At 40.5% G+C, this 142,092-nt stretch overlaps 9 protein-coding genes across 29 annotated transcripts in view; 6 read left to right on the top strand and 3 right to left on the bottom strand.

Moving 5' to 3' along the window:
* Window positions 1-18,072, top strand: part of slc8a1b (solute carrier family 8 member 1b) — a 134,552-nt gene extending 116,480 nt beyond the window's left edge. For 3 of the 4 annotated variants that reach the window (XM_071480048.1, XM_071480045.1, XM_071480046.1), the window contains exons 8-11: window positions 10,073-10,258; window positions 10,469-10,558; window positions 16,610-16,713; window positions 17,019-18,072. In XM_071480048.1, the coding sequence (XP_071336149.1) occupies window positions 10,073-10,258; window positions 10,469-10,558; window positions 16,610-16,713; window positions 17,019-17,291 (653 nt within the window). In that variant the 3' untranslated portion in view covers window positions 17,292-18,072. The remainder of the gene's footprint in view (window positions 1-10,072; window positions 10,259-10,468; window positions 10,559-16,609; window positions 16,714-17,018) is intronic. The other variant, XM_071480047.1, reaches the window with a different exon arrangement.
* Window positions 18,073-34,435: 16,363 nt separating this feature from the next.
* On the bottom strand, window positions 34,436-40,096 carry LOC139622626 (uncharacterized). 6 transcript variants are annotated; one of them, XM_071480044.1, is made up of 8 exons: window positions 39,927-40,096; window positions 38,521-38,675; window positions 37,851-38,101; window positions 37,280-37,474; window positions 36,920-37,086; window positions 36,545-36,694; window positions 35,324-35,496; window positions 34,436-35,238 (listed from the first exon to the last, which is right to left on the bottom strand). In XM_071480044.1, exons 3-8 carry the CDS (start codon window positions 38,034-38,036, stop codon window positions 34,829-34,831), a joined length of 1,281 nt encoding a protein of 426 aa, XP_071336145.1. In that variant the 5' UTR covers window positions 38,037-38,101; window positions 38,521-38,675; window positions 39,927-40,096; the 3' UTR covers window positions 34,436-34,828. The 6 variants fall into 6 exon arrangements, with proteins under 6 accessions (XP_071336145.1, XP_071336141.1, XP_071336142.1 ...); XM_071480040.1 differs by having other exon boundaries at window positions 36,920-37,089; window positions 38,471-38,675; window positions 39,927-40,095; XM_071480041.1 differs by having other exon boundaries at window positions 36,920-37,089; window positions 37,851-38,131; window positions 39,927-40,095.
* Window positions 40,097-47,747: 7,651 nt separating this feature from the next.
* thumpd2 (THUMP domain containing 2) lies at window positions 47,748-55,163 on the top strand. The gene is made up of 11 exons (XM_071480038.1): window positions 47,748-47,951; window positions 48,750-48,888; window positions 49,045-49,698; window positions 49,831-49,967; window positions 50,364-50,441; window positions 50,568-50,620; window positions 51,068-51,155; window positions 51,566-51,637; window positions 52,055-52,169; window positions 53,126-53,246; window positions 53,610-55,163. The coding sequence occupies exons 1-11, from the start codon at window positions 47,841-47,843 to the stop codon at window positions 53,956-53,958; spliced, it is 1,917 nt and encodes a 638-aa protein (XP_071336139.1). The 5' UTR covers window positions 47,748-47,840; the 3' UTR covers window positions 53,959-55,163.
* A 211-nt stretch (window positions 55,164-55,374) lies between these two features.
* Window positions 55,375-97,140, top strand: LOC139622624 (mitogen-activated protein kinase kinase kinase kinase 3-like). 11 transcript variants are annotated; one of them, XR_011691347.1, is made up of 36 exons: window positions 55,375-55,622; window positions 66,464-66,521; window positions 67,254-67,344; window positions 67,643-67,707; window positions 67,837-67,892; window positions 68,249-68,296; window positions 68,767-68,809; window positions 69,112-69,184; window positions 69,742-69,873; window positions 70,770-70,832; window positions 70,991-71,072; window positions 71,412-71,528; window positions 74,453-74,531; window positions 74,663-74,721; window positions 77,001-77,063; window positions 79,333-79,385; window positions 79,886-79,924; window positions 82,280-82,354; window positions 84,838-84,889; window positions 85,081-85,459; window positions 87,338-87,444; window positions 88,011-88,052; window positions 88,409-88,493; window positions 88,651-88,730; window positions 88,941-89,001; window positions 89,151-89,268; window positions 89,380-89,438; window positions 89,745-89,848; window positions 90,137-90,308; window positions 90,433-90,501; window positions 90,631-90,723; window positions 90,938-91,008; window positions 91,494-91,549; window positions 91,660-91,713; window positions 92,490-94,025; window positions 94,056-97,140. XR_011691347.1 is itself a non-coding variant. In XM_071480035.1 (35 exons), the coding sequence occupies exons 1-35, from the start codon at window positions 55,524-55,526 to the stop codon at window positions 92,575-92,577; spliced, it is 2,808 nt and encodes a 935-aa protein (XP_071336136.1). In that variant the 5' UTR covers window positions 55,375-55,523; the 3' UTR covers window positions 92,578-97,140. The 11 variants fall into 11 exon arrangements, 10 of the variants coding, with proteins under 10 accessions (XP_071336136.1, XP_071336135.1, XP_071336130.1 ...); XM_071480035.1 differs by having other exon boundaries at window positions 85,081-85,285; window positions 88,014-88,052; window positions 92,490-97,140; XM_071480034.1 differs by having other exon boundaries at window positions 85,081-85,285; window positions 92,490-97,140.
* A 1,438-nt stretch (window positions 97,141-98,578) lies between these two features.
* arhgef33 (Rho guanine nucleotide exchange factor (GEF) 33) lies at window positions 98,579-113,184 on the bottom strand. Its single transcript, XM_071480025.1, has 17 exons — window positions 112,831-113,184; window positions 110,325-110,368; window positions 108,130-108,294; window positions 107,246-107,367; window positions 106,766-106,914; window positions 106,403-106,495; window positions 105,458-105,584; window positions 104,303-104,435; window positions 102,403-102,510; window positions 101,959-102,051; window positions 101,531-101,679; window positions 101,280-101,372; window positions 100,679-100,857; window positions 99,842-100,296; window positions 99,530-99,754; window positions 99,269-99,411; window positions 98,579-98,986 (listed from the first exon to the last, which is right to left on the bottom strand). Exons 1-17 carry the CDS (start codon window positions 113,138-113,140, stop codon window positions 98,857-98,859), a joined length of 2,718 nt encoding a protein of 905 aa, XP_071336126.1. The 5' UTR covers window positions 113,141-113,184; the 3' UTR covers window positions 98,579-98,856.
* Window positions 113,185-115,877: 2,693 nt separating this feature from the next.
* On the top strand, window positions 115,878-126,839 carry slc17a5 (solute carrier family 17 member 5). Its single transcript, XM_071480027.1, has 11 exons — window positions 115,878-116,095; window positions 118,353-118,549; window positions 119,604-119,837; window positions 120,091-120,178; window positions 120,403-120,489; window positions 121,276-121,394; window positions 122,501-122,659; window positions 123,015-123,147; window positions 123,287-123,434; window positions 123,884-123,974; window positions 124,959-126,839. The coding sequence occupies exons 1-11, from the start codon at window positions 116,011-116,013 to the stop codon at window positions 125,094-125,096; spliced, it is 1,479 nt and encodes a 492-aa protein (XP_071336128.1). The 5' UTR covers window positions 115,878-116,010; the 3' UTR covers window positions 125,097-126,839.
* Window positions 126,840-128,103: 1,264 nt separating this feature from the next.
* eef1a1a (eukaryotic translation elongation factor 1 alpha 1a) lies at window positions 128,104-133,279 on the top strand. Of its 3 annotated transcripts, none has more exons than XM_071480022.1 (8): window positions 128,104-128,304; window positions 129,567-129,747; window positions 130,058-130,237; window positions 130,461-130,757; window positions 131,164-131,314; window positions 131,547-131,803; window positions 132,081-132,315; window positions 132,462-133,279. In XM_071480022.1, exons 2-8 carry the CDS (start codon window positions 129,604-129,606, stop codon window positions 132,584-132,586), a joined length of 1,389 nt encoding a protein of 462 aa, XP_071336123.1. In that variant the 5' UTR covers window positions 128,104-128,304; window positions 129,567-129,603; the 3' UTR covers window positions 132,587-133,279. The 3 variants fall into 3 exon arrangements, with proteins under 3 accessions (XP_071336123.1, XP_071336122.1, XP_071336124.1); XM_071480021.1 differs by having other exon boundaries at window positions 129,564-129,747; XM_071480023.1 differs by having other exon boundaries at window positions 128,286-129,315; window positions 129,564-129,747.
* A 129-nt stretch (window positions 133,280-133,408) lies between these two features.
* Window positions 133,409-137,229, top strand: cgasa (cyclic GMP-AMP synthase a). Its single transcript, XM_071480020.1, has 5 exons — window positions 133,409-134,446; window positions 134,640-134,853; window positions 135,301-135,558; window positions 136,040-136,139; window positions 136,680-137,229. Exons 1-5 carry the CDS (start codon window positions 133,628-133,630, stop codon window positions 137,008-137,010), a joined length of 1,722 nt encoding a protein of 573 aa, XP_071336121.1. The 5' UTR covers window positions 133,409-133,627; the 3' UTR covers window positions 137,011-137,229.
* Window positions 137,230-139,797: 2,568 nt separating this feature from the next.
* ddx43 (DEAD (Asp-Glu-Ala-Asp) box polypeptide 43) overlaps window positions 139,798-142,092 on the bottom strand; it is a 9,688-nt gene continuing 7,393 nt past the window's right edge. The window contains exons 10-16 of the mRNA XM_071480019.1: window positions 141,799-141,899; window positions 141,590-141,677; window positions 141,294-141,421; window positions 141,043-141,152; window positions 140,722-140,860; window positions 140,506-140,593; window positions 139,798-140,338 (exon numbers count right to left, since the gene is read on the bottom strand). Of these exons, the coding sequence (XP_071336120.1) occupies window positions 140,174-140,338; window positions 140,506-140,593; window positions 140,722-140,860; window positions 141,043-141,152; window positions 141,294-141,421; window positions 141,590-141,677; window positions 141,799-141,899 (819 nt within the window). The 3' untranslated portion in view covers window positions 139,798-140,173. The remainder of the gene's footprint in view (window positions 140,339-140,505; window positions 140,594-140,721; window positions 140,861-141,042; window positions 141,153-141,293; window positions 141,422-141,589; window positions 141,678-141,798; window positions 141,900-142,092) is intronic.

The raw sequence follows: 142,092 nt of genomic DNA, 5'->3' as shown, positions 1-142,092 counted from the left end.
GACTGCTCAATCACTTCAGTGCCTTCAAATAACTTTATCCTGTGGGTGTCTGTGTGTGTGTGTGTGTGTGTGTGTGTTTGTTTGTGCTTTAGTTAGCCAGCCTGTCAGCCAGCCTTTGTTGGTGAGCTGATGCCATTAATGAAAAGGCCTGTCTTCACTCTCTTATCTGGGATTAGCTTGTCGAGGCTGACAGGGTGCTCTGTGTGTGTGTGTGTGTGTGGTAACCACAGTAAAAAGTCGGTGAGTGCAGTTTCCACTGAAGAATATGCTTTTATTGTGAGACACACTCTCCCTCGCATGCACACACACACACACACACACAGCTTCATTACATTGTATCCACATAGCAATTAAACACACCAGGGTTTTGCAATGATTCAACACACATGTATGCCTGAAAAATTATAACAGGTCAACTGCAATACACACACACACACACACACACACACACACACACACACACACACACACACACACACACACACACACACACATGCAGTCAACAGCCCAAATCAGATTTAAAACCAGATCAAACTGGAAGCTGATTAGTTTTTCAGGGCCTTTAAACCTGAAGCTGATTGGATTGCAGGAGTTCAAAGTCTCTGAGATCAGGAGCTGATTGGAGGCTTACAGATCAAAGTGGCAGGTGATTGGTTAGTCAGACATCCAGCTGTGAAAGAATTGATTCGCCAGCATCTTTCTCTGCGCTCTTTGTTTACTGAGAATGAGAATTAGAGCAATGAATAAAGTACATGCTGAGAAAGATGTTGATTTCTTATTGTAAGCTAATAGTATACTAATATGTAATGTGCAGTATAAGTGATTAGGAGTCAATGACACAGACAACATGTGGAGATAGAAGTGTGTTTGCACCTAGAGGGAGCTGGGATCAGTCTGAAATCAGTTACATCTGCCATCATTACCACCAGATCCCATTGTCTGTGTTTTACTACATCACACAAAGACTCCTTCACACCCAGCTTGTTTGTAAGTATTTATTTGGCTCAGCTGATTTGGTGAAGTTAGAATAATGCCAACTTGTGTGCCACCAAATGACCTTGTTGCAGCGCCTGAAAACACAAAGCCGATTTTTTTTTTTTTTCCCCCCAAGAGAATTGCTGTGTGTTTTTTTTCACAGTTCAAACAAGCTACAGTATAAGACTGTCTGATACTGTGTGATGCTCATACTGAGATGCTTCCTCATGTTTTGTATCTACACCAAAGAAGAACTGAGGCATCCAATTGTGTTAAGCTTAAGGAGAGATTGTGGTCATATTGCAGACTAAGCTTTATGCAGTGTAGAGGAGAATAAATTAAACTCACCACGACTTATGTCGTCTTATCTTTGCTGAATAAACTGTAATCAGCAAAGATAAAGTCGTATTAAGTGGGTTTAAGTGGGTTTACTATAGTCCCAACCCTATCACATTCACTTTGAGTTATTTCATTCTGCCCCCCTCAATGCAATGCTTCTTTTTCCATATCTCCCACACTCTCCCTCCATCTGCTGCCCCCCAGTTAATTACTAAACACACGAGGGAGGTCAAAGATTAATTATTCCTCTTGTGGAGTAAAAATGTAATGAACCCATGATGGAGGGATGAGGAGGAAATGAGGGACCTTGGCTGTGACATAAGGTCACACCAGGTTCAACTCCTCCAGACTCAGGTCTGGTCATTTCTCCCTCATGGATGGATGGATGGATGGATGGATGCTGGAGATAAGAAGAAGGTTGAAGGTGAGGTGAGGACTGAAGCAAGCAAAACATCTCAAACAGTAACTTAACCTACTGAAAGGAAGGAAGGAAGGAAAGACAGATGTAAGGAAAGAAGAGGGGAAAAACAGCAGGAAAATGAAAAAGGGAGAGAATGGGGATGGAGAGGCAAAAGCGAGAAAAAAATGTGGATAATGACATAACACTCATTAGACAAGACATTTTGATGGATGGATAAAATCATGCAACACCACAGTAGGAAAATGAGCTGAAATGGCTCCAAAAGAGAAAAAGAGTACGATGGAAGGCAATTAGTCTCTTAACAAATAAGACAAACAACTAATAATCTCAGACATCTGTTGTAGGAGCTCTTGTGCTATTGCTGTGGACACACTATGTGGAATTGACCCACCGCTGAGCCCACATAATGCCACACACACACACACACACACACAATAAGCCCAAATGGAGACGCGCTGTAACTTGGCAGCTCATCCCCTCAAACACACACTGCTGGTTCAAGGGTTTGAACATGTGCAGAGCGGCTGTCGGTGGTACGATGGTGGATTTAACACACACTGATAAAATAGCTTTCTTCTAATCTCATCTCTCTCTCTCTCTCTCTCTCTCTCTCTGTCTCTTCCTGGCTCTCATTCTCTCACTCCCTCCCCCTATCATCCTCCCTCACTCGCTCTTATCTCATATTAGATTGGAATCAAGATTAAAATCACTTTAAAGGAGCCTCAAATATTCCTTCATCTTTGACCAGAGACATTTAGACTTCCTCATCGTCTCCGTCTGCGTTGTCAGATCGAGATCTCCACGCTAACAAAACCCTCCAGAAATGATTCTGGCCTCTTATATGGCAAAATATCTGTTGGTGCTTATCAGTTCAATTAGGGGAAGATTGTAGTTTTGGCTTCTGCTAAGATGGCAGCCATCACAATCACTGCATAATAACACCAGTTTGGCGCTGACAATGACGTGCACACACATGCACACAAAATGCTGTTGAGACCATGACATTCATCTCAAAGCAAGAGACCTGCATTTAGCCAGCCGGCCATTAAAGCCCTCTGAAATGTCAGTGTCCTGGCGCGTGTGTGTGTGTGTACACTGACCCGCTGTTTTGTGTTGGTTGCGCAGCTGATGGAGAATTTTTCCCCTGATAAGTTAACACAGAGAGACAGTGCGAGATTATGTGTTCGTCAGTGTGCAGTTGTGCATGTACAGTATGTGACAAGCCTGTCAAGTAGAGCGAGCAGTTTGATGGCGTTGACGTCTTAATGTATTGATAGTCATTTACATGTTACTCCTCAGGAGCAGGGAGTGTCTGTTTTGATCGCTTCATTGAGATAAATGGGCACTGGAAAAGACATTCCTTATACATACCTTAAAGGATGAGACTAAATGTTGGAAGAGTTATTGGTTACTGTAATTCCAAATGTACACACTGACAATGAAGCAACTACACTGAAACAGACGGGGGAGTAAATGTGGAAGTAACATGTTGTCACACTGTGAAACTTCTTATGGCACGATCGGATGATAATATTTTTGTCTCTGACCATTGTGTTAAACTATGTGATCATAGAGTCCAAAATTACTGCTGTGATTTGACTGAGGGCCATGACAGACCACATGTTGGACACTGACCAATCATACTGCAGTTTGCTGTGATTGGGAAGGCGATGCCAGGGACCAACAACAAATGTGCACATTCATTATCTCTATGTGGTGAAAATGGCCGCTGGCTTTTTGCTTCCAGTCAGGAGGAAGAGGGAGAGAGTCTGGGCAGGAAGTACACAGATAGAGTCCACAGGTGTTTGATTGATTTGGTATAACGCTCCTGGCCTGAGGGTGATGTCAAATAGCATTATTTTTTCATGGTGTTGTGTTTATGGTTGTGCACAAAGGGAAGCAACATGTTGTAGAAGGTGTAAAACTATGTGCTGCATTCAACTAAGGCCCTGCTCAGACCTGGTATTAACATCTGTCTCAGGTGATCCAATCACACAGCGAGGACAGCTTATAGATCCGATCACTCAGACCACATTCAGACGTGGTCTGGGCCACATTTTAGCAGTGTGAAGGTTAATGTATCCTAATTCACGTACATTAAAAAATTACTAGACATATGTGTTATTTGCATGTAAAGCGAGGGAAGTGAGATCCAATCACAGGTGGTCAGTCGAGACCTATGTGAGACAGTCAGGTGTCAGCTGCTGTAGTCAGAGCTGTCCACTTGTGATCAGATCACCCAAGACGCCCGTTAATACCAGGTCTGAACAGGGCCTAAGATTCATTATTGACACCCCATTGAGTCGCCTTGTCAATTGTAGTCAAGTGTAGTTTGATCATTTGATCAGTAGTATAGTTTGCCACAGCAGACAGCTGTTCACAGTCAATCTCCCACCAATTGTCAATTTCCATTTCTTCAAACCATAAATATGATCTTTCCCTAATCTAATGCATAATTATATATTTTAGTACAAGTCTACGACATGGTTTGAAGAACATATTCTTGTTGAACTAGACTGTTTGACCAAGAGAAGCAGCACACACAAAGGCACAACAAGATGGAGAAAAAAATCAATGGGAAGGAAATCAAGAGGGAGAGAGAGAGAGGGAGAGAGAGAGAGGGGCTGTTAGGACAGAGAGAGGAAAAAGTGAAGGAAAGAGAAAGAGATTGATGTGCAACCACTCCACACTCCAGTGCCCTGTAATTACTGGGACCACACTGCACTGTTCATCACCTGCTCCTCTGTGTGTGTGTGTGTGTGTGTGTGTGTGTGTGTGTGTGTGTGTGTGTGTGTGTGTGTGTGTGTGTGTGTGTGTGTGTTTGTGTGTTATTTATGGACATGTATCTGTGTGTGTTTGTGTATGTGAATCCACACCTCGGGGTAGTGTGGGCAGTGTAGGTATTCAAGCAAAAACACTGCAAGAATAAAAATACAGAGGACGGGCCTTGTAGCATGGAAGTCGGTGTAGTTGACTTCAGACATGTTCACTGGAGAATTTCATGCCAAAAAACATCACCACAAGAGAAGAAATGTGCTGCATGTTGTGCGTATGTGTTCTTGTTATTGCTAAATGATGATTCAACTCGTGCCAAAGCTTTCTTTAACTTTTGTGACAGGCTTTTGTGTCTTTGACATATTCAAGAAAGGCCAGCACCCTCTTTGTAGCCGAATGTGAGAGCAGAAAATGTACACTTCTTCAGCTGCCTTCATCGCACTGGCACTCACGACACCACCTGTCTGTCCCTGCTGTGCACAAACTGTAATTTCCATCCTGTAGATGATGAGTGACAGTGAATGTTTGACTCGCTAAACGACTGATTATTTAATTGATTTGTTGGTTGGCTGACTGACTGTCAAAAGGCAGGCCGACTGGCTCGTTCACCGATGGACTGTTTGTGATAATTGCTCTTATGAAACGGTGAAAGAGCAGAGATAAAAACAGATTCAAATGCTTCCTCAAGGATGTGAGATTCAGTCCTTGCAGAACAAAACGATGACACAGTTTCCAACTGGTTTTGAATGATTAAGTTGTATTAATGATTTTATTTCTATTTTAAAGATTCAGCCTCGTTTCACTGTCCACTGTCTGTTTGAAGCTCTCCAGTGACTCTGGTGCCTCTTTGTGTGTGTGTGTGTGTGTGTGTGTGTGTGTGTGTGTGTTTCTGAGACAGACAGGATGACAGGACCAGTGGAACATGAATATAAATATGAGCATGTCACCATGACACAAACACACACACATAATCACGCGGCTGTCATGGTAAAGTTGAGGACGTTGCCTGTTAGTTTGAAGTAAGGCAGTATTTGTTTGGTCAAGGAAATCTTGAGAAGCTGGGTAAAATAGAGATTCACCTTACGGTGGAGAGAATGTTTGATACCAGCAGGACAGATAAGCCTTTTAAGATTATGGGCATGTCTTCGAATTTGCATTGAGGTTTGTCAAAAGCTCTCAAAATGTGACTTCTGTTTATTTTTGACAACCACAGCAGCTTATTTCTGTGACTCAAATGTAAACATCAGCGTGGACAGGCTGTATTTCTCGGCTGTGTGTGTGATATTGCCCACAGTGCACTGGGTGTGTGATGTTCCTGCCTCCGTTTGGGATTCAGAGTCTGTGCACGTATCCCATGTATCTTTTTTTATTCTTCCCCTATGCTGTCCTGTCTGTGTGTGTCTTTTTCTGTTGAGCTCAGTGTGTGTGTTTGGGTGTGTGTTTTTGCAAAACCTCAGTAACTAGCCGTATGAAGCCTGATATGATTTATCCAGGCTCTCTCTCTATCCACTTCTTTGAAGAGTCATTTTGCAGCAGCTCACATGGTTTCTGCACAGAAGCTCATTGGACCACATCAGTCTCAAAGCCCTGTGTGTGTGTGTGTGTGTGTGTGTGAGTGAGTCTGGATGTGTGTGTGTGTGTGTGTGTGTGTGTGTGTGTGTGTGTGTGTGTGTGTGTGTGTTTTTGTGTGTGATCTTCTGTAAACAGGCAGTGGTATGACTGATTCCTACAAGTCCCCTGAGCTCAGACCGTGTCACTCTGAGCACACAGTCCCATATCCTCATGAACACGCACCTTGCTTGGCTAGCAGCCTGTGGAGAAGAGCTGCAGACCACTACTGCCCTGACCTATGAGAATGCAGCTTCTGGGCATGCTCAGAGCCACAGGAGATAACATTTGTTATCTCTTCTTTATGTCAAGCACATTCACACGCTGGTGCCTCTCAATAGAAAAGCCTGTGCCAGCAGCTGTCAGATTAGCATGAGATGCTAACCAATAAGCAACTAATACAGATTTTTTTTTCTTTATTGTTGCTTGGGACATTATTTCTACTTTTTTTTTTTTTTTTGATAGGCTGTGGCTTTTCGTTTCATTTCATTTCATCCCATACAAAAATGTGATATATGAAATATATGTCAAGAATGATGATCTATCACCTATAAGGGGATAAATCATTATCACATAGATACGACATCCTCTGTATAAATTAATATGTAAGTTTATAACATACTATATGAAATACACATTGTAAAATGTTTTAAGGTACATATATTAAAAATATCTTATATGGTAAAACATTTTCCAAGCAAATATGTTAACAATATATATTTAACATATATATGCAAGTTTATTACAACAACACACATTTAAAAATTCTATACATTTATATATGTTTTTCTCATCAGTTTCTCGTTAATATTAAACGTGTATCTTTACTTTCTGGAAAAGTGGTCTCAGACTTTGGGGCCCTACTGGTTAAAACATCAACATATATTGACAGGCTTTGGATATATGTTTACATAAAATATGTCACACATAAAGATACATATCTATATAGGTTAGATATATATGATCATATAAATTGATCCAATTTCTAATAGGTTTCATATAGAGTTTTTACAATATGTTTTTATTTTATCTGTACAGGTATTGCTGTTTCACGTCATTAAAGAGACCAGGAACAGCTTTGTGGAAGCTAATGAGGCGCCAAATACTAAAACAAAGAATATCAGACACACAGACACACACACACAGAAAATGGAGCGAAGACACCGACAGTGGCATTTAGAGCGTGACAGAAAGTTGTAGAGGGATGAGGAAGATTAAATGGGATGAGGCAAAAAAGTCACAGAGAACATTTGGTTATATAAAGGCTATATCAGCAAAATGTGACCAAGGAAAAGGTGAGTTACTTTGAAAAATTCACTGCTTTTAGACAGTGTCTAATCCTCCATATATCTTCACTGAAGAACGTTACCATTTTCCCCAGTGTGGTTACCCCAGACTGTGGGACTGCGTTTCTTCCATGGGTGCTTGCTGGGGAGCCACACAATTAACAGAAACAGAAAAGAAAGAAACCAAGACTGTGACAAAAGAGCTCATATAAACATGAGAGCGAGAACAAGAGAGAAGTGGCTCCATTCAGTCATGACAGACTGTGTGGGCGGCAGGGAGAGCTGCTTAAAGTAAAAAGTGACATAACTCAGGTAGAGAGTCTTGTTTTATAATTCATAACCAAGTGTGTGTGTGTGTGTGTGTGTGTGATTGTGTGATTGTGTGATTGTGTGCATGAATGAGGCCCTTGCACCCTGCGCTGACCTTCCTCTGTTCATTTATAGCTGATGGTTTGATTTGCTCCAAGCACTCACTCTGAAAGGGGAACATTTATTTTTAATTATGTTAAACAAGGTGCGTGACCTCTGAGGAGATTATATGCCCTATTAGATAGAGTACATTAATCTTTGTGTTAACCTATACTAACGCCTAGAAAGTGCACAACACACAGCCTGGATCTGGCTCTTGACTTTTGTTTAATGACTTAAATATCAGGCTGTGTTGTGTGCTTACAACAGAAGGACAGTGCTGAAGCTGCCTGTCTCGTCTCGGGATCATTATGGTTATGCAGTAACTTAAGCTAAGGACAATTCAAATGTTAAGATGGCTTTTTTTTTTTTTTTTTTTTTTTTGCTAATGTTTTACTGCTTTATTATCTGTTATGACAGTGTTGCCAAGGCTGATGCATTCACGCATCCAATCCTAAATGACATATGTCAAAAGAAAGTCATTTATCCATCACTGAAATTAAAGGGTGCATGTGAGAAAGTGTGTCTCAATTTGGCTTTTCTGAGCCTCCAGTTTTTCCTTGCTCCAAACTAAAACAATTCAAGGCAGAATTTTCTTTAGGACCTACATCCAATCAATAAAGATGCTGCCCGTATCTTTACTGGGTGAATTCAAATATAAAACTGAAAAATAATGCAAGACATATACAAAATTCATCTTTGGACACTCAAAATCAAGATTATGAAGGATTACTTCGCAAGAAATATGTCATGAAGCAAGACAAAGGCATAAATAACACCTCAGCAGGATAGACAGTTGCTGTGGTAGAAGGAGACTCTCCAACACTCTGCTCAGTTCAGGGTGCAGATGCATTCTGTTTGTCTGTTTTGAGCATTTGGATGCCTCAGCAGCTCATAAAGGGTTAATAGTCTGCAGTGACTGAATGATGCTGGTAAAATCAATTAGAGATCATGGCTTCCACTGGGATTTACCCAGTCAGCACGTTTCCATGGAACAGCAGGTAGTTGTTTATTCATTCATTTGTCTCGTTTGAAAATGGCTGTCGTCCATGTCCTGAGCCAGTGATTAGACTTTGATACTAACATCACACAGACACACACACACACACACACACACACACACACACACCTGCCTGACATTTGATCAGAAGTGATGTTAAACTGAGTCTTTTTTTAAATCTCTGTCGTGATAATGGATTGCATTTTTCTGTCATTAAACTTGAACTTATGACCCCTCTGCTGGAGTGAAGAGTGAAGTCAGAGGCAGAGACAGAGTCCTTTAATCCTTTGCACTTCAGGTGATGGACAGAGAACATTAGCTCTTATTCCCCAGCAGGGTGAAGCTGATTCTGTCGAAATTATCCTGAAGCCAAAACAAGTGCAACATCAGTTTTCAGTCTATTTTAGTATGACTTTTTTTTTTATTTCCCTTTGTTTGATATATTATCATCTCCATCACCTGCATAATTCTTTATTACAACGTGCAGATGTCAATTTAAACTGATGGTTTAAAAAAAATGATATTAAACATTTAATAACTGAGTTTTTCAAACTACAAGCATTTAAATTTGTCCAGATTCCAGTCACAACATAAGTCTGCAGCCATGCGACTTTTAGCATGCTAACATGCTAATGTTAAGCAGGTATAATATCTACTATGTTCACCGTAATGTGTTAGCATGCTAATATTTGCAAATTAGCACTAAAAACAAAGGACAGTTGAAGCTGATGGGAATGTCGTTAGTTTTGCAGATATCAGATGGCTAATTAAGCATTGCATTACCATCCACAAGGTGGTGGCGGAATATGCTCCATGACATACCACAGGATATATCCATGGTCAGTCTCCAGCTCGTCTGAAGCTCGAGAAAAGTTGAGTAGATTTAGAAACTTCCCTGTGGAGTTAATGTTTCGTTATTAGCGTACAGTACCTGTTATTGCTCAGTCAAAGGATAGGTTCACATTTTCAATGTAAGTAATGCAGAACATCAACCACAGTCCTCAGTCTGTGTAAAAATACATTTTAAAGTTCAGCTGCAGCTAATATGAGGCTTCAGTAGCCTGAGTTAGACAAAGAGGGGATCTTCCAAAATCCAAAAGTTTTTAGTATGAAATTCCCTCTTTATGACAGTATTTCAGGGGCAGAGGGACAGTGACACAAAGCAGGAATATGGTACTAATATGACGGTAACTTTGGAGGTTACAGTCAGTCAAGCCTAGAGCTTTAACTTAAGATTTCTCTAAACACTTTCTCCCCCAGGCGAGGATGATGACGACGAGGAGTGTGGTGAGGAGAAGCTGCCGTCATGTTTCGACTACGTCATGCACTTCCTCACCGTCTTCTGGAAAGTTCTGTTCGCCTTCGTCCCACCCACAGAGTACTGGAACGGCTGGGCCTGTTTCGTCGTCTCCATTTGCATGATTGGACTGCTGACCGCCATCATTGGTGAGATGACAGCTGACAGGACCAGTTTGAAATTTAAACACAAATCAAATTCCATCACTTTTTCAAAGAATATTTGGAAATGAATGTCTCAAAGAGGCGAATGAAAACTTGTTTATAATAGGACTCTTTTATTTTTTTACAAAAAAAGACATTGATATGTTAAAAATATTTTGTTTTGTAGCATTCACGTTTCTTTTCTTTTTATTACAGGGGACCTTGCCTCTCATTTTGGCTGCACAGTGGGCCTGAAAGACTCAGTCACAGCCGTGGTATTTGTTGCGTTGGGAACTTCTGTACCAGGTAAGTGTGTGTGTGTGTGTGTGTGTGTGTGTGTGTGTGTGTGTGTGTGTGTGTGTGTGTGTGTTTGTTTGTGAACTGATACATTGTATGTTCATATACATCTATGTGTGAGCCGATATTGATCCAACGCTGCTGCCATTTTAATTATCCTGCTATTGGACTTTCTGCCAGCTTTAATCAAAGACCTTTCTCCCTCCACATGTGGCATTTAGCTTCATAAGGCCCTTATGAGCATAAAATACTCAGAGGTCTTCAATGCAGGAATAGATTTGCATTCATCAATGATCCCCTTCAGGGCGCATGCTTTGACATTTTCTATTACCCGCTTCAGTTTTTATTACTAGGAGCTTTATTCCCCCCATTTCTTTCCTCAGCGTGTACACTGCAGAGTAAAAGAGACAACTCACAGAGTATATCCCCGCACACACAGTGTCTAAAAGCCTCATTAAAGTCAATGTTTTTTTAAACAACAATCAGGTAAAACAAATCAATGGTAGCTATAAAAGAAAATGGAAAGACAAGGAGCTACAGTGTGTTCACCTGCAAAGCTGCAGAAATGCACGAATGGTGTAACATGTATTGGTGACCGAAAGTATCTGCATAGATACAATACAAACCTACACAAAGATGCATCTCACACGTGATGACGTGCAACAGAGAAGAAGTGAAGTTGTTTTTACTTTGGTTTATGATGAATTACGAGATTTACCCCCACTTCTTCAATTAGTCAACCAATCCAGCCATTAGAGTTTCGGCAAACGAAGACATTTTTAGACTTTTATGCTTATTTAATTATGGAGAATGGGCCATTAGTCATTGTTCATTACTGGGAAATGAATGTCACATCTCTGGCATAATGATCATATTCACAAACTTGCTTTGATCTTTAATAAGCATTGGTGCTGCAGGCAAAGTAAAAACGATAAAGTAGATGGAAGAGATACATTTATTCTAAATTGATTGAAATAATTGATTAAGTAAAGACAATTATGTAAGACCTTTTTCAATGGAGGACAACCCTGCTAATTAATTTAGATTTAGATCATTTTATTTACTGTAAACATCTGTAGAGAAAATGAGCTAAGATGAAACAAGCACACACGCTGTCACGCTAAGGGGGGTTTCACCATGACTGACCCAGTGGTTTCCAGTCCCTCCAGTGTGTTTTTATATGTGGGAGCCTGTTAGACGAAGCACTGCAGCCTGTAGACAGCAGCATGGATCATCCTCCAAACATGAAGAATGACCGAAGACTGCAACAGCCGGCTAAATGCGTTTTAACCTTGGCCCCAGTCTCCTGCCTCTGTGCACGCACACACAGAGGACACACATGCAGACATTTAGTACACGCTTGAATGCTAGATGTACAACATGCTGACATATAAACCACTGTGCAACTTAAATTAATTAACAGAGTCACATACTCATATGCTCGCGACACATAAAAGCTTGGAATAGGAGTCGCACACACATGCATATACACACACACACACACACACACACACACCTGTACTGGGGCCGGCATGTGTTATTAGCATAGGCCTATTTGTCATGTCAGGCTCAAGTGGTCTCTGTCCTCCCATTTAGGGGCTTCAGGGATAAAAGTGATGTATTAGATATTATTTTACACACACGCACATGCATATATGTGCTCATACAAACACATAATATTTGCACACACAAACACAGAAATACACGCTCGCTAACAGTTGAATTTATGGAGAAATGCATACACACACACAGTTATTTGAAACACAGAAATACACACACACACACACACACACACACACACACAGACCTACACAATGTGTAGAGGTGCAGAATGGAAACAAAGTGATTCAGCCTTTCGGAGGCTCTCAGCCTTATTAACAGAACCTCCTGTGGCCCACACACTCACACAAAGAAACAGACCTCCAGTTCTGTGGCTATTAGAGTTAATAAAACCCATCCTGTGCTGTGGTTCTATGATGATTAACCTCGTTTATCACAGTTAGCCAGGCTAACACGCACACACACACAAAGACAGGAAGAAAACAGAACAAGAGTGGAGCTGTTGAAGGAGGATTAGATCCACTAGAAGCTAAAATTTGTTGTTGATTTGGGGTTCAGCTCAGTTGTATGACTCTAAGGTGTATTTAAAGTGTGATGTGTATCATTTCATGTTGGCCTTAGAAAGTAAAGACTGACATTTAAACTGAGAAAAGTGCACCGTGGGACCCAGTTGAGATAAACAACTTGTCACAGCTCAGGACTGGGAGGACTCAAATGCACAAAGCAGATGTGCAGACAAAAGTTCAAAATAGTTCACCTTTATTCAGGCTCAGCAGTCAAAAGCAGGGGCAAGCAATGCACATAGTGAGGTCATGGGGCAAAAGGTGGTTAAAGACAGGCTAGCAAAAACAGATATGCAAGGCTGGATAGCTATAGCATGGAAGACACGGTAGATAATCTGGCAGAGAATGGGTGGAAATGGGGCGGTATACTAGGGATTGATTAAGGAATTAGGAACAGGTCAGTAGGTGGGCAGGGAAGAGTCAGGTGGCTGAAAGGTGGGAAGGGAAGGGGTTACTGCAGGGCAAACAGCAAAGGCAGGCAGACAATGAATGAACAGTGACACAGCTGTTATATAAGGAAGATACAAAGTGTGATGTCTGGACAGTACGGCATCTACAGAGTACTGCAATCTTTTATAATAATGATACCATATGAAAAAAAAGCGACCTTTTTAAAATTTGTTATGACAAAATTGCCCCTAAATGTCCAGGATTTTAAGGTCATTAGGACACATTAAAGTCTTAAGAAGACAAGAACTGAAATGAGCATGAGTCTGCAAACATCCTGCCACAAATCATTTGGCTGATCCACAGATAATTGGGAGACGATGGTAGAAATGAACAGGGGGATAATCAGTGGAAATCTTTTTCGGGGGATGAGGACACATTTTCTGATCCGGGCAAGAAAATGCTACTGTCAAATCTTGGTTTGAGAGACTGAAAGAAAGTATTTGGTTCAGAAAAGTCACGTTGTTGTGTAGCAGCTTAATGGACTTGATATCCAACTGGTCTCTGGAGGTTGAAGAGAACAAAGAGACAGAAGGAGACTTCAGATTGACTCATACTAAATCAGCAATCAGTTATAATACAGCCTACAGTCATGATGTCTACTTGAATTTAACACAGAGGGATTTTGAAACAATTAGTTGGTCAATCAACAGAAGATTAATTTACAACCATTTTAATTATCTGAAGGTATTAATCAAGAAAAATGTTTTGTATAATCTCAAACAAACACAGGAGATGTTTATCTTGGTTTTGAGAAATTGTGATATTTTTTTTCCTTTGATTTAATCAACTGATTGATCAATAATCAAAATAATCATAAGTTGCCCTAAACACAATCATTATTAGAATATTGGCCCAGAGTCTGATTCCTTGCTTTACAAATTTATTAGTGTTTATTAAACTTCATTTCTTTTTACCAACTCAAATAACCAGTAAGAACCATGTCAGTCGTCCAACTCCTCGGTCAAGAGCAAGATTATCTCGAAAAGTTCTACTGTTAGATTTGTTTTGAATCTCTCAAGATGATGATGATGTGTAACTATTTTTGTGACCCTTTAGCGTCACTATCTGCTCAGAGTTTCCCCTTTGACCAAATGTTCTCCACCAAGCAAAAATGTCTACATGCAGAAGGATTGCCAGATTGCCGTGAGCACGAGTGCTCCCCAGCGAGTCCTTCCATTTCAAGAGACAACAAGAAAAAGGTAGCAGAGAAGAGAGGAAGGAGAGGTAGAGGGAGAGGATGCAGAGAGGAAGGATAGGGTAGACGAAGAAAAGAGAGATGGAAAGACCGGTTGATTGACAGAAAGGCAAAGGGAAAGGGCAGAGACCTCTCCAGGGAGGCTGGCTCTCACAGAAGGAGCTGCAGAGTGGAACCTGTTTCTTACACACACACACAAATACACACACGCTGCTACCAAACATGCAAACAACCACGCACTCACCCACTCAATCAGCCACACAAACACTCAAAGACCAATTGATGCACACACATGCCTTTGCCAGCTGGTGGAGGCATGGCATCAGATTGGACCCAGGTGGCATCGTTCACTAACACACACACACACACACTTCATGCATGCGCTATACACAGAAACACACACACATGCAGGCAGACGGGCACACATAAATAGAGCCTCGATACACACACATACACACACTTAAGCCCAGAAGGCCTGTCCTTGACGCTTTAAGGTGTATGGGGAGATTTATTGTCACTGGACTCTTTCCTTGGCCCATTGCCTCATCCACCCTCCCGCCTACCCTCCCACCCTCTCTCTCCTCCTCAGTCCTCTTCCGGCCTTCCCATTGTTCGCTTTTCCACCACCCATTTGGCTGCCACTTAAAGAAAAACCCTTCTTCCGCTTTCTCTCCTTCACTTCCTTGTTTTTTCAATCAGTTTTGATCCCCCCTAGCTCTGTCTGGCAAGTTTAAGGAAGAGGACATGAATCACTGATGAAGAGAATACGGCCAGAAAATTAAGGAGAGAAAAGAGAACTAACTGACTGTTTGACTATTTGCTCACTCTTTGTGCTCTCAAGGAAAGAGCCTATTGTTAAGATTTGGCAGAAAGTTCAAAGCTGCTTTCAGTGTGGCAAGGAAAACTGTCCCTTTGGAGCTGCCATTGTTTGGCAGACATGAAATGGGGGGAACATTTTGGGGACTAAGCATCGCAGCACTGATTAGTTGTCAGGCCAAGATTTGTTTGCCCCTGCAAACTGAGATTCTGCCTTGTAATTTATTGATCTTGGTCCAAATCTGGCCCATGCTGGCTGCCAGCGACAGAGCACTGTAACAGGATTAAAGATTGTGGTTTCTAATTTAAGGTTCCCTGTCTAAATGTGGAAAACAGGATTTGCACGGTGTTCTGTATTAATAATTATTAGTGTTCTGTATCTATCAAGAGCGTCCTTCCCTGTCACTGTGGTCTTGTGTAACTCACAAATGACTGTGTGCCAAGATCTGCAGTTCAACAGCAAGAGTAAATCTTTTTCTGCTTATAAACAGTGAGACTTCATTTACACCAAATAGTGACTAACATAGATTAATAATATTAGTCTGTGTGATACATTATGCATTATTAATTATTCAGTAATGTACAATACATCCACCAAGCCCTAATCATCTCCATAATAGCCTTTCCTTTGTGAGCAGCACTGCAGTGGTTAGAGGGACAAAACAGTTATTTAAGAGTAGATAAAGTCTGGACTGATGGTGGCAGAAGGAGAAAGGCCAAGTTGTCACCAGAATCAAGATTTTTCCTTTTCCTCTGGTCAAAAAACTGGCAGAAAGGCCACAGCCACACGATGCTCAGAGGTTAAAAAGTGAGCTGCAGCCTCAAAATAAGTTTCAAAAACACAAACACACACAATCACTGATCAAAATGCCGTCTAACACAGAAGCTTCCACACTCACAGGAGGTCCAAGCCGGGGATGAGAGTCTGCACAGCAGCTGTCAGCTCACTCTGTCTCCTGTGTCTTTGTGTGTGTTCTGTAACTGCATATGATGAGATTGTGCCCCGCAGTTGTGTGTCCTCTCCAAACAGAAAGGCAAACTCGGCAGAGTAAAATAAGTCAATCGCCTTTTTTTTTCTTGCTGAAAAAACTTTTAAACTCAGACATTAGCACTGAAGTTCTTTAAATTAAATGATTGTTTCAAAGTTATTTCCTTTTAAGTGCACAAAAACTGACAATATGGAGACAGATTACTTCCCCCAAAACATATGTGTAACACACTGTCGTATTACACCAACCCTGTTTGATTTCATTTTAAAAACCTTCACATATCCTTGCTCTCCTCTCTGTCCTTTGTTAGATTCTTGAGTAAAATGATTTTAGTTTGCAGAAGATCTAAAACTAATATTATTAGAAAGACAGTGACACTGTTAATAATAATAATAATAATAATGTTTACTTCCACTGAGTTGAATGTGTTGAAAGAATTTGCACAGCTTACACAAATCTGATCCTTCTGCCTCCTCTCTCCGTTCAGATACCTTTGCGAGTAAGGTAGCTGCTATCCAGGATCAGTATGCAGACGCATCCATTGGTAATGTGACAGGCTCCAACGCTGTCAATGTTTTCCTGGGCATCGGGGTGAGTACCAGCTCATCTAGAGAGTGATTGACTGGTTCATATTTAGTGTAAATGCGGGGCTGTTTGTCATGCTGCCAAAGCAGTGATTACTATCATGTATTTGTAAAAATTAATGCTTTCGTTAATGCTGCATGATGCCTCTGCTTTGACATATTATTGCAAAGATATTTGTGATTTAAGTAGCATGGTCCAGCACAGCCGTCTGTCACCTACAATGACGTCCATTTTTGCTGGTGTGTCCTCAGCTGTCTTAAACAGTCACTACATCTCATGTCATTCAGTTTGACTGTGATGGTTCTTGACAGGTGGCGTGGTCCATCGCTGCCATCTACCACCAAAGCAAGGGGGAGGAGTTCAGGGTGGACCCTGGCACGCTGGCCTTCTCCGTCACCCTCTTCACCATCTTTGCCTTCGTCTGCGTTGCCACACTGATGTACCGACGGCGGCCAGAGATCGGTGGAGAGCTGGGCGGGCCCCGGACTGCGAAGGCCCTGACCACCATGCTGTTCATCAGCCTGTGGCTCCTCTACATCCTCTTCTCCTCACTGGAGGCCTACTGCCACATCCAGGGCTTCTAAGATGACAGGAGGTGATGAAGGGAAGGGTGGGACAGAAGGAGAACATGGAGGAAGAAACCAAGGGGAGGTGGGTGAATGGATGGATTTGGAAATTAAGGCTGTCTCATTGATCTATCACTCCCTCCCTTTACGCAATAGATTGATTGACGGATGAATGGATGGATGTACAGATGAAGGAATAGAAGACGCATTAAAGCATCTTAAAAGAGAACGGAAAGAAGTATGGATACTTGGGAGGACAACAGCAGACAGGAGGATCAAAGGAGCTAGAGAAATGGCTCAGAAGATGGAAAAATGGTGGACAGACAAATAAACTATGGAATAAATTTTTTTTCTCAACCTATAAATCCCAACCAATCAAGCTGTCTTAAACCTGCCCCTGTTTTAAATACTTCAAACTAATCCCCAAAGTTGCAAACACAGAAATAAACACACACAATGTTTCCCAGCTGGTTCAACCATACAGAAATCAAAATGAGAAGTTAAAACAGACTGACACACCATTCACAGCTGCTAGGAGGTGTGGCTTCAACCACAACATTTCGCGTCCAGCTACAGTAACAGGCACAAGTGAGACAGAAAAAAGACAGAGTAACTGTATCAGTATGTACATGCATGATCAGCATGATACTGAAAACACAATCTGAAGAAAGCGGATATATTGCCACAACTATTTAATGACAACAAACTGTGCGAGTGCTGGTGTGTGACTGTGTGTTTCTGTGCTTGTGTGTTGTGGGAAGATGGTAAAGTACTGTGAAGAAAAAAAAAAAGAAAAAAACGCCTCTCGTTTTGCTGTTTCGACATGAGATGGAATATGCTTTCGTATTTCGAGGTCTTTTCGACTCTCGCTCTCCCCGCCTGTAGAAATGCTGAGTAAGACTCTTTCGTGGGAGGGAGCGTTGTATGAAGTGAACGGTTTTGAACATCGCTGAGGTTACAAATGTAAATACAAAGAGCTGAACGTACATTACAGCTCCACTATTTTCCTTCTGAATGTCTTGGTTACACCATGCGCTCCTGAATGGGCCCTCTTTCTGTTGCTATATACTGTAGATGTAAATGATTTAAGGACTAATTTGAATCAAGAAAGGGGTTAGTGTGCTTTTACCTTTAATAAGGCCGTGTCTGAGAGGACAAAATGGCCACTCTACCGTTTAAAACTGTTAGAGAAACTATTATCATTGCATAAATATCTAGGTTACTCTTGCGTGTATTTGTGTTTTTTTAACTGTGGAATTCTGTTACCTGGTTTTCCACCAATGAGATTGCCACCATCATGTGTCAATCATAACATTGCAATAGACTTTGAAAAACGTAGGTACCGCCCTCAGTGAAACCTCATGTCTGTTAACTGCCTCTGTCATCGTTTATCTCACTTTGATGCCACTTTCCCGTTGGTTCGCTCGACAGCTTCGATTATCCCTGTGTGTCTTTAGCACCTCCCCCTGGCTGGTCAGTGGACCAATCAAAATCCTCAAGGGCTTTGTAAGAAACAACCACTAATCCCTAACCCTGACCCTTGATTTATGATGCTTCACATAGATTGGCCCTTAGGGGGCTATTTCACAGGGATTTGTATTCCTTAACCTTATACATCACTTGCTTAGTTGTTAGGACGTTGCTTCAGTGTGTGGCTTTATAAGAAAAAAATAAACAAGACTACATGAAATAAAAAGTACACAGCTTCCTTTAGTGCAGACATTACCAGACCAGGTATCCAGAGTTACCCAAATATTGAAAAAGCAGATGAGGCTTCCACCTTTGTTAGTGGGAGTCTTTCCCAGTTGATTACAAAGACTGCTTCTGAATTGCAGTCAGCCTTATTCCAAATTAAACCATACGCACTATGTTCTTTTCCCAGGCCGCCTCCACTCATTACTATGCTTAAATATACAAGCCTTCCATGTGGATCATGAAGGACTTAGCCCAAAGGAAGCAATGAACATCTGTCTTCATATTATGCCTCTATTCAAGGGCATGTGTTTTCTCTTGAGTAAAGACTCATAATGTAATCTGCATGATTCACTGCTTCACGCCAGCCTTGGAAACCAACTTTACTCCAGCAGCCAATTTTCATTCTTATCATGGGAGCCATCTGATGAAGGAACAGTTTAAAAGTATTTGTTGTTGGTGGGGGAATAGGTTTACTAACAGACAGGGGCAAATACCATTGTACTACAGTAGCTCTGTAGGGACATCTAGCATAGGTTACTTCTAATCTCAGACAGCCAGACTCTGTTTATCAAGCTCACAGAGGTTTGGAGTCAATTTTTTAAATTGAAATCCTTATACAAGCCTTTCAATTGCATGTATGTTGGAAAACACCCACACCCAGAAACTTCAGCCCTGGTAGCTGTCTTGCAAAGTGAGCTACTGTGAGTTAGGCTATCTGGGTTATCTGGCTTATCTAAGCCTTTCCTTATCCAGCTATGAGCAAGTTCATATGCAAGTGGAGTTCATTTCAAATGTGCAACATCACTTGACTTTTTTATGGTGTAGTAATTTTGTCCATGTTGGGAGTCTATTATCAGTTCATTATTTCAGTGAGCTAATTAGCATCATAAATGAGCCCAGTCAGCTGATGCTAATTAACTGCACAGCCATGGTGAGCTACCCTGGTGAAAAGTTAATCATCTCTGTGATAGCAGAAAGCCTGGTGTTCAGCCCAAAGTGAAACTCAGTTTATAATACAGGCCCACACGGGTTCCACAAATAAATCCTCTGCAGAGTCATTTTATTGTTTGAGGTATAAGAACTCACACTATACCTCAGCCGTCCTCTGAGTGAATTTTGAGCTTCATTGCTATGAAAGGTTTGTGAGCATGATGGGACAGAGGTTTAACGGGATTTGTTTCCATCCCAAAAAATGTGGTCATGCTTTAAACAGCAAATGCAACAGCCAGGCACCTTTGAAAACCCTAGAATACTAAACTTTCAAATGACATTAAACTGCAAACACAACAGACTGACAAACTGACATTATCAGACACTAACTGCTTGGAATCTTTTTTCATGATTCAGTCATCAATGGACAAAAAAATATATACTGAAAATGTTTGTGTTTTTTTTGCCCAAATGAAACATGTTGAAGTGTCCCAAGAGCCTGTCCTAAACGTGTAGAATATAAATCTTCAAGCCTATCTTGACTGTCCGAGAGGTTTACACTTAAGACTGTTAACTATTTTACTCATTCAGCCAAAACCACAGAGATCTCAACATACACAAATCTTACTGTATATGTAGGCATAAAAGTCCGTAGTTTGTTAAATGGCACTATACTGTATGCATCGGAATTGGCCAGAATTTTCCTGCTGATGTTGTGTTTTTTACTTGATGTATAATATAATAAGTAGTATTTTAAATATCATCTGTAAAGTACGTAGTCTGGGCTAGACATTATCCATTTAAAACTTGGCAACAATCTTGTCACGAACAGCTTTCAACCCCTGTGAGAGAGTAGAGCTGAGCAGAGCCCTGGATTGGATGAGTTTGGCAAATCCAGAGTATCTTGAGGATAACCATGTAAAATTGTAACTCACCAAATGATGCGCTTGTAATAGAGAACCATTCCATGATGACTGATAAAACCTCAGCAGTTGATGCTGCATGGAGGTCCAGCACCATGTCTAGCTTACTGAAATGTGTCCAAACTCACAATTCACCTCTTTTTCTGTAGATTTTTTGCTTGATGCAGCTCCAATGTTGAATATTTTTGGAACAACTCTCTGTAAACGCTAAAATGAAATTACCCTTTGACAGACAAAATTAAGAATAAATGATTGCTTGCATTTGCCAAACTCTGCACAATGTACGGCTCTCCATTAGAGTAGCTGTTCTCATGTGAAGGCCTTGGAGTGGCAGTTTACCCCTGTTTTGCCAAAGGGAAATCTTTCTAACGGAAACTTAATATTTGCAGTCCAACCTGTAAAGGGTTTTATAGCCAATGGATCTTTCTTAAAACACCAAATATTATTCATATCTCATTACCACTCTGAAAAGAGACAAAAGACGCCTTGATGTTGTTTTAACTCTAACCAGAATCTTTCTATTTAAATTTGTATGCATTTGTCTCTTCACTGGCATGGAGCTGAAGGTTTATACACTGTAAAAAGTAATGCTAGCTTGCGCAAAAAAAAAAAAGAAAATAAATAACATTGTAGAAGCTGTTTGCGTCACTTTTTGAGTAACTCCGACAGGGTATAAATTATCTTTGATAAAGCTATCATGTTGGATTTACTTAAAATGTGCCCAATCTGTCAGAGTGAATTAGATTAAAAGCTTGCAGTAATGTAGTTGTTCGCATTAAGTTAGCTTGCTGCACAAATTTTCCAGAGGCTAACATTTTTCATTTATGGGAAGTTAGTTCTTTTGCTGCACCGGCTTTGTTGCACCGCCTCTCTGTGTACCAACCTTGACTTAAAAGCTAGTCTGAGGTGAAGCTAATGGCAGATTAACGACAGCTGTTCAAAATCCAACAGGGTTTGGACCGAGGTGGGAAGCTAAACACAGCTAACAAAAGGTTAGCTGTGACGAGCCACAGTTGTAAGGATTGTAAGTTTCCCAAGCAGGTTGTCTTCAAAAGCAACTTGTCCAGGCAAAGAACCACAAATGCACTTGAATTTAGCTTCCTGCCTTGGTCTAGACTTTTGAGGTTTGTCAGGTCAAAGGTTAGCCAGGCCATCGCTGTACATACAGTATAACACTAAGAGCAAGCAAGAAGTAGAAAAACGAGCTGTAGGTGACAGTAGTTTTTATTCTTCTGTGGTGGGGTTTGAAGAAGTGGGCAGGGTTTTAAATGAAGGAAAAGCATTGCACTGGTTCTTTTTGCTTGTGTGAAACGGCTAGTATGTTGTTTCGTTAACAAAGTTGCTTCTGATGTAAACAACAACAGAAATTTTGTTTTTTTGACTCTGATGTACACAATAATAATGTTGTACCTGATGTTAAAAAAAAGAAAAAAAAAATACAACGGTGTTGAATCAGTTGTGTACCGTTAACAACGTTGCTTCTGATGTAAAGATTGATGATGCGTTCTCGTTGCCTCGTTCTCTTCTTAACTGACTGTCTGTCTGACAGACTGAGGAATAAACAAATGCAACGCCAAACAGACAGAAAAACAAACAAATGCAAGGAAGGACAAACAGTCCTGCTGGTACAAGCTGAGTGACGTCACGCTGAGACTGAGGAAAAAACACTACCAGAGCTATTCTCCACCCTTAAAGTAACGTTTAACACGTACAATGTAAAAGGATGATGATGATAAAGAGAGGAAGGAGGAGAAGGAAGACAAGGAGGAAGAGGATGAATATTAAAGAAAAAAAAACATGAAGTTACAGCCATACATTGATTTCTGGGTCAGTGAGACTGAAACGGACTTCTCCTGCCCAGCATGTGTATTGTTATGGTGTCTATCTGTCCCTCTGTGTCTCTTCCCCACTCTGTCTTTCTTTCTCGGCCTCTCTGCTGCCAAAGTAACCAAAACAGGCAGTGATCTTTTTTTGTTATGTCTTTTCTCCCCTAATCCCTCTTGACCCTCCGTCTCCCTTTGCCATGTTTTCCATATTTTGGAATGTCAATGTGCTACTTGTTGATACTGTGCATGAATGATAACATGTCTGTATATAGTTATAGAGAATCGTATCCCATTCCCCTGGTGTTGACAAAAAAAAATGGTTTGAATGTTGTACAGATTCAGGTTTTCTGTTCATCTTTTATTCTGTTCAGTTACTTTTTTTAATGTATGTAGAGCTTAACAGCAGTATGTTTTTAATTTAAACAGAGACAACGATGACGATGATGATGATGTCTTCTGTTTTGGAGTAACTTGCACATGACTGATTAATTAATTAAGTTTTTTTCGTTGTTGTTAAAAAGGCAATATCTGCTGTTATTGAATGAGAGATGAGATCTTAAAGGAGTTATGTATCTTAAATAAATAATCTATACGGGAGTTGCATGGGTTATTTGTACAAAAAAAAAAGACACTGCTTGCTACTTCTAATACCGTGGCTGTATTCTCTGACAGAGGGCGAGGAATACTGTATGTACATCTAAAGGTTATTTTGTCATTAAAGAAATAATAATATTGTGTATATACTGTACAGTGTTATAAGTGAGGTGGACTGTATGGCCATCACACTAACCATAGAGAATTAATTCTACATATTTATTTAAAGGAAACAAAACACTCACTACACTCAAGAATGACATATATTGCCTTTTTGGAGAAGTTGTAGTTTGCTCAAAGCTTGTTTCTCTATCTCTCTGCCTCGCTCTTTCTTCTTCGTCTCTTTTCTTCTTTCCATCTTTCTCCTTGTTCTCTTTTATTTTTCTGTTGGAGGGGCGTTTCAGACGGGCTTTTGTCAATCTTTTCACTGTTTGATTCTGACTGGGACCTGTCACATTTTTCCGTTCTGTTTGTCTTGACGTACGTCTGGCTGCTTACCCCACCGACCCGACAGTATCTCCACACCTGCTTGTATTCAGCTGTTTTTCTATACGTCGTCTTACATATGCATATCCATCTATAGTTTAAATGTAACTGCCCGTGTCACCATCTGTGTGACTCTCTCAAAGGATCATTTGTCTGTACTTGAGTCACCATCTGTCTGATTCACAACCGTCTGTCTTTTTTCATACTAAATCCCTTTTTTTTCTCATCTTAATCCTTCCTTTGCTCCGGCACATCTTTTTCCACCTCCACACTCTTTCCCTCCATCTATCCATCCTTTCTTTCTTTCTGTCTTTCTCTGTCCTTCTCTTCGCTCTCACAGGGTGTAGTTGGGATTCTTATGTGTGTCAATATGATTTAGTGTGTTTTTTTAAATGGAACAATAACCACAACAGTTATAATGTTGGTAATAATGAAGATAATTTTTTTTTGCCACTGTCCTCTGTGTGCGCGTGAGTATGTTAATTTTCTTTTTGTTTTTTATTGATTTTTGTTGAACACCAACTGATAGGAGGAAAGTTGTATGTGTGTTGCCACTAACTGTGACTGCTCTCCATGGTACATGGTACTTCTGATAAAACCAATAAAATAAAGTTTGGGATACCCTGTTTCAGAGACCCTGCGTGTCCACTGCCGTGTTTGTGTGTGTGTGACATTCAATATACTTAATAGCTTTAATATGAAAGCTTAATTATCATGCAAATTTCCATTACAGTTACATTCTTATTCAGTGAAAGTAAATGAGAGTTGCGACTAGCTCTCGGCTCATTTCGCTGTCTCCCTCTATCTCACTCTCAACCTCCCTTACAAACAAACATCCATTCTCTTTTGTATGTTCAGACTGTCGATGATGAAAATGACATTTGTCTGAATGGATGACATCTCATTAACTGACTCATCTGACTTGTTCTGTCATAATGTCAGAGATGTAAGCGACGGCTGCATCACTGCTGATTAATTCGGTCTGTTTTATATGTCGTCCTATGAAAAAGTAATGGCCGTGCTTTGTGTTTTCCTGCTGCTTTTCCTTTAAACACATATATTCACCGATATTTCTTTGTCAGAGAAAATTAGAAGAGATGAAATATTCATTTGTATTAAAGGAAAAGCTCATTTTAACCTACCACAGGATAGAACATTAGAGAGGATTAAATGTTTGACTAATGGACTAATTAAATCTGCTATTTGTATTGTAGCAGGTTTGAATAAATTCAACAGGGAAATATGAACTTCTCATTTAAAGCAAATGCACTGCTTTAGATTAGTGTTATTTAGCCTATGATGTGTTTATAGTGTTATAGGATGAAGGATTTGTTGATTTTGACAAAGATAAAACTCAAATTCTACCAAATTTTTTGCAATTTTCCCCTTAACCGTCTCCATTAATTTACATTGTGTACAAGGCCAAAACAGCTAGCTAATAGTATATAACAGCTCTTTTATGTTTCAGTGGACAAGTAATGTGTTGTCTACTTATATATACATATAGAGCAACAGCTGTGATTTGGAGAGGCCTGTTGAGAGAAACAAGCCGTTGTCACAGCAGAAATAATGAAATGAATCTTGGCTGAATTCCATGTAGATGCTTCAGTTTCAGGGTCCTGTTAATATGCAGAGCACTTTAGTCATGTTTGCTGACTGGAATCAGCCTTATCATTCATGCTTCACAATCAGTGGCTTAGTCACTGATACCTGCTGACTAGTTATGTACAGCCAAGTTCGTGCATCCATTAAAATGTGACACTTCTCACTGTTACTGTGCCAGTGTGCTGTTAGCGGGTGCAGCTCCCTGCACCACACCAACCTCCTCTTTATGTGCTATATTTGTTTGGTATTGTTGACTAACATTAAATATCCATTCATGTAGTTAAATGGGGGGAATTAGTTCTAATTGCTGCCTGGATTCTCAAATGTAACTGTGTAACCCTTTGCTAAAAATGGTTAATTCATTGATTTAAATGTCAAAAGCGGATAAAACTGGGGTTAATAAAAAACTAGACAAGATAGAAGTACATTGTCTTTACATTCTACAAAAACATAAGCTCCTCAATTATCCAACCAACTGGATGCTTGTTGAGAATGAATCATTGACCTTTCCAGGCACCACACTTCTAGTCAACGTCCGTGGTGAAGTGGAGCATCAGTGTAGTTTGGCTGTGAGAATTACAGCCTGCAAAGCTTTGAAACAAAATGTAAATGGTGTGCATGTGGATGCAAAGTTACACGCTGTCATATAAAAACCTGACTGATGGATGAGTTGTGTTTGGTTCTTCTCCTCCTCCCATGCTGCCACTCTGATGGATCGTGCCCATTCTCTGTGTGCAAAGTGATGGATTCTCCCTATTACAATTTTATCCTCTTCCTGTATGGGGAAGGATTTTTTTTTATATCATCTTAAACAAGTTTGTCTAGTATATGTACATTTGACGTGCAAGACAATTTGGTGAGATGTTCTTTTTTTATGATGTTTACTGCTTGCAAAATGTGTATGTGTGAGTGAGTCAGCACTGGTTGTTGCAGGATGCTTAATGCTGTTCGCTTGTTGTTTATGCTCCCGTGTACAGGTGTTTACCTTTACTCTTTTCCATTACCTGCCCTCTGCTGTGTCTGTCTAAAACCTCATTATGCTGTCACATTTGATTTCTAGTCAGGTAAGCGTCTGGACCGCCTCTGCTTGCAGGTTAGCATGCTGAGAAATCGGTGTGAATTTATGTGTGTGCATGGTTGCTCCTGTATGCTGAATAAAGCCTGACCTGTCAGAGAGTCTGCACTGGCTGTCAAACCGTACACAACCACTTAGTGAGAGACAACAAGACCAGCCTTGATTTCCTGTCCACTCTTCACTCCTCTTTGTTTTAGACGTCTGCCGGTGCTCAACCGAAGCCTGTAAACACAAGTTAAGTGACAACACATCCACAGCTGAAGCAGTTTTACAGAGAAACCTTTGACCTCAGTTGTACATCCGGTTGAAACACTGCTAGTATTTACTTTAAGAGGCGTATGAAATGTCTACATTTAAGATAGCAGTGAGAAGACTGATATGTCTTTGCACTTTCTTTGACAACGTTTCAAAGGTTTTGCAGCAGTGATAACACAGAGACATTTCTCCCCGGGGCTGACCAACCATTTCTCTATTTTTTGTCACTGAAAGAAATATGGTTTTATCCCCCCTTTGAGATCACCGTACTCAAACATCTCCTGTGAAGTATTAGCTTGTTGTTCTAGACATAATGATAAGGTGGGACAATGTAAGCATTTATCAGTCTCACTGGGGCTTTTTGTGTGAGGTCCCTGCTTAAGTTCCAGCACAGCTCTTACCCGTGTCACTGAGCAGAGGCCTGATCACACAGAATAATTGAAAACCCCTGTGTGGCTGTGTAGAGCCTTTAAAGGGACACTTTGCTGTCTCACCTGGATACTGATGAGAGGATTAACATTAATCTCATCTCCAGGATGTGTTTGGCACAAAGGCTTGAAGCTGGTGATGTAACACGGTGATGGAAAGTGTTTCTCTGTGTGAGCTGATTTATTCTATTTGTCTTCATGTGTGTCTGTTTCTTTATGTATTTGTCTAAATGCTTCACAAGATTAATGCCACTCTCTCTCTCATTTCCCCTTATGGGCTCTAGGTGGGGAGGGTGCCCAGTACTTCTAGAGTGCAACAAGGAAAATGCACACCGAGTCTGTATGTTTCGATACGTCAAACTGACACTGCGTCACTGTCTAGACATTAATTTGGTCCACATGCCACTTCATATATTTCGTTATTCTTTGCGCTTTATTTCTGTCTCTGAGTCAGACATTATTCTGTCCTGTCTCAGAGGTCGAGGATGACAGCTCGGTCGGCACTGGAATGACAATAACTTTCAGACTTGTTCGCAGACTTCTTAGTAGAAATATGGTGTCAAACAGGCAGGAGAGACCTGCTTCATTTGCAATTTTGATTTGTGGTGGCAACGAGGTTGTATCAGCCAAAATTATGTCAATTAAACACAAAGGTAGACAGGCTGAATGTAGATAGAAGAAAACCAACATTGAGTTACATCGGTTATTCTATATTAGTAAAAGCTGCAAGATTTGTAAAACCTTGTGGTTAAGGATGCAAGACAGTATGGACCATGATATCCTTCTGGAGAGGTTCAGAGGGTGAATGATTATATCTGCACATACATAATTTAAATCTATTCCTAGTGTGTTCATGTATCCTCCATCAGCCCTGTTAACATGTGGTGTGCCACAGGGCTCTATTCATGGTCCCATCATGTTCTGTGAGTACGAGATCATACAATTTGCTGTTTTGCAATCAATTGATATTGTTATGTAGATGATACACAACTATATCTCTCATTAAATCTTATTGATTATATAAAGCTGCAACCCAACATTGCTAATATGCGTTAAAATAATGGATGTCCAGGCGAGCTGCTAGCCGAGTGGTTAGGGTGCGTACTGATTAAGCACAAATGGTCTTAGCAGGTGAGTCGCCGGTTGGACTCCCGACAGGCCCAACTCTTTCCTGCATGTCATTCACCCTTTCTCTGCCCCTTACCTGTTACTATCTACTGTCCTGTCAAATAAAGGCACAGAATGTCCAAAAATATCATAAAAAATAAAAATAAAAAATGGATGTCTCAATTCTTTTTTTAACTTTGACAAAAGAGAGATCATGTTGCCATGCTATGCTATACTGCTACGCACAATGATCCAAACTTAACAGGCACTCATGTTAAACATTGAATCCATCCGGGGGAAAAATTGACTCTCCATCACAATCTCAAAATGTCTCATTGCTACAGTCACGCTTCTTTTAACTGAAAACAGTGCAGAAACCGTTTCCTGCCTTCAATACGTTTTATGATTCTTGTTCACCTGCCTCAGCGAATTTTAATGACTCAGCATCAACTGGTTCAGAACGTGACAGTGAGGCTTTTAATGAAACAAACAAATAAATAAGACAGACACTGCACCAGTTCATCACATCACTGAATCCCCATCATAACTAAGACTGATTTCAATACTTTATTTTTGAATAACAAGGTATTACATGAGCTCTTTGTACTTTGTGTGGTTGTTGTTCCTTCTCAGCACCGGAAGCAGCCTTAGGCCCACTGTTGTTTTGAGGTCAGTACTGAAAGATGCCTCTTCTGTTTGGAACACCCTCAGGGAGACATTCAGGCATGTCCTCCTTGTCACTGGCTTTTTCCTGAATTGATTATTCTCTTGTCGTGTCTGTGTTTTGACATATCTCGTTGACATATCTCCTGTCCTTCAGATATTCCAGTACATACTTTTCTCTCTGCAACCCTGCCGTCCCACATCGAGCAGCTCAAATGACATTTATGTGGTAGAAATGTCAAGTCTGTTGGAAAGAAGAGTGAGAGGGGAGGATGTCTGGATGTCTGAGCAGGCCAGGGGGTTAGTTTTTAGTAATGCGACTGTTTTCCTCCCAGTACTTAAGATTCAGGTTGAACCAACACACACACACACACACAGAGTGTACCAGATCATCCACAGGCACTAGCCCTGTACGTTATGTTGCTGCTTTTAGCTCAGAAAATTACAAGCTCCCTCACTAGATTGACTAACAGGCTTATAGTAGTGGCATGGAGGACATTCACATGCTTTGTGTGTGTGTGTTTGTGTGTCTGTGTGTGTGTCTGTGTGTGTAGCCATGCCATGTTAGAGCAGGTGTTTCACACACATGGAATAGATTAAAATTAAATGTCAGGAAAATACCAGAGCATGAACTCTCCCCCAGATCTGTGTGTGTGTGTGTGTGTGTGTGTGTGTGTGCAGCAACTATAAATTAGCTGCTCATAAATTAAGCATTTTTTGTTGTCGTTATTTTTCCCAGATCATTGAAATATATGATGTTTAGATGAGGAAACATGTAGGCGTATACATTGTGTGTGTGTGTGTGTGTGTGTGTGTGTGTGTGTGTTTTTGTGTGTATGTTCGGCACAAGAGACCAGCAAATTGGATTTTTAAATCTACTTAACCAACAGTTCAGTCTTGTATAGATTCCATTTTTAGTTTCAGGGGGTTAATATGTTGTAATGCCCTAAAATAATAATTGAATATATAGCAATTATAGTTTCTATAATTGACATAATTGACGCTGTTCATGAGGATAATAGCACACTGCATATACTTATCCTTCAGCATTTAACATGAAGGTTCACAAAAATGTCACTGATAGAGATTATTGAAATTATTTTTACACATTTTATGTGTGAGCCCTGCTGAAACAAACTAGATAAAGTTTGTTTATCAAATTTTCTTGTTATTTATCTCTTATTCTGTCATTTTTAGGCAAAATAATCCTTGTGAAAATGTGATTGATTAAATACTTCAGGCAAGTCAGTGAATGTTAATTTTCCTGTAGTGAAATGAATTGAATCCAAATGCTGCCTTATAGATAGGAAAGAGTCTATACATGGCTCTGTAATAATGTAAAGTGTAGTGAATTTGGAGTTAGCAAAAACATGCAAAACCATCAGTATGGTGCTTAAACACTTCAATCTTATTCAGCTCTTGAAGCTGCACTTGCCGATATTTCTTCAAAATAATGATGACGGCTCAAACGACTGTGTACTGTGAAATGTGACGCTCCTGGTGCTGAATCCACAGAGATTCAGAGCTTTGCACTCCCAGTCACCTCTATAGACATGGCTGTGTAAATAGACTATTTTAAAACTTAATGAGAGGATACTATTTCAGATTTGTTTTCGGCTTCCTCCGTTGTCCCTGAGTCAAAAAAATCGAATTAACGCATCTTTAAAAGCAATGAAAATATATTTTGTCAGCCTGTGAGTGACGGGGTCTGACATGAACGCAGTATTTTCTGCTGAAGTTTGAACCGTGTTGGTTATTTCATGTTTTTGTTTTTCAAGTTTTCTCTATATGCTCTTGCCACCATTCAGGATGTAGCAACGTTAGAGTCACAGTCCGACAGCTGGTGGGTTGTTCGGTTGTTGGATGTTACATGTAATCTAATCATGCACACGATGCTGATGAAGCAGATTAATTAATAGAAGTTTCTGATAAATAATAAATGATAACTAATGAAGTTTTCAGGGGCTTTAAATTTCTAGCATCCATCATTCTCCATTCCCCTTTCTTTCTTGCTCTCTATCCTGTTTTTCCACCTCCTTCCTTGTCTCCTTCCCTCAGTCTCTCACCCCCTCTTCACTCATCAGTTCTCCCTCTCTCCTTCCTCATGTTCCTCTCCCTCCCTGCCTCCTTCTCGTCTTTCTCTTGGCAGAAGTTCATGACCCAGTCCTCCTCTCTTTGACTTGCAGACACCCACACAAAACAACACATACACACAGCATCAAAACACAACTGAGTCTACACGCTAACACACATGCAGACACAAACACACATACAGTAGGCCACACGCACACTTTCAACAGTGGGTTACTCTATGTCAGCGACTGTTCCCTGCTGAGAGGCTGTGGGCGGCGTGACAATGTCGAGTTACTGTGGCGATTTTCTGTTGCCGCGGAGACGCTTTCCCAACAACCAACCGCAGCATACAGAGGGGAGATGGGAAAAGCAACATATTAACATGCTCTGAATTACACACAGACACACATAGACCCATACATAGAGACTCTCGACTAACCCTGTATGTACACACACACAAACACAGGCCATCAGGTAGTTAACCTACTTTAATGTTAATGTAATCTGTTTTTTTCATCTGGGCATCATGCAGAGGAAGCACAAAACAAGGAAAAAGAGACACTTATCTAAATCCTTAAAAGAAGGAACCCCACAACATGTTATTTAAAGCATATGCAGATATACTGCATGTCCTGTATATGTGTATGTTAGTATGAATATATGGATGTATGTGCATGATTGATTTTGTTTGTATTATCAGTCCAGTGTTGTGGGAGAGGTGGGTGAGTTATGAAGGGTGCTCTGTTAAAATGATGTGGTTCTTCACTTGTGAATATTTGTGGTGATGTGATTTTTCTTTTCTTCTTTTTCTTTTGTGCGTGTAAGTGGATTATTTCTTAGTGTTTGAGTGTTGCAGTTTGGTTGTTTATGAGGTCGTTTTATCTTCGGGTTGTTTTGTAATTATTTTTTATAAAATGAGTTATTTTTTGCCCGTGGTTAGCACTTACTCACTACACAGCACGAAGCCACTGGGTTTGAAAGCACCAGTCAGCTGTGCAGTCAGGTGTGTCAAGTTACTAATAGAACCCAAAATCACAAATCCTTAGACCAACACAAATATTTGCTTCATGTCATATGATTCGTGTAGGATACGTCGTGATTAGTTCACCAAGTGTTTCCATTGCTCTTTGTCACCTTTTGCTTTTATCTGTAGACCAACTTTTCCACTTCAGCCAATCGCAAAAAAAACCTTTCTCATGTAACCTGTCAATTTCATTTCAAGTGTCGCAGTGCAACACAAAGCATACTTTTGTTTGTATGAGCTTTTTTTCTATCGAGTTTTACAGCAACAATAGTCTGAACAATATTCTGAACTTGTGTTAGGGTCTCTAATGTGAAAAATGACATCTGCCTTCAAACACAGTCCTGAAAGTAGTTTTTTACAAATCAGGTTTATTCTTAAAACCTAATTGCTGCCTCTGCCTTAGACCCTTAGATTGAGATCAGGAAATACTGCCGAGGAGGGATAACTCCTGCAGGATGTACATACATACAATATATCTTATGTTTCTCTTTAATGGTGTTAATGTTGGCATCAGAGCATGATTCGCTTAGTTTTTCTCCCTCAGTGTTTCTTTCGGATCGATTGTGTTGAAATGTTCTCCTTCTTAATGTCCTAACATTTACTCGACTGTGAAAGGAACATTTTACCTTGCAAATAAATCAATGTGAGTTTCTGAAAATGATGGACCACTCGCTGTTTCTAAAGATCAGACACAGAAAGTGGAGAGATAATATTTAAAAAAAAAAAAAAACAGCACAATAGAAAGAAAAGTACAAAAAAACAAAAATAACGTCAACTGAGAAAGAAAAAATTACTTTTATGCAAATTATTGCAATTTTATGTACGCTGATGTATAGTATATATATGAATGACACGTTTGGCTTATCATTAATGTGTGTGTGCATCACTGGTCAGATCTACATTACATTAAATAATAAAGTCATACTAATCTGATAGCCAGTGGGTGAAAAGTAAAACAGAGTGAGGGAGCAAGAGAATAAAAGAACAGGAGAGTAATAACACCAATCAGACAGCATTAGCTGAGCAGAGACCAGTAATTGGAGCTGTGAAGTGTGACTCATCGACAGTTAGTGAGACCTGACACACACACACACAGACACAGAAAACCATCAACCACTTGTACCACTCTCCCTCTTTCTTTCTCTACTGCCATCTCTATTATCCCTGATTCTCTAAGTAACTCACACACCTTCCTTTTTATGAACACACACACACACACACACACACACACACGTACATAATCACTCTCCCACTTTGAAACACAATATTTCACACGTCTGGATTCTTCGCTTCTCCACATCTTTCTCTAACCTAGACACACACACACACACACTCCTGCCAACACACCCACACACACACTCTCTGCCTCCTGGCTTGACATTCACACAGCGCTGCCAGCTAACGCCACAAAAGAGCTCCTTCCTGTGCTGCTCGCCCACCTGCTGCATCGCGCAACGTAATACAGCGAGAGAAAGCATCTTTTCAACCTTCCCGAGTGACAAAACGCTCAACGAAAAAAGTGCCATCTCTCCTGTGAATGTCACTCAAAATGTCCCTGTTTTCAGCTTCCATTTCCTGTCGCACACATATGGAAAGTGGTTTTGTGCAAGTGTTGGACAGGTTGTTGTGCAATGTGACCTTTCCACGGGAGTTTGGAACCAGAAGAGAGGCACAGAGGCAGTTTTTTCAACTGCCAGACGAATAATATTAACATCAATATTTCTACTTTATTATAAGTTGAGGTTTATATTTACAAGCTTGAGCAGGCCTGAAACACAGAGTGACAGAATTATCTGTCACACCGTGGCGATTAGGAACTACAGAAATGTGTTTTGCCACGGTAACACTGTGACTGCAGAGCTCGTAATCCACATCATCAAATATGATGTCTGTTTCAAAGGCAATCTCTCAGGGGAAAATGAATTTGATTTGCACACATTCATCTCTGCCAGTGGGGATTGCAGAGTTTGACATTTTTTCTCTTTGCTGGCTCTGGGACCATCACTTTCTGTTTCCATATCCAAAGCAAGGTAGAAGTGTTGCTAACGTGTTTACAGTGGCTATTAGCGCCGCATACAGACGGTGCACCCGGACTATGTAATGTCAGTTTTTTGCCTGACTTTAGCTTGGATGTGCTGTGGGATAGGAAAATCCAGTCTGCAGTGGATCACTTAGCCAAACATTTGATTTCACTCTTAGTTTGCTGCTTAGCTAATGAGCGCCCAGTTCAACATGTCAAGCTGCCAGAATCTGGAATTTAAATTAGTGAACGTTTCACTTGAGCTTCTGTAAGAAATGATTCTGTTAATGCTTTTTTACTATATGGTGAATTTCCAACTATAACAGTACTGTAATCTTGGGTTTGCACAGATCATTGCCTGACTGTTGTCTGAAGCTATTTTAACCCTTTGATTTGATTCTTGGATGTTCTGGCTCTGCTAGTTCATCTGTTGTAACTGTTGTAAGACTCTTGCTAAATTTGTTCTGCTTTTTTTTTTTTTTACACGTTCATTTGTATTTTGGCACTGAGCAAATACACAAAAAAGTATCCGACTGAAAATGAGTGACACACACGCTTTTCTCATATCTTGTAAAGATTTACTGAAATCAACTGATTTAACATCAGAAATAACCACGAAACCCAAGGTTATTTGGTTAATATTTGGCCAAAGCTCATGCCACTTTTGCAGGATATAGCATTGCAGACAAATCAGTAAACGTCTATCCAGCAATAAATTACAAACAAGACTGCTGAAATCCTTCATGTTTCCGAGTTGCTCCTCTCCAGTAGAGAGCTGACTCGACAGGGCTGCTGTCTGATCACTGTTTTTATGTGCTTGACGCGCTGTAAATACTGTGATCGAGGCTGTCCTACGGCTGTGTCTCTACAACACTCAGTTTCAAACTTTCATCTCTTTGACTGCATTCCTCCTTCTCTTCTTCTCTTCCTCTTCTTTCCATCTCATTCTGTTTACCACCTTTGCTCCTGTTGTCTCTTTGCTCTCCATTTATTCCTTCTGCCCGCTCTTTAAGATGCACTCCATCACTTTGTTCGGCCCCATCTCTCACCTCTGTCTTCTTTGTGCAACCTGGTAGAGTTCTTAGTGTTCGCAGATTGTCTGTAGCCTTATTATAATAGTTCTCCAGCTCTGCCACAGGTCCCTTATCAGAGAACAGATACTCCAAATATGCCTGGGCATACTGATCTGAGGTGATCAGGTTCAGGTTAATGAAGGAGGACACAGAGGTGTCATCAGGCTCAGAGACTCTCCATCTTCTCCCTGTGAAGTTCAACTTAGTTCAGTTAAATTCATCTTGGCTGAGACCGGTATAAAAAGTTTCCTTGGTTATTTAGAGAAAGTCTACCTGTCTCTGTCTCCAAGGTGGACAGAGGGATGGTTACACTCTTTCCTGTCTCTCTGTCTGTCACAGTGAGTCCCGTCATGGATCCCTCCTCTGGCACCTCGTCAGAGGGGTCATATGATGCTGGAAGACCCCCACGACATTTCACAGCACACACTGTATTAGACTTATATCTCCTGTAATGATGAGATTGGAGGAAGAATTGGTATCAATGATGAAAAGAACAGAAAATTATTAGTCAGTTAATCATTTTATCACTTTTTTAAACCATTTATTTTGTGGTTCTGTCACATAATGAAAAACATTTGCACTGTGCTTTATAAATGTATATTTAAATAGACAGAAACCTTTTGATCATTGATCATTGCAAAATAACGGTGATGAGATGTTGCTAGGTTACTGGTTAAGGGGCTGTCTGTTGGTCAGTAGGTTTAAAAAGTCATTGATGAGAAAAACTGTTTTGTCTTTCATGCTTTTCCCATTTCACTCACATGCTGATGATTATATCATGACTGCAGCTTTTGTCTCTTCCCATCTGGATATTTTTACTGTAAGGAGCAAGTCTAAAAGTAATCTGAAAGTTTGGGGCTGGACTTTTCTGACAGTCTGATGAGCTATTTTGTGTGTTTTTTGCTGTCATATTTGGAGCAAGCTGCAAAGCTTGTCTCACAGCAGACAGCCAGCCCCAGTGTGGCTGTGGTTTCTGCTGTCAGTTTGCTTTATTACTGTAGGATCCCGCTTCCACTGAAGTGCCTGTGTGTTTGTTGTCTGACAACACAAATTCTTCAGTGTTTACACTGGTACTGTGTGTTGTACACTTCCTTTCACTTGCCTGCAAAGGTTGTCCATCCATGGTACAACTTCTAGCACCACCAAAACACCCCTAGTCATCACCATCATACAAGCTTAACACACTGGAGTCAGAGGTGACCCTACTACTTTTAAACAGCAACATTTAGCAAAAATGCCCAAATAGGTGACAAGCAGGCATTTGCAACCTAACCTTTCATATCTCACTCACACAGTAAGCAAGATATATTATTCCCAACTTGTAGCCCACTTCTTCCTCATTAGTGACCCATATGGGCAGACACACATGTAGTATATGAAGCGAGTTCCCTGCAAACACATGAGGGCATCCCGTGAACATGCTGGCTGTGAGGCTCTTGCTGCCAAAGTACTGAGAACTTCCACTGCAGTCGATTGCTGCATGCACTGTATTACCTGTACACAGGTATGATCTGTGTGAGGTCATCCTTGTATTGCTCCAGTGCTGCCCTTGCAGCGAGGGGCTCAACCTGACCCTCAAGAGCAGCAAGATGGATCAACATCTGGGTGTGAAACGCCGCCCCACTGGCCCAGTGCCTCAGAGACCTGGAGGAACACAACAAACTCCTGATGTCCAACTAAATCCAACTAAATAGTACCCCCTCACCTCCATGCAGCTACTTCGTGCTCTCAGCTGTAATCGGCTCTACAGTATGTTAATCTTCTTACCTGTCCTCTACTCTGTATTGCATTTTATCTTCTTCCACTCCCCTGCATGCTGCTCTGTTGTATGATGCCATTCTCTGCTTCATCTCTGCTGTATTCACTCACCTGGAGTCACAGTCTCCACCCAGCATACAGGTCTTCAGCTGGGTGAGGGTGAGGCTGAACTGCGCCTCAAGTCTGACGGAGTCCTGGATCAGCTTGCTCTTGTCGTTCAGGTTGATCCTGCAGCGCTTCAGGTACTCCTCCATCACCTCCTGGAGCTCCCAGACTCTCTGCTGGAGGTAGAAGTTCGAGCACGGAAATTGAAAATAGGATTCATATCTTTATATCACAGTATTCATGAGCCGGCCTGTGAACATAGCTTTGAGTAAATGTATAAATGAATACATTCTATTCTAATATTTCAGCAGGAATTCTTCATTGTTTTTACAAATTCCCTTCATTATTTTCTATCAGATGTCTCACCTGGCATGATGACAACCCCGCTGACTTCCCTGTCACGCCTGATGACCGTTTTGATGATGTGTAAACCATATCCATCACCATAGTAACCACTAATCCCACCAAGCCAGCCAGGCGTGGCTCATCTGAGAAGGTTGTCAGTCGGCCAATCAGATCCCTCAGATAGGTGGGCGCCCTGCTCCCAATGTCGCCCTGCAGCTGGGTGAGGAGAAATGGACAGAAACGTTCAGGGCATATTTCCATGGTAATACACCTTCAGCATCCTATTTCTCACCATCTGTCTCAATAAAGTAAAAATGCTGGGAGAGTAGATTGCTCTCCCTTCTTTTCAAGTACAAGTGTGAAGAGCATCATTCTGTCATCATCGTGTTGCTCCTTGTTGGCTGCTGTATTGATCTGTGACGTCTTTACAATCCGCAACATGACCACACTGCTCGTAGTGAGTGGTGCTTCATTTTATACAACTGCTCTTTCTTAACTGTCTCAAGGCAACAACATCTGTCTTTCTCCTCCAGTTCATCTGCACTTCATGATTCAGTGGACTTAAAGGTGAAATCAGCATCATCTTATTTACCCGTTGCAGTTGTTCCTGGAGGCTGACCCGGGAGTCCAAACTCTCACCGCGATTGACCAGAAGGCGAGGGTGGACAACTCCGAGGTCTGGTACAGCACCGCCTTCCAACATGGCCTGGTAGAGGACAGACCCAACTGCATCCTTCACTTGAGAAAGCTCCTCTTCTGATGAGAACATCTGGCCCATGATGGTATTTGTATTTGTGTGTTTGTATTGACCAACTAGTAAATGTTCAAAATTTACAGCAGCATCTGAGAAAGAAGAGAAAACAGGGAAAAATACTAGACTGAAGGTTATACAGTACATAAACAAACCTTCAGCAGTTAGCAGCTGCTGCTAATAGTGAATCACATATTCTATTATTATTATTCTATTATTATATTTTATTTTTACATGATTATAAACATCACATAATATACTGGGGGTTAATAATAAGGGGTTTTAAGGCAAGTTGTTGTGAATGTCTTTGAGTCTACACAACTCAAGGCACATGCAAAATCCATCTATTTATTCATCATATCAACAAGACATAACATTTTCCAAATACTTCAAAAATAGCGCCCTAACATTTCATATTAACAGTTCAGCAGCATTTCAGTCACATCTAATCTCTCTCTTACTGCAGCTAGCTGAGTTTTAGCCAGCCATCCGGCCTCTCCTGTCTCCTCACCTCCCTTCTTCCTCTCCGGACCCCCGTCTGCTGCAGCAAAGAGATTATCCAAGACAACACATCAGTGGGGCGTAGCTCAGCAGTAAACCTACACCTCCCCCTAGCCACAGTGACAGGGAAATGCAACTGCTCTGAGTGTCAGGCAAGGGGCGGGTCTGGAAACAGAGTCAGATAAGGGTGGCACATGTAAATAACAACTCAAAAGTAAAACAGCAAAATTACAGCTATATATTCTCAGTAATAATGAACTGCACATTATTCATGGCCAAATTTGTTTCATTTTTTCATTCAAAAAAGATGCAAAATAAGCAACTTGACATGTGATGTAAAATAGCAATTATAGGTCATTTACAGTGGAAGGACATCCTCTCATAGACACAAGGCAACAACCAATAAAGTGTTTATATACATTAGAATTATTAGAGTCATTAGAATGAGGTTTTTCACCAAATGTAGTTGTGCATAGGAGAGAACATCTTCAATGACAACAGCTTTAAAACTAGAAGTGATACAGGTTGTTATTTCTAACACAATAGCTCTGATTCTGAATTCCTTATTGTGAACTACAGCTAGGTCTGATATTTTTGTAATAGACTCGATCATGATCAATGCTTGTTGAAGGTTATACACCCTGTGGTTGGGATGGTGTGAGATATGAAGAATGTGAAGCCTCCTCTGTGTCCCTGAAACTGCAGCTTGGGATGAAGCACGCAGACTATATCCTGTCTATAGCTTGGTGATTGAGTGGTCACTGCCCACTGTGAAGGAGATTTTTCTCACTCCAGTGTTCCTCTTGTTTTCCTAACACTCCAATAGTTCAGGTCATAACAGCCTTCACATTGTTAGACAATGGTTCACTGTTAAGTTTCTCTTATGACTGTTCATGTCTGGGTGGCACGACTGGATGGCACGACTCTCCTCCATAGTTAGGGTACCCAGGGTCTTACAGGGGTTAAAAGGAAAGCATAAACTTAGAAAATAATAAAACATTGCTGTTTGCTTGCTTGCTTGCTGCTTGTTCTTTCCCTCTGTGTCTACTGTCTGTCCCTGAAGAAATAACAGTGCTGCTCTTGACACAGATGTCACATTTGGTTGTATAATAAATTATACATTTACAGTAGACATGCTCTTAAACAGACATGTTGGCAAAGTCAGTAACTGGCAGGACAATGCTCTATTTGAGTGATATATTTGCCTGGGTTTTTCTAAGATACAGTACAGGTAACGGACCTGGTGGTATTGACTGTTTTGTTTATTTTTTTTAATTACACAGATCTTTCACTTTGCTAACATGCGTAAAAACATAAAACGTAATTTTTCCAGGACTCCTGAGTAATATAATGGCTCTCGGCGTCTGATAACTTTCTCTATTAAACATTACACAGACCAAAGGTCAGTTCACTTACCAGTGCATTTGCTCTCCTTCCCTGCACCATAAAAAGCGTATAAATTTATTCATGTAAGTTATCTTCCTCCCAACGGGAGGAACACTCACACATTCAAGACGGTCACACCGTTATCCCAAGATAACGGTGTGACCGTCTTGTCAACTTTGGGTGCACCCTTTATTTACCCTGATAACAACACGTCACTGGTGCAGGGGTTCCTCCCCCGGGCAGGGTATTACATCCGGTGCCCCACAACCACAACAAGGCCAAGGATCCCAGCCTGTTAAGGTTTTGTCCAACTAATCTCCATCTGAGAAGGTCTTCGTTGCCTGTCTCTTGTTGCTGCATGAAGAATTAAAACCTCTGAGGATAATTATTTTGCCCTCGTTCTAATGTTATCTTGAATGTATGGTAGTGAAATTAAACTAATCCTCGTTGTGCTGTGGGGGCTCCCTGACAGAAACCAGAGGTCATTGAGAATGAAAGTGATAGTTAGAAACTCTTTATGGCTGTGTCAAACATTGAAAAATTAGGCCAAGGGCTTTCAGCTTTTTTATTTAGCTAAATGGAACAGTGGCCTTGGTGGTGGTGCGATGTTGACTTTTTTTTACTTGATAAAATATGGGGCAAGGGGATTTGGGATTTTATGTAGTGTGAGAGATGTTCTTTGTTAACTGGGACAAGGGCTTGTGCACTGTCAGGCCTAAGAGTTTTGTGTGTATAACAGCTGTGGCTAAATGAAATTCCCCACACAGTGTAGTGGACTTTTGCTCAGGTTAATGTGACGTCTTGTCTGTTAATCATTTAGATGAACCTCGGGAGACCTTCCTCTACACAGTGTAACCTGCCTTCACTATTTAGATTTTATTTCTCCTTGGTATGTGATGCCCTTTTGTGTGCCGACTGCTAAAGGAGAGGAAGTCATTACAAGTACTATTTTGTTATTTTTATATTGTTTATATTGCAGCATAGCTAATGGTGAGAAGACTTAAAAGTTTAAATCAAAAATTCAAATGACTGTAATGAGAGAGTGACTAACCTACAGACAGTTATCACCCGACTTCGCATTTCCCCTAAAGTCTATGGAGCATTTTAGCGTCTTTCAGCACATTGTTTTGGTTTTATGACCTGTAACCTTTCTGTTTTGGTTCAGTCTTACAGCTAATATTAGCCTCATTTCCAGGAACATCTGGCAGTTGTTTTTCTGAATGCAACGAGCTGGTTAACAAAACTGAGCATTTAGCTGCTGAAGAGTGAGATATGTCCCTCAAGGTGATGGAGATCAAACCAGAACGGAGAGTGAATATGGGCCTTACTAGCCAGGCCAGAAACATGACTCACAATGCTGTTGCTTTGTATCTGCTGGGTGCATAAATAAGAAACTGTTTGCTAGTACTAGCCATTTTAGCTTTATAAGGCGATAGCATGCCAATGTTACAACTTGTCGCGTTGGCTTCAAATGCATTAAAACACCTGTCATTCAAGCAGTGCACATCAAGTTGTTGGCAGAGGTGTGGGAAGGCTTTGCTGACTATACTCGTACTGTCCTCCTGCCCAGTTTTCCAGTATTGGACTGAACTAAACTGTTGGTGTTTAAAAAACTGAAGACAGTGAACCTTTAAGTTACACACAGTAAACACGATACACCACACATGGAGGAGCACACACACTTTTCTTCATTTCCGTCTCCTCCCTCTCTCCGTACGTCTTTCTATCCTGCCAGGCTGCTTTCCAGCCTCCTGCTCTTCCCTATTTCTCTCGTTATTGTTGATTTTGATAGCTTCTGTCAGTTTGATGCAGTGTTTACTGGTTTAGCTCTGCTGCTGGGAGAGAACGTGTTTTTTTCTCTTCCTCTCTCTCATGGGCTCACTCTCACTCTACTCTCTCCATGGTTGCTTAGCCCCGTCAACACACTTCACAGTCCTCTGAGAGCAGTAAATATTTAAATGTGCTCACGTCACAGACATACACACGCATCTGCCATCAGAAATGGACATGGATGCACCCTTATGTGCATGGTTAAGTGGTGAAAATTCAGTGCTCCCTCCCTTTCTCTCACTCTCTTTCGCTCAGATTTTTTTTTTCACTCTGTCTCCTCGTAAAGGTCTCATTTCCATCTGACAGTGAAGTGAAGATGAAAGGAAAGAAAATTGAGAGGATGGCACACAGGAAAGAAATGATGAGAGCGGATAGGAGGATAGGAAACAGGAGGTGTGGAAACATGAAGATGAACAAAAAGCGAAAGAAAAGGAATAAAAGATAAAGTAGAGGCGATGATGAGTTGGAGGAGAATGACAGGTATGTTCGACCTTACACACACACACACACACACACACACACACACAGTTCCCATCACTTCAAAGGACACCATACTGCCTTAAATTAATTTCCTGAATATTTACCCTAACTCTAACGTTAGAGTTACGTAACCTTATCCTAACTAAACCTCAGTCTAAACTTAACCTTATCCTACAGTTAAACCAAGTCTTTACTCTAAAATGTACATCATGGGGACTTGCTTTGTGTCCCCACAAAGAAGTTGAATCCCTACAGTGTGATTCTGTAACATAAACATAAATAATTCAAACACACACACACACACACACACATACACACTCGCACACTCACACATTCAAAATCGCCTGGCCTTTTAAAAGACATCCCTCTTAAAACCTCACTGAATATTAATCATCACACACAGAATATGTAATGTACAAGATAATGCCACTTGAAACTCTTGAAACTTTAAAGTTCAATTTACAGTTTCAAAATAGATTAAGGGAGTGAGTCTATAACATTTACAAACACAGGTTAGCTACACTTTGTGTGAGTGTATGTATAGACTAGCCACTGAGTTGCAGTACGTGTGTGTCTGTAAGTCCATGTCAGAAATCCCAACAGCTGAATCCACTGACAAATAACTTCATTTTGCCGTTGGGACCAGAGGGAAATTGTACCAAACATTCTTGTGTACGGAACATGTGGGCTATGTGATGCATTTTTAGTGTTTTCAGGTTACTGTTGCTGACAAGACCCCATTACTTTATCTTTCCGAAGATTCAGCCACATGTCCTGGCCTTCCTCAGCGCAGAAGGTCGTCTTGGTAAATGTTAAGTTTGTTGTCACGTGACCCTCAGTAACAAATTTTCGGTCACATGATACTGTAACAAATAACTTGTACACAGTCTTGGTCTCACCTTCACCCCAACATTGTGTATTAAAAAAAAAGTGTGAGGGACAAGTATGAAATGAAATAGGAGTGAGAGGAAATGTGGGGAGACTGGGATGCTAACTCACTCAACCAATTACATCATGTCTGGCCGTAGAGCTGTTCTGGCTGCCAAATTTATTTGTAATAACTAAAACACCACTTTGTTTTCACCAGGTTTGTTAATTCAGTCATTCAACAAATGGAGTTCAGGTCAGGCCAGGTTAAGATCATATGTGTTTGTGAGTTTGTGTTTTATAAATCTGTACTTTCACATTTTTACACAATGTTTACATGAATGTCTCCCTCAGAACTCGTCAGCCTCCAGCTCTGCATCAACACTTTGTGGCCAAGGCTGCGCTGATTAGTTCAATAACATGAAGTTGTAAAATGAGGCTACTGTCTTCTGTGCCAATGTGTAGCATTTTCTTTTTTCTCACTTCTCTGCTGCTTTCCCTTCATCCTCATTTCTCCTCGTCCCTTCTCTTTCCCTCTATCTTCCCTTTCCCGTCTTCTTCATCTGCCCCCCTCCCTGTATTTATCCTCCTCCTTCCGATCATTTATGGGGTGTGGAGGAGAATAAAAACAAGTTTAATGTACAGTAATATATCATTCCATGCCTGGTGTGCCAGACGGCATCCATTTTGTGAAGCTGTTGTGTTCACTTAGCAGCAGTGGAGCTAATTATTGCAAATGGCAGCTGCTGAAAGGAGTATTAATGTCTCCTTTCTACATGGATACGTCCAGTATTATGGGCTGATGAAAAGGAGTCACAGGCTAAACTTTAAAATGCGCGAGAGTGACAGAGAAAAGGTAAAACCTTAATTGTGTCTTGTTAGGTAAAAGCCCCATAAAACCAACTTAAATTTTAATTGAAGTTGTCTTTGACTAAAAGGTATAAATAATCATCCATCTTGCAGCCCAATGAAGTTTATATCTGGAGCATTTTGAAGTAACAAGGCCTCTGAATGCAAGATGCTGGATGTAATGAGCCACAGTATGTAAAGTAATTTTGACTGTAGAGAACAGAAAGATTGTTATGAAACCTATTTAATATTGAAAGAAGAAAAAACTCACTTAAGGTTTTGTTTGGTTTTTTGTTTTTTAAACGAACTGACACAAATTAGACTTCAGTTTGAACATGTTTTGTCCCCCATCTGATAAGAATCTTTAATACAGAAAGTGTTCTTCTAGTTTAAAAAAAAAAAAAAGATGGTCAAATTTGAGGCTTCGAAAACGTCATGGGTGACGTCATGGTGGATTGCCACTTGGTTTAAACCACTGCATCTCTGAGAAGTGAAATCATGTCTGTCATCTTCTGTGGCACCATTTCCAGTCAAGTGATGAAGATGGGACATCATCACCGAAGTTACACAACAGTTGCAACACAACACAAACTAGAAACACTGAAGGAAAGCAAGAGTACCTCAGATTTGTACCTGCATACTTGAATATTTAGTTATACTTAGTGGTAGTAGTGATAGGTAGAATATTTCATTACTTTTCACCACTGGATGAGATGTTTTTTGTACCATAAGGCTGACACATGGTCGGCTCTGGCAGCTTCATGTTAGCATTTAGTTTTCATCCCTAGTGAAATCTCATAAGGTTCAGAGACACCAGTTTGAGCCTGTGCTTTGGTCTGTGTCCATGCACTACACGGACCATGATTCAGCAGCAAACACTTATATATCATTAGCATATAAATTTAAGTTCAGTCAACTGGTCAAGGTGAAATGGTAGCGTTTTCTGTTCAGTTATTTCACATCACAACCCCATACAGAAGGATGTCTTTCTACCCATTAGATATTTTTGTTGACTGTCTCACAGATCTACAGGGATCTATAATCATCCATTTTCATTTCCCATCCTCTGTCCTTTCCTTCTCGTCTCGGCGTCAAGATATTGTCCACAATTTCTTTGGAGTCCTTGGAGTGTGACAGAGGGAAGGAAGAAAGGAAGAGGGGGGAAAAACGAATGAGATAAATATAGGTAACATCCTTAAAACGTCCATAAAAAGAAAGAAAACAGACTGAACAGAGAACTAAAAAGAAATAGAGAGGCAGAGACAGGAGGATGTCCAAAAACAGTGGAAGAATGAGAGGAAGGAAATGTGGGGTAGTGGATAGGTAAAAATGACAATAAGAAATTAAATTGACAGAGCTAAGCAATAGAGCTTCTGAGGCTCTCAGACTCTGATAGGAAGTGAATTGAGAGCAAACAAGAGAAATGAATGATCAGTGAGAGGTCGAAGATGTAGAAGGAAGGCAGAGAGTCATGCTCAGTAAAAATGGATGGATGTATTGTTGGAACAGGGTGAGATGGAAGGGCACTCTACTGAAAATGAGAGAGCTTAAGTAGGGATAGTGAGGGGGAAAAGGAGAAAGTGAAAGAAATGAGGAGCATATTAGACATTTCCCACCCTCTCAACCATGAGATTGAGGTACCTCTGTCTGTTTGCAGGTTCAGAGGCAAACAGCTGAGAAGCAGAGCTTGTGAGTCTTTACAAGCAACCAGGCTTCCTGGTTGAAACCAAGGTGCTCTGCTAGTTTTGGTTTTGTTTTGAGTCCCTGCCATACCACTTTTTAATGTTAGTGTTTGAGCTGTTTCTTATTATCTTAAACTGCTGGTAGTTCACAATGTTAACTTTGCTTGCAGTTTTCTTCAATTTATTTAGTAGAGCTGATTGCCAGTCTTCTAGGAAGACTAGTCACTCTGGGAAAGGTCCATCCATGGTTTCCTGTGGTACAGGGGCAGGCAAGTTGTTCACCCGTGTGCTGTGTGAGTGTGTTTAGGCTGCTGTGACCGTACCAGTGGTGAGTATATGGTAGCATCACAAAACAATCACTAGCATAACCTCACCCCAGTTCATTGGCCTCAGCCCACTTAGTTTGTTTCTTTTGAATACTGGAAGTATATTATATATAACTACTGACTGTCAAATACTTTAATCATATTTTAAAGTAGGCCTTATAAACAAATAATGCTTTTATAGCTTTATCTGGCATCTGTTCATTTCCATCCACTTACTGACAATCAGAGTTTCTTTTACATGATTAAGTTAATAAATATACTGTTATTTTGAAGCACGTCACTGCCCCTTCAGTGAGTCTGTCTGTAGCCTATGGCTTGTTTGCCTGTGGTAATTCACAGTTACTCAGCAAAATGTCACTGAGAGAGAAATGGAGAGTAGATTCTTTGTGTGGCTGAAGCTGGCTCAGTTGGCCGCACAGATCCAGATCAGTTCGGTGCCCAGCCCAAGCTCTAAGAAGACAATTTCTCTCATCCTCAGACCAGGAGAGGCTTCTGAGGTGGTCGATGTGTTGGATTATGTGATTATAGGACTGTAAATTCCTGCTGTGACTTTGCCAAGAGACAGGGACTATGTAGAGAATCACTTTTCATCCCCTGTAGCACATTACATGGGATAAATTGACAATGTGCTGAACTCAATGAGAGCACATTTTCATCCCTGATGCCCCATGTCTGTTGGATCAGAAAGTATTTGATCAATATTTGTAGATCTAATAGTAGTAAAGTAGTCCACCTTTATTTTGGTTGGTTACTGGTAATGAGTTGTCACATGTCACTTGCTCATTTGGAAATTGAACATGTCCCCCATATCTTTATGTGATTTGATTTGAATTTGTCTGGATATTCATACAAGGAAATAAAAACTGTATAGAAATGACACTTACTGATTTAGTGGAAATCTAATTTTCACCCGCTGAGGCAATATTACATCAGTCTAAAGTAATGCTCATGTTCGCTGTTATATAAATGTATTTCCTTGCCATAATTCTTCACATTGTTATGAGCATGCACTGCACTGTGGCAGGTCACACTTCCCTGTCAGTGTTTGAGAGGTTTATGGTACAAGGCAACAAGCAGAACACTCTTCATCAACCAAAGTAAGGGGATTAAATATGTTTGGGGTCATTAAAATGTCGGACAGAGAAAAGAGGGAGATTAAAAAGTGTCAGGGAGAGTGTGACCAAGCAGGAGGAGAGAGAGAGAGATAAGAAAGAGATTTAGCGAGTGAACTGTTGAGACACAGATGGAACGAGGATCTGACTTCAATAGATAGAGAGACAAAGGGAGAATTGTGGTGAAGGACTTCTCTCTGCCGAAGGGTTTATTAGAGATTTCCTGCCAGCTTTGGAAGAACACCTGTTCAGAACTGCCTCCAGGTAATGAACTGCAGCAGAGATGTGTGTGCATGTGCATGTGTGGCCTATCTGTCTGAACTAGTGTGTATTTAATGCCTGTATGTGCACATTTTGCAGTTTGTTGATGTTTTGTTTTTCTTTGTCTGAATACCTAATGTTTCCACTGAGGCATTTGGGTATGAAGTATTAAAGTATTAAAACGTATTAAAATGAGATGAACCACAAAATGAATAAGGTTTGTTGTTGTTGTGCTGCTGCATCACATTAACATGCTAATGTTTAAAAGAAAAATTAAAAAATAAAGTCGATCTGAACAAGTGCGAGCACTGGCGACACATTATTACATTCACACTGTGATGAAAAATTAAAAATGCAGATTGTTTGTGTTTGTTAGTGGCAGTTTCCGGTGTTAGACAGACCCCTGCTGGCCAAGGCTACTCACTGCAGCCTGAGAACGCATTTCCTTTTCCGGTGTAAACAAACCATCCAATATGGCGGACTTTCACTAGCAGGAATCAGCGTGTGTTGACGCTGAACACGTTTTACAGTATAATAATGGCTGAACCGAGAAGTGACGGCGGGTTACTCCGTTTCTACTGCACCGCCGGTAACGGGATGGAGCCTTTCTTATCAGACGAGGTGAAGAGGAAGCTGGCAGCCGAGGATGTGGGTATTTCTAGTCAGCACGAGTGAAGTCTCTTTTCTCAACATATGATTTAAAGCTGAAGTATTAAAACTGAAAACATCAAGTTCAAACTGACCTGTCTCAGTATTATATGCAGTAATAATTACTAAGCTTTTTTTTCTTGCTGCTGAAGGTGTATTTTCATCATTAATATTGATAAATGCTCATGTTTCTAAAATTAAAATATGAGAAAGCATCTCAAAATTGTGTAACATTGTATAACACTGCTGATACCAACCAAACAACAGACTGATACTGGGTAGTTCCTGCATGGGTTCCACAAGATGGTGGGTTCCTTTGAGGTTCTGCTCCGTGTTGACATGATTGCATCACATCAGTTCTGCAGATCTGTCAGCTGCACATTCATGCTGCAAATCTCCCGGCCCACCACATCACCTGGGGAGTTTGGGTCCATGGATTCCCGGCGTTGCTGCCACATCCTGACCTCACCATCTGCATGCTTCAGACATCCAGATTAATCAGACCAGCCTATGTTTTTCTCATTCTGAGAATCTTTTCTGCTCGGTAGTTAGTAGTTAATGGCTTTAACAACAGCCACGCTCATTAAATATGTGGCGTTTGCTGTGCAAAATAGCATCTCTGCTCTTTCCCCTGAAGGGTAATGTTTCTTGTTGTTATTTAGAATATGACATTAAATATGGACATCAGCGTCCGCTTCAACAATTCAGTATCAGCGGGACTGAATTCTTGCTGTTTTTGCTACGAGGTGAAGTATTTAAACACCGGCCTGCTGTTTTTTGCTGTTTGTGTGTGTGCAGGTGCGTCAGATGACTGGTAAAGTGTTGTTCAGCTCCTCAGCGAGGATCAACAGAGTCAGTGAGCTAAAGGCTGCAGAGAGGCTCTTCCTCCTGTTGAAACATGACTCACCTGTGCAGCTCTCTGCCCACACCAGCCCAGGTACCAGCCTAACACAACAGATACACAGATACATGTAATACAAAACACATGGAATACCTTGGTCTTTCATTCCTTTTCATCTGTTTTACTTAATATAATCAGAAAATGTGATTCTGATTATCAACTTCTGACTTGTGTTCTCTGTGAAACTCACAGCAAAGGCAGCCTCTGTACTGCAGTCGAGACTGTTGGGTGACAGGAATGGATGGACCAATGCTGTAGTGACATGGAGCCGCCTGCAGGGGGAGCTAGCCTGCAGGAGAACAACTGTCAAAACATCTAGTGCTGTCCAGGGTGTGAAGAGGAAGAAGGAGGAGGGGAGAGGGAGTGAAGAACAGAGGGAAGAGGAGGCAAAGTGCAATGTGGAGATTGGAAAGAGTACAGCAGAGCAGAGGGAGGAGGAAAGTGGAACCGGGGGGCTAAGAAGTGGCAAAGAAAATGGAGATCAGACACTGGAGAAGAAGAGGAAAAGAGAGCCGGTGCAGAGGGGAGAAAAGATAAGCACAGAAATCTGTGTAGTTGAAGCCCAGACACTGGAGAAAAAGATAAAGAGTGACAATGACAAGGAGTCTGGTAGTGACAAAGATGTAGGGAAACAGAGGACATCTGAGAGCGAACGACAGAGAGAGGATGAAGATGGGGATGGAGAGGAGAGAAGGATGGTAATGGACAGTAATGTAAAAAAAGGAATTATATCAGAAACTGTTTTGCATGGCAGAGGATCAGCAGGGATAGACCATGATGTAGAAAGTAGCAGCAGGAAGATGGATGACATGTCAGAGAACTGTGCTGTGGAAAATGTGAAACATGGTAATCAGATTTTTTGTGTTTTGTTTTCATTTCAACAGTTATTATTTCAGTTTTTAAGGCCGACATTTTCTCATTTCCTTTGCCGATTTCTTTCTTCTTTCTTTTTTTCATGTTTGCCTCCATGTAATTAAGTGGAGACTACTGGAGGAGAAGATGAGACACCACTGCAAACCAGCAGGATCACACCAGAGATTGCTCCTTCTGTCCCCGTCTCTTTTAGGATCAGCTGCAAGTGTACTGGATCTCTGTCTCGATACTTCAGCGCACAGGTAGTGGAAGTGAAAATGCATCTGACAAAGCAGTTTAACGTCAGAATATTGTCTCTTGCAGGTGCATTCATTCATTTAAGATGTAATTGAGAACAGAAAACACAGATAGTTTGATCATTGTTTAGGCTTCCGAAAATCCTATAATAGCTGCACATAGTGTAAAATCTATTTAATAATATAACAGTTGCATTGATCTGTGGGCATGCCACAAAGTGTTAAATTATTCAAGTCCTGCAGTCAAATGACTACTCTCTCCATCAAATTGTCAAATGGATAGACAGAACACCCCCCATACATACAGAAAGCATAAATGTGTGTATATTATATGTTATATGTTCAGAGGAGTATTATGTGTTTGCAAAATATATCTAATATATTTATATGGCCTTTATCTAGGAGGTGAGCAAAGTGATTGGAGTAGGTTTGGGCAGACTGCTGGGCTGGAAGGCTGATCTGAAGAATCCACAGCTGGAGGTAAACTGTTTATTGTGTTAAAAACAAAAAAAACCTTGTTTGTACTGCTTGTGCTGATTATACAGTTATTGTGGCCAGGCTATTAAGATGGTAACGCTGTGTCTGTTTTTATGGGTCTAACTGCAGGTAAATGTTTATTTGAGTGATGACCACTGCCTGCTTGGGATTCCACTGACCAGGTAATTAACTCGTTCTCTACATCCAACACTTTACTAATGACTGTATGCTATCTTCTTGGAGGGTCCATCAAAGCCCCTTAAAGAAGAAGACTCTGAACATAGCCAATCTGTAATAACAACATATAGTTCTAATATTCTCTGTGTTTTGGGGTTTGCTTTCTCTGCTGCAACTTAAACTTTTCATTAGTTTGATTTCTTACTGTCTTAGTTTGTATGAGTTTTGGCGCTGTGGCCAGCAGCCTCACTTGGTAGCCAGAATCCAGAATCACTCATGAACAGCAGGTGCTGCTGTTTGTGCCCCAAATAATCCCAAACATGACTAAAAATCCAAATCTCAGAAGAACAGTAGGTTTAGATATGGTGGTGGGTTGTAGACCTGTTCCTTATTGCAGCGTTAAGTTATTTGATAAGCTGTCATAAGTTATGAGTCCCACTTCTTTCCTTCAGGTTACCTCTGGCTAACCGGAGCTACATTAAGACCACAGGACTGAGGTCTACCATAGCCTGGGCCATGGCCTCACTGGCTCAGATACAGGTACTAACACACACAGCTGCTGGGTGCCTGCTTCTGTATTCCTGATAGTGTATGTGGATTTATGGCTTCCAAAAATCTGTGAGGAAACTACTTTATTATGTGTACACTTTTTATGTATGCAAATCAGAAGACATTATAACATGATGCAAGAGTCCTTTGTCTTTGTTTTACCAACCTGCTAATAAAGCAAGGCAGGTTTAGACCATTCAGCCTTAAAGCTGCTACACCAAAGCTGACCTCATTGTCAAACCTTTAGCATAATGTTTGTTGTCCAGACAGTTGGCAGTCTTTGTTGTAAAGCATTTGCATGTTCACCAGTCAGACTGTGATGTAATATTGCCCTTCAGTCACAGCTGCACTGTATGTGGTTGACTAATTGACTGTGCTGTATATTATCTCCTGTTTCCCAGCCAGGTTTCTGTGTAGTCGACCCAATGTGTGGGGTGGGAACCATCTTAATAGAAGCAGCGCAGGAACACAAGGTCAGGACAGAAGGCTACACAGCACTTTTGTCAAGTGTAGAAAAGTCTGAAAAGTAAACTTTATAGGTTTTTAAAAGTTTTGGAATCAGACAAAACATATAAAATGTTTAAAAAATGGTTCAGCCCTGGTCCACATGAGTGCACATTTTATACAGTTGTTAACTTAATGCAAAGAAAAATGTTCAGACATACACTAAAACAGTCTAATTGTTATAGTTCCTTGTCACAATTAGTATATGATTTAATTGACGTTGACTGTCGATCACTATAATTTGACAAATATTTTGTGATCTCACTAGAAACGTCAAATGTTTTCACGCCATCATACAGAGTGTTTAGTTCTTAGTTATAATGTATAGTGTTGAATTGGAACACCACTATTATAATCTGATGTCTCACTCTCCATGGGATTTTCAGGCTGCCTGTTTCCTGGGTATGGACATTGATGATAGACAGCTGCAGCGGGCCAATGAGAACATAGAGTTTGCAGAGGTGGGAAACAGGATACACCTGCTTAAAGCTTCATCTATGGGTAGGACACCCACACTAAATAATTACCAGAGTGATGTAGATGTAATGATGTCATTAAATCGTTCACATTTTTGGCCTTAGTCTAATATTCATAACCAGAGAGACTGACAGTGTGTGCTTCTGTACAATCAATTTGGATTTCAGGATTGTACAGGAGTTGTACAGTAAAGATGTGTAAAAGGCTAGTGGAAAGGTCAAAGGCCAAAACTACAATATTTTGACAATAGATGTCAAAGATACTCCTGTGTTCCTGAATTAATGATCATCAGTTACTGAAATACATGTGACATAGTTTGTTAATATTGTGGTTTATTGTGTGTGTATTGTGTAATAAGTGTAATACACATACTTAATCCATTTATATGTAAGTGTTACATAATTCAGCCAAAAACCAAGATGTCACACTAACAAAAATGTAGTTTTGCTATATAAATATTTCATCATCATATGCATGCCATGCTCAGAGGTTTTATTAAACCTGCCTGGTTCTGTGTGTTTCTGTGTGCAGTGGTTTATAGATGCAAGTAAATATATAAAAATACATAATTTATTCTTTGAAACAAGAAATGCAGATGCTTAAAAAAAACACATTTCCTTTTTGTATGAGAGGAAACATCTGCTTTTTGAAAAATTGACACATAAACCTAAGAATAGCTCAAACTGAAATATGTTCTGATCGCTTTTAAAGCATTGTAAGCAACTTAAATTAGTAACTGGCAAAATCCTAATAGTGCTACAAATAGAGTCGTTAATGTCTTAGAGAAATCAAATCATTAAATTCAAGTGATTTTTGGTTTATCTATGTGTGGCTTTTAGAAATTGAACTCTATTTATTTCACTGCGGATCCAAAGCTGTGTATGTTGGATGGGAATCAGTGGGAGTGGGAGGTGAGCGTGAACCCTGCTGTCATGTGTTAAATTACCTCTTGGCTTGTCTGTCCTCCTCTGTGTGCGCAGTGCTGCCTCTGGCCAGCGACAGTGTAGATGCTGTGGTCTGTGACCTGCCATTTGGCAGGAAGTTTGGCACCAAAACAAACATGGCTGCCAACCTGCCAGTCATTGTGACTGAGATGGAGAGGTTTGTGTCCTTCTGTGTCTGTTTCAGTTGTTTAGTTTAGAATTGTTCAGTGAATCAGAAAATGTTAGAGTGTGTGTGTGTGTGTGTGTGTGTGTGTGTGTGTGTGTGTGTGTGTGTGTGTGTGTGTGTGTGTGTGTGTGTGTGTGCACGTGCTTGCAGAATTCTTAGCCTCTGAGTCAAGTTGCACAACAGCGTAGTATATGTAGACAATAATACATTTTGTTCTGTTATTTGAAAATAAAGTCAACTCATTTTAACTTATTATAAATTTAACTAGTGAATAGCAAAATCAACCACTTTTTACTGTTGTCTATACAAAAATAAGTTTTAATTGAAATTAATTTAATGACTGTTTGTGTCTAGAGTCCTCCGTGTTGGTGGTACCCTGGTTCTCCTCCTGAGTCCTCAGTTGTCTGTTCTCCTGAAAAAACTCCTGGCACAAAAAGACACTGAACCACCGTCTGAGCAGGAAACAAAGTCTCAAACTGGAGAACAAGGCTGCCAGTCTCCTTCTCGATCTTCCAGAACGCAGCAGACTTTCCAGATCCACCAGGGGATGAAATCCTTACCTACCGAGGAAACAGACACTCACGCTGGGGTACAACACAGTCTGCCTCCCCCCCTCTCCTCTCTGAAACACCAGGCAACTCTGAGAGTTAGCTTAGGTGCGATAGATGGACTTATCCATAAATATGTGAAGATAGATGTTTGATCAGTGTTGATGGGAGTCACATTTCAAATTAATTACTTTCCTTATTTTGTTACTGATCATTAAAAATAAGTAGTGATGTTGAAACGCCAAGCTTTATTACAACTACTCTGTAACATGTTTTCTACTTGTTTCCCTGCTGTTTTTTACTGTAAATGTTTGAAGAAATATATATTTTTAGAAACAATGGGGAATTTTGTCAACCAATTCTATGAAGAGACCAAAACCAAAAATGTTCCAGTTTGCCTCCCTGCCCTGTCAGTGGTACTCAGGCCAAAGCCTGTTCATTCCTACGGAAGATGTGAAACAGCTCACAGATAGATCCATTTTTCAAAAAGGCTCAGTGATTTCCTAAAACAGAGAGGCCCTAGTTTTTAGCAAGCGTTACCCAAACAAGAGTAAATGGTGCATTTGTCTCCTGAAAAAACTCCTGGCACAAAAAGAGGCACAAAGTTTTGTTTTGGGTTTTTTTTTTTGAGTATTTTATTTGTGAATGTTTTATTTCCTTTAAGAATAAAACAGGTTCATAAAACATGTTGATCTTAGGTTGTATACGGGGGCATCTTTCACTTTCCCCATTAGCTAGTGTGTTCTAGCTTAAAACTCATCTGGCAATGAATGACTGACGTGTGCACACATGCTTTGTGTTGCACTAAAAAACTAAATGTAGCTGATGGGTGTTATCCACACGCCACGTCTATTGGACTTCTACCTATTTGTGTGTGAAATGCAAATCAGTGATTGTAGTTGTTGTTAAAATGTCATGTTTATTGGGATTCACACCAGCCTCTACACCAACCACCTTGTTTCTTATAGTGGCTTATTTAAAATAATGCAAAGTTTTGATGCAAACTATGAAAGCTTTTGTCAGGGGGCCAAAAGTCTTTGTAGATTTGGTCCACAGGCCACCATTCACCTTACCACTGCTATAAGGAGTGACAACTGTAAAGTTTTCTGTAATGGGACTTTTGTCCTGCTTTTCTAACAGACCCCAACAGCTGAATCACATTGTTGCCATCTGCCACAGTTCAGCCCTGCTTAGCCCAGTTTTACATTGAAAGTCTAGACAAGGGCATGCCAGGCTTAGTGTTTTCACTCATTTCTCTCTGAGCTGTAAACTTCCCGTGTTTTTGCTGGCTGTGCAGGTTAGGCTTATTGCATGGATCCAAAACTGCAGGAAATAAAATCTACATAGGTTTAAGTTAAAATTGGGTCTAAGATGTTTTTCTGTGGCCTTTTCTCACGTTACCCGCACAAACAAATTATCAGTGACTTATTTGTATTTCTCCTGTTATTTCAGTTTTACACAACACCTGAATTGATATGAAATCAGAAATATCTTAAATTCAACAGCTCCATTTCCCTGTTCAGACTGTGGTCAGACTCCATGGAGAGAGTAGGCCATGATGTCCATTGCGCATGCTCAATGCGCAGTGGACGCCATGTTGGAGCTACACTTGAGTCGGGCTGGGATTTTCTGACGCCGTATGTTTTTCTTAAATATTTGTGTTCGTACGTTGTTGGGGTTCGTCAACCGTGCGCGATCGGCGCCGTAATCGGCAGTGGAAATGATGAACTCCAGTGTCGACCTGTCCCGCCGGAATCCGCAGGAGGATTTCGAGCTGATCCAGAGGATAGGAAGCGGCACGTACGGAGATGTGTACAAGGTAAAACTGCAGTGAGGGAAGCAGCCACCGAGTTCCATTATCGGACACGGAGGGGTTAGATATTCATGGTTGATTTACAGCTTTTTCTTCGCGGCCCATCAGTGTCGCCAGAACAGTAGAAAACTCATTATGCCGCCATCATCGGCCTCTTTCAGAAATACGGCTCCTTTTTTCCGTGTTGGTGTTTACTGATGCAGCATGTAATCAGCTACTCACACACCTAGCTAGTTCCATTGTCGGACACAGGCTGGGCTGGTCTTAGCTGATGTTTTGTGACTGTTATTGTTTTGGCCTCTCTCCCCGACTATTTGCCGACATTGTGGACATCCGCCTTTCGGTTATCGAGATGCCTTTGAGTGTTTACAATGTTCGGGTGCTAAGAAATCATAAATTACCGTAGCTAGCGTCAACGTTGACTGTAAACCTTCACAAACGGAAGGCTACGTTAAATCTGATTTTGTCGAGCAGAAATCCCACAGAAGTGTGAGTAGCTGCAAAGAAACTGACAAACTTGTTCTCACGTCGTATGCTGTGTCTATCGTCTAAATATTGTGGTGAACAGCTAGCGTTAATATTGAAGAGGAGGAATTGATTTAGACGTGTCCGATAATAGACGTTTAGCCGTTAGCTGTCCGACAACGGGCGCAGCTAACCTGATAGCATCAAGAAGCTAACAAGGCTTTTAGCTGAGTCGTGGGAACATTTTTGACAACATGACAACAAGCCGTGATTTGTTACCTGCACGGAAACAGAGACAGCCTAACAGGTTTATCATCAGTCGTATTAAATGAGGTGGCAGCTGCAGAATTTGTTAAAACTGCCTCCGTTGTGCCCTGACAGAGACTGACAGCTGCCTGCCTGGAAATCCAGTTTAGCTAAAGGCGCAAAGGGTTGAGCAAGCTTCAACAACAACCATAACGCATCGACCTATTGTTCATATTCACGTTTCGACATCAGTAAGAATTAGTCACACTTATTAAGAAACTGAGATTCCCTTTTCTGTGTAGCCTGTCTGAATCACATCACGTTATATAGCTGCTAACCCTAACCCACACTTTACCAGGGCCCTGTGTTTGTGAGCCTGGGATCTGAGCAGTTCCTGAATTGCAACCCAACTCCATCTCAGCCACATGGAGTATCATCATGTTTATGATGTGCTGCGTCGATCAATTGCAGGCGTAATAACACAGCAAGGATGTTCTCATGTCATGTAAAATGTGTAGCATCAGAGAAAACTGTTAAGTAACGCTGCAGTACAAAACAAATGCCATCCTGCAGGATTAGATTGCTATAAACCCACAGACATAAGTTAAATCCCTCTATAATATTATGGTAACACCATATCATATAAAAACACCACAATGCATGATCATTTTAGCAGAAGTATACCTCTGAGTATGAACCACAAGTTCTTGTTGAAATATTAAATTGATTTTCTTTCCCCGGTTGATTTGTACAGATCTCTATCACTTATCAGTCGGGTGATGCAAGTTTAACATCCCCACTCTCAGCCCTGTAGTTGTCTGTGTTGTAGCCACTCTGTTGTGGAATTTAATTTCACCATTATGTGAGAGAGAAAGGCTTTTGGCAGAGTGGAGAATCATTAAATGCTTTAATAGGACTAGATGATGTTTGGTTAACCTCCAATCTCTTTGTGGTAATTATAGAAATATAAAGTACCCTAAAGACTAGAGATGTGGCAGATTTCAAGTCTTTTTGAAACCATAGCTACCCTTATTTTCAGCTGTACTTTCTACATACCCCACTATCTGTCATAATTTCTTTCATTTTTGTATGTTTTCCATATTGTACCCCTCCACGCTGTAGCTAATCTTGTTTGTTTCTAATTTAAGTTCAGTATCTTGCCTAGTTGTGGACAGATAGGTCTGACATAATCTCTTCACCAGGCAGCAGCTCGGAGCCAACTCGCCTGTTAGATCTGTCACAAGCAGACAGCTGATTAATGTGCGCTCATGTAAACGACTATGAGGAGTAGAAAAGAAATCGTGCTGCTTTACAGCAGAGACATCAAAACAAAGTTGTCGTTTCTTGCTTGTAGCACTATTATGTAACTGGCGCTCTATGTCATAGGAACAACAGAAGTTTTGCTGAAGGACACTTGGGGGGCTCAAACCTGAAACCTCAGGATTAAAGGTTGTGCTTCTAAGCAGCGGGGCACTTGGTAAACCTCAGTGATGCCTATATTTGGTTCTACCGCTGTGTGAAAATCTGTGGCTTGGATAGGAATGTTTGAGCAGGAAACAAAGTGTGAACTCTGCTAGCTTGTTTTCTCCTCTGTTTGCGGCCCTGTCTCTCTGTCTGTTATGAGTTAGAGACTGAAGGAGGAGGAGGACTGGTGGCTCATGGTGTGACAGGCCTCCCGACCACGAGATCACAGGTCTGATCCTCCAGGGAGGGTGTTTCTGGGGCTGAACACGATATCTTTGATTTTTGTGAGGGAGGCACCGATATTTGTTTCAGGCTGCCGATACTGTATGCTGATGGTGTCTAATAAACTGGTGCATTTTTAGGTGAAAGATTTAGTAATTTCCCTCAGGAATGTAGCCTTAGCAGGGAGTAAGCCACCTGAACAGCATTTAGGTCATTCAGTAGCACCAAAACTCCCCATCTAAACTCAGACTAATGAAATTCTCCAGCTGCTCCTGAAGGCAGGGTGATGCAGGGCTGGATTTTACAGACACCCCACAGTCTGTCTAGTAAGAAAGAAAAAGGACAATAGAGCATTTAGGGCTGTACATCATTTTCACACTGCACAGATTATAATTTTAATAACTTGGTTTGATTAAAAATGTTCTAATTGAACTCATAACGATTTTTGAAATAGCAGTTTGACCTCTCATTGTATAGTCTAGTGTAAATAACACCAATTACACATGTGCACATCTGATTTACTGTTCCTAAACACAAATCATTAGATCTGTGTCGATATTGTGTCGACAGCCTCTCTACGTGCCTTGCACTGGAAGTGACAGCACTGAGTGATTTCCAATTTCTAGACCTGCATTAGGCTGCTTCTCTCCTTTGTGGCAAGAGTTTGATTCAGTTTAAACTTGCAGTGAGAATTCCTGCAACATGATGACCGTAAACTGCATGCAGCATGCATATGTTTACCTATCTGACTTTTGTGTGTGATGCTTTAAACCAAATAAAACCAAACAAACTGGAGAGGAGGAATACCAGACGTCGATGAGCCCTGTTTTCGTTCTGTAAAAGGCCTGCTCGCTGACTGATGTTAAAGATACGATTTGTATTGATTTGTCACTTTTATGTGGGCGGAGCAGGAAAGCAACAACGCTCTTCTTCTGCAGTCCCACTTTGTCACCGAGGCTGCTTCAAAAGATCTCTGATAAACGCCAGTATCAGCTTAATTTGTCGCTCTATAGCCATGAAAACCTGCTGCAGGCGAGCTGCAAAAACTGCACTTAGCTGTCCTCGCTCTCTGTGCTTCAGGAGACACGGCGCAGGCCAAATATGCAGCAGTACACAGGATCTGATGTAAGTTTGCTTGTTTAAATAGGATGACTGGTCAGTTTTGTCAAGGTGACGGTGCTTCGGACTGAGGAAGCAGAGGAAGACGACGGCCTTCACTGGGGCAGGGAGCAGTTAATGACAAATCAATTTCAGGAGCTGTGTGTTTGTTCTCAAAACACGCCAGGCATCTGGGTATTTTTGGACTTCGCATAAGGGGCGAGGAAAGCTACCTGACCGTCTGTGACGTTTCATTGTTTCTGAGTGAGTTTACCAGCACAGCCAGGCAAACATCCCAAAGCTGACGTGGCTGCTTGTGGCATGCAATCGACATAAATAAAAATGAGCTGCGTTTGTGGGAAGAATTTCCTATTCAAATCCCCTTAAACTGCATAAAAATGCGAGCTATCTCAGATTTAAAGAGGATGGTAACCTGATTTGCCAGGGTTTGACTTAAATGCCCCATCTCCCTTCATAAAAGTAAGAACAAAGACCTTACTTAGATGATTGAAGCCATATTAAGTGGTTTGTGTTTATGCATTCAGTCACTCCTAATGTATAACGTACTTAACAGTAATAAATGTGATGATGGTAACTATTTCCTCTGGCCAGACCTCGGTGTGTGTGGCACAGCTGGGCAGCCATGGTCCAAGAATGCAGGAATCCTCACTTCCTCCTTATGAGTGCACGCGTGTGTATATATATTTGTGTGTGTGTGTGTGTGTGTGTGTGTGTGTGTGTGTGTGTGTGTGTGTGTGTGTGTGTGTGTGTGTGTGTGTGTGTGTGTGTCCGTCCTATTGTTTCCCACTGCTCCAGCAGAGGAAGACAGCAGAGCAGAGAACTGCGGCATAACACACAAACACAGACACACACAAAACCAGATGATTGTATTGTCACATGCATAGACACACACACACACACGCACAGATGGCTGTAGAGTCACACCAAAAGCTGCTGGCCCAGAACCATCCTGTTTTTGTCACTGTTCCTCCAGTTGTTTTCTCACTGAGGTGGATACACAGACCTCAGCCTGCATTCACAAAAGCTCTGAAGCAAAGCAAGGTTCCGGATCAGGATCGGAAATTTCGCCCCCCATCCTGGCTCTCGGGTTTCTGTTCACCAAATACAGTTAATGTACTGTGCAGGGATGTGTGTCTGTGCCACTGGTGCAGTGACATATTGATAACTTGCGTAGTTGTTGCACAGTAGTTAATAACACAGAGCAGTGGCATGGGACAAAACCAGATGTGCCAGTAAAAAATAACTTTCCGAAGTCATTTCACACACAGTCACAGTGCATTCAGGCAGCGTGGTATCAAGTGTACCTTCTGTGTTAATCTTACAAAAGAACACTGTGCCTACCCTTCCTTTTAGAAAGTGCACAACTGATTTCTGTATTTCACTCGTATTTATGTCAGATGCATATTAGATAAATATTTTATAATCATTCCTCTGCACAACCTGTCAGACCTGATGTGTCTGTCTCCTGCTCAAAGCACTTAATGTATTTTAACTATGTAAACAAATGACGAGGCCTGTGTGGTTCACATTATCTTAAGCCAGGGCGTAACCAGCTTTTTAAATTACACTTGAACCATATTAATTAAGCTTAATGCAAGGTCCTGTAGCTTGTACTTGCTCCTTTTGTTAACTACTAAATGATTAACAAAATGTCTGCAAGGACATAACATGTTGCTTTGGAAACTGTTTGCTGTTCAGAAAGTGAATGGTGTGACACCTCTCTGCAGGGTGGGTCAACACAAAAGAAATAATGGCGTGACAGGTGAGGAAGTCTACGCCCCCACCCACCCCACAGACGCACATTTTTACAGCACGGTGTTGCTGCGTTTGACCTGGAAATCCTCCACTCAGCAGGTTGAACTCTTCTGAAGTACAGGAGCTGCTACTGTCAGTCACCAGGGTCTGATTCATGAAATCTAACAGAATTCCTCTTTTAACCAGGCCACATTTAAGCTCATAATAAAAGCCTCTGTTAAAAAAAAAAAACACAAAAAAAAACCTTATGGTCAAAAATTAATATGAAGCTTTTCATATTTGAAAAGTAAATTCTTTTCCGTCATGCTGACAAGAGTGAATATAAAGCAGCGTGTTCCCTCATTTTGACCGGATGGCTTAAAAGCATTCAGCATTCCCCTGTTCCCCTCCTGGTGCAGTGTGTTTGTGATGGCTGAGCTGTGTTAAGACTGAGAAAACAAGCTGCAGTGCCTTCACCATCTTGACGAAAATACTGTTGAATCGCACTCCTTTAAACTCAGTTCCCATACTAATTAACAGACATTTTGATGTGTTGAGGATGATGAAATGACAGCATTTTTTTTTAAAAGAGAGAGATTTACTTCCTTCGTTTTGAAAAAGAGACCTGGACAGTGTGTTTGTTGGATCGTGACTTGCTGAAGCTAAAGCCTAGTGAAGTTTCAGAAATGGCAGAAACTATGAAAAAGTGTTTTGACTTAAGCTCGGTGTCAGTGTATTTTTATATTTTCCAATGGATTTTGAAGGTGTTCACAAGAAGAAGTTAGTTAGGATGAGATCATCTTTCATCTGAAGTCACAAAGTTTTTTCACGACAGTAGTTAATATGATAATTGTGAAATGCATGTCAAGAACGAGGCATTAAGCAAGAAGCTTGTCATGGCCTAATGCATTGGTTATCTTAATGGTCAGAGAAGCATGCTTGTGATTGGAAGGTCATCTGTTTGAAACCTCAGATCTCTTGGAAAAATCTCATTCAAGGAAGCGAATACCCAACTACTTTTGTAGCGATTGCCCCAGGCCAGGCCTCAACACCCAGAGTTATCGGAGCTGTTCACCGGCTTTTAGCAGAAGGCTCAGCTTATACTGGGCTGCTCATACATGGAACTGCGTGTTTGAGTGTTGAGGCTGTTGTTACATAAATCAGTCAGCTTGTCTATCCAAATTTGAAAATGTCAAGCGACAGATTGGTGATGAAAAGATAAGTGAGCCTGAGATTGTAATTACGACAGAAAGTTCAGCAGGCAGGTTTTCCAAGTTATCTGATACCATGAGAGGAGGTGACTGAGATCACGTTACGCTAACGTGCTTTTATATTTCATGTGAATTTCTTGCAGGCTTCTGTTAGAAATCTGTAATATATTGTTAATATGTTGCTGCATTACATCAAAAGACTCCATTCAATGTTAAACACCATATGATATTGTATTCTTGTTGATAAGCAGCGAGTGAGTGGGTGAAGCCTCGGGCATGAACCTGTGACCTGAGGTGACTCGTCTCTGCAAAGAGGTCCGCTACACTGACATGACCTCTGACCTTATGTAAGTTAGTCCGGCAAATAAGTCGCCTGCCAGGAGTTAAGCTCACAAGACTACTGTCACAGCAGATCAATGATAGATAGTGCAGGAGCGTCTGTCAGAGCTGCAGTGAAAGAACCATAATTCAGTTTAGACAAAATGGAAAGCAATAGAAGCAAACAACCTTAGAATTAAACCAAGTGGTGCACCCTTGTTTTTTCTTTATTTATTCTTAACAATAGTTGCAGGATTCCAGCTCAAGCTGAGTGGGATGATTAGCATGGTGAGCTGCTACTGCTGAGGTTGGTCTTGTTTGTGTTTCGTAGCCAGAGAGAGGAGAGAGTGAAATGCCACACTGATCCTCCACTGAGCCGGCCATATGCTGAGTATATGACACACAGACACTCACACGCAGCCTACTGGAGGTGTTAATGATGGATCTAAGCTAAGTTTCTCCATTACTGTGTAGTAGAAGCCCACCCCAACCCAGTGCTGATCTGACAGTAACAGTACATGGAAACAGCACCTATATCCAGAAGTCCTAAAATGTGCTTTTCTTAATTCATTAGAACCTTTTGAAATCAGTTCTCATTATGTTAAGATTTCATAAGCAGGGCTGAGTATCGCACCTGAATAGTTTCTGGTATTGAACAAAATGTGTCCAGAGATGCAAGGTTTGAAATACTGTTAAGCATGGATGGATTATGAGACACAATGTCTGGGCCCCTGGACACAAACATGTAAAAGGCCCCATCATCACTCCTACACAGGAGCAAGAGCCACAGACTGAAAGAGACAGAAAAAGCCGTATCTAGTCAGTTAATTTTGTGTCTCCTTGTTGTAATTGTGTTGCATCTCTTTCAACTACAAACATTCTGCATCTCTTTGTAGTCACCATATGTCTCTTTGTGGTCTTTTTCTGTCTCTTTGTAGTTGTTTTTGTGTTGCTTTGTAGTCATTTGATTGACTTCTTAACAAGAAATGTTTACAGTAACTACAAAGAGAGGCTCTGGACCAGGGGTCCATAACCCATTGGGCCCCAGGGCCTGTGCCCTGAAGCCCATTCATTAATCCGTTCATGCTGCTGAGTACCAGAATTTGGCATTAATTGTTTTCTCATATTAACACAGTGTCTTCTCGGCCGAGACACTCTCTTACTTAAATCATAATCAGGTGGATATTTTAGCTTCCTTGTCTTGAATATTTGAGAACTTTGTCTTCTTTTGTTAAATGAAGGATGCTTATATTACTTCAAGTATAATACAGAAAAACAATGTTTTCCATTACCGAAACTCTGTTGAATTGGTACATGCATCAGCCCTGCATAATTACAAACAGTGCATCCTCACATTTGTCTCCTTAATCATTTTTTCTCTTCCTCTGTGTCACCGTCACCAAGCACCCAGTCATTTTTGCCTCAGCGTGCAACAGTCTGGGTCCCGAGCTGTGTTCCTGTAGTGGTCATGATGACCTTAGTTACTCATTTATGTGACATTTTAGCTGTCAGGTTTGGAGTTCTCACCAAGAATAAAACTAGAATCAGAGGGATAAACTTTGCTTTTTGTTTTCCCATCCATTAAATGTAACTAATCAAAACAGCTTACTATGAAGTGGTTTCTTTGTTTGATCACTTGGTAGATCATTATTTCTTCAGTCACTGCTTCATCACTGAATGGATTTCTCTGAGGTGTCAGGCAGTGATGGATTGCGCTGCTTTGCTGTGACATTTTCAGTATTGTTCTTAGATGTCAGTCATTCATTTTGTCCATGAATCACATAAGAGGACTAATTGGATTTGATGGACTGGAGCGTTTTCTGATTCACACTGGTTGACACAAAAAGTTGAGTCTGGTCGAGCGTGAAAATTTGTGAAAATGTTTCCTGGTTGTTTGTTTGTTGTTCTGATGAGCCCAGATGAGCGTCACACAGCATCATATGTGTCTTTTGTTGGTCCGGCCTGTGAAAGCAGGTTTCACTGTGACTTTATTTGTGCTTAAATACGTTTTCCTGCCGAAGCATTGGTTTTCAGAGAGGGATTCAGGCTGTTGCTCAGGGGCACTTCAGTACTTCAGCAGGCCTTTTCGGGGACTGATGGTCAAACCGGCACCCACTTCGATACACCGAACAGCTTGCTTCAGTCAGTCACAACAACCAGTCAGTCAAGTCGAGTCAGGCCGTGTGTTGTTGCCACTAACAGTGGCACTGAGCTCTATGAGTCATCTCAGACTGAAGACACACTGTCTGTGCTCTCCATTCGGCTTCTCTCTTCTTTTCTCTTTGCATCTCTTTGTCTGCCCCCCACCCCACTCCCACCACAGCTTTGTTTTGGAGTGGGCTGGCCTCTGTCGTCCCTCCTCTGCCTCTGTTCTTCTACACTCGATTTTCCTCTTGAACTTGAGGAAACAGTTCTTGTCTTCTTCTTCGACAGAACTAAAAACTGTGTGTAATGTTACTGATGAATATTTGACAGTGCAGTTGTCTTGCCTGCGGTTACCCTTGAGTTCTGCGTTTTATTTTGTCTCCTTGTCGCTGTTGTGTTTCTGCAGTGCACTTGTGTGGGCAGTACTCCTGTCTCTTGTTTTTGAAGTCGAGTTTCTGTTTGTGCCACTTTTTTTCTTTCACCCTGTGGCTATAAGGGCGATCACTGCTCATGCTGACGAGGCAGCTCAGTTAGCACATTGTCACTGCATCACTGCTTCACGCAGAGAAAACTTAAACGAAATTTCATGTACGTATCATTTCGGTGTTTTTTTTTTAAAAGAGCATTTTTCTGTAATTTATTTATTTTGCCTTATTGGATACAGTTGAAGACACTTTTATACATGAAATTATAATATAATATAAGTAGTTTAGTCCTGTATGTATAAAATTTTATTCAGTTAATATAAATAAGTGAGGATGGAAACACTTCGCATTAATATGACACAGCCTTCATTTGTGAATAGGCTATAAGATCAGTGATTAAAACTCTTCCCATTTATATTTATAATTTAAAAAAATATATATTTCTTCATCCTGATGTGAATATATCAAAATGGAAACTACTCCAACGACAGAGGCTTGATGGTTGTTATCATATAGACCTTTATATAGACCCTCTAGTGTTTGACAACTTCCCGATAAAGTGAACAGAACAGACTGTAAAATGTCATGGTTCCCCTCACTAATGTTGGGTAAATATGCTGGCGAGGCTGCAGCCAGGATCAGGGTAGATGAGGGTGTTTCTGTCAGCTGCTGCCTTGACACTAGAAGAAGAAATTAGAGCTGCTGTGTTAGAGACTTGACACATTAACTCCCAAGCTGTTGATGGTATTGAAGCTCTATGTTTAGTCTCCCATGTTGAAATTCTTATCAGTTAACTTAAGACCTTCTTTTTCCCTCTGTTTCTTTCACTTACCCACTCTCTCATCTTCTCACACATGCAGTGTCGCACAGAGTCGTACTTGGCCTGGGACAAGCGAGCAATTCATGTCTCCGCAGAAAAAAAAAAACATCTTTTATTCATGTGTACTTCATATAGAATTCCTCTCCCGCCCCAACCAGCTCTGCTGCTAAATGTAAACACAGTCGACTATTTATAGAAAATCAGCCTCTGTGTTCTGCAAAAGTCCGCTTTTCAGGAATCCAGGAAATTCAGGTAATGATGAGAGGATGAAATTTAATCCATGGTGTTTATCAAACACTTACACAATGCGCAGTGTTTATAATAATGGTTGAGCATTTTACAACTCTGTAAATAACTGCAGCCACAATCATTTTATTCTCCATCATGATTGTAAACAGAATAACTGAATATCTGTATGCTTGCACGTCTCTGATGGACCGACACACTGGATTGCTGGATCACATCCAATTATGATGTGGCAAAAACTGAGCCAGGTTCAACTTCTTTGCAAACCCCTCACTGTGCCAAAGCGATGTTTTGTTGTTGTTTTTTTCCACACATGGCAACAGTGCAGCTCAAATCTGCTCTACCTCGAAGTTGCATGAACGACATTTCCAGAAATGAGCTTTGTTTCAAAATCTCCACTCACTCATTTTCCCTCCTCTCCGTCTCCTTTAGGCTCGTAATGTAAACACAGGAGAGCTGGCTGCTATCAAAGTCATCAAACTGGAACCGGGTGAGTTATCTCATCTTTCTCTCTATTCCTTTATTTATTTTATTTTTATTTTTTATTTATTTATTTTTGCCTCCTTATCCTTCTCAATCGCTTCGTCAGCCTGTGTTCTCTTCCTTTTCTCTCTCTCTCTCTTTTTTCCTTCTGCCTTTTTCCTTCATCAGACTCTTTTCCACACTCTCCCCTGCTCACCCCCCATCCCCCACACACCCGCCCTCACCCTACACTTATAGATCTTTCCCTTCTTTCATTGTCTCATGCATTATATTTCCGTGTCCTACCTCTCTGCTGGTTTCCATCATGTGCTCCTCCACTAACAAAAAAAAAAAAAAAAAGGAAAACAACTTTAGATGTTACAAATGTGGAAATTTATCATCACACTGCTGCTGAATAATTAAGGTCAATGTGGAATTTAAAGAAGGAATATATGTAGAAACCGGCTCTGGAGCTCTATATCCTTTTACACTGGCTTTCATGAGTCTGCCCCGCATCATTTAGCCACACACACACACACACACACACACACACACACACACACACACACACACACACACACACACACACACACACACACACACACACACACACACACACACACACACAAATCCACTTCTCCTTTCTTCTGTTGCCCTGTGTTGCTTTGTAAGTAATGATAACCATATGAAGTATTTAAATATCAGATTGTCACTATATTAATGTGTTTGTGTGTCTGTCTGTGTGTGTGTGTGTGTCCAGGTGAGGACTTTGCTGTCGTCCAGCAGGAGATTATAATGATGAAGGACTGTAAACACTCCAACATTGTTGCCTATTTTGGCAGTTATCTCCGGTAAGTGTGTGTGTGAGTGAGTCAGACGCACAGTATTTAGTTATGGTTGTCATCAAAGTGTGTGTTGTTGACATTAAAGAATGTCATTTTACTATGTTTTGTGTGTGTGTGTGTGTGTGTGTGTGTGTGTGTGTGTGTGTGTGTGTGTGTGTGTTGTCAGAGAGAGAAAAATAGGGAGATGTGCTGGTGTGTGTGAGAAAATTAAAGGACAGATGGAAGTGTGTGAAGGGATATCAGTGAGACGTAGTGTGTATGTGTGGAGGTTTATTGACAAAGTGTTCTATGTGTGTGTGTGCAGGAGAGATAAGTTGTGGATCAGTATGGAGTACTGTGGAGGAGGTTCTCTGCAGGACATCTATCACGGTAAGAACATGCACTGAAACACACACATTTGGATCTTAACTGCTGGTTCTCGTTCTCACCCTTTAATATCCATCCATCTCTCTCTTTTTCTCTCTGTCTGTCTGTTTCTTCCTTGTTTGACTCCTCCAGTAACCGGGCCCTTGTCAGAGTCACAGATAGCCTACATGTCACGGGAGACCCTGCAGGTAGTGAAGACTTTGAGTTTATTATATGAGTGTATGTGTATTTTTGAACAGAAGAGGGCAAATAAACAGAGGCATATTTTATGAGACAGACCTCCTGTGTAGCTGGAACTGCTTCACTTTTTCTCTGTAAAATAATGAGCATAGACACCAAAATTAAGAATGACTGGAAGTGTTCATTGGTTCTTCTGCTTAATCCTGATGATTCAGCATTGACTGTTGAGTGAGAGTTGCTACTTACTGTAAATTAATTAGGAAACTTAGCAGAGTTATCTAAGAAATTTTATGTTGATGTTTTATGGTCCGATGATCAAATTGTGCTCTGCATGTGCATTTTAAAATTGTGATTCTGTTTTCAGGGTTTATACTATCTACACAATAAAGGCAAAATGCACAGAGACATCAAGGTGAGTTGGGAGAAAGCTGTATGGAATATGTATGGAGAACCCTCTCCAATTTACCTGTAATGTGCTGTGGTGTATACTGTATATTAACTCCTGTTGGCTGTATATCATAAATGGATGTGGACAAATTGGTAAGAACTTTTTACAGTATAGTCAAGTCCTCTGTAACTACAGAGATTGCCCTGTAGTTGAATCAATTCCTATTTAGAATCTGAGGACTGTCATAAAGTCACTTCACGTTTTGTACATTAAAATATGTTAAAAAGTGAAAACTGATCCCTAAACACAGCTGATGGTGTTGATATGACAGGGGAAATGATTACTGATTCACAGCTGCAGGCTGCACTGATCAATGGAAAACCACTTTGCAACAAACCTGCGCTGCTGAATGTGCTTCTCAAGTTCATTTGCATTGACCTGAGGTGTGATTTCTTGTGCTGGATCCTGATGTATGGCGTGTTTGTCTCTCACAGGGAGCCAACATCCTCCTGACAGACAACGGCTATGTTAAACTAGGTGAGAGGAACATGCAAGGCCTCTGCAATTTCCTTCTGCTTCAAAAGACTGAATCTGAATGGCCTCATTTACTGACTTGGTTTTCTTTTCTCTCTCCTGTGTCTCTCTCCTGTTTCCCCTTCGTATAATCATTGCTGTTCCTACTCTGACTTTTTTTTTTTCTTTCTCGCTCACATTCTGTCTTTATTCTTTTTTCCCTTTTCAATTCTTTCACACCTTCCCCTCTATTATTCTCTGTTTCATTCTTTTTTCTTACTCCCTTCCACCCTTTTTTCTCTCCCCTCCCTTTTTGCTCTCCGTAGCTGACTTTGGTGTATCAGCCCAGATCACAGCAACTCTAGCCAAGAGGAAGTCGTTCATTGGAACTCCTTACTGGTGAGTTGTGCTTGTTTTTTCTCTGTTATCTCTGTTAAAACAGCATAAGCATACAGGCGAAGTAAATGTATAAAATCCAACTTCCTACTGCGTGCGAGAGGCCTTCGATCAGCTGGGGAAAGTGCAGGGATTTGATAAACTGTCTTACTTCAGGCAGGATGAAGGAATTTGTCTAAAGGGTCATGCTACAGGAATATGCCAGAATGTCTCGTTTCACATGTTTTGTGCATTTATCGCATTAGCTGATGGTTGCTGTAGTGAAACTGGATTATTCACCTCTTCACAAAACCTTAACCAACCATGAATGAATAGTAAAATTGGGCTCTAGAGAGACTCCAACAGACATAGGGTCATTGAGAAGTCAGAGAGTTGTAGATCAAGGTCATGGTGGGAACTGTTTGAGTTGCTACAGGGAAATACTGGGGGGAAAAAATCAAATTCTGTTCTTGTGTGTAGCTGTTTAATTAACCTGATTTTGTTAAAACTGGCACATATTTTACTCCCTTTCTTTCCCTCTTTTTTTCATGCCCTCCTTCTGTCTCTTTGTCCCTCTGTAGGATGGCTCCAGAGGTAGCAGCAGTGGAGAGGAAAGGAGGTTACAACCAGCTCTGTGATATCTGGGCTGTGGGGATTACTGCAATAGAGCTGGCTGAGCTACAACCACCCATGTTTGACTTGCACCCCATGAGGTAGTGTGCATTTGTTATGTGTGTTATACGTATAGATATGGAAACTTGACATAGTGGTAGGAGCAGAAAAAACCCCACCAGGGTTTATAGCACTGATGCCAGGGTTCTCAAAGGTATCACTCAATTGTATTTAATCAAATTCAGACGCACTTGATAAATTGTTAATGTTATTAGTTCCACGCGTGCTTTTCCTGTGACAAGTCAAAAAGGTTTTTTGCCAAAATGTTGGTGTCCATACTCAAAGGTCACGTATTGTAAAAGTTGTGATTTTCATGTCTTTTTTGATTATAAAGCAGGTCTAGGTTCCATATTAATACTGTGAAAGCATCAACATGTATCAGTCCACAGGCAATTGAACACAGCACATATTTAGAAACTGAGCCCTAAAATGAGCAGCCAGGACTTCTGTAACTTTGTGATGTCACAACAAAGCACTCGCCGCTCTCAGCCACGCCCCAAACCCCACCCACTCAGACCCACTGTCCAGTCTCACAGGATTACAGTGTTTGCCTGAAATCTGCTGTCTTTTTTTATTAGATCACTCAGAATACAGAAATCAGAGGAGAGGCTCAGAGCCTCACTGACCTGTTGTTACTAGAGCTCCAGAGAGAAGCCTGAGAAAGGGGATATAAAACTGCACTGATATGGTTTTAAAAAACAAACGTATCTTCTTATGGATATTAATACATCAAATTAAACACCAGAAAAGTGCAAAATATGGGAGATTTAAATGTAACTTGATGAGAGATGATAGACTTCAGAACCTACCACAGATGTTGTGCAGGATGTTGTCATTATAATTGCATGCTGTGCAAGAGCCTCTTTCACCACAGTTTAACATTACGCAACTGTAAAGTCTTGAGGATTAATTCTTGTCTTTCCCTCTTTCCCCACAGGGCTCTGTTCTTAATGACCAAGAGTAATTTCCAGCCTCCTAAGTTGAAAGATAAACTCAAGTGGTGAGAGCCCACCCTGTCACTCACTCGTCTTTGTTTACTATTTGCAGCCATTGAGATACATTTACTGATGCATAAACCCCATTTCTGAGGTTAACCAGTTGTATCAATATTAACGCTTTCTCTCTTTCTCTGTCTTCCTCTCTCTGCTGGACAAACAGGACAAATAACTTCCACCATTTTGTCAAACTAGCCCTGACCAAGAACCCAAAGAAGAGGCCCACAGCTGAGAAACTCCTGCAGGTCAGCGATAAAACAATGTATTTATACAAACAGAAATGGTCTTGCTCTAAGCATTTATCCATCACAGCTCTACTGTAATTTAAGGATGCAAACTGCAGATTAGACAGTGTATGATCCTATTAGTTTGTTTCTATGTGTGCAGACTTTAAAAAGCATTAATTGCTACAGTGGTACATTATATATAAAATATAACCTTGTTCATAGATCAGTGCATCTCATCTAAAATGTTCCATTTGTTGTCTTTCTATCAGTTTTCAACTTCTTATAAAAATGTATTAGTCATTGCTAGTCATTTTAAGACATCACTCTGATTGGCTGTCTTTCCTGTCGGTCTCCCAGCACCCTTTTGTGTCGCAGCCCCTCAGCAGGACGCTGGCAATTGAGCTGCTGGACAAAGCCAACAACCCCGACCACAGCACCTACAACGACTTTGACGATGACGACCCTGAACCTGAGGTAACCTTTGACCTTCTGTTGAGGTTTTGCTTTAAAAAAAAAATGTCATGTCATCAAGCTTGCAGGCAGGTCATCAGAGAAATGATTATGTTTTGCTGGATCTTGCTTCTTTTCCTTCCCTTCAAATGGTGTCCTTCTGTCTCCTCATTTGTTCTTCTGTCATTAAATTCCTCCGCCATCCACTGCCATTCACCCTCACTCTCCTCAGCCGCAGTCCCTCCTCTCCGTGGCACATGTGACTCATCTTTCTGCTCTTTGTCCCCCTACTCCCTCTTTCCTCTCCCTCTTTTTCTTTTACTCTGTGCGCTGCTTCTTCCACCTCTCTTCTCCTGTTTGTTTCTCATTTCACTCTTCATGGCTTTTATCTTCTGTTTCCTTCTGCTTCCTTCTCCTCCTTCCCTTCTTCCTCTTTCTTCCTCTCTTCCTCCTTGTAGCACTTCTCCTTTCTCCTTACTTTTCTCTTCTCCTTCTTTCTCCCTCTGTTTTTTTCCCCTGTCCTCTTGTCTCCATTCCCTGTCCTCAACCTCCTCCTCAGTTTAAGTACAGGGGTCATTTCCTACCCATAAGCCCCGGTGCTCGACGTGCACCCCGTTTTGCGGCCCGTAGGAAGGTACCAGCGTGGGCTGCGGTGTCTGCAGTGATTTCATTCTAACACAAACCAGCCTGTCAGTTGTGTTTTTACGTGGAGGAGGACGACCACAGAACTGAATGAACTGAAAGTGGTTTCCATTCAACTGAGCGTCTACTGGTGTTGTCATGGAAACTGACATTGGCATGTGAGGTTCAGACCGTTGATGGATTGCCGTGGTGATGGTGTAATTAGTTCAACATACCAGTGAGCACTTGTATTTAACGTTCATGCCTTTCTGTTGACATGCACATCAGCTGGTGGGGTTGTTGTTATAGAATCATACAATCACAAATTTAGTTTCCTCAATTAATAATAATGAAATATTGTTAGTTACAGCAGCAATAATTAGTCAATTAATTGATTAGTTGATTAATTAGTAACTACTTTTGTAATAAAATAATAATTTAAATTATTTTTTTAAGCAAAAAATGTCAAATATTTGTGATTTCTAGCTTCTCACATGTGAGGATTTTATGCTTTTCTTTGTCACACATGAGAGTAAACTGAATATTTTTGGGTTTTGGACTGTTACTCAGACAAAACAACATATTTCAAGACGTCAGCTCAGTCTGTGGGAGTTATAACAGGCATTTTTAACTATTATCTCTCTTTTTATATACAAAACTATTAGTCAAAAATAGTCTGCAGATTAATCGATAATGCAGCGCTGTTGTCACTTCTGAAAAATTTCTTGACATGTCTTCAAAGATTAAAAGTCATGAGGTTGATAGAAAGTTACAGATGTGCAGAAAAATCATCATATTTTGTTCATAAACTAATTAAAACATCTTCACAACACAGCAGATATGATTTTTGCCAAAACTGTATAGGCCTTTATCTGCATAAATAAAACTAAACAGACAAGGTTTAGGCATTATGTTATTATAGCTACAGTAGCTTTTAGTGTTTTTACTGCTATTTATTAAAATTATAATAAATACTCCAACTTTACAAACTGACTACACTTTCATTAAACAACTGTGCTTACTTCCATGACAACATTATTTAGATTCTTTGGCAACCATATTGACTATACCCCAGAAGATCAATAAGTAACATCACTATAGATCAGCCCAGTTCATTCTAATTCTGTGGCAGCAATTTGGCGATGCAGAAATGTCCAGGTTCATAAAGATGGTTTCCAAAGTCTGACAGTATCGTACTCATACTCATCACACTTATCGTAATGCAAACAGTGTTGACATTGTGGTTTGTTTCTGTCCACAAGAGTGGGTTTTCTGAATTAAAACAAATCACAAGCCTCAATTTTAGGGACCTTGAGGTTCAGGAAACTAGTGGAAATCAGTAATACAGTGAGTCTCGTCAAGCTGTCTGAGCAGTTTAAAATAGTTTTGGTTTTTTTCTCTGGTTAAAAGATCGAAGCCTTGTCTGCTCCGGTGGTTTGGAAACACAGGCTACAGGATGCATTATGAAAAGATTGGGGATGATGGAAGCCATCTTCATCTACCTTTGCCTTTACAGTTACTAACCATGATTTGTGTGTTATGAGAATGGACTTTTTTACAACTGTAAGAGATGGTTTTAAATTGACAAACTTGTTGGTTGCTCCCAGCTACAAATGTGGCTTTTATATATGCATCTTTTTATAGTCTTGGTTTGTCTTTTTGTGGTCGCTTTACAGGCATGGTTTGAGGCTGCTGTGTTTTGAGTTTACATTTTAAGATTAAATTCTCAAGACATAAAGTAGAGTTTGACTTCTTTTGAAACACTGTATGTCTTTTTTTTTTTTTTTTTTTTTTTGACCAGTTGTACTGTAAGAAATAAACACATTGATCATGAAACAATCCGTTATTTCTAAAGGGAAACCAATAACTGGCATCATATACTGTAGGTGACTCAGAGTATTTTATTGGACAACCCATTAACACAGCCTGGGTTAAGGCCTGCAGGTCAGTGGATTGAGTGATGCTGATGTCAGCTATTTGCCTCTATATTAAAATAGATGGGATCAAAGTCTAATAATAATGTACAATACACATTGTACAGAGGATAACACAAGTGTAACATTGATGACGTTGCCTGGGAAGGATTGTGTTTTCCGTCGACTGTGTTGCTAGGTTTTGGTTGTCTGGTTGCAGAGTGCGGTTGGCTGTTTTGCTGTGTCATCAAATCCTACCCACAGGAAATAGCAGAGGGATTAAGTTTTTTTTGGTTTTTTTAAACCTATTGTAATCTTCTCAAGTACAATGTAAATTACAACACTATGTGTATTCTTTAAACAGCTACTTGACTGTGTGTGTGTGTGTGTGTGTCTCTGTCTCTTTCCTGATAGTCTCCGGTCTCTGTTCCTCATCGTATTCGTTCCACCAGCAGGAGCACTAGGGAAGGAAAGACGCTGTCTGAGATAAACTGTGAGTGAATACACAAGGTCAACATGAAAAAATTGAACTTTTTTTTTTTTTTGTTTAGTGACCCACACTCTCTGTATTTCCCTCATTTTCTGTCTTCACTTCTGACTCTGTCTTGATTTTCTCTTTCTCAGTTGGTCAGGTGAAGTTTGATCCTCCATTGAGAAAGGAGACAGAACCACATCATGAGCCGGTGAGTTATTACCTGTGTCGTGTTTCTATGAGTGTGTGTCTGTGAGAGAGATTATACTGTATGGTTTGTGTGGTTGTCACTTCACCACTACCAGCATGGCTGATCCTCACCTAATCACAGGAAGCACCCTGACCAACCCATGTTGTCGTCAGTCTGTGGTGAACCGAACGTGAAGCCCATCTACGTAGTTCACTCTGGCAGATACAGAACTGAGGCATTTTCATTAGGGACGTTCTCATCTATCCTGATTATGTCATCTATGGTTCAAAGATCTTTTATTCCTTAGAGAAGAAATCAGATTACTGACCAACTACAGTCAAATGTGGACTTTAAAAGAAGGTTGCAGTGGTGTACATTAATGTGTTTGTGTTGAATTTTCAACCATGTGATTTTTTTTTATTTTTTTTCCCCCAGTAATCTGATTTGTTGTGTGCACAAAATGTTGAGATTGTGGATACAAGCAGACAAAATTAGTTTTCTTTGCAGTATCTGGGCTCAACCGACAAGGATAAAAAGAGGAGCTTAGATGCCCAGAGGGAGCTCAGAGTAGAGCCACTGCTCCTTTGCATTGAAAGGATCCAGTTTAGGTGGCACAGGCATCTGATCAGGGCGCTTTCCTGTGGAGGAATTCTGGCCGGCACGGAGCAGACCCCGGTACAGACCTAGAATATGCTGGAGGAATCATATGTCCCACCTCTCCTGTGAACCGTGAAGCGTAACAAATAACAGGTTTCTTGCCATAATGTCTCCTTACTTACAGGCAAGGATGGACACGTATCTAACAGGATTCACTCACTAAGGTCCTCAGCAGATAGATAGAATCTGTTTCACTGTGAAAGAAGTGGTTGCTAGTGGATAGATGGGATGGTGCAGGGTTCATGCACAATGTAAAGTCCTCCCTTCCCTCACAGCCTCCCACTTTTTCTGTCCTTTTTTGCACTTGCACCTTTTCCACAAACTCCCTTTTGTATTCCTCCTCCCCTCAAGTCCACTGAGAAAATCAAGTCAAATCCCCACACCAACTTCTCACCTCTGTCCAGTGACTGTATGTAGAGATGGAGGACATGTCTCCACTTCCTCCCACTGTACAAAAATGAAGCCAAAATATTCCAATGGAGCTGCAGTATTGAGATCCAGCCCATACACAGTCAAAACGCATCAGTTTTATAGCATCAAATAACTAATTAAAACCAAACTTATCAGAGAAATTAACACTTGAACACACAGCAGGGTGATAAGAACTACCTAAATGACAGAAACCAGCCAAACCATTTGGAAAAATGTATTTGACATGTACTTTTATGTTATTTTATTCTATTTAGTTTGGCCCACGTCCCCTCCCTGGGGAGGGGGCGGAGTTCACGACCTATAGTACAGCCAGTCGCTATGGATACAAGATGTTTTGGCTTCACTTTTGGGGAGCTGTCATGTTGTCCATCTTTATATACAGTCACTGCCTCTGTCCCTCCATCTATTTAATGCTCAGAAACAAAGTCACCAGCGTAGGTCTTTGTGACATTCAACGACATTCATCTCTTTTTCCTTCAGTTTCCACCATGTCCTCAAAAGTAATCTCATAACGCGGGGTCTCTCTCCATCTTGCTGACTAGTTTGGTTTTTAGCTCTTTAAGATCCGTCCATTCAGGATTACAGTGCTATGTGTAGCATTTTAAAATCAATAAATCATTACTACATTAATCCTCTAAACGTTTATCAAAAGGATCAGCAACAGCCTTTTGTTCAAATGGGACTCAAATGCGGAGAGTGCAAGGAGCGAATGGCTGGATTAACTTTCAGCATGTTTAACTTGTTGTGTAATACTAAACAAAAAACAAACCCATAGCAACACTAAGAATCATGGATTAAGGTACCTTGTAGTCTTAGTTGAAAGAAATACTACCAAGTATACAACTGGCACAAGACGGAGGCTAGTAATTCTCTGACATAGCTCCTATGATAAGATATTGATTTAATTTATTAATTTTGATAATTTTTAACCCCCACCTGCCCCGATCTGCCCCAGTTTACTTGCAGATCCATCCATGTCTTGTTTGATCTGTCTCCCATCCGTCCCCTCTTCACGTCAGATTCATATTCCAGTATCCACCACCTCCTCTGTCTTCATCCATTGACGTCATAGCCCATTTTGGCCTTCATCCATTTTTCATCAGTCCTCCTCTCTCTTGCAACCATGCCTCTATTCCTCCCCCTTTCCCCCCCTCCATCAGTCCAGGTTAATGTATTAACTGAGGTCTCTCTCGCTCTGTCTTGCTGACCAGTGTGATTCTGAGCCCTATCTGGACTGTGTTGAGGAGCTCTACTATACCGCGAGATCTAATCTGGTAGTACTCTTTCTATCTGTCTCTCTCTCTCTCTCTTTCTACCTCTCCCGCTCTTCACCTACATGGGCCTTTTTTTCTTTTTTATTTTCAATCAACTTTCTTTTTTATACCTCCATTGTACTCTCTCCATACTTTTCTGTTTATTCTTAATATTTTCTGAAGAACAAGTACTTGTCCTTGTTTTGGCTCTCTCACTCTCCAAGCCCCTGCTGTCTCTCTCTCTCTCTCTTTTTTTTTTTTTTTTTTTTTTTCCATTTTCCAGACTGCTGACTGCTTTGGCTGCTCGGTGTCCAACATGTATTTTTGTTCATTTTCACATATTTGTTCCATCTATTCTGGTCCATCCATCTGTTACTGTTCATTTCGTTTTTCTTTTTCCAGCCTTGGCTTTCGCCTCACTAACTGGTGTTGTAGTTGTCATGGTGATAAGAGTCCTTAGTGATTGTTGTTGTTGTCGTACTTCCTGTTTTCAGATATACATACAATACACACAAACATTACATTGAATCACACACAAATCGTAAATCTTGCTGGGTGTTTTTTTTCTGAAATAAGACATGTGTGTGAAACTAGCACACATAAACAGACACACACGCAGAAGAAGGTTGGAGGTCAGTGATGCAGTGCCTTGACACTCAGTGACACTTAGTTATAGCCTTTTAGAAACACTCACACTCAGACTTTCAGTTTTTGCTGTACCTGATATTTGTTTGACATATCTCTTGATCTTTCTCTCTACAGAAGAGTGTGTGTGTGTGTGTGTCTCTTCCGTACACTTCTGCTTACACGTTCTCTAACCTCTTGCGTCCTGTAGTCGACCAGAGCACTGAGGCCTTTTTTTTTTAGTGTGGGTGTGCAACTGTATGTTTGTGTGTATCTGTTTGTTTGCAGTATGCGTGTTTCCCTCTGCACGCTTGTTGCATTATGTCATTATCTTTTCATGACACAATGCTGCATTCACGTTGTGGCTGTATGTACTGTTTGTTTGAGTCAGACAACAGCGCCGAACAACCTGCACACTAATCAACAGCAACCATATTTTTTAGTGCGTTCAGGTTTAGAAACAACACTTTTCTGACATCCCTTACTTCACATTGATGAATTTTTTTTAATTGTCTAAAACAGTGGGTCAAGGCCCGACTAGGGGTCTCAAGATATATACACAGGGGCCATTGAACAACAATTTTTCAGTCATAGCTTAGCAACCATAACCAGGTACAGCAGGCCAGTCCAGCTCTGGGTCTCACCACATGCTGTAGCAATGTGAATGGGCCAAGTGGGTAGATTAAAATTAAAAAAAAACATTAAAAAAGCTATGTTCACACCTAACTCATCCATTGTGTAGTAGACTCCTTGTAGCTTAATTAGCTTGCTAGCTATTGCTGACAACACTTGCCTGCTATAATTGTAATTTCAGCCAGCATTTTTTTTTTCTATTTTCTTATGTTTACTTTAATGGTTTCCCCTTTTACTTTTTTCTTTCCTTCTTTCTATTGGGGCCCAGAGTTGAAACTTTCTGGTTGAACTGGCCACAGTTCAGTCCACACAAAGCCCATAACTTGGTTTGAAAGCAATTTTTTAGATATAGAAAAACTGAGCAGGATTACTGCAGGTATCTACATTAGTCAACCTGCTCTTTTAAACTCCTTCTGAAGAGGATGCAGTAGGAATTCTGCAGTTGCTTTACTCTGTTAGAGTCCAGAAAAATCTTCCTGTGAGAGAAAGAGACACTGCTAATTTTGTTTAGGCTAAATTATTCAGTTGCCTATCTTGCATCTTTAATTGAATTTTACAGTTTTAATTATATGAGCAAATCTATATTCATCAAACATCCTCTTTATCAAAACTATGACGACAAAAGGGAATTGCTGTTGTTACAAACATGTTTATGATTAACAAAAATGATTAGGCCACAATGTGAACTCAGCAGAGTCAAATCTATACACATACAGTCAGCCGTGTGCTCACTGTACACATCTGTGTGGTTATGAGCTCCACTTGCGGTGAAATGGCTGCTTTATGGGGAGGGTCTTATTTCTAGCAGGCTGTTTAACAGTCACTGCGGCTGCTACAGTAGCAGCCCCTGCAGTGGTTTTGGCACTTGAACAGGGTTTCAGTTGTGGTCACTAGTTGTGGTTTATTTAGCCACAAGGTCCAGAGCTTCAGCCCTGTTTGTGCACCTGGAGAAATCAGATACATAGCATCCTTTTAAATGAGCCAGTTGTGAAATATCATGTCACAGTAGTAATGTCATTCGTCTGTCTTGTAGGACCTACAGTTGGAGTATGGGCATGATTCACCAAGTCTACTGGGAGGAAACAAGTGAGTCTCACTTTCACGTTCTGGCTCTCTCGTCATGTTCCTTTCTTTCTCTTTTTTTGTCATTTTTTTCCCTCCTTGGCTTGAATTTTCTCCTATTCTTTCATCAACAGTTGCAGCTTGTTCTAGTATATATTTTTTCATTATTATTATTATTATTATTATTATTATTATTATTATTATTATTATTAAGCGCCTAGATTGAGGAAAGTTGTGGAGAGCCAGAATGTGAGATAGGGAGATATTTCATGTTGTAGGCTTGATGATTTATTCATAATTGTACTTTGAGGATGTTGAAGCTGTGTGTTTGTCTGAGCCTTCTGCTGACAAGAGTGCTTTGTAAGCAGAAGGCTCAGGTTCAGATCAGGGCAGCAGAATGTCCTCCAGAGTCAAGAAGATTTCTAAAGCATGTAGACTTTCACTCTCAGCAAATAAATTCTTAATTTAGGTTTTATTTTTTTCTTTCTCTCATCTCTTTCTGCACTTTTCTCTTCATCAAACAGGAGTCTTCTCAAATCTGTGGAGGAGGAGCTTCAGCAGAGGTAAGTCAGACCCCTCCCGCATCCTGGTTGACCCAGGGTGCCTTGATTTGCTGGTCTTCTAACCACGCCCACCCATCAGCCAATCATTGTTAACGGCAAGACTAATTGGGCCAATCACACGCAACTAACGCTGCTGTAATGCCTTCAGGATGTCATGGCTCTCAGCAGTTTGGACTCTCGTGGGTTTTTATTTTCCCTCTGCGGCTTGCTTCACGCTTTGATGTCATCAGGAAAAGGCTGTGCTTTATAGGAGCTTCCTGCAGAGCATGGCTTACACACACACTCTCTCTCACACTCTCATGTGCATTCACCTACACACACACACACACGCACGTTTATGCAGTTTCTTAGCCAAAGCTACAGTCAGTGTCCTTATCAATTACACTGGCAAGTCAGTGGAGAAATTCTTCATATTTGCCCCAAAGACAATGATGATCATTTTTTGTGCTTTGCTATTTTCTATGATCTGTTACGACAAATGTGTTTCATTGAATTCTCTGGTCTGCACTATAACAAAGATTAAAGCGAGTTTTCACATCTGTGGACAAAGCAGACAAAGTTGTCTTGTAAACATTCCCTTTAGTCATTAAAGCCTAAATTTGAACAAGTCCCCATTGTTTAAAAGGCAGATCTGTTGGATCAATGTTTGACTGACTTGATCAAAATAATTTTAAATTAGAAGTTATATTGAAAGTATTATATTTTGTAAGCCAGTTTGGCTACACACCTAAAATGTAGTCTCTCTTGCTTAGTCGCTCCCGGTGATTCTCCAGTGGTAATATTAGTGCCAGGCAGTGGTTTACAGGCCTGTAGTAGATTCAGTTCTTGATGGATGGTGGATGTTATTATACAGTACCACTCAACATGTGGCAGAATGTTACGACAGGAATCTAACAAGTAGATAAAAGTGGCTGTTTCCTGCTTATCTGTGACAGACATTTATTCTGAAGTGGTAAGCCCAACCCCTCTGGTATTACCAAGGAAGATGGAGAGACTGTTAACAATTATTTCCAAAGGCTTTTAGACAGCGGTCTGATAGTTAAATACCCAACTTTGACTTTTTCTAGTTTCCTATGTAGTCACAGCTTATTCGTTTAATTAACTGTATCTAAATACAAGACAAAGGTTAGTATACTGTATGTTGCATGGGCTTAAAGGTTCTGTTTGATGGGATAAATTCACAGGATATCTCAATGGAGTCAGCTCAGTCTGTAGGTTTTCATAAATTTAACATTCTGGAAAAATAAATCTGTTTCCAAAGAAAGACAGTACAGGCTTTGTTATCGTTTAAAGGTGTTCAAAAATAGACCAGGTCGTGACTGGCTCAACAAATAAAATCTAATAAAGCTAATAAAGGATGGGTTTAAAAAACTTTTCATACTCACCATCTGCTCAGTGTTTTATTCACTGATTAATTCCACATGCTTCTACTTTGCTGTTCTTTTGTTCAGTGTAAAGACACTGTCAATGAAACATCACTTCCTGTACAGATTTTCACATTAAAAGCCTTGATGATAGACTTTTGCTGTGACATATCTGCAGGTGTTAAATGTGATTGACACTGTTCAAAGGTACTGCAAAATACATTCAACTGCTGTTAAGTAGAAGAAGAAGAGCAGTGTTTCTGTAAAACAGAGGGAGATGCAGAGTGGTGATCATGAATTGACCTCTCAAAAATCAATCAATAATCTCAATGTTGAGTTTGCATTAACAGCAAACTGCATCAAAAGCAAATGAGACAACAGGGAGACGCTAAAATAGTCAGGTTTTCTCTGATCTGAGCCAGTTTCAAAGAATGGACTGTTTCTCTGTGTAGTTGATATGAATAAAGCATATGAATTGCAGTTGAGTTGAATTGACTGATTAGAGGTGAAGTCTGCTGTGGAGGGGTGTGTAGATCTGTAAGGACTGTATAGGTTTAAACAGTACAGCTGAGTCTGGAAGTAATCAGCAGCATATTGTGGCTAAATTCCCTCTTGTGGTTCGGTTCTGAAGGAAATCAATTGGTTTGTTGTTTTTATTGCCCTCAGTGTGAACATGGGGCTCTGCTTTCTGTTTGGATCTGTTCAGTCCTTTCAGATCTGGGTTCAGGGGTTAGAGGTAGTTTGTGGACCAAGCTTCACTCAGCTCTCCCTCCCCTTTCCCTTCTTCCCCCAATCCTCTTCCACCTCCTCCTCCTTTTCCTCCTCATCCTGTTGTCATCTCTTGTCTCCTTTGCTTGTCCCCTTTCTCCCTTAATCTCTCCCCTCCTATGCTCTCCCTACTTCCAACCTCTGTTTCTTACTCTCTTCTTCCCCTTCTTCCACCCCTCCCTTGCCCCTTCCTTCCCACTCCTATCTTCACCTCCTCTCCCAGGGGCCATGTGGCACACTTAGGGGATGATGAGGATGAGGATGATGATGGTGCAGATGATGATGAAACTCACACTCAGTAAGTTGTCTCCCAGTCTTAGAACTGGAAGCCTCTCCCTCCCTGTCTCCCCATCTCTCTTTCTTTCTCCACACATCCCTCCCTCTGTTCAAAGAGGAAAGGAGGAGGATGAGGAGTAGGACAAGGAGCTCATCTTCCTGTCTTTGCCACAGTTTCATCCATGCATTTCTATGCAGCACACCCCACCATCATGCCACATATGCCACCTGTGTTTGTGTGTGTTTACAGCCTGTGTGTTTTCCATGCTGTTACTACTTGTGTGAAGTTTAATAACTACTAACAGTAACCCTAACCCAAAAAAACTCACCTAGTGGCTGTTGATATAGAAAGTTTTTATCTACATTTTACCTCCATAAATATACAGGCACAGGGACTGACAGGAAAATGTAGGACTAAAACCACATAAATTGAACATTGTGTAATTGTAAATCCATCTACATTCAAATTCTGGTGAATTTTATCATTTAAGTTTCCTCAATTCTTAGGTTTGATTCTTGTGAGGCACAAAAGAAGAGGTCTGGGTTTAGTTTTGGTGTTCTGATCCTCATGACCTTGAGATCTTATTTGCTGTTGTCTTGTTTTGTTCTCCACTTGCGCCACCATCTGTGTGCCTCCTTGCTGTGTGTGTGTGTGTGTGTGTGTGTGTGTGTGTGTGTGTGCGCACGCGCGCTCACGCTGCCTTCTGTCGTCTCCTGCCTTTATAAAACTGTATATTTGGCGTCCGGCCTCGTCCGTCATTGTGTAAAAGCCAAATGTCTGCGGAGGACCGGAGCGTTCCTTCTACACAGACATTTTCCACAGAAGGCCCTTAAGTATTTTATGTTTCAGGCTTTTTTGCTGATGGTCACATCCAGAACACACAGTACACTGATTACAAAAATAGAAAGAACCTGAATTCTTTCCTGAATTGACTTAAACCAATTTTAGTGTAGAGTGCAAAGCAACAGCTTGCAGCTATTTACATGTTGAAAAAATGTTTTATTGCTTAAATCTCTTGTGACATCAGAAAAAAAGGAGTCTAAGAGGACATCTAAATTTCTGCTCAGGTGCACCCACCTCAGAAACATCACCTCCAGATTATAGGCCTAGGCATTTATCTTTTAGCCCAAGCTAACCATGCTGGCTAGGTATGTGCTGTTTCTGAGTACTAAGTTAACGAAAACAAAAATCCATTAACTCAGTTCTGTAGCTTGTTGTCAGAAGTTTTTTGATTTCCTTTTGATAAATCCTGAACAAGCATAAAGAAAAAGACAAGTTCTCCATTGTATCTGCTGGATCAGTCAATGTGCTGTGGAGAGAGCTGTGTTTCAAATCCTCTCGCTACCTGCCCCAATGTCTGCACCAACAGATGTTTTCTTAGCGCCCTCACAAGCTCAACTGATGGAGGGTCTTTGCCGTTTTCGTCCCACCACCATTCCTCATCGTCCAATACAGCTTTTGTCCGTCACTGTTTAGTTCATTGGGGGTGGGGGGGGGGGACTATATGTTTGTTGACCATCATTCAGCTAAATCACTGTGACTCATTTTTATTGGTGTCTTTGTACTTCACTGTGATTGGCTCCCAGCCTCTCTGTTCTCCGATTGGCTCATCGTCTGTCAGTCATTAACATGTTTCTCTTTAAATCTGCAGTCTGAAGTCTCTGCGAATACAGTGCTGGTCTGCATTCAAAAGTAGATTGTTAGGCTTTAACAGATCTTTTGAATCAAATGAGAAACAAGCGTAAACAAAAACACAAAAAATGTTTTATACTTTTGCTAAATATTGTTTTTCACAAATGGATAGAAATAAGTATAATTAAGAGAACATGTTGAACATGAAGTGTTAGAAATTTCTGTAGTAATTTCAGTGACACTGGTTCTATCATGTTATCACTTGCTCAGTATCAGTGCTACTGTTCTCAGAGACTTCACAAAGGTTTTATCTCTAGTTTCTCATAATGATCTCTGGTGTCTCAGTGTCAGTTTGTATGCAGTGGTTAACCTTTTACAGTCGTTATCTTGTATCTGTTGTAGTGTTAGAAAATGTCAGGCTGTGGTTATACTTGTCATTTCACAGTTCTTTGTGACTTCATCTGGTCTGGATGCACAAAAACATGAACAAACACTGAACAAATTTTAAAACTAAATTAAATAAGTGTGTGATCAGTGTGATTGTGCTTCTTCTGTGTGGGTGTGATCCCACAGTTCACCAGTGTAAAGAAACTGGCAGTATGATTTTTAAACCTCTATAGGTATAAGTATGATTTTTAGAATTGGTATGAATACTATAATATATGATTTCATCAAAACTGTCTCCTGAGGATCAAAGAAAAATGGCTTTAAAATGGCAAGTGAAACCAGAGCCTCAGTTGTGTTGTTTCGACATATGTCTGTATTGTTCCCATTACAACTCCTTTTTGTAATAAACAGCAGTTTCCAGTTTATTTTATGTGTGAGTGTTTCATCAAGCAGAGTCTCAAATCCTGTGTCTTCTCATTCTTCAGTAAATCAAGCACTATCATGAGGCCAAAGGTCCCACCCCCACTGCCCCCCAAGGTAAGAACAACTGAATGGCTCCCTTTAGTGTTGTTTTGTAACATGGTTGTCTGGACTTTTGTTTAATGTCACTGAAAATGTGAGAAGCATGGTGCCACAAACTAGTTTTTTTTTTTTTTTTTTTTGTTTTGCTTTGAATTTTGAGGGGTTTTGCTCCCTAACTCTTGGTCTTCATCTGTGTTTCTTCTCAGCCCAAGTCCATCTGCTCGTCCCAGCAGCAGCAGCAACAGCAAAAACAAGACGACAGCCAATCACACAGCGAGGACGACGGCGGAGGGGGAGGGACCATCAAACGCTGTCCAGTCCCAGAGACGCCGAGCCCAGCCAGGCCCGCCTCCAACGTCCCCCCGCGGCCCCCGCCCCCGAAGCTGCCACCCCACCGCCGCAGTAGCCTAGGTAACGAGAGCCCGAAGCGTACGGACGTCGAAAACTCTGCCCCAGAGGATGATGGGAGCTTTAGGCATTTCTGGGAGTGGCTCCACACGCCTCACACAGAGGAGGAGCTGGAGGAGGCGTGGGAGGTGCTGAAGGAGGTGAAAGAGGAGCAGGAAAAAGAGGAAAAGGAAGAGAGTAAGAGCAGCCAATTGGTAGATTGGTCATGTCCGCAGACCCTGTCGCCCCCTTCGATTGGTTGTGTGGTCTCCCATTAGTCAGTCCTCGTAGTCTGGTTGATTTATTTGTTCCATGAGTTCATTAATAATAGTGCTTTTTAACTTTTTTTGTTTGTAGTTCCTTCCGTCCATCAGCCTCTGCTCAATATGATTGTTTGTCATCTTTTGTGAAGTCTGATTGGTTCTTCAATCCAATCAGTCAACAGCTACTAGTCTGCTACCACTTCCCCTCACTTCCTAGGAGGAAGAAGGAAGAGGAGAAAACATCGTCCTGGCTGATCAGAACTCGGGCAACAGTATATACTCTTACGATGGTGCACACGTGAATGAATTCAGAGCTAAATTACACACACTTTATGTCCCTGCTAGTGTTTCTCTCTTGAAAGTCTTAGTGATATCAGCTCAGTGTTGATTCTTTAGCAAAAGATTCTCTGCAGCTCACATTCTGCCCACTATTTGATTTAGTTTGATTCAATTTGGTCTTTCCTGTTCCTATTAGCAGCCTTACTAATGGAAACAATCAAGCACAAGAATTGCATTAAGGCCCCCAGTTCAAACTATGACATTTAATTTTGAGGCAAAATGTTTTTTGGTTTCTGATGATAACAGACCAGTACATGTAGGTACATGAGAGATGGTAGGTGATCAGTAACCGAAACACCAGAGCAAAAACGAGCAATTATAATTCATACTAGCATACGTCTGAGGGATACACTTGTTAAAAATCATTCTGGTATAATTGGAGTATTTCCTATATTTTCCACATTCCCGAACTGTCTAAAGCAGTGGGAATTTTTACCACTTCCATGGGTGGAAAAGCACATTTTATTAATGTACTTGTTTAAAATATGCTTTTAATTTCCTTTTTGTCTCAGGACCATATAAATAACAGAAGTTTGTTAGTTGGGTTTTACTGTTTTCCTTCTGAATTGTTTGAGAGAAGGCAGGTGTGATTAAAAGTTATGACATAATGAGCTCAGGTTGGCTGTTGGTCCTCAGATCAGTTTCCATGGACACCCTACCACCCTTTCTTGGTTGTGCCCTTGACATTTAAGTGAATATTTAGATCCAGTGTTTGGTATAAATTATACAATTCAGAGAGAAGTTGTTTCTTGTGGTGTTTGGAGTTGCATCACAGACAGAGGGTGAAACACATTGGAGAATATGGTGAACTGCAGTGTTACTTGTCTTTAAAAACCAATGGTAACGCTGAATGCATGTTAGATTAGAAATATACATTTATGCTGGAATGGTCCTTAAAGCCTTCAGCATGCACGCATTGGTAGCACGAAGCACGGTGTGTGCACAAAGGTGTGTATGTGTTATTCTCTCAATCTTGACAAGAAATGATTTTGCCTGTAGCTACAGAGACTTTTTACTGCAACAAAAGTCTCATTATTTTACTATTTCATCAGCCAACTCAAACTCTTTGAACGTAGCAGTGTATGCAGATTAATTGGTCACTTGCCAGAGTGTTGTACAGCCTACCAGCCATAACTGTTGTATGGTGCACTCACACCGTCCTGTGGTCACGACTATATTTGATCCTCTGTATTCTTCCTGCTAGCCTGCTCCGTCCTCCCCTCCCTCTCTGCTCCCAGTATTTGTTTGTTACTGTTTGAGTTTGACTCTCCTCTGTGTCTCTACTCCTGCAGATTAGACTGTACTCATTGTGTGTCCTGTAGCAGAGTCAGTATCTGTTCTTTCGCTCACTTTCTCCCTCAAAGACACATCTGCATATGCACATACACTCCCCCTCTCTGTCCCTTACACACTCTTACACCCTCCCAGTTTCCCTGTGACTCAAACATATTGAGTTGTGTCTCTGTTGTTGTAGGTAATGGGCTGAACTCTACACACAATGGTGAGAGGGACAGTCCAGCAGACAGACAGTCCACCATGCCCCCTAGTGTCCCCATAAGGAAAGACAAGAAGGATGTTCCGGTAAGCAGACCTGGATCTACAGCAGTGACCCAGAGACCTCCAGAGAGCTTTGAGGACGTTCTTGTGGATCCAATTCAAAATTGGATGTTTTCACTACTTTTGCATTTAGTTAACTTGTTAATAAAATTGTTAATAATACACATTGCTGTGGAACAGAGCAGATAAGTCAGGCACCCTGTGGAATGCAATGGGCAGTGTTTTGTGGGTGGGGGGAGCCAATGAGAGATTATGTCTTTGTTGTTACACTCCATCAGGGTGCCTGTGCACCGGGAAATTGTCTTTCCAGTTTTGCTGCAACGGAAAATAGTGCCCATAAATTCCAAAATGTTCAGATACTGTGGAAAACGTGGTGTTCTTAAAGGAAATTTTGACATTTGTAGGCATTCATGGTGCTGCACTAAAAACTCTGGGTTGTATCTTTATGAGTAACTTCAGCTTCACCGTTCCCTGATTATCAAGTCGACAGTGTGTAAGATTCACACACAGTGTGTTACCAAGATCATTAATAATCCAGTGCAACTAACTTTATATTTGTGTGTGCGTGTGTGTTAATCTGTCTGTCCTAGAAGCCGATCAGCAATGGCCTCCCTCCTACACCCAAAGTCCATGTGAGTAACAGTCTCTTTCTGCTCTCCTTCAGAAAACAGATTAAACTTTGCAAGGATTTACCATCATATTTAATCACATGCTTCTCACATTTGATGGATTACATTGTGGGTTTCATTTAATTCACTCTGTAGAAATTCATTCACATATTTAAAACAAACGATGCACTCCTCCAAAAACCTTAATAACCCTTGAGAGGATTTCAGTATTTAGCTAAATGAAGTTCTCTGAGCAAAAACACACTCAGAGAGAAAAATTTGACACATTCCTGCATCATGATCTGCACATTTCTCACCATAATTACCTGCACAATTGTTCATCTACACCATGTTTATTTACGGTCTCCTGTCTTTTGCAGATGGGTGCATGTTTCTCCAAGGTGTTCAATGGCTGTCCCCTGAAGATCCACTGTGCCACTTCCTGGATCAACCCCGATACCAGAGGTAACCAATAGGAAACCAGATACAGTGTTGAACATCACCTCACAGAGTGATGAATATGTCATAAGTAATTAAACCTCCCTGACTCTTGAAGTAACAGGTTAGTGTTGTTTAATGTGAGCTGTTGCTTTACTCTAAAATGCTTGTTTGTGTGTTTCAGACCAGTATTTGATATTTGGAGCTGAGGAGGGGATCTACACATTAAACCTGAACGAGCTGCATGAGACCACGATGGAACAGGTGAGACTGAAGACCTTGTATTTTAAGATAACAGTAATATACTTTATGATAATATTTATTCACATTTTGGTTCATACTTTTGTACTGTTTCATGTGAGAAATTCCTACATAATGATGCTTTCCAGTGGGAGTCATATATTGTAGGATGTATGCTACACCGTGCTGCTCATTGCTGCATCTCTGTTTTCTCTCTTCCTCACATGTCTGCAGCTCTTCCCTCGACGGTGTACCTGGTTATATGTCATGAACAATTGTCTTCTTTCCATATCTGGTGAGTTCTAACATATCTGTGGTCACGTTATTGACACTTTGTTTTTAATATAAATTGTTTCATTGTCATAATGTTTATATATTTTTTATCTTAAGTCAACATTATTCTGTCCCGTCTGTTTTAATCTGTTCTGGTTTATGCACTTCCAGGAAAAGCGTCCCAGCTGTACTCCCACAGTCTGAGTGGTCTGTTCGAACAGGCCAGACAATTACAGAAGTTACCAGTAGCCATTCCCACACACAAGCTGCCTGATAAGATGATTCCCAGGTAACTCCTTCAACCAGGAGGCCAAATCTGTTTTACTGAAGTCATCTGAGGCATTGAACCTTTTTCTGAGTGAAAACCATTTTCCTTTGTTCCTTGTTTATCTGTTTACAGGAAGTTTGCTGTGTCCAATAAAATTCCAGATACTAAAGGATGCCAGAAGTGCTGCGTAGGTGAGTCGTTGTGATGGAGGATTTACTTTTTTTTTTTATAATCAATACTGTAAGTTGAAGCTGTTTTGGTGTTAACCTTTGTAACCTATGTGTCATAATACTGTAAGTTCTTAATGTAGGCCTTGTCAGTAAATAGTGTACTCACAAGTGTGTAACAATACTGTAAAACCACGTAATGTACAAATATCATTTTGTACAAGATATAAGACATTTCACAGCTAGTGGTGGAGACTAACAAGCAAGGTGTTAAGTATTACCACACAAAGTAATAGGTGATGATGAGGATTTGTCGTTTTCTCCGTGTAGTGCGTAACCCGTACACAGGCCATAAGTACCTGTGTGGAGCCTTCCAGTCCAGCGTCATGCTGTTGGAGTGGGTGGAGTCCATGCAGAAGTTCATGCTCATCAAGGTCAGTTTTTCCTCTCTGCGGAGCTCCTCATTTGTGTCGCCTCACCTCCATTTTTTGCCAGTTTTAAATTATAAAAATGTTTGTTAAATATAGTGCTCGCCACCAGACTCAAAAGAGACTTGGATACACATGATGTTTTTTGGATTTCTGTCTAAAGCAGTATAGTTCTGTATTTGACTTGCAGAACATGCTGTTGACTTCCTGTTCTTCCTGATGTCTGTAGTCCTGTGTCCTTTGAGATAAGAGATGATATGAAGGTTTCACCTACTTTCTCTTTCATCTCGACAGAATATTGACTTCCCGTTGCCGTGTCCGTTGGAGGTCTTTGAGATGCTGGTGGTCCCGGAGCAGACCTACCCTCTGATCTGTGTGGCAGTCAGTAAAGGCACCGAGCTCAACCAGGTGGTCCGGTTTGGCACCGTCAACCCCAACTCTACCTCCTCCTGGTTCACAGAAGCAGGTGAGAACAGTGTGACCAGTGCTGATGTGTTCGTCTGTCTGACACTTGATTTGTTCTGAGATATTGCACATGTGTACAACATGGAGGTAAAAAAAAAAACTGCTCTCTTCCTTTCATCATGCAGACACACCCCAGACATGTGTGATCCATGTCACCCAATTGGAGAGAGACACTATCCTAGTCTGCCTCGACAGTGAGTCAAACACACAAGTCTCTGCATTTACACTGTGCAGCTTTGATGACTTCAGGTCAGAATGTAGAGGTTTTTGCAGCAGACCTAACACTCAGCTGCCTCCTCTCTCTTCCCCATCTCTCTCCACAGGGTGTATAAAGATAGTGAACCTCCAGGGCCGGTTGAAATCCAGCAGAAAGCTGTCAGCCGAGTTGACCTTCAACTTCCAGATCGAATCCATAGGTAAAAAAACAAGAAAAAAAAGAAGCCACATTTGCATATTTTAAATAACTTGTGGTAATGTTCAATAAACAGTTCCACTCAGGGACGCTTCAAGAATCAAAAGGCCATAAACTGAATGAATGAGGGTTACTTCTTAGAATTAAAGGAACTTGAATTAACGTGTATGTCTTCTTCTGTACAACACAAGCTAATTTGGTTGTCTGCTTCTTTGCAGTGTGTCTCCAAGACAGTGTTCTGGCTTTCTGGAGGCATGGCATGCAGGGACGGAGTTTCAAGACCAATGAGGTGCGATTGATACCGATTGTCTGTGTGTGTGAAAATGCACACTACAGAGCCCTATGGGCTGTGTAATGAGATGCACTCCTGGGCATCATGGCAGGATGTTATTTAATCTCAGCCTGTAATAGGATTTTGATTACAGGTGTTGTTGCTGCTGGTTTCCTGTAATGTCAGTGGATTAATGGAGCTTGAGTTTGAATGAATTTTATAGGTACATTTTTCAGACTTGCAAAATTGCTTGAAATAGAGAAACGTTTGATCAGGGATGCTGATTCCCCCCAGACCATCTGGCCAGGTTTTAAAAACAAGGATCCAAACATTTTATTTTGAATGACTTATTTGATCAGTAACCGTTAATCAGATTATCCCTATGATACTTGAAGTTTATCTACCACCCTACACTAAACCATTTGGACTGATGGTTTGTCCTGGGGAGCTCTGACCTTGACTTTGTGTCTGTCTGTCTTTGTCTCTTCTCTTACTTGCATCAGATCACCCAGGAGATCTCTGACAGCACACGCATCTTCAGACTACTGGGATCAGATAGGTGAGAACACACACACACACACACCAACACATAAACACTGACTTCTCACTTTATACAAATCGCACACTTAGGCCTGTGTTAACAACCGCTCTGATGTTTTATCACTAAAGACGTGCTGACTGTAGAGATCCAGATGTTCGGGACAGAGGCCTCACTCTGCCCAGGTACACTCACTGCTCGCTGGCCACACATGGCCTGAAACTCTGCCTCTTTCTGTCGGGACTCTCGAGGTCTGCTTGACGCAAGATGTCATTGATCAGAAGCTTTAAGACTGTTTGAGAAGGAAGAGAGTGTGTGTGTGTGTGTAAGTGTGTGTGTGAGGGTCAGGGTTATGATTTTACCAATTAAGCCATGACAGTATAGACACCAAAATCATCTTTGTCTGCCCTATTTTTAACTGTCAGCAGGACATTAGCAATATCTCTGTCAGTTTTGCACCTGTGGTTGTTAGAATCAGCACAAAATATAATTGTTTTGAGCTACAAAGAGCTCCTCCTGTGTGGACTGGATCATTTTGGTGTCTACTGTCTCACTACAGCTGAGTGCCTTTGAGTTATGATATGTGAATGTGTGAGCCTTTGACCCAGTTTTCCTCAGGGTAAACAGAGTGCACTTCATGAAGAGCTTAGTTTCAAAACAAATCACATCCCTCTGCTGCCTTTTTCCAAATTATAAGGCTTTTAAAGGCTTGGACCATATCCTGTGTGGGTTTCTGGCTGTCTGTAAATTTTGCTCCAAAAAATCCTGGGTCTTTACTATGTCTTCATACTTTATATTCCTCAGTGTATTTATTTTTGTCAGAAATACTAATAACATGCTGAAGCAGGCTGGGCTGTTGTTTTATCAGGGATTTAAAGGTAAAAAGTGATTCATATTTTGTTATCCTCCCATGAAACTAAACTGGATGTTGTGTGTGTGTGTGTGTGTGTTTGTATTGCAGAGTGGTGGTGCTGGAGAGCAGGCCTACAGACAACCCTACAGCCCACAGCAACCTCTACATCCTGGCAGGCCATGAAAACAGCTACTGAGACACACACATACACACACACAAACACACTATAAACAGCCTACCACTAATGCAAACAAGGGAGTAAGCAACCGGGAGACACACTCAGCCCAGCCCCACCGCTAGCACACCCCCCCCCCCTTCCTCCACCTTCACACCTGGCCTGCCGGCAGTGTAACCGGGAGATGAGCAGTTCGTGGGTGCAGATGTGGATTCCCACTCGCAGACATTTGAAATGCACCGCAGTGTTATATGTGTATGAGTTAAGAGTGTTGTAGTAGGACAGCGGGTTGTGGACCTGTTTCTGACAGTGCGAGGGTTAAGACAGCTGGTCTGAGGCCAGTTTGGGTTGAGATAGCCAGGGAGTCTCATCTCTGCACCTTACAAGAGCAACTTCAACCCAGAATCCTGATACCGCCCCACCTTCCCCTGCATACTGCACACTGGGAAAACAGCATCCAGCACAGAAGTTTGACTTCAACACTACTTCTATTACTACTTCTACACACACTAGTACTACTACTGCTACTGCTACTTGCGCTAAAGCTTCACAGAACAGCCATCTTGCACAGAAAACCTTCCCTCCTCTCCTTCGTCTTTTCCTCTGTCTCTTCCTCCCTCTTTCCCTCCCTCCCTTAGCCTCCTTTTTTTTAAACTACACCTTTATTTATTGTGGCATGATGTAACTTTAACAACCAGGATGGCTTTCCTGTTTTATTTGTTTTTTTTAAAAAGGATAAAAAAGAGAAAACAGACTAAAAAGCTTCGCCACCTTCGCTAGCATCAAATTCCAGTACCCGTCACTACACCACACAAGTGCTTAATTGACCTCTATTTAATTGTTGTAAATATAAATGTAGTATTTTTCGACAGAGACGAACACTAAAAAGACTGGTCGTGTAGATAGGCGTGTGTATAGTTGTTCTGTACAACTGTGGAGACAAACAGAGAGACAGACGGGCATGGAGGAATGACAGAGCAGTGAATTCACTTCCTAGTTCCCTGATCATGTGCCAAGGGTCAGGAAGCAAAGGCCCCTGCAGTCTCCTCAGGTGGACAGCTTTAGTAATCTGATATTATTCTAATAATGATCTGGAGCTCAGGATTGGACTGAGCAAACGCAGGAAGCGCCACTGACTGATCATTTTCATTTTGCATGTGTAACCATCGAGACTTCCTGCTTGTTTGCACCATAGCAACTGTCGCCAGGGCAGTGGATGTTTTGAGTTCTGTTCATTTTCCTGTTTCAACATCATCTGTTTCTCTTTTTTTTTTTCTTCCGTTTTAATCAGAAAGCCTCTTTTTTTTTTTTTTTTAATGTTATTTTTTATTTTTATTGAACCACTGGTGTTAAAAATTTGCACAGAGAAAAAAGCTTATTTGATAAACAAATGTGATGTCATTATAATATATGACCTTGTGTGTATGCACTGTGTGTGTGTGCGCGTGTGTGCGCGTGTGTGTGTGTGTGTGTGTGTGTGTGTGTGTGTGTGTGTGTAGATGTAGAATATGCACATACGAGTGCATCATGTACAGGTCTGGTCTTTAACAAGTGACAGTTGTGTTTCTGCCCGAAGCCCCTTGAAAAGAGCACCAAGAAAAAAGCTGGATTTACACAGGAAGAAAAAATCACTTATATTTTTACAGTAGACCTGGTGTATATCAACTGTTAGCCATGATTTCTAGCATTAAATTTAACTGGAGTTGTACCGTAAAAAAATGAACAATATATTTCACTGGATCTAGTTCTAGTTCAAATAACCAGCAGCAGAAAACACCACCACATCTGGATAAAACAAACGCACCCATCTGGATAAAACAAACGCACTACTTAAAAAAGATCCATCAAGTTTGGACAGTATTCACATTTTGTCCAGATGAAACCTGCTTATAGACGGAAAATGTAACTCGTAGTTTCAGCAAAAACACTTAAACACATTAAGCGGTGAATGCTAGTGAAACAGAAGCTAGCCAAGAAATGGGGGGGGGGGGGGGGGGGGGTGTCTTTACCTTTTTAATTAAACATTAGATTCATTTTATCCGTATCTGCTTTCAGCCGTCATTTCTGTGACTTTTTTAAAGGCCAACATCTGTATGAGAGATCACACTACATGCATGTCGATGTGCACCGCGTGGTCGTGAAGAGTCTACATGTGGCAGTACGCTACCAGTCTTTACAAGCTGTGACACTAGAGGTTGCTTTCAGAGGACGTGAACACTAGTTCAGGTCAACATAAGACACCATCTCTAATGCTGAAATCTTACAGAGCTGAAACATTTGGGTTCATGTATGAAGTTTCTGTCTCAGACATTTCTATATTTTCTCCATAGATGCAGAGTAAACTGCAGGAATGAGATGAATTAGTGAGAAAATACACTATATATACAAACAAAACAAAGCACACAAGTGACTTTATCCGATCAATGTGACACTAAATACCATTAATATAATGATGTATTGGTGATCAATGATCACCGCTATGGCAACAGTGACTTCTTTGGTTGATGGAAATTCAAATTTTTATGGTAATTGTTATATTTTGATAAAAAATCAGATTTCTGATGACATCAGTGTTTAATAAAACTAAAATATAATTGACGCAAGAGGAACAGGAGCAATTACAGTGTTGTTTTGAAGCTAGCTGTGGAGAAAATGGAAAATTCATCAATGTGGGTGACAACGTTTCAGCTCTGTATAGACGTGTCACTGGATGTTACTAACGTGGTTTTAACAGGGACGTGTCGCCGTGTTGGGAGACTGACATGAATGTGTTCTCTCATTTTACCAACATGGAGGCATGTCCCTCCTCCAGACCGTAGAGATGGAAATCACACCAATGCCCCTGCACACTATTTCACTGTGTTTCACTATGATTTATTTTTGAATGAACATATCCTCTCACTGGATTCCAGCTCCCGATGCACTGTTGTGGTGAAGTAACTAAAACAAGCATAGTCTAGAGAGTGTGAATCCACTGTGAGGATGTAAATTATTTGTCTACTTGTTAATCGCCTGTGCACACTTGTCTTGTATAAATATACCAACGGAGTGTTGCTTTGCACCTGGAAAACATCTGTCGGAAATGTTAATCATACAAGACATGATGACAGCGTACTAAATCACCATGTAGTCAGTCGGGAGCAGAAACCGTCTTCCTCTATATGAGGCTTTGAATGCTGTTTGTAATTTGACCACACATGAGCCATGGAAGAGATAAATGTCAAATGAGTTCAACAGCTGGGGTTGACTAAGAGATTTGCTCAAACCACGAGACCCGAGACAAGCAATTTAGCTCTGATCATGCAAATACATGTGCTTCAAGCCAACATCCATTAATACAGACATGTTATAGTGTCAGGGCTGCAACCAAGTTGTTTTACAAAAATATTTCCCGTATTCATTGTCAAGAAGATATTAGTTATACCAACTATACAGCCTCACATTAACAGTGTCAGCAATTGGGCCTAATTAATCACTTGAAATATTTAGGCACAGCTCATTTAAGTTGATTGGTTCCTCATCATTTGATCAGTTGTAATATCACTGGATTTTAGCAGCATTGCATGACCAACCCAGTTCATCTTACATTTGGAAAAAACGAATCAAACATTCCTTTAAATTAAGGCTCAGTTTATGTCAAAACGATTTTACTTTTTTTTTTTTTATGTAATGCCAAGATATGTTTTGGAACATTTTTATGGCCAAATTTAGTCTACCTCGTGGTATATGTCCTAGACAAAAACAAAAACAATCTGTCTGATTCGAAAGACAGCCATCAACATGTGTAAGGTTAGTGTGAAATGAAACATGTTCTCCGAGGCTCTCATTAACACGTGTGTCCTCTCAGCTGATGTGTGTAAATGAGCGAAAGCTGAGATTTCTCTCAAGCTCTAGAAAAAACTCATCTGTATCTCTCCGTAACTCTTTGTATCATAGCAGCTCATCTAAAATCAGTGAAAGTATGTATTGATTTCGTTGAAACAGACTATACAAGCAGTTCTTTTTTTTTTCTGTTGGGTTCATTCACTTTTACTGTCCCTTTCTGCGGAATAACAAAATACATTTCTGTGATATCGAATGATGCTTTGAAGGTTCTTAGTTTCTGCAGTTATAGACAAAAAGAATCAATAATCCACTAAAGCAGGTGCCAACATGGGCTTCTACTCCTGGGTCAAGTCACGCCAAGTCACGTGTGTCAGTAATTCATAGGGATTGTTTTGAGATAATGTGGGCAATAGATATGTGGATTTTATAAATGAGACACTCGGAAAAGATATACAAAATTAGGATTAAATTAATTTCCCCTGGGTCCCCTCCTCTTTCTGGCACTCATATTTCCATGTGGTGACCTCCACCTGTTTGGTGCGCCAAGCAGATTAAAGGAAACACAAGTCTCCTCTGTTCTGTTGCATTACCAACACCTTGTCTTTTATTTTCATGATGCAATGCACACGTTATGAAATGTATATAGTGTAAAATAAAAATGGGTTTGTTTTACATACTGTATAATTGCATATATTTTGTTTCAGAAGTGTAACAGATTTATGAGATGACAGGTTAACACATTAAAAAGAAGGAACTCAACCATCTGTTGTGTCGTGCTGGTCATTTCTGATGAGTGGGCTTTGTTCATGAAAGATATTTTGACATGTCACGGTCGGAAAAGCACGATGGAAAAGCATGATATTGATGATGGCTGGTTCACAGCACACTCCAGTGCAGAGGAGTGAATGTTATCAACAGCATCTGTGCTTTTTCTACTAAAAAGAGGCTTTTGTACAGCTGTTTAAAAAGGATCAATTGCAAAGGGCCATATGTTGTATATGAATGAATCCAGGTCCATTTATTATCATCAAGTTCCAGAGCTGTTTCCAGTTCAACATATATATATATATATATATATAATTTGTTTTTTGTTTTTGTTTTTTTTTAAATTACCCAACTGTACTTTGTGTTTAGTGATAATTTGCAAGTGTTCAACTAAGATGTTGAAAATCAAATCATTTTGTGACACTAATTTATGTTGGGACTCCTTGAAGGGTACAGCCCCCCGGGTGGGGAACACAACCCTGGACAATGACTGCTTCACTACAAACTGACATAACATTTAATCACTCAATTCTATAACCACAAGCTTAACCGTATTAAAATTTGAGTGTGAGTCAATAATGTCTTTTTTTTTTCTTTATTTCATTTTAGCTAACTGGTTCCTTTCTAAAAAAAAAAAAAGAAAACGCCAAACATCTGTTTTAAGTGAAGAATCTGCTACCTGCTACATGTGAGTACAAACTAAGCTCCATGAAATCCTTCACCCGTGCTCATTTTTAGATGTTCCCTGACACTCTGGTAAATGACATTTTTACACAGCCCATCGTCACAGTTTGATCTGAGAAAGCTTTTACAATCAACCACCTGAGCCACAAGAGAAATTCTCAGTGTTGACCTTTATTAAACATTCTTAATGTCTCCTGATTCTTCTTAACAAAACAATTATATTCAGTGCATAGAAATAATTGTCACAAAGAAAAACATTTAATCATTTTTGCTCAAACCTATAGAAACATACACACATTTGAAATTTTAATGGTTTTTATCCTGAGTATATGCACAATATAATCATTTCTGGGTTTGGCTTAAGAAATTAAGCAGCCATAAAAATATTTGCAAGTAAATTTGCACAGATTTGAAAGTTGTGGTGCAAATGAAACACCTTAAAAAAAAGGGGGCAAAAGGGGAAAGAAAGGTATTAGTTGTCCTCAGGAAGTGGAGGTTAAGCAGAGCTATTAAGAATAAAGGCATTAAAGTGTGAAACTACACCATCTAGTGGTCAGGCTTGTAACCACATATTCACTGGCAAAAAGTAGAATTCCATCATAAACTGTATAATCACATTTAATCTAAGTTGATTTGACGAATGTTCAGTCACTGTGTCTTTTTGGAGTGGTCGAGTGACACCGTACTCTTAGTGAGATCGACAAAATAACACTGAACACAGGCAAGAATTCAACCAACTGCTTTGATCTTTTTTTTTTCTTTTTTTTTTAAATAACATCTACTGTACAAGTCAAGTGCTTTCCCTCAGTATCAAGGCCAGGGGTAGAAATCCAATTTATACTTGGAAATGTTTAAAGGAAGCATTGCTTAGCTAAATGCTTTATACCTGTACAGCATATATACAGCAGGTGTAAAAATAAAAAAATGCGGCAGTTAATTAGCATGTAGGGATGCTTAGGCATGCATGCATTACACTGTATATTTGATCAGTCTGTGGCAGTGTTTGTGTGTGTGATGGAGTGGTGTTCATACAGCTGTGCCACGGTTTATGTCCAGATGTACCAGTTTGGGATTTTTCCCCGATGTCTCATGTTCACTGCTGTTTTGGTTTTCCGGTGTTTTCTCACCTCCCTTCTCTTTCTTCTCATCACTGCTCCTGTTAGAAAGAAACAGCAGCGGTAAATTAGGTACCTCCATAATTTTATATTTTGATTTCGATCTCTTCTTCATCTTTACATGAACTGTGATGAAAAAAAAGATGCTGCTTTTTTAGCTTTACTGACATGTCAGAGGTTATTTTGTTTTAATCCTGTTTAAATCACACTTTCTGTCATCTCACAAAAATTCTTGAGAGGATTAATTAACTATCTCTCAGCAGTTAAAGTTACAGTATCCAGCCATTAATGTGCATATTTTCATGTTACATTATCACTCTCACTTTTTCTTGAAGAGTTTCTTGAACGAGCTCCTGAAGCCTCCTTTGTCCTGCTTGCGACTCCTCTCGCTGAAGGATGTGTGGTTATTCTCCTCCGTCCCACCCCTCCACTTTGACTCGTCCCCCCATGATTGGATCCCAGGGTCCTGATGGGGTTGAACACAATATTACATTTACTTTACATATGGTCTGAGTACATCTGGTACCATTTGTAGTTTTTCTGTCTAGGAAGACCATGTTTGCTCTACGGAACAAGATACCCACAATGCTGAGCAGCCCGTGAAGATCATTGCTCTGTTTGTCTGTATCCAGTCTGTTTCCAAGGGGGCTGTGGAGCTTACGGGACGGGGTTGGACACCCTTTGCTGCCCTTACTGCCCTGGCGCTCCAGCTTTGCGTGGCTGCCCAGTCCCACTCTTTGGAGGGGGTCAGATAGAGGTCCACCATCCAGACTACTCACTGTGTTGTCCATCTGCAGGCCGTTCAGTGACTAGATACCAGAGAAGACATACATTTTGGTTTTTAAGCATTAAATTGTCATTTTTTCTCTCTATGCACTTGTGACAAAAATGCTCACCTTGCTCTTACGCTGGCTGGCCTGAAGAGGGCGATGCTGATTACGGCGCATCAATACAGCTTCATCCGGAGACACGCATCCTCGGTTGGGCAGTTTGCTGTAACCGTTGCCTTGGCTCCCACCGTTGCCAAAGATATCACGGGTCGTCGACACGTTCGCTGCCATTGCATGATGTGACGCTGAGGGGGCTTTGGGGCACTTCACAAAGGCAATGTCAATGGAGGAATCTGAAGAGGCAGACGAGCAGCGGTCGAAGACATCATGAAGGGAGCCTCCATCCTCTTCATAGAGGCTCTCCATCCCCGGGGGGTCTGGAGGGAGCAGGAACTCCCCGAGAGCATCGGCCAGAGCTGAGCCTGGTTGAACCTGACGGAAGTCTGAAGGTCTGGAGGGAAGATGATGCTGGCATGACATGGACCTCTCAGATGCCTCACGCTCTGGGATACTGCCAAGACCTGAAAGCCAAAGGTTGGTTGACTGGTGTGCATTCGTACCAGTGCTAGATGTGTTACTCAAAAGGGGTCAGTATGCTTCAAACAAAGTAGTTTATATGAAGTTTATATGAAGTGTTTGTACCTGTTTCAAATGGCACCATTTGAACGCAGGAGCAAAAAGCCTGGTGTCATAGAGAGTGTCGAAATGCAATGAATCATATAAATGGGGACATCAATGCAGTCTTTTGATCAGTGTCACACTTTGACAATCTTCCTTTGAAGCATACCGGTGCTTCCCAAGATCAGCCTAATATACCAGGTTTCCTGCTCATGCCCAATTATCAAACAGAAACCACAAACAGATCATCTGTTTCAACAATCAGAAGCTTCTGTAACCACAGACCTGCTGGTTTGTGGTTCCGTGAGTCCAGGTCAGGGCTGAAGAACGGGAGCTGGGAAGGCCAATCTGTGTTGTAACAATGAGTTTCAGGATCCTGGTCTCGATCCCAATCCTGGAACCGGTGCGACTGGATCTGCTCCAGGAGATGCTGTTTGTTGCGCTTCGCCTGGTTCGCACGTTCCCTGTGAGGAATAAATGATTCATGAAGCAGATTCATCAACCTTGTCTCCAGAAGCTTTTTACAGCAAAAAGCTTTTGAAAAAAAACAGGATGTAAAGACAGATTTTCAGACACAAGCAGGTGGAGACCAAAACAAAAGTGGATATTGGACTCAATTTTTTTGTGGTGGCCATAGACACGAATCCAAATGTTGCTCTGTGGGTGTGTTAATAGAATTGATTAGATTGTTAACATGTCAGCTAAAGCAGTTTGATAATGCAAAAATCTTTCAGGGCTGTGGGTCTGTCATGTTGTATTTCTGCCCCCAAGTGGCCACAAATAATGTGTCTTTGCTGAATCAGTTTCAAAGAATAAAGGTTGTATGTAAAGGCTGACAACCTGATGATGCAGAGGGCTGCTGATGAACTGCAGAATAAACACTTACAGCATGGCCGCACTGCTGCAAGGGTACGGTGAGCCGATGTTGTTAGCTTGAATTCCACCTTCTACTGTCTTTAACAGCTGTTTCATGGTAGACCTGCAGGGGGCACACATCAAACAGCTTCACCTCATTATGTCAGCTTCAGAAACTCAGAGTACCTGTACGTGTCTTGTTTAACCTCTTAAATTAAGCATGCATGTAATGTTATTATAATTGTAGTTTTTTGTTTGTCTGTGCAGAGTGGTAATTCTGACCTCTTCACCTCCTTGCGGTTGTGCAGCAGAAGCTCCTGGTTGTGCTGGAGGAGGTGGTGGTACTGAGCTGTGAAGGACCTGAACTGCTGGATGCTCACCAGCAGCAGGTAGTAGTCTGGGTGCTCTGCGTCTGTCTGCCTCAGCAGCCCCTGCACACACAGATATATAACTTACGCATGTATGTTCACACGTCTTTGAGCAGATGCAATCTTCAGAAGGAGATATTAAATATATTTTTCTGTTTCTGCTCTATATGTTTCTTTCTTTATGTATCATCTTTATTTTTAATATTTGTTCTTCTTCTCTTTAAATGTTCACTTATTTGCATCATCACAGTATGCATGAAATGGGCTTTATGAGGTTTGAATTCACAGTGTGTGGCATTTTAAATGGAAATCATCATATATATTAGTGTGTGTTAATCTGACCTGCAGCAGCAGCAGGTACTCTGGGATCCTCTGAACCGGCTGAAGGAGCAGAGTGTGGAGGGAGGGTTTGGATTCGTCACCCATTATGTCACTCTGACAGAAGCAGCACCAATCAGAGCGAAAGGGCAGCACAGGTCAACCAATCAGGATGGAAGAATAAAACCGGTTAATACAGCAGGTCTAAGCAATGTGACTGTTGTACACAATCAGGGCTTTAATTTAACTTTTTGGAGCCTAGATTTTTACGTTTCCAGCCACTCAAATGTTTCTGAGGACATTTGAGACTCATCAGTTGTCCTTGGATCACAAAGGATCTATTGTGTTGTTGTATTTTCACTTTCTCTCTTGTCACTTTATGTGCTATCTTGTCATTACATTTACTCATTATCACACCCTGCTCTTTGATGTCCGGCCTTGTGCTTTCATGTCACATCATTGTTTTACCTCCAGGAGGGTGGAAGACTTCATGGAGGTGGAGGCCAGCATGGTGACGACCGACAGACAGTCTGGGAGCTCCTTCAGGTAGGACACATAAAAGTCCAGGAAATCGCTCTGCAGGGAGACAGAGCCAGGTACTGTGTGAGTTTGCATGTACGTGTTGATGCACCGTCCACAATAAAATACAAATATTCATACAAATACAATCCAATAAAATACAATACCTGAGATAAAAAATGTGAAAAGATATTACAAAATAAACACTAAGATGACAAATTTTGATGTAAAAGATATTTTTAAGAAAAGATGATAAACTTATATTAGAGGATTTCTTTCTTTCTTTCTTTCTTCCTGACTGTGTACTGTTCTCTGTTGTTATTTCTTTAACAGGTATTTGTTCTTATAAATTACTGCATTTCCTCCTCATTCACCCACAGCCAATTAGCCAAACATTGGCTTTAACAGAAAAGACTCATTAACCTCAGTTTATTTTTTCCTGCTTTTGGCTTTCAGCTTTCGTTTGGCCACTAGAACCATTCTGATAGAATCTGTTTGGCATTCAGTATTTTAATTTCTTTAAATCTATACATGGAACTGAAAGGAAATCTGACTGAGACTCAAATTCTTTAAAGAAATATGAAAATAATTACATTTGCTTCACCAATGACTGTGTTAGAAATACCAGTGCCATGGGGGGAGGGGGGGTCTCAAGTGGGGGATTGCAGGAATAATTTTGTCAATGAGGATTTGCACTATTCTTTGTGTCATCAGTCATTTTGTACAGTTTGTACCACATCTGTATTCCAGCGCTCAACATGGCTCCGCTGGAATTTGACATTTCATCTAGTGTCCGTCTTGACTGCCAAAATGATTCCGATTCATTATAAATGGCCAGTCACAAGGTCAAAGCAGCCCTGCACACAAGCTGGCCTGGAACAGCGCAGTGTGCTGTGAACGTCAAGCTGCTGATTTACAAGCGAGTATGCTGGAGGTCCAGATTTTTTTTTTTTTTTTTTACAGTATAGCTGAAAGATTTTTAAACTCAGGGTCAGAAAGGTGACAAAAGAAGAAAGATTCCTCTATTATTTTGTCTGTAGTCGGCAAAATATGACAAATTGAGAAAATGATGAGGGCACTCAAATTATCTGTTTCAGATGCAAGGAGAAGAAATGTCTCAACATGATGTGGCAACAGCACAAAGTCTGGAGACTTAACATTTAAAAAGACAAGAGCTGAACATTTTTAATAAATCTGATCTCACATGTAAATGGACAGTAACTACACGAGTATATTTGGGCTGGGTATCATTCAAGGAGTTCTGATATCAGTATTAATACCAATACTTTGTCTCTGATACCGATACTTACCAATTTTACCAATTTTTTCAAATCCATTTCAACAAAACATCACATTATGGTACAAATTTTAGTTTTATTTCTAAGCTCAGTCTCTTTACCAAGTCAAACATGTTTGTGTAAATAAACAGCCAATCACCAACATTATTAGATCTAGGTCCAAGCATGCTGCATGCTTATTGGCTCACTGACACAGATGAGATGTACTCATTTACTCCTAAGGTATGGAAATTTAATATCAAATGATGATGCTATTCAGTTGGTCCATAAACGTATCAAAGTTTGAAACCCAGACCTAAGTATAGTTCTGTTGTGTGTCAGTGAGTGTTGATGCATCTGTTTTTGTGCAGTAGCAGAGGATGTGCACTTTCCCTGGCAGCAAAGAAACTGGGTCTGTACACAGACTGGTGCAGCAGCTTCAAACCAGCACAGGCATCTTGGTGAAATAGTTAACAGTGACAAGTTGCCCTTCAGACAGATGGTCAAAGACATTAAAAAAATCCACAGTAGTTCATGCATTTGGCATTTTTGCTGTCTAATTCTATGTTTACCTCTTTGCTGGTGAGCCTCATGAACACATCCCCCATGATGCCTTGCCACTGGCACTTGAGCACACGTTCCTGGAGAGTGTGGAGGAGCTCGAGATGCTGCTGGATCAGAAACCTCAGAGAGCTGGGAAATGGACTAAAGACATTGAGAAAGACAGGAGAGGGCGAAGATCAATTATAGATTAAGTGAAGGAATAAAATGATAAAATAACAATGAAACATGTGCTTCACTTACAGTAAAATCACACAGGAAACCAAAATGTGAAAATGATTTTAAAGCATGATGTGCCATCATGTGTTTTTTATTCCAAATGTGATTTTTCTTTAACACTCTCATGATTGTACTTGTTTCAGTGCACACACACACACTAAATTATTTTATGAAATCTGGCCTTGGTGTGTAAAAGATACACCTGAAAAAAAAAAAACAGCTTCCACAAATGGGTCATATCCTGAAGTAATTGCAAACATCCTTCATGGCTGTACCTTGGTCTAACATGCTAAACTTTCTGGCAATTATTGTGCTATCGTATGTGACAGACTTCATCTGCAGCATGTAAATCAAGTTAAACAAATGCAATCATTTACAAACACCATTTGACCCAGTTCGGCAGTTGCACCTTTTCATTTGTGCATTCGCTCATTGGGAACACGTGGGCTGAAGCTGAGCAGTGATTTCATTAGAGTCTCCTTAAAAGAGTGTCCTCTCTGTCTCACTGGTGTATGTAACCTGCTTTTATTTGATTAGTTCATTTCCTCTTCTCCCGTCACTGCAGCTTCTCAAATTAGATCAGTAGCCACTCCTGGAATAAATTCTGAGTGTTGATTTGAGTGTGTATGTGTGGGTGTGTTTATGTGGATGTGTGTGAGAGAGATGGGCAAAAAGAGAAATGACTGATAGCATCAGGGAGACCTCTACTTCTTATGATGTTGGCAATATCCGGGTCACCCTGTGTTTCCTTAGGTTGTGTGTGCAACTCCTTAAATGGAAAAACTAAATAAAGGTTTAAATGCCCCTTTCTTATTAAATTTCCTTTCTGTCTGTTATTGGTTAATTTCAGTTCCCTCTCTTAATGTCTGTTTTTGTAATATTTTGAGAGCTGATTCTTTCGCAGTTTTGTTAAATTGAACTTTGTCTTTGTGTGTCCGTACTCTTACCGTTTGTCTTTGGAGGTGAGTGCCTCTGATCCGTTGAAGGAGATGTTGGCCTTCAGTAACAGGGACAAGTGGGAGACGTAAACTCTCTCTGACTCCAGCAGCTCCAGAGCGGCTCTCTGTCTCTTATCTGCACGCACAGAAACATAATAAATGTTTAATAGATCATATTCTGCATATTCTGTTTTCTTCTTACGCTGCAAAAGCCTAACGTCCAGTGGTAGAAAGCAGGAAACTGTACCAGCCCTTTGCTGCTGCCTGGTCTGTGATGCTCCTTATAAAGTGCACAAGGTGGTGACATCGACTGGCAAATTCAGTTTTACCACTAGATGTCAGACCTCAAACTGACACAGTCATCCTTTGGGGGTTTTCTGATATGGGTTTAAGACTAGGCCATCTGTGTGAACCAAAACTATAATTATGTCATTTGTACAATGTTGAGTATGGAGGAAGGAAGAGTTCAGTGTTTTGGGAAATATTCTTGTTTGGTCTCTCACGGAGAGTTAGATGAGAAGATTGATGTCACTCTCATCAGTGTGCATTCAGTTTGAAGCAGGAGCTATTTACTGTCAATGAGTGAGCCTGCACTAGGTAACACATTATATCTTGTTTGATTAATTTGCACAAAAAAAAAAAAAACAAAGATTAAAAAAAAAATTGTGAGCAAGATGCAATGTGTTTATTGCTCACCTTGCTTCCAGTCCTCATGCTAAGCTAAGCTAACTGTAGCCTTACATTTATCTACATTTAGTGTATGACATGATTTTCTCCTCAAACTCTTGGTCAGACAGCAAATGCATCATATGTATTGTGTGTGTCGTGGAATTAGTGAGCAAACTGTAGATGGTGGTATCAGCTGTTATAGTTGCAGCAGCACTAGTAGCAGTTGTAATCGTGGCACCAGGAGTAGTTGCTGTAACAATGAAAGTAATATACTGAATTTCTTACTGTTTTCAGTCACGCTGTTGGGGGTGTCTGTGTCGTCTCTGCTGCTACAACCTCTCTGCTGCTGTGGCTGAACCTCCTTGTCAGAGGTAGAGGCTGCAACACACACACACACACACGTGCACACACAAATGTGAGTAAGTGTCTCTTATTGGTCTTTCCTTCACTTCACCCTCTTCACTAACCTTACCCACCCTGTATGTGCTTATAGTGTAACACACGTCTTCATTAGACAAATACTGTGCATTAAGAAATAATGTATATAAACCCAAAATAGGGGGCTTAAAGTAAAGTGTTACTGAAACTACAATCACCGCCCCACACACACACACACACACACAGACACACACACACACATGGACGCACTCTGCGTGGACGTGTTGCTCCTCTGTGGTGACCCACTGTGTGGCAGACTGGAAAAGAAGTGTTGAATAACGCTGAGTTCTGATTGGCTGGGCAAACAGATGTGTTCGTCCCCTGATGCTGTTAGCACATCTGCCTTGGAGCTCTTTCTACTTTTGGACCAATCAGCACAGTCGAAGGGGAAGAAGCAAAAGAAGATAAAAAAAACTGCTTATTTGCCAAGTTACACAACACACCTGATCTTTTTGCATCCAAAAAAAAGCAAAAACAGCCCCGGAGCAATTTCACATGCTGCACTTTGCTCACAGGCACTTTGAGGAGGTATATTAGAGATCACATCTAAACAAGGAAGATCTGCACATAGATAATCAAAAAAACAACAAGTAAGAGAAAAGACTGAAAATTATATAATTCAAATGTATTTTTGGGGATGAAACAAATTACTGTAAGTGGAAACAGGCACACTGTGTGTTTCAGCTCTACCTGTGTGGAACAGAGATGATATCCGTGGTGTTTTCTGACTGCAGTACTTCTATCCTCTTCTGAACCTCTCTCTGTCTGCTGGACACGTCCTTAATGTGGAACAATGCCACATTCAGCTCCTCCTGCAAATAGATTAGACACAGGGACTGTGTTAGTGTGCCTGCTGTAAACCAACAAGACTGTCCATCTGTGTGTGTGTGTGTGTGTGTGTGTGTGTGTGTGTGTGTGTGTGTGGTTTTTTTCACGCCGTTAGCCACATGCACACATTTGGAGGGAAATCTGCTGGATTGCTTTAGGGCACAAAATAAAAAGAGGGCATTTTTCTTCTAGAGCATCTGGAGCTAAAGCTTTTGTCATTTTACACCAACATGTGTAACTTCATCAGTAAAGCCACAGACACAAGCATCTATCGAGAAGTGATCACACAACTGACACACATGCACGTGTATTATACTTCTGGCGTGTGCATGTGTGTCTGTGTGTGTATGTTCGACTGTAACAACCGTCCATTCACTTCACATACAGCCCTCATAAACATACCTAAAATATCTGTGCAGAGGCATCATGTGCAAAGTAAAAAACTCATGACACATTATTACTATAAATCACTACTTTGTTAGGTGATAAAGTTAATGCATATATGTATGTGTGTGCAGATTGATGTAATAAATAAATAGGTAAATAAGGGATGTACATTCTCTACCGCTGAATAGCAGTGTCTCAGAGAGTTGACTTCCTACCTAATAAATGAAATTAGTTTACATTTCCAGCAGAGTTCCAGTCAGATGTTCTAAATTATGTTACAGCGGTCTCTCCACCTCTCTGAAAATAGACTCTGTGTGTGTATGTGTGTGTGTGTTTTTACTGTGTAGTGCCTCCAGCACCTTGAAAGTGTTGAGCGAGTTCTTGAGGCCCATTATCTTATCATCCACATCAGTCTGATGGGCCTGGAGCTTCTCCTCCAGGCCGTGGTCCCTGTGACGCAGCTCGCCCAGCTCTGTCAGAGCAGCATGGAGCCCCTCACGCAGCTCAGCCACCAGGCCCTGCAGCTGCATCACAAGACGTAATTGAATGCATAATGTTTTCAGTAGCATGTTTATGAACATGTTGACCAGAAAAATAATCTGAAGAATTCACTGGCTCCCCTGTCGTGATTTAATTATTTTACTTTTAGTTCTTTGGTTTGTTTGCTGCAGAGGTCTTTGAGTTTTTTTAGCAGTTACCAAACTCTTTTAAATTCCTACATTTTCTTTATTTTATTAGACATGAAATCTGACAAAGTCCGACAATTTGAATTTCTCTGTAAAGCTCTTTGCAAATGTTCTTATCTCATCAGTTACTCAATTCTTAAGTATTCTGCAGGAACTTGTTTTGTTTGTGCTTTTCTTCAACATCCTCTTTACTCTCCTTCCTTCACCACTGCTGTCATCATTATTTTCACATAGTTCTACTTTTTTAAATGAATATCATTTTCACATCCTTTCCTAATGATAATCTATAAGCAGTGGATTCTTTATCCACCTCCATTTTCCCTGCAGTTCCATTCAAGGCTGATTAAATTTATTCAACAGGGATAACCAAATCAGCTCATGGGAACACAACATGGAAGCTCTCTCTGTCTCTTGTCCTATCTTTCCATCTCTCTCTCCCTCTCTCTCTTGCTCGCTCTTTCTCAGTCATGTGAAAGGCATCAGGCAGCTGACTGAATAGGGAATCTGTCCTCTTCGCCTCCTGCTCTTTTTTTTTGTGTGTGGTTGACAGCGCCTCTGTACCTCTGCACACCTCAGGGCCGCAGATCTAAAGAGTTGCTCACAGACATCATTATTTAATTGCATCACTTGCAGCCAACATTGTGGTTGATTCCTCTGAATAAGCAAACAAAAGCATAATTGAAATCGTAAATCCTTATGTGTACATGAGGACAAACTGTGGTGTAAATAATAAGAGACCTGAAGTGTCCTCGTCGAAACCCATTCAGAACTCAGTCTGAAAACTGAAATATTACATTTTTGGCAGCTTTTCTGATTTGTAATAACTTTTTCACAGCAGCCTTTTGTAACTAGCTAGACTCCAGCACCTTTGCACAATGCTTTAGTGCGGTTGCGGTTCATCTCGTACCTGCAGCTCTGCTGAGAGTAAATATGTGCTTTTGATCAAATGTCACGAGACCTTCTGCAAATTTAAACATGAAAGAAACACGAAACAAGTCTTCACACACTATATTTTCACACCACATGCACTATGATTAGAGCAGCTTGGATACTACATTTTCTCTACTATCTCCACAATGTTGCTCTCAGGCTGAGGGACACTTACACTTGTAACACCCTGGGAAGCACAAGTGACATTTTGAGCAACATTTCATCTTTAATAAGAGTAATAAGTATTATGTCTAAAACACTAAGTGTCACAGTATTGTTGTAGTTGACATTTTTGCTCCTAATATTTAAATAGTTTAATTCCTAAAATGTCATATATTCAGTTTTGATATCTGTATACCCTCCGTTAGTACTTTGAACCTGCAGCACTAAACCAAGTATTATTTTGTTTATAGCTTTAAGTTACACAATTCCCTCATCCTCTCACTTCATATGCCTTGTCAAGAATAAATCACCTGTGTAAAAATACATGAGGTACAATCAATACTCTTCTATCCATGAATGTCCAAAGAGAATTACAAAACAGACAGCCTGTCACATGACTAGATTGACCTTTGACCTTTCTGACCCCAGTGTTTGCTTAACATCCTGAGGAAATGTCATAGGGTCAAAAAATTCATGAAAAGCTTTCCCATGAAAAATTGGAAAGGAAACATTACACCATTGGCTAGAAGTAGTTAAAGTAAGAGCACAGCAAGTTTAGAAAGAGCAGCCAACACAAAATCATTCAAAAATATAGAAATGAAATATAAGCTCTCCTTGTAGAGAGAATTTAGACCTCTGCTTCAGGCAGATGGAGTTGTTATGAAAGTGTCAGCCACAGGTCCAAGTCAGCATGATACATTTCCTTTACTTCTTCTGTAACTTTTCCAGGACGGCTGATAATGTAGTGACAGATGGTTGACAGAGTTCTTGATTACCTGAGCAATCTCCAGGTTAGCCTCCTCCATGTGTTCTTCTCTCTCTAAAAAATGATTAAAAAAAGAAAAGAAAAAGACCTCAGTGAGGCATCTGCACGGGCAGCAGTTCACGTCATGAAAATGTTGATCAATTCCATTTTGTGATTACTTCATGTATCCATAAACACGTTATTGAAAATAATGTGTTGATAAAACATAAAAGTGGAGAAAATGTAATTTGACATTTCATTGGCTTGAATATCAACAGTGGTGAAAACTTCCACCATGAGAAATGAACTATAATTTTTCACAAGAAAGCCTTATTCATTCAGTTTCAGTCTTCTATTCATTTATTTATTTATCTGAATTCAAAAATGATACGCTCCAGGTTTTAGGTTTCATAGAAGACTGCGGTAACAGTATCTGGCGGTGCCACATGGAGCATGATTTATAATCAGTGTACTGTGACTTCCTGTTAGATACCTTGGCACAAGTACCACAAGTAACAGAGACCACGGTCGACAAGTTTGTCAGAATTTATCTCACTCTAATAACATTACTGATGCTAGTGCTTCCAAAACTGAGAATGACACAAATGATTTCCCTCCTTATAATTTCTGCTGCAGGGACCTCCAAAAAATATTTCCTCCAAATCCAACCTGTTCACTGATTTTATAAAATGCAGTGTAAAGGCTCCTGAAATCTGTTGGTATCTAAAAAAAAATAGGATTTTTAACTCACAACAATATATTCCACAATTCCTCAGCTCACAAACTACTCAGCTCAGACAATGTAAATCATATGATTCATTAGACATAAAATAAAATTGAAATTAAACTATATGTAATAAAAATAAAGAAATAATAAAATAAAGAAAATACCCTCTTCTGGACTAAGGTTCTTGGGTTAGTTGTGATTTGTGGTCATGTCAAAGCAGAGTAATACAGCTCTGTGATGGATGGTGTGTGTGTGTGTGTGTGTCTGCATGTGATGTATTAGAGCTAAAAATATTTGCAGCAGAGCTCATGACAAACATTTTATGCCACAGAAGTCAAGGTGGGGACAGTTGTGTGTCAATCTTCCTGTGACTTGCACTAACTGTAAGACTCTGAGTCTTATATTCACTGTAAACTGCAGCTTGAGGAAGTGTCTCCTGAAGGAATCACATACTCATTCCTGCTGGTTTTTAGCTGCTTGTTGGGGCTGGTGTTCATGTTCATGGTTCAAGTTCAGATGTGACGTTTTTCTTTTAAATGTATTGCATTTAGAGACAGTTAACTGGCTTAACAAAAGCACAATGCTTCTGCTTGTTGTGGAAATGTCACCGCTCAAAGCTGCTGTCAGCATTGCTTGAGGTCATCTGAAACACGTACTTAACATATATTATCATGCATAATTTTCAAGGCCCTTGGGCACAATGTGCCATGTCTGTACTGCTTGTTAACTGTGAAAGAGAAGAAGGAATATAGTGTCTAACAGCAGAGTCTTTCTGTCTGCGGGACATATAATGCTCTGACAACTTGGGTTTGTGCTGTTGGCCTGAGTTGTTACAGGCCAGAGAGCTACTATCCCATAGTGACCTCAAACGTCAAGACAAAAATCATTACCACTGGGAAACCTAAAGGAGTGAATTTAATTACAGCTGGACCAGCATATTGATCAGGTCAATATTAGCTTATTGCACATTAGCACTGATGTACAGTCAGGTGTCAGAAACAATGTCGCTGTTAATCAATAGACCTGTTTCACTGCAGAGATGTCGGCTTTTCATAGCAGAACCTAACAAGTGTCTGCATTCTGGTCCTGGTGTTGTGCATACTGAGACTCTTAATGGAACTGAGCCATTGTTAACACATTTTTTCACCTGTGCTTTTCTTGCCATGACAAGTCAGAACAGTCTATTAGTCCAACAGAGAGCTCAACAACTCCTAAATATCAATATTGGTATTGGCTGCAAAATTCAGTAACTGCTGAGCTCTGTTTTCCATTTTATGCTTTGCCAGATGACTCCTGCTGTTCAGCTCCATTACTGAAAGCAAACAGATCAGGTTTTATGCAGGTGATATGTTAAATAGCCTGGTAGCCTGTGAGATGAGAGACAGTTTTTGTGCTACAACATAATAAATGAGTTCTGCTCTTTGAAGTTTAAAGATCTATGAGCTGGTATCATTCAATCAAATTAACCTTTCTTGGGCAAAACCTATGGCATTTAAATGATCCACAGCCATTCAAGAAAAGAAAATCTGCTTCTTTTTTCACTTTTATGTCACTGCAAATGAAATATCTTTGGGTCTTTGTCTGTTGGTCTCACAAAACAAGCAACTTGTAGACGTCATCTCCGGGTCTGGGGAGCTGTGATGGGCATTTTTCAGTATTTTCTAAAATTTATAGACTTAACAATGAATCAGTCAATGGAAGAAATAATAAACAAACAAATAAATAGTAACCACAATCAACAGTTGCAGCACTAGTACAAAGCAGAACTTCTGTGAGCATCTGTTCAAAAGTTTTTTGGCACCTGTTTTACCTTCTAACACACCTTCCGTCTTTTCTTCTGTTTTGCCATTTTCCATGTTTAGGTCCAGACTGGTCCAGTCCAGATCACAGCTGTCCAAGTCTGAAGTCCTTATCCCGCTCAAGATGACTTCAGTCCGCTCCTCTGCTCTCTTTGCTTCCTCTGAACAACCCTGTCCTTTGCTGTGATCACTCACTTTCTCTCCTCCAAAGCATGTGAGTCCTATGATTTCCCTTTTGCACAAAAAGACCCTTGTCTTCAGAGAGTAGAGGGAATCAAGAGAAAGATCAGGAGGAGAGAGGGAGAGACATTTGTTCATCATGCAGTCACATACTGTAGCTAACTCATTAGATTGAAGGAGGCGTGACTGGCTGTTAATAAGGGGATTTAAACAGCAGCAGTGATCAGAGCAAGTTTGACATGGAGTGAAAGTCAGTGACTGTGGTGGGTAGGTGGTTGTCGTCCCCTTCACTAGAGCATTTCACAGCCCAGCTCCAACAGTAAAGGCCTGCTTGTAGCTGCAGAGTCAAGTGGTCGAATCATGTTTTTTCTCCTCTTCCGCTCTTTTACCAGATTAAATAATTTGCCTCAGGGAGCTGTTCTATAACCTGCCAAAATCAAACATGTTTAAATCTGCATTTCCTGGCCACTTGAGGGCAGTGCAACAAGTTCTCAACACAACACTCACATATATGGAGTAATTGTGGCAAACATACTAACAACAGGTTTCCTATTTGCACGTCCAGCAGACACAGAGCTACATGAGCATTCGTTTGGAGTCATGTTGAAAGTGACACGATCAGTCTAAGCCCAGTATTCACTCTCCTTTTAGCTCTGTTTTGATCTCAACCAACTCCCGAGGGAAATATCTGTCTCTTTAGCTGCTAATGTTCCTCTGAGGTTCACCAGCTAGCTGCTAACGTTGTCTGTCTACAGTTTAGTGCTGAGAAGGTAGTGTACTGTTTTCCTGAGCTACTTCTAAGTCCATGTAACTTTTTCTTAACAAAGGTCATCGATAAGAGCCACACAAATGCATTTATCAATGAGCTTCTTCACTGTGAGAGCTCACACTCTAATTTGTCATTCCTTTCCATTTTGTCGCTTTTTTGCCATCAAAGGGAAGTCAGGGGTCAAGGGTCAGGGGTCAGGGTCAGTTACAGAACAGCAACCTTCCCATGCACGTGCAGCCATTGACTCAAACTCTATTAACATTTAGCGAGAACTGGCAAACCATCATGTCAAATGAGTTTTGGAAACATTTAAAGGAAGAGCAGCTCATTTCTCTCAGGGTTGTGAAACCAAGTTGTCTAATCCAGCTCCTAAAATCGAATATAAGCAGTTTGACTCATGAATACGGAGGAGATGCATGTCCACGTGCGTGCACATGTGTTAGCCTGGTGATGCAACAACCTCTTGCCTCATGGCTGCCAGAAGCCTGCGTTTGTCTGCCTGTCCACGTCTGAACTCACTATACTGGGAGTCTTTCTGTCTGCTCCTGTCTGTCTCTCTTCATATCTACTGTGTGTGTCCCTTTGTTTTCTCTGTCCCTCTGTCTTTGATGCAACAAAGAAGCCTGGAGACAAACAGCTGAGCTGCTCCTCATTTCAACAACAAACCTGTGCTTGAAGGTTACATCTTTCCCACACATCATCTGATTCTGTGGTTACATGTGAGCGTGTGCGAGGAGAAGAGACTGGCCATTACTCTGTGTACAAGAACAAGACAAAACTTGTCATTCACCAATAAGGGGTTCAGGGAAAATGTGGTTTTTGATGTTTCTGCTCAATTAAGCCAGAAAATCAATTTATTTTCAATGTCACACAACTAAACCACTGCCAACCTCCTGTTTGTTGCAAGTATACATTGTGTCCTCTGTATAATGTGTATTGAAAATTCATCATACAGAGGATCACAAGTTACATTAATCTGTGAAATATGTTTTGTTTCGTATTTTTGGGATGTTGGGATCAAAGCAAGATTTAGTGCATTTTATAAACCGTAATGTTATCATGCAAACCATTCAAACAGGTTTATTGGACATAATCGTCCTGTAAACTCCATGACCTTACCGGACACAGGAACCTCTCTGCAGTACATGACCAGTTATCGCTCCATAAAGTATCTTCTGCCCCTGACTTTCAGATAGAGGAGAAAAAAAACTGTAAACCCTGTGGTGTATTATTCCTGTTTTGCTCAGCAGATTAACATTTCCTTTTCTAACACAGCCATTACAGCACAAACTAGGAAAATCTTTGTCATACAGTTATAATAAACGAGCTGTTGTATCCTGGCTTCGTGGTCTGAGTCTAATACGATTAGACAGAGCACAGGAACAATGAGGATCACGATGGAAGAAAGGTCAGAACTCTTTCCTTTCATTTAATGGCTGACAAACACGGTGGGGTTATCATCTCTATGAGATTTAATGAAAATACACGTCATGGTGAAAAATGCACAGCAGGCTCTGTTCTTCCTACATGAACTACACTCCTATTTTGAAAGTTGTTTTTTTTTTTTTAACATTTTCATTTATTTGCTCAGGAAAGCCTTTATCAACAACATGTCCTCTGTGACTACTTTATTTTCTATTTATAAAACAAATAGAAGGAAGCTTATTTTTATTTCAGAAGCCATTAGACTTGCAAACAGGCACTATACTGATAAATCCATCTGCACCTTTATTTTTTATTTCACTTCTATCATTTATCATTTATCATTTATCATTCATTTGTTTATAGCTGCTGCTGCTCCTTCTGTATATCAACTGTTTTTCTAGCTATAATTGAATAAAGCACGCACATTGAATTGAATAGAACAATATATCTATCACAGGTGCCATTTTTTTCTGCAGAAGTACTTTTACATTTTTGTACTACTACTTTAAAACGCAGTATTTTTACATTGTCTGCGTTGTATCGACATGTTTATTTAACTACAGGGTCTGAATCAACAATAAATAACAATACAATTTGTATTTTACTCGTTTTTTTTCTGCACTTTTTTTTAATTTAATTTTTTTTTTAGCTCATGATATGACGTGTTTCCGGCAGTGACGTCACATGACGGCAGTTAGCAGGCGGTGAGCTCAGCTGACTGGAGGTTAGCTTTCTGCTGCTGGTGGTGCTGCTGGTGGTGTAGTTGGGTGTAGTTTGTGATGCTGTAGACCACAGCCGCTCAACCATTCACTCAAAAATGGAGCGGTACGAGTCGGACACGGAGGGGGACGGACAGGAGACACCGCTGCTTCACCGAGGACACGAAGACAAAGTGCAGAGAGGTGAGAGACAAAAGCTAGCTCCTTAGCTAACACCGCAGGTAGCTGCAAGAGAGGTCCAGCTTTCCTATGTTTGGCGTTTCACTTGGAAGAAACAGGTTTGCTCTGCAGGCGGCTGCATGTTTACACAGCCAGGAGACATTACCCACAACGCAAACACCTGCACAGTGTAACGCACTTTAACACAACACGGATAAAGCGCCTGGAAATGAACAACAGCATGAACCCACAGTGCCCCAGCCAAAGCGTCAGTGGCACATCTGTCACTGCTGGAAGACTTTTTATTCTTTATTTTAATCGTGTACGTGAGTAAAAGCAGCAATACCCCTCTTTAAAAGCAAGCGTGCATTCAGAAGTTTACAAGTGCAGAAGCAAAAGTATTCAAAATGCAGAATATCACTGGATGTTTGTTACCTGGGTTAATATGCAAGTGGTCAAGGGGGAGATGTTTTTAACTCTGTCATATACAGCCTGATCTGTCATAAAGCATCTTGTTTTATGGAACCGATCGTGTGTTTTGTCTGCAAAATCTGAATCTGACTAAGCTTAATAAATGCAGTGGTGTAAAAAGTCCAGCATTTCCCTTTGAGATTTAATAGAGTTGTTCTTGAAGTACAGTATAAAGTAGCATAAAATGGACACACAAGAACTAGTTCCTCATAGTTGTACTTCCTTACCTTTCACCACTGGCTGTTTATTATTGGATTAACTACAGTAAAGTGTAATGTTCCTGCTCGAACTCCTGTGCATCAGTTGACAACCTCGACTGATGGTTTTTACATCACCGTCATTATACAGTGACTCCGAGCTAACTAATTTACAGAAAGATTTCCTAAGTGGTGCATTGTCCTGTCACCCAAGGTAGATCTGAACTCAGTAAAATGGTTTTAATGGCTTTCTCCACCAATCCTTCGCTTTTATGCACATGCTGATGTTTTTACACATGCCCAAGTCACAAGTTCAGAGGCAGTTACCCCGAGTTTATATCATGGGACAGACCTGCCTGTCATGTTTATAAACCCGGAGTCAGTTTAATGAAAATGCAGTTTAAAATCAAGATATTTTAAAGTTGTAACTCTGGGAAACTGTGTATGTTTATGTAAATCTAGCAGGGCAATTTCTCCTTCTTTAAACGTGACTTATTTCAATATCTTCAAATTGTACTTGATGCATAAATAGGCAGCCTGTTTGATTAAAACACTGGCGTGGCAGACACATTAATGTATATAATGACATGACATGACATATCAGCAACAAGCACATTATTCAAAATGCAGAGACTTATCACGAATTAAGGTTTAGTTATGAAAATAACCAGGACAAGACATAAAAAGATGCACAAGTGAAGAACTGAAACAACTATGTGTTCAGCTAAATGACCGAAAATATGGGATATTATAGTTATTGATCATGTTGATATTAGCACTTCAACTAACATTTTTCTAGAGTCAAAGACAATATTATTAAATATCTTGTGCTGTTTAACTGATATTCTAAAACACAAAATTTATTTTGATTTTATTAAATTTACTGAAGTTTAAGGTGAGGAAAAGCAGCAGATTCTCACATCTGAGAAGCTCTTATCAGGGAAAATGACTTAAATGATTAATTGGTTATCAAAACAGTTGGTGAATAATTTTTTGTAAGCATTGATCAGCTTGCTGTTGTGTGTTTCATTTATCTTTGATGATCAAGAAAACTGACGCATTCAAAGGTGTAGCCCAGTGTAAGTTCCTCTCAATCAGGGTGGCAGTTATTTTATTGTTATTTTGCCAGTTATTTTCTTGAATGATTGATACATTTTTTGGTTCATAAAATGTCAGTTTACATCATGATATCACAAAGCAAAGCAGTAAAATCCTCACATCTGAGAAGCTGGAACCAGAGTATTTTTGTTATTTTTTTTCTTGATATTCAAAAATACGTGTCAATAAATTTTTTGGCTAATAGTTGCAGCTCTACACTCAATGGATTATATGAGTAAAGAAGCAAAAAAGTAAAGACAAAAACCTTCAGATTCATTTTGTGATTAAAAAAAGTTTCTGTTTCTGTCTTTTCTGCCGCTGTGCAGAGGAGATGACCATACTAATGCTGCACTGCTGAATTTGGCTGTTACATGTTGCCTTGAATTGCACTCACCTCGGATAATATTACCTGATAAACTGTCCTTGTTGTGAATTTCAGCCGGTAACCAGAGCTCACACACAGCGTCATGTGCCAAACAGGTCTCATTGCCGTTATCTCTCTCCTCGCTCTGTAGCCCCAGTGTGCTGTTCATCCCGCTATGGCCTGGCGTTGCTCTCCTGTTATGGCTTCTTCGTGGTCTACTCTTTGCGAGTGAACCTCAGTGTGGCGATGGTGGACATGCTGAACAACACCCACCAATCCAGCGCCAACCACAGTTTCTCAGTGTGTCCCGCTCATGCCAACCCACCACGGCCCAAACACAACCACACGGTGAGCAAGAACATGACTGCGGCTGAGTAAGACCATGTGACTCTATACACAAAATAGCAGTGATTAAGATGATTGAACTGTTCCATGTATCCTGACACAGTTTAATCCCACTTTAGAACATTTCTTCTGTAAATTTAGTCTGTTTTGCCAAGTTACAAGTGGAATTTGAGTAGCACTTTATAATGACATTTTATGGATTAAAAGACTCCCCAGCTCTTGGCAACCTAAAATTCAAAAGTCAGCGAATCATATTGACAAGAAGTTTGGTTTTCAGTATTTAATTTCTCTATTTTTTGTTTCCTTGGTGGAGATTTAGAAACTGAAGGTAGAAACAGTCCGGATGATCCCACCAGTACTAAATGCAGACTGATAAACACTCATTGACAAGCTTCAAAATGCCCTTCGGAAAACATTGGTTGACGCTGTAGTGTTATGTTTTTCCATATTTGTTCACTGTCCATGGGAAAAAAAAACTTAAAACATGTCAAGATGAAATGAATCAGGAGGCTGGAGTTGACATCTGATATTCAGCAGTGTGTCAGTCTTGGAAAAAATGAACCAGGGGCAAACAGCGTTCTGGACTGAGCCATTCATGGTGCTATTTCGAAGTTTTTCATCTGGTATTGTAAATTACACCATACTTATATAACGTTTACAAGGTCAATGGACAAAGTTAGATTACCTTGCATTACTACTGACAAGCTGTGCTTCTCTACAGACATGACATAATAAGGAGAGGACACTAAACTTAAGTGTGTGGTTGTTTGGATCATATTAAGGTGAACTTTAGGGTTTTTAACAAAAGATAGTTGTGTCGGAGTATGTAGTAATATAAAGGTAGAGAGAAAGACTGACAAATGAGATGTATACATAAAAATACATTCACGTGTGTTCACATGCAGAGGTACAGCCAAACAACCAGAAACATTGTCTCCATTCTTTATTCATCAAGACCTCATAATATTTGATGTAGTTTAATGCCTAATGAAGTTCTCAACGCGCCCCCCCCCCCCCCGCCCCCCCCCCCCCCCCACCCCCACCCCCACCCCCACAGGCCAGTGTGTACGACTGGGACTCTGAGACACAGGGCTGGATCCTGGGCTCCTTCTTCTACGGCTACATCCTGACACAGATCCCTGGAGGCTACCTGGCTGGCCGCTTTGGACCCAAGTGGCTGATGGGCTTTGGAATCCTGGGAACTGTAGTTTTTACGCTGCTCACCCCTGTGGCTGCTGACCTGGGTGCAAGCTATCTCATTGCTGTCAGAGTGCTGGAGGGGATAGGAGAGGTAGGGAAAGTTTAAATTATTTGTGCACACCTGTTGTTTGAACCATAAACATGAGCTGTTCTGCAGCTATATGTAAAATTTGCTTAATTTGCTTAAGCTAGTAGTATTAAAATGTATGTCTGAGTGCCCATAAGTGGAGTTGTAGACACAGGCAGACACAATAATACAGAGATAGTTTGTATGCATATATAATTGGATGATTGGTTGTATTTCAGTGCAGTTGGGTCCATGTTGTTGTTGTGTTTGTCTTCAGGGAGTCACATTTCCTGCAATGTACACCATGTGGGCAGCATGGGCCCCGCCGCTGGAGAGGAGCCGACTGCTCACCATTTCCTACATAGGTAAGAAACAGTGGAAAACGTTTTGGGTCATCTGCCAAAATAGTGGTAATTTTCTGTTTTTTAATTGCTCTTTGAAACAATTAGGCATTTAATCAGTTAACAACAATTTTGATAGTGATTAATCAAGTAAAACAAGTAATTTATCAAGCGAAAATGCTAAATATCCACTGGTTGCAGCTTCTGGAATGTGAGGATTGATGTTTGTATTTTCTCTTCCATCCCAGGAGCCCAGCTGGGGACGGTGATCTCTCTCCCTCTGTCCGGAGAAATCTGCTTTTACCTCGACTGGACCTACGTCTTCTATGTATTTGGTAAAACACCTGGAGTGTTGTAGGAGTTGTGGTGTTCTAACTTTCCCTGGAATTGATGTCTAATTTTATTTTAGTGAGTGATATAATTTGTTTCAAAGATTACCTTTTACAAAAAGCTTCACCTGGTAGCTACTTGGCGTATTAGCCTGTAAACATTTTGTTGTATGCCCAGTTTTCATAGTATTGCAGTTTTTGCTTAGATATCAGAATATGACTTTTGGCCTGGTGGGCATCTTTGAAAACCTTCTTTCACACATATGATTCATTAATGCATTAGTTAGAAAAGCTGTAGAGAGATTCTTGACCACGAAGGAGCTGTAAAGTAATAAAAACTCATAGCAACATCATAGCAACACTTAAAACCCAGTATTGGTGAAAAAAAAATGCTTATGCACCACAGTATTCGTTTGTGTTGGATGAGCTGTTTTAAGTGTCTGTTCCTTTGTTCCTCTTTCATCTGTGGAAACGATGATTTAGCAAGTTGAAGAAGAAAATGTGCATATGACACCACTGCAGAAGTCCTGCATTTTTTAACTTGCTTGCCTGAACTGCTTTAATCTAGCTCCATCTCAAACCGCTGAACAGATGTCAGACACACCTATTTTTCTCAGTGGATGTGATTAAAGTAGAAATAATTCAGTTTCAGGGAAACAACAACAAAAATCCAGTTTTTACTGATACATGCCACATCTGCTGGCTACAAACAATCTTTCATGTGATGGAGGATTTATGCTCTAGCAATCCTCATCTGCATTGAAATGAGTCATTTTGTGTGTGTTTGTCCAGGTGCTGTTGGCCTGGTGTGGTTTGTCTTGTGGGCCTTCTTGGTCTTCGACAGTCCAAACACTCACCCACGGATATCAGAGCGGGAGAGACTCTACATCACCACCTCACTCAAGAACGAGGTAACACCAGAACCCAGAATATAAGTACAAAAAAAAAAAGAAGATGCTTTAGTGCTGTTTCTTTAAACTATTTTATAAAAACTGTAATGAAAATATATTGCTATTGTTCTTTTGTTGTTTTTTCATTAGGTCCAACATTAAGTTAAAGTGTAAAATAATACACTCTGCTGTTTTATACTGACAGACTAAAGGAAACAGATTAGGAAACAGAGTATTATATTTTTTCCTTTGTATATATATATCTGTTATTAATGTGCAGTGATGGATTATAGCTCTAATTGCCACTTTGATCTATGTTTTACCGTCCTTTACTCTATTACCTTGACAGTAGCAGCAGAGTATGAGCAAGACAGTAGCAGCAGGTGTTTCCGCTCCAGTACAGTTATCTGATAGTAATATTGCATAATCTTAGTGTATTGCAGCATTTTATTCTCTTATCTGTTTTACTCAGCTGTTAGATCATAACACTCCCCCATGGTTCTGCATTTTATGATGACATTCAGACACAAAACCGCCCTAAATACTGCACATTCTCAGTGACAGTGAACACTAATGCAGGGTTCATCATTTCAGCTGGGGACTGGACCCTGGTGTCTGTCTACCCACTGATTCTGTGCACCAGCATGTATGACTTTGTGTTGAAAACCCTAGGTTCCTAAAATGTTTGTAAGATTACAGAGGTATATAGTATATTAGTATACTGTTTAATTTACTACAGAGTCATCAGACATGTTGAAGTGTGTGAATATATGTGTTTTATATATATATTTTTAATCTGGGAAAAAAAAAACCACAACACTGAGAAAAGTGTATTGGCATTTTTCTTGCCAGCAGGGGGAGAACAAGGCTTATAGAACAACTACTGTCCTCTTCTGTAAGACCTGTTTCAGTTTATGCAGTAGATATACAATATTCAATACAAATGAATGGACAAAAAGGATGTTAAACAAGAATAAGTGGATAAGTTCATGCCTCTTCCCATTTGTTAGCACAAAATGTATTAGATCTGCATTAACTAAAAAATAAATATACTATCTGTTTTCAAGGGTGTATGTACTAATGAAGAACTCAATCTGTCCCCTGTGTCTGCTTCCCATGTGACTCAGCTGTCCTCATCTGCAAACATCCCCTGGGGAGCCTTAGTGACATCCAGACCGCTGTGGGCCATCGTTGTGGCTCACTTCTCCTACAACTGGACCTTCTACACCCTCCTTACCCTGCTGCCGACCTACATGAATGACATACTGGGATTCAGCATACAGCAGGTGAGGTCAACATCACATAACACAGAACATTAAAAGGAAGAAGACACGTGGTCTGATTGTATGTTCGTGGCCATGCATGTTTGCAAACCTTTTTTCCTATTAAATTGGTTTCAAGAATATCTAAATAACTTAACTTTAGGTTAACATCACCCAAAATCAGACTAATTGTCAGAATAATGTATGTAACAGGAGTAGAAATGGACAAAGGAGATAGATGGATAAATCAAAATGAGAGCACTCATCAAAAGATTGGTTGTAGGGAATCAGTGAGTCATTTCTACTCACCGATGAAATGCATACAATAACTATGTTATCATAAAACACTTTACATACCATTGTCTTCTGCCCACAACAGAATGGTATGCTGTCAGCTCTGCCTTATGTGGGCTGTGCGGTGTTCGCAGTGCTGAGTGGCCAGGTTGCTGATTACCTGCGGGAAACCTGCCAGTACCCCACAGTCATCGTCAGGAAGTCCTTCTCTATTGTTGGTAAGGAATGCCAATATCACAGCTGAGTCATGGAGTGTGTTATTTTTGTTTGTGTAACAAACAACAGGCCTTTGACTTCCAGTGTACTGTGTCTAACTGTTGTGAAGAGATTTTCACTGTAATTGTGTCTGTTGTGCAGGTATGATCGGGCCGGCGGTGTTCCTGGTGGCAGCGGGGTATACAGGCTGTAACTACACCTTGGCTGTGACCTTCCTCACCATCTCCTCCTCTCTGGGTGGAGTGTCGGCCTCTGGCTTCAACATCAACCATCTTGACATTGCTCCTTCGTAAGAATGACTCCTTTCTATCACCAAAATAATCTCTGGAAACATTATCAACTTTTCAGAATTAAGAATTAAGAAATTAAGAATTATAGAATTTAAAAAACCCAAAATGTATACAACTGATAAAGATAATTTCATCCTGCTATGACTCAAATGGTTCTGCGTGTAAGCAGTAATTTTGGAAGGAATAGCTGTTCTTTTTTTTTTTTCAAAATAGAAAATATTAAATTATAATAATAAATTATCATTTATTCATTCATTTAAATATCTGAATTTTGCAGAGTTGAAACATATTGTGTGTACTCTTCCTCTCACGATCAAGATGATTTTAGAATTAACATCCTGGATGTATGCAGAGTATTTCTGCATATGTACACAGTAAATACTATAGTGAGTTTTAAGGGATAATAAATACTTGTTACATTTAACAATCTATGTGTTTATCTTCAAAGATATGCTGGCATTCTGCTGGGAATCACCAACACCTTTGCCACTATTCCTGGCATGGTGGGACCAGTCATCGCAAGAGCCCTCACCACACAGGTAAGAACCATATGCACACTCGCACTCTAGTTAACCAGTCTGCACAGTGGGTTTGATTTGTTTAACAGGAAAGTTATATTTAACTGTTTGCATTTTAAAATTTAGCATTCAAATATTAAAGATTTGATATAAATGATAATTGCACTCCCTGAACAGCACACTGTGTAGCTTCATGCCAGCCATTGTGATGATTGAGCGGCACATAAATGTCACATGCTCATGGGATGTAGTATGTAGTATGCTGCTGTTTACATACAATCAGAGGTCAGTCACTGCCTAAACAGGTGGTATTCTTACTTTGGCTTGATTTGGCTTCCATTTAATGTCTAATTGGTTTAGCTGGTACAGGATTAGCATGCTAATGTTAATTTGACCACCAGGTGGCACCCATAGTCCTCTATAAAATATATCACAGTCATACCCAGAGTGTTTCTGTTGGGACTGATAATAGCCATTACAGTTACAGTGTTTCTTTGTTTCAGTTTTCTACAATTTCTACCATAATATTCAAATTTGTGTATTTATGATTGTTAACCAAGAGAAATTCTCTTGTTCCTGTCCCACTCTTCAGGAGGGTCAGTGGTTAGATTTAGATTTGGTTGATCAGTCTGGAAAACAAATATTCATCTTTGTGATAATTATCTGATTGGCATTTGTTTTTGATGCACAGATGCAAGTTTGTCCTCTCAAAGATGCATGATTAGCATTTTGTCATTAAATGAATGTAGAGAGAAGTGGAAAAGACATTTAAGAGTGTTTTAAAGATTTCCAAACACAAACTTCCATGGAAGTAACAATTTATAACATGTTGGCCCTGTACAGTCGGACGACTACCAGTGCACCTGTGTTCGTAGATTGATTGTAATCATTAACCTGTGAAGATGTTTCTCAGAACGCACCACATAATGAGCTACATCATTTACACACTAATCCCTGCAGGGCTAAACCCTTTAATTTCAATACTAATTATTAACTGTCCTTTAGAAAACCATAGAGGAATGGCAGACTGTCTTCTACATTGCTGCTGCCATCAACCTGTTTGGGGCATTGGTCTACACTGTGTTTGGCCGAGGAACAGTGCAGCCCTGGGCTGTCCACACATCCTACTCCCATGGAGACTGAGGCAGAAGACAAGTACCAGACTCATCCATTTGATGATGTCTGATGGACAAATCTCAGTCATGGGCTTCTTCAATGGGTAATTACAGGAAGGGACATGTTTCAGCTGTGCTAATGATTCTCAAAGCACGGCAAAAAACAGTGAGTAACAGCCATGATACCTTCAAGGATATTGTTTACTGTGAATGTGGAGTCTGTTGACACATGAGCCTGCAGTCACAGTAGTGAAAAAAGCAGATTGCACTTTTAGTCAAGCAGAAACGCTTTGGAGGCAAAAGATAATAATTGAGCAGAGCCACAGAAACATTATATGCATCTGCAAAAATCAGAGGCTTTGTATGCTTTCGTATGAACCCAAGAACTCTTACCACTAATTGAAGAAAATGTAGCTAGCTTCAACCTGAAAGGTTAGCTTAGATAGCTATAGTAACGGTTCGTTGACTATCAAGCATGCATGACAAACAAGCTGTGAAAGACACATATTCCCGATGTTGTTACTGATTTTCAGGTTTGCCAATTTACAAGGCTTACCTGCTATTTTTTAATTTTTATTTTTGCCTCCAGAGCACTTCTGCCTCAATTTAGTTTTTACCCTAGAACTTTACAGTAAACCCTCAAGTTTTATTGCACTCTTCAAAAGGATGTTTTCCTACATTTGTGCATGTATAGTTTGGGATAAGTTAGTGCCAATAAGTGTTAGGTTTGGTAAGGTTTGCCCCGAAAATAACAAACATGTCATCCTAAACGCTACACACACATTGGATAATGTCTTTTTTGAGAGAAGATTGTGACTGGACAGCGCACACAAGCTCTTGTTTGGGAAAATGCCTTACCTCCTTAAAATGATTTTAAAGCTGTTTGTGTTTCATGTGATTTCAAATGGACCATTTTTTTGTATTTACTTGTCTTATGGTGCAGTAAAGGGATTTTGTGTGTTGTCTTGTCAGGTTTTGTCCACTAAGGCACCTCTTTTATTTTAGTAGCACCTTTTAACTACTGTATAGGTCAAGTTATTTCCCATCTGTAACACTAAGAAGATGCTGAACTGTTGGTGCCTTTCTAATGAAGGGAAAGAAAACATTTTTAAAGAGGTTCCTGGTGGACACACCCTTACTTTATCCCAGGATTTGCACTGTCTGTGCCAATTCTCAGGTATCTTCTTGCATACATACAAGGATCGAAAAGGACATTTATTTATGTTTTACATGTTGATCTACCACATTGAGGTATTTGGCAGCAGTTTCTGCAGTCAACTGACTAATATCATAGATAATCTCAACATATGGCATTGGTAACTCTTAGTATTATCTTTTTATCCATGCAACCAGCTTAGGTTTGTACTCTCAGGTCACATATGAACGCTTATCCTTTATACATAATGACTACAGAGAGGTAAATCAGAACTAAGCCACAAGGTAAATATTGTCTTGGTTGTAATTTCTGTCAACAAGTAGCACCATCATCCACAGTCAAGATGAAATGCACTTGTGCCTTATTACAATATGTTAAATGGTATCAGACAATTCAGGACTGCAGACTCACTTTTGATAAAGGATTCCTGCTTTTTCTTATTTCAGTTTCACAGTCATGTCTACATGCAGAGAGTAAAGGGACTTTTCTATGATAAGTGCACTGTACCAGAGCGTAATCATTGTAAACTTTCACTCTGGAAACATTCCAGAAATATGTCTTAAATCAATGTCATGTATTGTAAATACTTCATCATATACAGCTGCATAAATCTGATATTGTGTTGGGTTGTTATTTCATTCAGCTTTCAACTAACTGAAGGAACAGTGTGCGTAGCATCGGCATAGTAGTTCTTTAAGCTTCTGATGAAAAAGTGCAGGAGATCAAATTCACCAACATTTTGATAATAACCTCATCAGTTAATCTGGAACACTTATTACCGATATTTGTGGAATAAAATCCAAATTAACCACTGAATTGGTACCGCCTAATGAAAAGAATCAATATGTCTGTCAGAGTAGATATTTTCAGTGATATAAAAAAAAAAAAAAAAAAAAAAAACCTAACTGTAAATTGCACTTAAAGTAGCACTTCCCAGCAACAACTAAGGTTTATAAGCGGTTAGAATAGAGAAAAACAACAGAAATAAGAGCAGAAATAGTAAATAGAGATAATAGCTGTTCAGTCTCACTCCCTGGAGGCATCAAGAATGATGACAATTTCATACAGGTTTCACTCTTAATTAACCTCATTTACAGCACACACACTAATATAACTCAAGACCCAGTCATATCCAGACAAAATATCCTCATAAGGACAACAAGGGCAGCTCGTTTGGACACACTTGTCCAAGGATGTCACCTTTGCTCAAAAAATACAGTTGTCTATATGTTCAAACATTTCATAATATCCCCACAAAATGCAAAAAAGCTACTTCAAAATAACAATTTCATAACTACTGCTTGTTAAAGTGAGGATAACTCTTGCTTTGTGCGTGCCTCTCAGCTGCCTCTCAGCAGCCCTGAATCAGTGAGAATCAGACAGAGACAGTCGTGCAGACAGACGCGCTGCAAGGAAGTTAAGGCCATGGGGTTAATTTTAATCCAACTAGGGAGCGTCTGGAAAGGTGAGTGCTCCACCTGCTGCATTTGTTCCCCCACCTGGCTTCAAACCACTTCACAACGCCACCTCTGAAAAAAAACACAGATCAAACCAAACCTTCCGGTTTAAAAACTCCATCCATCTCTATAATGACCCACATATACCACGGGATACAAGTCTGCAGCCTGTATTTTGTTACCCTCAGACACTTTTACACAACAGCAACTAATGCAGATACAACAGCCGACAACAAAAAACACCCATCTACTCTTTATGAAACCGACGTAAATTGACAATGCAGAGAGCTTACATGTGCATTTCCCTCCCCTTTAAGGCCACGGTTAAACAATGATAAACAAAAGCCTCCATAAACACAGAACACATCGTCTTCTAGATTTTGTGTGCAAGCAGAACACATGAAAAACAGACGTGGTCCTGTCAGCGGATGCTTGGCTGGTGGCTGTGTCCTCTGATAAACTCGCTTACGGCAACTTCTCCTGGTCCCTAGTTGTGATGCTGTGCAGCAGCGGGTGCGCGCAATTACGCAACACCCCCGCCTGTCCTGTGCGCTATAACCGGATCAGCGTCTCTCCTCAGCCTCTCCGGTCCCGCAGCCAGCCCGACACCGGACAGCTCCCAGGTACGGCACAGTCTACACGAAAATTATTCATTGAGGGGATTTCGCTTTTGATGCTACCAGGAAAATGAACAGAGTGTTTTTCTTTAGCGGCTCCGTCTCCAGGCAGCGCGCTGGGAATATTGTTGTGATGGGGAAAAAAAAGGAGGGCAGACGGCTGCTGGTTAATACGCATCCTGGCGTTAGTAAGCGGGCAGATGATAGAACATGGCGGAGGGTTGACATTTCCATTAAATCCTTCAGACGTGAGATTTACCGCAGGATCTGTGCTCATTTTTCAGGCATTGTCCGCTGTGTTGTCACCTTTTGTACATGAAGGCGCAGTGCGGCAGCCGAGGTGACGCTACACTGGTTGTAACACGCACATGTAAAAGGTTGTTTGTCCTGGCACTGAGTTCACCTGAGCAGGCCTGACCGAGATCATGTGGGGATTCGTGTTACAGTTGGATTAAGCTTCTGGCCTTTCTACCAGATAAAAAGTAGATTCAGACGAAACAGAATGCAGCCACACTCAGTTGGATTATTATGAGAGAGCTTGTGATTTTGTGGGTTATCACATCACACTCCAGCAGACTTAACAACTGTGTGTTTTCTGCTCTATATGACCCTGTGCAGTGCACTGCAGTGTCTGAGAAATGGCTGCTCCACTGTCAGTGAATCGGACCTGACAAAATGGTGGATTCTGGCTTGTGGTGAAGCTGTATGAAGTGTGTGGCTGTGAACAGAGGACGGTGCCGTGAAACATCAGAGCCTTGTTGTCTTGATGTGTCAGTGCACAGCAGAGCGGGGCAGAGAGGACAGGAGAGCAGGGGTGTGGATGGATGGAGGAATAGAGGGTAGGAGGGGCAGAGGGTATTGTGTTTGGTGCAGTTCTGTGGCCATTGATACCATCCCTAATCCTTCGAGACACACCACTTAACGAAAACAACTATTGCCAGTCAAGAGTTCTCGATGTCAGTAACTTCAGTCGAATACATCAAGGCCTGAACAGACAATGTATTCTTCTTATTTAAGGTAAGATTAACTAAAAAAAAAAAAAAAAGAGATTGTCTCTCTCCTTGGCATCATTTTAATGTCCTTTCAAATTCTTTCTGCGCCAGTCACTGGGGGGGAGGCATTAGTACCGTACTAGTGTTTTTAAACATGGTGCTTCAATATCTTTGCTGATTCTCCGATGTGTAATCTTGCAATCCTCGTTCAAAGGTTTCTGTTTCTTGTCCTGCGAACCATCTGTACTAACTGTAACTTAACCCTGGCTTTAGCAGACAGTTTGTCTCGTGACTTCAGCCAGCTCCAGTCACCATGGGAAAGGAGAAACTCCACATCAACATTGTTGTGATCGGCCATGTGGACTCTGGCAAGTCCACCACAACGGGGCACCTTATCTACAAGTGCGGGGGCATTGACAAGAGAACCATCGAGAAGTTCGAAAAGGAGGCTGCTGAGGTAAGAAGATACAGAAAACAGAACGGTGCCTTCTTAAAGTCCCTTCTTCTCTTTCCTCAAGATCAAGACTCCTGCCTCTCTGACCATAAGATAAAAGCCATACTCACTATGAACAATAGAGGAACAATATAGTATAGCCTCATCACTATGACTGAAGTAACATCGTTAATGATGAAGCAGAAACGTAAATTGTTTTAAGATCATGCCATGAGCTGCTTGTCATAAAAACACAAAGTATGTATATATTTATATATAAACATGGTAAAAAGAAATATTTTTAATTTGTCGATCACTATTTATTATTTCTCAGATGGGGAAGGGGTCGTTCAAGTACGCCTGGGTACTGGACAAACTGAAAGCAGAAAGGGAGCGTGGTATTACCATCGACATCTCACTGTGGAAGTTTGAAACAAGCAAGTACTATGTGACCATCATCGACGCCCCGGGTCACAGGGACTTCATCAAGAACATGATCACTGGGACCTCACAGGTCTGTAACATGAGAGCACTCAGCCATCCTTCGACAATGCATTTATCCAACACCTTTATCTATGGTGATTTGTCCCAGCGGTAACACAGTTTTATTCCTTTGTAAATAATATTATAAGCAGCCTCAAAAGTAATGATAAACAGCTCTATTTAAAATTTATGAGCGCAATAGTCAAAGCTGCTGTGCATCAACTGAACTAACGTTTCATCTACTGCTTCTTCAGGCAGACTGTGCCGTACTGATTGTGGCAGCTGGTGTGGGAGAGTTCGAGGCAGGTATTTCCAAGAATGGACAAACCCGTGAACATGCCCTCCTGGCCTACACTCTGGGAGTAAAGCAGCTCATTGTTGGCATTAACAAGATGGACTCCACTGAGCCAAACTACAGCCAGAAACGTTACGAGGAAATTGTGAAGGAAGTGAGCACCTACATCAAGAAGATTGGCTACAATCCAGACACCGTTGCCTTTGTGCCCATTTCAGGCTGGAATGGAGACAACATGCTTGAGCCCAGCCCCAATGTAAGTAGAACACAGAATAGTAATGCAAATGCTATTTGTATTAATAAGATGTATGCAGCCTTGGATTTGAATACTAATTTGTATGGACGGGGCCTGAAATGGGAACCTTTGGCTCTAAGGTTAACCACATGCTGCGACTGTAGATCCAACTCAAGTCAGACTAGCTACAGAGTTTGAGTAACCTTTTTGACCCTGACCTTGAATTCAACTTCTATTTAACAGAGGAGGATTATGTTATTTAACTAGTTCAGAAGTTAAGCCTTGATTTTATATCAAAACTTGAGCTAATGGAGCTAATAAAAAAAAAGACACAGAATCCAATCAGGTGTCTACAACTTACAACCTCTTAATTAAAATTAATTGTAAAAAAAATGTTCAAAACGGTACATCATTTTCTCCTTTCTAGATGACTTGGTTTAAGGGGTGGAAGATCAATAGGAAAGAAGGCAACGCATCAGGGACCACTCTACTGGAGGCTCTGGACGCTATCCAGCCTCCCAGCCGTCCAACAGACAAACCTCTGCGTCTGCCCCTGCAGGATGTCTACAAGATAGGAGGCATGTAATACACTGATTATGACACAGATAATATCATAAAGCTCAGGGAAATAGGGATAGTGTTATTGTGAAATTAACTCTCAAAACAGCATATGAAATACATCTTGGTCAGAGTATTGAGAATTTAGGAGCATTTTGCATTTTCAGTATAGGACCGAACTACCTTTATGTTCACTTTAATGTCCTTGCTTGCATGTTCCCTGTGCTGACCTTTCTTTCTCCTCTTTCTCAGGTATTGGAACAGTGCCTGTTGGCCGTGTGGAAACAGGCATACTAAAGCCTGGGATGGTGGTGACCTTTGCTCCCGTCAATGTGACTACTGAGGTGAAGTCTGTGGAGATGCACCACGAGGCACTGACTGAAGCCCTCCCTGGCGACAATGTGGGCTTTAATGTCAAGAACGTGTCCGTCAAGGACATTCGCCGTGGCAATGTGGCTGGTGATAGCAAGAATGACCCACCACAGGAAGCTGCCAACTTCACTGCTCAGGTAAATATTGCAAAGGATCCATTTTCAGAAATGTAACATCAGCATTATGAAACACATTCAGTTCAGTCTTGAGTCTGACCTATTTTTAGCCTCAAGAAATGTTTACTGTTATGAAGCATCAAAATAGATTTATCAACAATTCGGTCATTATGCTATATTCCAAGTTTGTCAAAATTTCTACCACACAACACACCCAGTGTAGATTTGTTTGGTTTAGACTGCCGCAAAGTGGATTTTTCAATTAACAGGTCATCCATGTTGTCCCTTTGCTTTGCAGGTGATCATCCTTAATCACCCCGGCCAGATCAGTGCTGGTTATGCTCCTGTGTTGGACTGTCACACTGCTCACATCGCCTGCAAGTTTGCCGAGCTCAAAGAAAAGATTGATCGCCGCTCTGGCAAGAAGCTGGAGGACAACCCCAAAGCCCTCAAGTCTGGAGATGCTGCCATTGTGGATATGATTCCCGGCAAGCCAATGTGTGTTGAGAGTTTCTCTGAGTACCCTCCACTGGGTAAGTTCAAGTGAAAATGATTTGTTGAATTTCATCAGCTTCCTAACGCACTATTCCCTCATCGAAGGCTTTGTGACTCCACTGTAAGTCATGCCAGATGGAACCATCCCCTAAAATGTCCACCTTTTCTCCTCTTCACCCTGCAGGTCGTTTTGCAGTACGTGACATGCGTCAGACTGTGGCTGTCGGTGTGATTAAGGGCGTGGAGAAGAAGGTCTCCACCACTGGCAAGATTACCAAGTCTGCCCAGAAGGCCCAGAGGAACAAATGAATGTTGTGCTACTCTGCCGACCCCAAGGTCTCCCAGGGCAGGACATCAGTCATCCAACTCCATCCTACAATTGGCTGCTTCAACGTAATAATCAAAGACTGGTTAATCATCACAATGCATCGCAAAAGCATTCGAAGGAAAGAACAACATTTAGATCTTTGTCCTTGAGGCGGTACTCCTGACCGTATTTCAATGGTTAGATTACCATTACGTACAATGTAATATCAAACAGGTAGTTTTAAATGTCCACTGTTGTTTTGGTTCATGGCAATACCTTTCTGTGATACTGAGACATTGAACAAGTAGACGTACTGTAATTTATCACTTCTGTAGCTCTCTGGAGTGCAGGTACTGGTCTCTTTACGTAGTATGTGTTGTCTTGCTTTTAGTGTTTGTTTGTAATTACATGGTGATCTGTAGGAGCCCATGGCAAGAAGTTAAAACTATGTTCCTCTGAATATTAGATGAGTAGAACTTGTTGTTTCAGCTTTAAATGGCACTTAAAACAAATGGTCCAAATTTGTCCTCCCAGAGGGGCTCCGAGTAGACCACCTGTTGATTCTTGAAGCACTTTGATTGGCGTTTTGCTAACTTTGCACTTGCACTGGAGACGTTTAAATTGGCATAAGCTACTGCACCTTATTGTAAGATGGCATGAGCCTCTTTGCAACATTAAACATGTTTCAACCAAAATGTTGTTCTGTGGTCTTTCATTTTCTCTAAGTGGGACTCTAAGAAGTGACAGCATCTTCACTATACACACTTTTGTCCACAAGATGTAGCTATTGGTATAGGAATAAATTAGCAATTGTTAAATGATTTTCAAACAATTTGTAAGAGGATCATGTAAAACCATATTTATCACACACTCAGTTCATTAATGTACCACAGGAACAACATGACTAAATATATTTTCTCGACAAAGGCTGAAACAGCTTAAGGGCAGTCTGGCTCGTAGTTAAGGGGCGTGTTCTCATACACTAACCGGAAAAACTTAGAGTGTATTTCTGACAGCAGTTTCATTCCTCTCGTTACACCATCATGACTGGCAGAGGGAGACCACGCAAGACAGAGAATCCAGAGACCAAGTATGCCAAGAGCAAAACCACACTTGAAGAAATTAAACAAGATCTGCCCAGATCTCAGAGGAAAGACTTTACAGAAGAGAAGCATAATGGTACCACAAAGGAAGAGAAACCAAAAAAAAGGGAGCAAAGAAAGCCAAACCACACTGATGAGAAGCCATCTGTGCAGAGCACGCGAAAAGAACAGACCACAAAACATTTCACAGAAGAGATCAACAAACAGCAAAGGACACCTACAGATAACACAAAGGCTCCTGTAAGAGGCACCAAAGCCAAAACCTGTGCTGGCAGGACCAAATCAACAGAACAATCTGCAGAGGAGACAACAAAAATTCAACCAGAGACACCAACTGATACCACAAAGAATTCTGTAAAGACCACAAAAGCAAGAAAATCTTCTGGCAGAACCAAATCACAACAATTTGAGAATGAGACAACGATGACACAGATACCAAAGGACAAAGCAAAAACACGTGCCGACAAAGCCATATCACCCGAAAAATTCACAGAGGAGACAGTAAAGATGAAGCCGGAGTCACCTAAATACACTGGTGAGGCTTGTGGACCTCAACATAGATGTGAAGATAAAGCTAGAGTGGACTCTCTCCTCTTCACAACCCTGGAAAAATTGAAGATTAAGAAGAATGACAGATCGGATGCAGCTAAAGTCATCAATACAATAAAAGAAAACATAATTGAGCATATAAAAAATAACATTGAATGGTTTAAAGACGTAGAACCGCTACCTACTGGAAGTTACTATGAAAATCTGAAGGTAAGTGACTTTTGTTCGGATTTCCCTCAAACCATTACCTTGTTCCATCATCTGTTGAGTTGGTTAGTGGTGAATGCATGTTGGACAACACTCAGATTAGAAGAAATGTACCCACATTTGGTAAAGTACTTTAAACAATTATGTCATTGCTTAATTTGTAGCATATTACAGAGTGATGCTTTTGTGAATGCAGATTTCTAATCCTGACGAATTTGATGTCATGCTGGCCATTCCTGTTGACCGAGTGGACATTACACCATTTGGAGACGATGGAGCCTATTACAGTGTGGGATTAAAACGTGGCAAAAGCGATCTAAAAAAATTTCAGGAGGCCTACACTTTATCTGCCAGCAAAATGCTTGAGGAGTTCAGGCAAGAAGTGAAGAAATGTGTCAAGGCATTTCCAGGCGAGTACCAAAACTTGCATGTTCAGTTGCAGGGAAATGGGCAGAGTTGGTCAAATGCAGTTTGGGAACCTGTCACTGTGGCTGGAAGAGACAAAATGCCCTTCCCTGTGATCAAACTATCATCATCAACTTTAAGTCCTTTTTAAGATGGTGCTGTATGAGTACTGCCATCAGAAGTGTGTATATTCATAGATTACCAAATTTAATGAAACAGTAATCCTATTGTTCTGTAATCTATGATGTTAAGTGGGTATTAAATTTGACATTACTGAAGCTTGAATTATGGCTACATGCCCTATAACCAACACGTCATATCTTACTGTGAACTTTTTGTCTTAGATGGCAATATATTTTAATGTTAAATTAAATGATTTTTAAGAAAATGTCTGATGAGGTAACATCACATATATTTAGTATTTGGATTGTGTTTGTTGTTTGTTCTTTCAGAATGGGAGGTAACAAAAAAGAAAAAAGGCTGCCCTGCAGTGACCCTGACCACAAAAGTCAAGTCAATCTTCATTTCACTGGATGTAGTCCTCTGTCTTAAGGTTAAATCAAGCTGGCCACCTTTTACCAACGACGGCTTTAAAATAGAGGGCTGGCTGGGAACTAAAGTAAAGCGGGACCAGAAGCGAACGCCATATTATCTTGTCCCAAAATATGAAGGCAAGGGCACAGTGGAATATAATGGAGTCCAAGCTAAAGGTAAGTCTAACTTCTCTGAATCATAAGATTGTGATTAATAGAAATGACTCACTGCCTGTTTACACAAGCATTAGACTTAATAAAAAAGTATTTCAGTGGGATATAGTTCATGTTAACACTTGATGCGAAATATAGTATTTTGTGAAAAGTGAATTCTGAGGGGCCATGGAAGGTAGTTTGGGGATGCATTGCATATGTGAACTGTGAAGACTCACAAATCAACACTTACTATAGCATATCATCTTCAAGTTGATCATTTTATGACAAACTCATGCCTAGAGTCCTGGCATCTGAAATTATTTTGTTCTTTATGGGAGCAACAGTAGTGCTAGCTATATTTACTGTTTTGGTGGCTTTCACATGAGCTGTTTCATGAATGGAGACTAAAAAAAAAAAAAAAAAAAAAAAAAAAAAAAAAAAGCAAGCTTCAAGTTCCCCACCCCATTGAATTTTGTTTTATTTTGTCTTCTACAACACACAGATGTTTGGAGGATTTCATTCTCTCATGTTGAGAAGTACATTATGAAGAATCACGGATCGGAGAAGACATGCTGTGAAAGAGAGGGTGAACGCTGCTGCAGGTTAGATTTACTGGAAGAGTTTTCTTTTATCCATGTCCAGGGTTTCTGCAGGGTTCACCAAGATTAATGCAAGACCTTTTCTTACCACTTAGAATGCAACGAAAGACCTGTTTCACAATCATTATCAGCCAAAATATAAAAGCCCCCCCCCCCAATATTTCCCAATAGTACATAATAATACATAACTATTTTCTAGTGATATAATCAAATTAATTCAACCTGGCTATGGAGTATATGGCATGCTTTTACGCCATAAAACAGATGGATGGATGAACCAATTAAAAATGATTAATAAATATAAGTTAATTTAAGTTTTTGCTAAAGACTTTTAAATGCCTTCTAAGGACTTCAAATCTTTTAAAACAATTATTTAAAACTTGCAGATACTCTATGGTCATCTTATTTAATTCAAAAATAGAAATAAAATTAAAGCAAACTTTTCTGTATTTTGGAAATTATCGTCATCATTATCGTTTTCCTTAATTACTCATCTGAGAATCACTAACTGTCTGTTCCTTTCTCCTCTCTCTCTACATACAGGAAGGACTGTTTGAAACTTCTAAAGCACCTTCTCAGTCTGCTGAAGGAACAGGACCCTTCATTTGAAAAGTTCTGCTCCTACCACGCCAAGACCACCTTCTTACATGCCTGCTGCACTAGAACTAAAGACTGTGATTGGAGGGCCTCACGTCTGAGCCAGTGTTTTCAGCAGCTCCTGGATGACTTTGTGGGCCATCTGGAGAAAGGTGTACTTCCTAACTTCTTCATCCCAGATCAGAACCTTCTCTCTGGTTCTAGCAGGACAAAGTGTGATAGTCTGGCTCGCTGTATCAAGAGGGAACGTGACAGTGGCTTTCCAATTTTCAAGTGAGACCTTCACAACAAGAGATTGAGTGGGGTGGGAACAGTCACAAGTCACAAATAGTTGAAAAATCATTTAAGTAAAAACTGGGCAACTAAGTCCAGGGTAGTCTTGAACTGGCATTTATGTATAACAACTTATTTGTAACAATTTCATTCTTCATTCTTTGTGTTGACCAAAGTTAACTCTTATCAAAATCTATTTTTAATAAATTATTTTTACTTTTTATTTGTTTTGTAAAATACTTTATAACACTACCACGAGGCACACATTACACTACATTAAAAATAAAAGAAAGAAAAATAAAAAGACAATTTGTCTGCGAATTTATAACTATCATGAATGATGACATAATATGGAACTGTACTTTACTTTTTTCATATCAACTTGTGTGTTTCTCCTCATGTTGCCTGTTTTCCCACCGATTGTTTCCATTTTGGGGTCACTTTAATTGAAAAAACATCTCTCTTAATGTAAATGATGTGTAAGCAATGTGCCATATATGAAAGAGAAGCAGCAAGAGGTCTGAATGACCAAATTAAGAATTTAAAGTGATAAGAAAATACAGGTAAGCAATTGGTAAATGTAATGATCTTTTCATGCGTTGAATTTTTTTGTGTTGCAATTTTTACTGCAGTTTAGTCAGTTTTCACTATATTCATCATATTTACATTCCTTAGTTTATAATAATTAAATGCAAGTCTGTAACAATTCTTGCTGAACAAAGAAAACTCATCTAAAAGTTGTCAAAATGACACCACACAACAGCTTTAAGCCATCTGCATTCATAAGCTTTAAATGTATCCCAAAGCACTCAGATTAATGTATGAGTAAGGACAACATTTCAACTTCAAAGTTTTCAACGTCAAAGTTTAAAAAGGTTTCATTTCGAAAGGCAATTTAGGTAGTCAGATCTCGTACTGGAGGAATGGCCAGAATATGACACACAGTCATAAAATAGTAAAGCAATGAGGGACGATTCTGTTCACAACTTAGTAGGCCAAAAATTCAAAACAGTAAAATATCATCCTTATCCAGATAAAGACACATCAGAAAAGCTTCAGTCAAACATTACTAACATAATCCATCAACAGTCAGACGTTGCAGGGACTAAGCCAGTGCACACACATGATCCTCCAACACAGATGAGCACAACGGAAAACAAACCAAACACAAAGGGGTAAAGTTCACATATGGAGAAACTCATCATTGAGGGAACTGATTCAGTCAATTGGAAGCTTCACACACCGACACCGTCTTTCTGTGTTTCACTGTCAGTATTTCCCTGTAGTATAACAAACCCCCCCCCCCAAGCATGACATTCACACCTAATGGCAACAGATTCAGTTCACCAAAACTACTCTCATTTCTTCATGGTAGAATATGTACCTTGAAATGGCATTATGTTGATTTCTAAACAATGTAAGGAATCTATGTATAATATTTGTCATAGAAAACTCGAACAGTTGTGTGAGCCTTATGCAAGCGGCAAATTCATTTGTCCATGTCTTTCATGTTTTAAGCATTTTAATAAAAATACTGGAAAAGTGCAGGAATATCTTCTCTTACCTCATAAGGAGCTCTGTGTTCAAGGTCAGGGGGGTAGAGACTGGTATGAACTACATGAAACTGGCAATGTGTCAGAATGTGTGTGTGCTTGCCTCTGATGACTGGATGCTGCTGATCAGACATGATTTGTGGCACTGTATGCTGTGGCTTCTATCCTCCCTCTTGTGGAATATAACTTAACTCAGAAGACAACTGTGTGTTACATTTACTTTTATTCACTGACCACCTTATGCAGAAAATTCCATGACAGCGTCTTACCTGAAGCTGAGGTGCTGGCCGTCCTTACACACCACAGAAGCTGAGGAAGCAGACAGCTAAAGCAATCTGCAATGTAAAATATGAAAAGCAACATGAACATCCAGCTTAAACTAGTTAGTTTGGAGCATTAAAAACAGCATGTAAATACTGTGCTGGTGTTAACTTCTGACATTAAAAATTTGAGACATATTTTTACGGTGCACTAAAATGTGTAAAATGAACAGATCAGCATTAATGAATTTGATCTCTGTTTATGCAACAAAAGGAGTAAAAAAAATGAAGAGCAGTGGAGTAAAATACAGTAAATTCAGTAAATAGGCTAAACTCCCTGTATGTCCTGTATTTTAGGATTGTTGTTTAGATATACAATATTTACATGGCTCCATTGTCAGAAGGGCTGTCAGACTTTTATGTTTCTTCTTTTCTGCATTGATTGATCAAAGCTAAATATACACAAGTTGGCACAACATGAGGGAAGAAAAAAATAATATACTGACAATTGTGAAATGTACAATTCTTGGTAATTTACACCTGTGTTCCTGTATTTGTTTCCTGCCACCTCCCACCCTCACATCTCCTCTAGGAAATCTTACATTGTCAGCAGAGCAAAGCAGCTTTCTGTCCATGTGCTGCAGACAAGCTGATGAAGGGCCGCACTTCCTGCAGAAAAACATAATAATGTGGGTGTTAAAGAAGTGACTATATTGTCCAGGTTTTGATGATCACAATAAAACAATAATTACCTTTAGTATCTTGCAGGCAGATTTTTCCCATGATTGTGAAGGTATGGAAACGGAGCAAAGCAGAACATTGCTGTATCATCCAGTGAATATTTCAAGTTACCAAGCCAGTAAAATACACAGTCACTTCTTCCGAAGGAGAATTTATTAGAAAGATTACTTTCTGCCTAAATAAAGAAATTATGTAACAAAATATTCAGAGTGATACAAAACACTGCTGTTGTTGGTGAATTACAAACAGAAGAAAAGTGTAAAAGTTGTGCATTTTAAACATTTTTAAAACAGGATGACAACATAATGAGGTGTAACTGCCTCTAAATGATTATGGATATCAATCCAGCAAAAAAAAAAAATCTAATCAAAGAAAACAAGACAATGAAACGTACATTCAAAATAAATTACAACAGTTTCAGATCCTGCTCCATCATGTTGAGGAAAAAAAAAAAGTGTACAAAAATTCACATCAGTTAACATCAGTCTTATTAGAACACAGACAAATTACTTTGTGTACTGTGGGACATTAAAGTTTCCATCTGTACGTTTATACAGATGAATCTGTGTAGGAAACATTGTGGTATGTGTGGATTTACATCAACACTTATGGATTAGAATGCCCAGTTCTGCCATCGATCCCTGCCTCCTCCCCCTCCACCATCTCTCCTTCCACCTCCCCCTCCTCGGCCCTGCCCTGGCCTTGGATTGTACATATCCTTCTCCCTCTTGTGCTTCTCGTATCTCTCTGCCATGAGCACCAGCTCCTCAGGAACATCCTGCAACAGTATCCACAATGATTACAAGCACTTAACTATGGCTTTTTTTAATTATATCCATTTTAAAAATTGATGAATTCAATTAACATTATATGTTTCCTACCTGATTACACTATTAATTTCAGGATGCATAATAAGCATTCTTTCTAGATAAAATGTGTGCTAACCTGTCCTGCTCGCTCCAGGATGGGAATCAGTTCAGGGGCCATCCTCCAGTTCTCTCTTGTTACCAGGGTAACAGCTGCACCTGAACGTCTGGGAACATAAATACATCAACATCACAAACTAACCCAAGAGCAACCAGACCCTAGCAGTGATTTTCAAACATATGACCCCGAGGGGAATGAACATCTGTAAACAGATGTACACATGCAGTCCCTTACCCAGCTCGGCCAGTGCGGCCTACACGATGGACGTACTCCTCTATGTTACGTGGGAAGTCATAATTAAAGACATGTGTTATGTCATGGACATCCAACCCTCGAGATGCCAGGTCTGTGGCGACCAGGATGCGAACTCGACCTGGAAAAAGATAAAATATTTACAACATCTGTGAGCAGTTTGATCCTTGAGCTTATACTTGTGGTAGCTCACTGGCTTTAAGCTAAGAGCACCAGCCTACCACCAAATCTTTGACTGCAGTTCCACTGTTAGAAGCATAGAAAGTCTATTATTTAAACCACATTTCATTTCCTGCTACATACTCTCTTTAAAGTCCTTGAGGGCCTCTTCACGGTCACACTGCTCACGGTCACCATGGAGACTTTGCACAGCCAGACCCTGCAGACACATGTCACTGGACAGGTCATCAGCTCTGGGATTGCATGCATTAGAGACACAAACATACACACAGGACACTGTTAGTGTATGTGTAATGCACTGTTTATGTAATTGTGCGGTTAACTCTGGTATTTACCAGGGTTTAGCTAAAAACCACAATTAACTCCCTACTCACACAAGCTTCTTGCCAACAAAGATGAGGACTTTATCCTGGGGCAGCATGTTTCTGATGAAGTCAAACACGTAGGACTTTTTCTCATCTTCATGGACAATCAGTACTGTTTGTTGTACTGTGTTAACCGCCTAAGAGAAACACACAGTGTTTTACTATCCGAGTACATGGTATCACCTTTAAAGAGCCATTAAGCTTCTCAATTCTTTTAGCAGCAGAGACAAGACACAGACATAGTTGGTATAACATACTAACAGCAAAGACTAAGTCAGCACATGTCTATAGTTATGTCCACCTACTGCCAAGTCCAGTGTTCCCACATAAACCATCATGGGGTTCTTTAGGTAGGATCTGGCCAATCGCCTCACACCAGTGGGCCAGGTGGCACTGAAACATGAGGGTTTAGGGGAAAAGGAAGTCTGTATTTAATTTTATTGGGTACATCCTACAACATATCAAAGAAAATTTTGTGATGACAAATGAGCACTTCATTCGACTTGACTTGTACCTGGTCATTACAGTCTGTCTGTCTGGGCGGATGTCCAGGAGAATCTTCATAATCTGAGGTTCAAAACCCATGTCTAGCATACGGTCAGCCTCATCCAGCACCTGGTCCCAATGAGCAGAGCAGTTATAAAAAAAAAAAAAAAAAAAAAAAAAAAAAAAACACACAACAAAAAACAGACATCATTTCATGAGTGGTGAGGCACTGATGTTACTATTTTGATTCCCACTGGGGTGAGCAGTGCTGAAATGTATAGGCACTTTAAAAAAAAAAAAAAAAAACAAAACAGAAAAAGTT

Source organism: Trachinotus anak, unplaced genomic scaffold, assembly GCF_046630095.1.
Source record: "Trachinotus anak isolate AG129_WGS33_773 ecotype Australia unplaced genomic scaffold, CSIRO_AGI_Tana_v1 ptg000007l, whole genome shotgun sequence".
Lineage (NCBI taxonomy): Eukaryota > Metazoa > Chordata > Actinopteri > Carangiformes > Carangidae > Trachinotus > Trachinotus anak.
The sequence above is the reverse complement of the archived record's forward strand: the minus strand, read 5'-3'. Positions and strand labels throughout refer to the sequence as shown.

Bases quoted from the DNA above. Each gene is read 5' to 3' on its own strand.
- LOC139622626 (XM_071480040.1), bottom strand. From the start codon at position 38,036: ATGGGCCAGATGTTCTCATCAGAAGAGGAGCTTTCTCAAGTGAAGGAT. The intron at 37,090-37,279 runs GTGAGACATCTG...TTCTACCTCCAG, and splicing joins CGGGGTTGTCATCATGCCAG to CAGAGAGTCTGGGAGCTCCA. The intron at 35,497-36,544 runs GTAATACAGTGC...TCATCATTACAG, and splicing joins CAGATCATACCTGTGTACAG to GAGATATAAGTCTAATACAG.
- thumpd2 (XM_071480038.1), top strand. From the start codon at position 47,841: ATGGCTGAACCGAGAAGTGACGGCGGGTTACTCCGTTTCTACTGCACC. The intron at 48,889-49,044 runs GTACCAGCCTAA...TGAAACTCACAG, and splicing joins CTCTGCCCACACCAGCCCAG to CAAAGGCAGCCTCTGTACTG. The intron at 53,247-53,609 runs GTTTGTGTCCTT...GTTTGTGTCTAG, and splicing joins ATTGTGACTGAGATGGAGAG to AGTCCTCCGTGTTGGTGGTA.
- LOC139622624 (XM_071480028.1), top strand. From the start codon at position 55,524: ATGATGAACTCCAGTGTCGACCTGTCCCGCCGGAATCCGCAGGAGGAT. The intron at 68,810-69,111 runs GTGAGAGGAACA...TGCTCTCCGTAG, and splicing joins CAACGGCTATGTTAAACTAG to CTGACTTTGGTGTATCAGCC. The intron at 77,064-79,332 runs GTAGTACTCTTT...TCTGTCTTGTAG, and splicing joins ATACCGCGAGATCTAATCTG to GACCTACAGTTGGAGTATGG.
- arhgef33 (XM_071480025.1), bottom strand. From the start codon at position 113,140: ATGATGAACAAATGTCTCTCCCTCTCTCCTCCTGATCTTTCTCTTGAT. The intron at 110,369-112,830 runs GTAAAACAGGTG...ATCATTTTTTAG, and splicing joins GACGGAAGGTGTGTTAGAAG to AGAGAGAAGAACACATGGAG. The intron at 99,412-99,529 runs GTGGGTATCTTG...CAACCCCATCAG, and splicing joins TTCACGGGCTGCTCAGCATT to GACCCTGGGATCCAATCATG.
- slc17a5 (XM_071480027.1), top strand. From the start codon at position 116,011: ATGGAGCGGTACGAGTCGGACACGGAGGGGGACGGACAGGAGACACCG. The intron at 116,096-118,352 runs GTGAGAGACAAA...CTCGCTCTGTAG, and splicing joins CGAAGACAAAGTGCAGAGAG to CCCCAGTGTGCTGTTCATCC. The intron at 118,550-119,603 runs GTGAGCAAGAAC...CCACCCCCACAG, and splicing joins GGCCCAAACACAACCACACG to GCCAGTGTGTACGACTGGGA.
- eef1a1a (XM_071480022.1), top strand. From the start codon at position 129,604: ATGGGAAAGGAGAAACTCCACATCAACATTGTTGTGATCGGCCATGTG. The intron at 129,748-130,057 runs GTAAGAAGATAC...ATTATTTCTCAG, and splicing joins TCGAAAAGGAGGCTGCTGAG to ATGGGGAAGGGGTCGTTCAA. The intron at 130,238-130,460 runs GTCTGTAACATG...CTGCTTCTTCAG, and splicing joins TGATCACTGGGACCTCACAG to GCAGACTGTGCCGTACTGAT.
- cgasa (XM_071480020.1), top strand. From the start codon at position 133,628: ATGACTGGCAGAGGGAGACCACGCAAGACAGAGAATCCAGAGACCAAG. The intron at 134,854-135,300 runs GCGAGTACCAAA...TTGTTCTTTCAG, and splicing joins ATGTGTCAAGGCATTTCCAG to AATGGGAGGTAACAAAAAAG. The intron at 135,559-136,039 runs GTAAGTCTAACT...TACAACACACAG, and splicing joins TAATGGAGTCCAAGCTAAAG to ATGTTTGGAGGATTTCATTC.